Source organism: Homo sapiens, chromosome 12 (assembly GCF_000001405.40).
Source record: "Homo sapiens chromosome 12, GRCh38.p14 Primary Assembly".
In the NCBI taxonomy this organism is placed as follows: Eukaryota; Metazoa; Chordata; class Mammalia; order Primates; family Hominidae; genus Homo; species Homo sapiens.
Genome location: NC_000012.12, coordinates 105,683,698 through 105,827,876, shown reverse-complemented (window position 1 = coordinate 105,827,876; position 144,179 = coordinate 105,683,698). Strand labels below are relative to the sequence as shown.

The 144,179-nt window shown below is 40.6% G+C and overlaps 4 long non-coding RNA genes across 10 annotated transcripts, besides 7 other annotated features; 2 read left to right on the top strand and 2 right to left on the bottom strand.

The window, feature by feature from the left end:
- Positions 1-40,432: 40,432 nt before the first annotated feature.
- Positions 40,433-43,954, bottom strand: LOC105369960 (uncharacterized). Its single transcript, XR_945310.3, has 3 exons — positions 43,767-43,954; positions 42,255-42,668; positions 40,433-40,520 (listed from the first exon to the last, which is right to left on the bottom strand). It is a non-coding gene; the product is annotated as an uncharacterized LOC105369960 (long non-coding RNA).
- Positions 43,655-43,794: an enhancer, noted in NCBI's record as "active region_6944". NCBI's record gives its function as "activates an Ori minimal core promoter by ATAC-STARR-seq in GM12878 lymphoblastoid cells {active_cell/tissue: GM12878}" and the evidence as "EXISTENCE:reporter gene assay evidence [ECO:0000049][PMID:35858748]".
- Positions 43,835-43,884: an enhancer, noted in NCBI's record as "active region_6943". NCBI's record gives its function as "activates an Ori minimal core promoter by ATAC-STARR-seq in GM12878 lymphoblastoid cells {active_cell/tissue: GM12878}" and the evidence as "EXISTENCE:reporter gene assay evidence [ECO:0000049][PMID:35858748]".
- Positions 50,976-51,541: an enhancer, noted in NCBI's record as "NANOG-H3K27ac-H3K4me1 hESC enhancer chr12:106170114-106170679 (GRCh37/hg19 assembly coordinates)". NCBI's record gives its function as "activates a minimal SCP1, AML or CMV promoter by ChIP-STARR-seq in primed H9 embryonic stem cells {active_cell/tissue: H9 hESC(primed)}" and the evidence as "EXISTENCE:reporter gene assay evidence [ECO:0000049][PMID:30033119]".
- LOC107984435 (uncharacterized) lies at positions 60,979-89,043 on the top strand. 4 transcript variants are annotated; one of them, XR_001749305.2, is made up of 4 exons: positions 60,979-61,153; positions 72,582-72,693; positions 84,972-85,048; positions 86,020-86,100. It is a non-coding gene; the product is annotated as an uncharacterized LOC107984435 (long non-coding RNA). The 4 variants fall into 4 exon arrangements; XR_007063441.1 differs by lacking the exon at positions 60,979-61,153 and adding an exon at positions 88,518-89,043 and having other exon boundaries at positions 72,344-72,693; positions 86,020-86,124; XR_001749303.2 differs by lacking the exons at positions 60,979-61,153; positions 86,020-86,100 and adding an exon at positions 88,518-89,043 and having other exon boundaries at positions 72,344-72,693.
- Positions 82,787-83,330: an enhancer, noted in NCBI's record as "OCT4-NANOG hESC enhancer chr12:106138325-106138868 (GRCh37/hg19 assembly coordinates)". NCBI's record gives its function as "activates a minimal SCP1, AML or CMV promoter by ChIP-STARR-seq in naive H9 embryonic stem cells {active_cell/tissue: H9 hESC(naive)}" and the evidence as "EXISTENCE:reporter gene assay evidence [ECO:0000049][PMID:30033119]".
- Positions 83,814-123,674, bottom strand: CASC18 (cancer susceptibility 18). 4 transcript variants are annotated; one of them, NR_110109.1, is made up of 5 exons: positions 123,621-123,674; positions 112,658-112,715; positions 105,596-105,654; positions 90,480-90,621; positions 83,814-86,121 (listed from the first exon to the last, which is right to left on the bottom strand). It is a non-coding gene; the product is annotated as a cancer susceptibility 18 (long non-coding RNA). The 4 variants fall into 4 exon arrangements; NR_110108.1 differs by lacking the exons at positions 105,596-105,654; positions 112,658-112,715; NR_110110.1 differs by lacking the exons at positions 105,596-105,654; positions 112,658-112,715; positions 123,621-123,674 and adding an exon at positions 121,021-121,103.
- Positions 86,677-87,287: an enhancer, noted in NCBI's record as "OCT4-NANOG-H3K27ac hESC enhancer chr12:106134368-106134978 (GRCh37/hg19 assembly coordinates)". NCBI's record gives its function as "activates a minimal SCP1, AML or CMV promoter by ChIP-STARR-seq in naive H9 embryonic stem cells {active_cell/tissue: H9 hESC(naive)}" and the evidence as "EXISTENCE:reporter gene assay evidence [ECO:0000049][PMID:30033119]".
- Positions 87,288-87,899: an enhancer, noted in NCBI's record as "OCT4-NANOG-H3K27ac hESC enhancer chr12:106133756-106134367 (GRCh37/hg19 assembly coordinates)". NCBI's record gives its function as "activates a minimal SCP1, AML or CMV promoter by ChIP-STARR-seq in naive H9 embryonic stem cells {active_cell/tissue: H9 hESC(naive)}" and the evidence as "EXISTENCE:reporter gene assay evidence [ECO:0000049][PMID:30033119]".
- On the top strand, positions 119,850-122,761 carry LOC105369959 (uncharacterized). The gene is made up of 3 exons (XR_945309.3): positions 119,850-119,927; positions 121,041-121,112; positions 122,311-122,761. It is a non-coding gene; the product is annotated as an uncharacterized LOC105369959 (long non-coding RNA).
- Positions 129,073-130,272: an enhancer, noted in NCBI's record as "BRD4-independent group 4 enhancer chr12:106091383-106092582 (GRCh37/hg19 assembly coordinates)". NCBI's record gives its function as "activates an origin of replication core promoter dependent on BRD2, P300/CBP, MED14 and CDK7 cofactors, and independent of BRD4, by STARR-seq in HCT116 cells {active_cell/tissue: HCT116}" and the evidence as "EXISTENCE:reporter gene assay evidence [ECO:0000049][PMID:35650434]".

Here is a 144,179-nt window from a genome sequence, read left to right as displayed (position 1 = left end):
GGTTTGATACATAGGTATACATGTGCCATGTTGGTTTACTGCACCCATCAACTCATCATTTACATTAGGTATTTCTCCTAATGCTATCCCTCCCCCAGTCCCCCAGTCCCTGACAGGCCGTGGTGTGTGATGTTCCCCACCCTATGTCCAAGTGATCTCATTGTTCAATTCCCACCTATGAGTGAGAACATGCGGTGTTTGGTTTTCTGTCCTTGTGATAGTTTGCTGAGAATGATGGTTTCCAGCTTCATCCATGTCCCTGCAAAGGACACGAACTCAAGGATGAGCATTTCAAAGGCATTTAAATTAATTTCAGCTCTGCCATTAGGACTTTGGTGTGTCTTGTTCATTGAGAAATTCTTCCCCAACTTTCTTTCTCTTAAAGGTGCTATGGAAGGACATTTCTTGGCCAAAAGTTTGAGGTCGAATTAGATTCTTGTTTGTTTTATTATTATACTTTAAGTTTTAGGGTACATGTGTACAATGTGCAGGTTTGTTACATGTATATACATGTGCCATGTTGGTGTGCTGCACCCATTAACTCATCATTTAACGGTAGGTATATCTCCTAATGCTATCCCTCCCCCCTCCCCGCACCCCAAAACAGGCCCCGGTGTGTGATGTTCCCCTTCCTGTGTCCATGTGTTCTCATAGTTCAATTCTCACCTATGAGTGAGAACACGTGGTGTTTGGTTTTTTGTCCTTGCCATAGTTTGCTGAGAATGATGGTTTCCAGCTTCGTCCATGTCCCTACAAATGACATGAACTCATCATTTTTTATGGCTGCATAGTATTCCATGGTGTATATGTGCCACATTTTCTTAATCCAGTCTATCATTGTTGGACATTTGGGTTGGTTCCAAGTCTTTGCTATTGTGAATAGTGCCGCAATAAACATACGTGTACATGTGTCTTTATAGCAGCATGATTTATAGTCCTTTGGGTATATACCCAGTAATGGGATGGCTGGGTCAAATGGTATTTCTAGTTCTAGATCTCTGAGGAATCGCCACACTGACTTCAACAATGGTTGAGCTAGTTTACAGTCCCACCAACAGTGTAAAATTGTTCCTAGTTCTCCACATCCTCTCCAGAACCTGTTGTTTCCTGACTTTTTAATGATTGCCACTCTAACTGGTGTGAGATGGTATCTCATTGTGGTTTTGATTTGCATTTCTCTGATGGCCAGTGATGATGAGCATTTTTTCATGTGTCTTTTGGCTACATAAATGTCTTCTTTTGAGAAGTGTCTGTTCATATCCTTCGCCCAATTTTTGATGGGGTTGTTTGTTTTTTTCTTGTAAATCTGTTTGAATTCTTTGTAGATTCTGGATATTAGCCCTTTGTCAGATGAGCAGATTGCGAAAATTTTCTCCCATTCTGTAGGTTGCCTGTTCACTCTGATGGTAGTTTCTTTTGCTGTGCAGAAGCTCTTTAGTTTAATTAGATCCCATTTGTGTATTTTGGCTTTTGTTGCCATGGCTTTTGGTGTTTTAGACATGAAGTCCTTGCCCATGCCTATGTCCTGAATGGTATTGCCTAGGTATTCTTCTAGGGTTTTTATGGTTTTAGGTCTAAGATTTAAGTCTTTAATCCATCTTGAATTAATTTTGTATAAGGTGTAAGGAAGGCATCCAGTTTCAGCTTTCTACATATGGCTAGCCAGTTTTCCCAGCACCATTTATTAAATAGGGAATCCTTTCCCCATTTCTTGTTTTTGTCAGATTTTTCAAAGATCAGATAGTTGTAGATATGTGGCATTATTTTTGAGGGCTCTGTTCCGTTCCATTGGTCTACATCTCTGTTTTGGTACCAGTACCATGCTGTTTTGGTTACTGTAGTCTTGTAGTATAGTTTGAAGTGAGGTAACGTGATGCCTCCAGCTTTGTTCTTTTGGCTTAGGATTGACTTGGCAATGCGGGCTCCTTTTTGGTTCCATATGAACTTTAAAGTAGTTTTTTCCAATTCTTTGAAGAAAGTCATTGGTATCTTGATGGGGATGGCATTGAATCTATAAATTACCTTGGGCAGTATGGCCATTTTCATGATATTGATTCTTCCTACCCTTGAGCATGGAATGTTCTTCCATTTGTTTGTATCCTCTTTTATTTCATTGAGCAGTGGTTTAACTACAAACATTTATATATATATATATACATATATGTGTGTGTGTGTATTTACATAAATGTATATACACACACACACACACACACACCTGGTCTTGATGTAAAATGCCTGTCTTACTGGGGGTTGATAAAACAGTTTGAAAGATACTGGTTTGGAGGATATTTTGTTAGCTCTAATATTTCTTAAAATTAAATCATCATAAACTGTTTAATAAGGGGTTTATTCATTCCTTCAACAATAGTTGAGTAATTAACCACCATAGTCAAAGTATTGTGCTTTCAAAGTAGGGAATGCCACAGATGAATGAATAAGACACAGGGTTTCATTTGTCAGATAGAGAAGTAGAAAAACAAATACGCTGTGATGCAAAAGGCTGTAAAACAAGTGCTAACCAGAGGTTTACAAAAGTGCCACGAAAGCACAAAGGACAAAGGAGTGAGTGTTAACTCAGGATGTCAGGGAAATTTGAACAGAAGAGCTGGCATTTTAGTTAGACTTTTTAAAAAATGAATCACTAACGCGTGCTCAGCACTTCCTATGTTGTCAGAGTTTCTGCGGGAAGGAATATTACAGGGATCACCTCATCTTATCCTCACATGTTCTCATGGCTAGGAGCTAGTTTTACCTCCACTTTATAGAAGAACAAACTGAAGCATAAAAAGGTGAAGGAACTGCTCAGGGATAAACAGCTGTGAAGTGGTGGGCAGAGCTTGTGGTGCATGTCATAAGATAGTGCATGTCGCCAGCTTAGGGTTGTGTGCACCACAATATGGTTTAGGATGTTTGGCCCCTCCAAATTTCCTGTTGCAACGTGCTTCCCAGTGTTGGGAGGTGGTGCCTGGGTGTAGGTGATTTGATCATGGAAGCAAATCCCTCATGAATGGTCTAGTATCATTCCCCTGCTCACAATTTAGTTATTGCTCCATTAGTTCATGCAAGATCTGGTTGTTTAAAGGAGTCTGGGAACCTTCCCCTTCTCTCTCTTACTCCTTCTCTCTTGCTCCAGCTCTCCCCATATGACCTTCCTGCTCCCACTTCGACTTCTGCCATGATTGGAAATTTCCTGACTGAGGCCTCCCCAGAAGCCGAGCAGATGCTGGCACCACACGTTTTAAAAACCCTGCAGAACCCTAAGCCAATTAAGCCTCTTTTCTTTATACATTACCCAGCCTCAGCTATTCCTATAAGGCAATGCAAAAATGGACTAACACACACCACCTGTACCACCTCCCAGCCATTCCCTCCTGTTGGTTCTTCCCCACTCGATTTTCCTCCAGCTACAGAGCATAATTTAGGATTTCACTCCCTCAAAATATTGTCATTTTCATTGTCTTTGCTACCACTGCCCCTCTGCCTTCTCCCTTCTGAAAAGACTTCTACAAAACCTTCATAGCCCAGCTCAATTGCTACCTCCTTTTTGTGTCCGTTCTCCATACCCTCCACATTCTTCCAGCAGATTTCATTGTTCCCTTGATCATATTAAAACTAGTCTTTGAAAAGTCTCTCAGATCAAGCCCAGTCGTGTTTCTCTTCGTTTCTGCCTCCCAGCACAGTGCTGGCATACTGTGGTTGCTCAATAAAGGAGAAGGGAAGGCAGACAGAATGTAGGATTTCCATGAGCAAATAAGTAGAGTTTGGAATCCCAAGCTGAAACCAACATAAGTAAGAGCAAAGAAGTGAGAGAACAAAATGGTCTGGTGGTGAATGGGGTGTAAGGTACCCAGATGCGTGCAGGAGGGGAGGTATCTAATTATACCAGCCTGGAGCCAGATTGTGCGATTGTGCAGCTGGCAGGCTTTGCCAGGAAGTTGGCACTCCATTTTGTAGACAGTGGTGAACCACGGAGGGGTTTCAGAGATGAGGGACAATATTTTAATTGAGTGACACACTCTATTCTGTTTCCTTACCTTTGAAGGGGTTGAAGGGCAAGAAGAAATATGAAAACTATTATGTACTTATTATATTTCAGGTACTGTCCTAAGAGCTTTCACTAATGCTCATGATAAGCTAGTACATTAGATGTGATTCCCTTGTTATTCAATTGTGAAGCAGAAACTCAGACAGGTTAAGTAACTGATTCAAGATCACACCAAGAGAAATAGCAGATTTAGGATTTGAGCCCAAGTTTCTCTAGTTCCAAAGCTTGGGACCTCCCTCTTCTCTCTCTTTTGCTCTTGTGGTTTGGTTTTCCCACCACATCATCCTGTCTCCAAAACTCTTAATAGCCTCAAGCAATCCATCCACCTGGTGAACATGGTAAAACACCGTCTCTACTAAAAATACAAAAATTAACTGGGTGTGGTGGCGGGCGCCTGTAGTCCCAGCTACTCAGGAGGCTGAAGCATGACAATTGCTTGAAATCAGGAGGCGGAGGTTGTAGTGAGCTGAGATCATGGTGCACGATCAGAGCAAGACTGTCTCAAAAAACAAAACAAACAAACAAAAAACAAAAACAAAAACAAAAAAACAAAAAAACAAAAAAACCGACTACCAACAACTCTTATTAGCCTTCCCACTCTTAGTACCTTTCCTTCTTCTCTTACCCACTTCTTTTTGCCTTGTTCTTCCTGGGTCCCTGGACCTAAGTGGCAGCTTTTAAAAAGAGGGTGACCTGAGCCTTAGCAGTAGATGCCACAGTGACAGTTTTATTTCCCTCCTTCCACTGAAAATAGGGGTATGGAGCCTGGAACAGGCTAGCGGGAGACAGTGGCTATGTGTCTGGTCCCTGAAATGTCCCAGCCTTCTGCAGATGTCTCTGCCTTCTGGGTATCTTTCTGATGCTTCGAAGGAGGCCTTCCCTCCAGCTCATGAGTACACAAAACAGCGAGATTGCCAATTTTAACATGTGTGGGCATCTGCTGATTTGAAACCTCCTTTTGGATGTACTTTTTGTTACTTTCTTTCTAAAACAGTTTTCTTCCAAGTCTGTCAGGCCAACCAAAAACACAGAAGGAATTATAGACTGAAAAAAAAAAAAAAAGCCAGCCCTCCTTTTCTTGATAATGATATTATGATTCTGGTATTCCAATTCAATCTTTTCCAAAGTTTTTGAGCAATGTATGTTGTATGTGTGCTTGTGATTAAAATATGATGTACCTTAAAAGCCATTCCAGCCTCTTGTGATGTGGTCATAAAAATTATTTCAGCATTAAATACCTTATTCTCATCCTGTCAACTTTGAGACCACTGCTAGATGAATCACTGGAGAAATGAAATGCTTAGCGAAATGTTTTTCTTCCTGATTGCAGGGCTGAGGCTTATTCGATTAAAGGATAAAAGTAAATTGATCAAATATGTGGATGCTTGGAGTTTATTTTTATCGCTCCTGAGCAAATTTTGGAATGCAGCAATCTGATTAGATTTTTCTCCTTGTGGTTCCCTGTGAAAGAGGAAGAGCCGACGAGAAAGCGCTGAGGTCCCAGCCCTGGGGGATGAATGATTGGCCAGTTTCCATTTTTAGCTTTCCTGACTTCTATGGCCTAGAGAATTGAAGTCAACATCAGGAAAGCCCCCTTCTAATAGAGCAGGCTAGCAATTGTATGGCAAGCTGACTTAGAAGCATTCATGGAGTTAATACAAACACACCGAGCTTGACGGACTCAACCTGCAGAGACCATTTCTATTAACATTCTCCCTCCAACTTGGGGTCCTTGTGGCCTCTCCCTCTTCCTCACCCTGATCTCCTTCGTGGTCTCATTTTCCAGGCCATTGAGGTTTCAGGAAAATGACAAGAAACTGAGAGAAAGCCGGGGGACATGAGGGCAGAAAAGGGACCGTTGGTTTTAATTTCAGCTGTGTTCTTAATTCTATCCCCAGCCAGCTTCCAGGGCCTTCTGGGGCTGGGGGAGTGGCCAGCCACCTTCCTGCTCTGCAATCCCAAACATTCATTAAATTTTCCTGTTTTAACACATCACTAACAACAACAACAATAAATAGCAAAATTGATGATGAGTCTTCTAGGTGTCCCAAGTGCACTGAGGCCTGACATTCCTTATGTCATTTAATCCTCACAATGCCCCTGTGAGGAAGGGGCTATTATAGTTTCCAAAGGGGTTAACTGCGGCACAACAAATTTATGTAACTGGGAAACATTGTAGAGCTTGGATTTGAACCTATCCATTTTTAGTCTGGGCCCTCTGTATGTAATCATGGCATCAAAATGTACTATTTTGCTGTTAAGTTGGGAGGCTTGAGATTACTACATGGAAAGCCTGCCATACCCAGCTCCTAGAAGGAGATCACTAAGGATCATAATCAAGGTACAAGTGTAGGAGGGGGCCAAGGATTCAGCCTAGAGGAGTGGAGGAAGGGCTTGGTGTGGTCAACTTTTTAATCTGTGAAATTGGAAATTTCTTTCTACCTCCCTTCACCCCAAGTACCTGGCAGAGTCTCTGCCCACTGAAGGCATTTCTGAAACATTTGCTGACTTGTAATTGTGAATGGAACTAAGCAATAAAAGGATCAAGGACTAGCGATGTACTCCAGCAGCCAAGAGACTTGAAAGAACCAGGAAAATACTGCTAAATATTCTGAAAAATATTACTTAGTAAGTTGATAAAAGTAACTAGAAGAAATTCCATGTTGGTACTAATGACAAGATGCAGGGAGAAAGGACTTTTTTTGAGGGCTTTCTTTTGCAAACAGCTTACAAACAAAAGAAGGAATCAATGGACACATGATGTTTCCCCTCCACGGGGGAGAAATGCCAGGTTAATGACTGCAGAGGCCAAACCATTTACAAAAATAGCAATATTTCTTGCACAATCAAGCTCTGAAAATGCACCAGCAAGCATGAGGAGGTTGCGTTAACAGCCAGGGACACACTGGAAGCTACTTGTTTCATTAAGTGACCCAGTCCTCTCAAGGCCAACACAAGCAAAGAATTTTGTGGCCTACCTCTGAGTCAACATTGAGAGGAGGCCCCTAATGAATGAAAATGCATTGAGTTCTTCCATCGAAAGGATGTGGCAGGCCCAGAGCCAGATCGAATTATTAGACTGGATTTATTTCAGGCCCTAAGTTTAACCAGCTGGAGTTCTTTTGAAAGTACCATCCTATGAAAACTTTTGAATAGAGGAATTTGCCACTTAATGGGGTTTGATTAGAGACAGAACACAATGTCCTTGGCTTGTATCCTCCTTCTGTACAGTATGCCCTCCACCCAGCTCGGGCCATCTGCAGTGCATGTCAGCTTAAGGGCTGCAGGCAAGGTGCTCAAAGAGCAAGGGTCTCCACAGATTTGATCTCTCTTTGAGTTGATGCTGCTAATGAACTTGTAACTCTTAGCAGGCCACCAGAGAAGAAACTGCCAAGAGTGAGGACAAGAGGGAGAAAGAAATAAGAATGAGCTAGGCTGGAAAAGCCATGGAACCATACCTGGGGAATGGTTTAAAGTCCACACACACCTTCCTCTCTGTACACAGGATGTACACTTGCTAACACAGCTTTAGCCAAGAACTCAAGTCACATAAACACTGCCATCCTGGGCTTCACTTTAATAGAAACATTCTTCTTCTCTTTGTTTTCAGATAAACAAATAGAGATGGATGAAATCCAAAGTGGAAATTAGAATGATGAAAGACTGACATTACATATAGTAATTCTATTAAGCATTTATAATATATCTCCACACATATTATAAAAATCTGAAGGATTTCTATCAAAATATTAGCAATGGGTACCCCTAGATGGTGAAATTAGAAATGATTTTCAACACATCTTCTTTTTTTCTCATTTTTTATTAAAATGTTTTCATAAGTGAACATGAATTGCCTTTGTAATTGGAAAACATTTTTTAAATTTTAAAACATGAGAAGCCAATATATGAAACTGATTGAACTATTTATTACTCTAAAATGTGTAAAAAGCAAAGATGATTGATGCTAAGGGTAGAGGTTAAGGCAATGTATTCAATAACTGAGGGAAGGAAGTGAGAAATCTTCTGGGAATAACTCCTTTGAACTATTCAGTGTGCTGACCCAGCGTCTGACAATGTCACATGCTTATTGGCCTTTACCAGGCAACATTTTTTTCCTGATGTATATACTGAATTTGACATAGCCTCACACATAGATTGCCCGTGCAGGATCTTTTTTTTAAAGAAAAACAACCATTTGTATTCATTTTTTCTCCCAAGTGCTCAAAGCCATAATATCAACTGCAAGTAAATTGTACATGTTGAATGACTGAATGAAGAAACCAAGACAGTAAAAGACATAACCCTTGCCCTGAAGGAATTCACCACTTAGTTGGAGACGTAAAACCCAGTACATGAAACAACTGGATGACAAAATTAAGAAGGGAGTTATAGAAGGATAGTTGGAGAAGGGGGTTAACACTTATTAATGCCTACTGTGTGCAGATTTTGCTAAATGCTTCCTATAAGGTACCTCATTCAGTCCCTTAACCAACCTATGCAGTAGGTATCATTTTCTCCACTGACAACAGAAGGAATCAGGGTTCAGAGAGTTTATTTTCAAAGATGCCACAGCTGGCAGGGCACTGAGCCAGGAAAGAACTTAGGGCCTTCTGAACCCCAAGTCAGTGTTGGATCTGCTCTACCCCCACGCCCCTTCCATGCAGGTCTTGTGTAAGGGAAGAATTTACAGTGAGGGTGTGTACTATGCATCAAGCCTGGAAAGGAAAGAACATGACAAGTGGATTTGGCAAGAGATGTTCCTGTAGTGCTGGTGCAGCCTGGCTCTTTGAATTTATCCATCTTCCTTCCACACACACCCAATAATACATGAAGGTGGGTTCCAACACTCTTGGAGTTGTCTTGATCTAATCCCAAACTACTCACCCCAACTCATCCTATGTCTCATATCCCAGCCTGTTCCAAGCTTCTTAGCCTCGGGTCCTGCAGTTATACCATCCTCTGGTGGTCCAAGGTGTCCCCCTGTACCTGACACTCAACTCCATTTCTCCAGCTTCCCCCTTTGGCTGCCACCTGCACCACAATTCAGCCTCTCTGTCCTATTGTGCTTCCTCGAAGGGTTAAATGCAATAACTTATGTTAAGCACCATCATCATGGTGATATCTGGGAAGCTTTTTGAACATGTCAGTGATGGTTACAGGGACTGGAAGTGGTTAAAGATTTGAGTGCTACTGTCTTTTGGATTTGGATTCAAAGTTTTGCTCTGTTATTTGACTAGCTTCTGCTTTTTTTGGCCTAGGCTTTTGACCTTGGGCAAGTTACCAAACCTATCAAAACCTATCTGGAAAATAGGGATAATGATAACACTACTTCTAGAGTGTTATCTAGAGTTATTAAATGAGAAAATACATGTGGAGCACCTAGCACAATGCGAGTCATAAAGGATTCACCAAACATTATGAATATTATTAATGATACCAGTAATTGCATCATTGCCATGATTACAGAAACTCTGCCTGGAGAACTGCAGGTCTAGTGCCCTATAGCCCAGCAAAAACCCTCGTGAATAGCATTCCCACTGGGCTCACCTGGCAAGTCAAGCAGTAGCTAGACTTTAGAATTCAAGACTAAAAATATCAGGTAGATTCAGCACATTGGAACCCAGAGAAAGGAAGACACAACAGCGAAAGGGCACACGATGTATGCATGTGGCAGGGCAAGGTATAAAACAGAACGAAAGAATTTTCTGGAAGAGGCGTTATAGAAGGAAAACAATTTTTCATTTCATGTATTCATTCATTTATTTAATAAATATATACTGCCAGTTGAGAATCCAAATATAAATAAGACAACTCTCATGGCTTCCAATCTAATGGGGGAGATATTTTCCTAACAAGATCAATGAATACAATGTAAAATGAGTTATACTACTGCAGTTAAAGGATCAAGAAATGGGGTGTTTGATTTTTGTAGATGTGCTTTTTATCAGGGTTTTCAGATGAGAAGGAATTTATGATGAATAGGGAACTCTTTCAGGGCAGAAGAAACAGTATACCTGGAGTTAGAGTCAGGGAGCAGAACATGATGGGTAAGGAGGTAGAAAGGTAATCTGGCATCAGATATTGAAGGGCCTCTATTGACAGGCTAAGGCATAAGTTTAAAATGTTTGGATTTTTTAAATTTGGCAAACACATTCCTAAGAACATACCTGTACTGTGGCTTCTAGTGCTCTATCTCACATGGTCCTGTCTACATCATCAGAAGTTTCCAGTTAATTGCAGGATAAATTCTAAACTCTAAGGAGATTCCAAAAATGATATCTCCTGTTGACTGGATGCTCCTTGCCCCCAGGCAAAGTTTGTAGAACACGCAGTGTGCATCCATGGCTTCATCTTCATTCATGACTGATTGACTTAGAACATTCTCCTTTCCCCCTCTCCTTTCTGTCCTCAGTAAATATTCACAGATCATTAGATGGTGGCACTTGGGAGAGATGATAGATGGCTAGAGAACTCAGATATCTAACTCACCAGCTCTTTTCTAGTCTTTGCATGCTTTTGCAAATAACATTTACCTATTCTATTTAGCCAGTGTAGCTGCTGTCACTTTCCTGGTGAGATGGTAGCAGGTTTGGGGATGGCAGCCTTTAGAGACCCTTGCATTAAGCTCAAGTATAAGTGAGGACACTCAGACTGCGTTAAGGCTCATGACCCATCCCACCACATCCCTCTGGTCTGGGCCTCTCTGTGGTGAACACAGTCCACATCTTCAAACGAATTGCATGTGCTCAATTGCTGAACCATGTAGTCCTGGTTTTGTCTATGCCTGCATTCTTGTAAGATGTCCTCACTATCATACTTTGGGTCAGAGGGAAGTGGGCAGAAGATGATGAAGAGCCAAGAAAGAAAGAAAAAGAGTGCATCCCTGAATGTGGTCCAGATCCAAGAAGGCCAAGGTCAGTGATGCCTAGGCCACAGGGAATATTGGAGGGAGGTGCTGCAGTGTTGAGGTTGGTGTTCCCCCAGGTCCCCTTTCCCTTCCCTTCTGTGGGTGTGCATGAGGCTGCTAGCACACCTCAGCTATCTCCTTCTCTGGAGACTGGACCTTGATCAGATAGGGGATGCCTACCACTGAAGGACCGCCAGAATAATGCAAGCTGGGCCCAGAGTTGCAATGCTGGAGATCATGCTTCCAAGCTCCTGGGGGACCAGCCTGAAGCCAATCTTCAGTCAGGAGCCCATCTTCCCTTAGCTTCCTTCCCCTGCCTTGCCTTGCTTCCCTCATCCCTTCCTCACAAGAGCAGTTCCTCAATAAATGTTTTTCACAAGAATCCCCATCTTAGGCTCTGCTGAACGCTTGCCAGGACAAGGAGCAAACAGCTGAGGACCAAATCCAGGGGGCAGAGTGGGAGAATACATTTTAGGAAAGTAATTTAATTTCCAGGTACCATTGTGTGACATGATGCAAGCACTGTCTAGGGAGGGGTTTGCCAGCAAACCTTGACTTTTACTGACCATAGCATTAAGAGCCATGCTACCCAGGTCCACACTCAAAAGGTTAATATGAAGTATATGCTTAGAGGTTTCATGGCTTAAAGATAACATTTCTTGAGTATTTTTCTTAAGAAAATTTGGGCTTAAGAAAAAGATGAAAACAAACTACAAAGCAGTTCATAGTTGCAATCATGCAAAACTAAACAAACTTTTATAAGCATTTTGATGTTATTTATTTCAAGATTTTTACTGTACATAAGCTACTTTATGTAGATAATTTAGTGGGGTTTTTTTTACTTAATATTAAATGTAAAAACCAAATTGCCATATTTATTTCCTGAATGGGTTGCATATTTACCATTTTACCAATCGTGTTTATATTTATTGTACTCAACCACCTTTCCCCCTAAGCATGATTTAAATGTTGTTTTGTAATGTCAAAAGTAAAGTAATATTTTAATGTCACTTTAATTTGCATTCCTTGTTTGATGATAAGGCTGAACGTTTTCTCACATAATGTTTCTTGGTTGTACTTCTCTTTCAGTCAGTTTTGCATGGGTCCTTGGCTATCTAGCTTTAGGATCAGACATTCTTCTTATCAATGTATAGGAACTCTTCAGGCTCCAAAGACAGCAACACTTTGTCATATGTGTTACAAATATGCCTGCACTTTTCTTGCTCTTTGTTTTCTAGTATTTCCTTCAAACATGCAGACATATTACATTTTTGTTTGCTCAAATTTACTAATGTTTTACTTTTTGATTAATTGATATTATTTTTAAACATGGAAGTTATGAATCCATTTGTTTTTGAGGTAATATGAAAAACCAAAACATTCATGGATGTCAATTTTCTTGGGAAAAAGATGTTGGCTGATTTTTATTTTCTTCTCTTTTTCTTATTTATATTTTCTAAGTGTTCTATGAATAATTAATTTTCGGTAATAAGAACAAAGTATAAGTCATTTTAAAAAATTTCTTCTTTTAACATCAAGTTTATTCCAGAGAGAGATGAATCCTTTGACTCCTCCAGGTATCTGTCATTGGCAGTGTTTCAATGAGCAATTGCCATGTGACAAATAACCCCAAAACCCAATAGCTTAAAATGACAGTCACTTATTATTATGTGTCTGTGGGTTATCTGGTGATTGGCTGATCTTGGCAAGCTCTCAGATGTCTGCAGGTGACTAGTGGACTCAGCAGAGCGGGGTCTGTTTGGGGCTGCTGGACTGCAACAGCTGTGCTTTAGGTATCTCTCATACCCCTCCTAACCCACCAATTAGCCCAGACTGTCCTTTACCTGGCAATGGCAGAAGCCCAAAGAGGTCCAGCGTAAACATACAAGGCCTCTTGAGGCCTAGACACACCCTCACTTTTGCCTCAATGTTTCGGCCAAAGCAAGTTGCATGGGGTAGGGAAGTATGCCCTGCCTTTATAGGGAAAACCCCAAAGCCACACATGAAGGAAGTCTAAAGAATTAAGGTGAAGAATGGGAATCTATCAGTTTATCACAGGCACCAGTAGATTTTTCTCTGTTTACTTGTATTTAGAAAGAGATATGTATCTATGCCTGGCTTGACTTATCAATAAAAAATTATCTTTTTAATTACAAAGGTCTATTATAAATCGATATAGGACCTTGCCTGAATATTTCATAGAGGTAAACACCCACTTCCAGACCAGGCAATGAAAGAAAAAAATAATAAATTAACCTCTGGTTCAGACATCAGACTCTGAGTAACTCGGAGGAGGCCTGAGATGGATAGGCAGGTTGGGAGTGTCAAAATACCCACTTATAGATAAGCAGCCACTGGGGCACAGTGCAGAGACAAATGGGCCCCAGGGAAAGGCTTTCTTTTGTGCCTTCTGACTGTGCACAGCCGTCAAGAGCTGTGGGCTGTGATCATAGCAAGTAAGTTGGAACAGACAGGTGCAATGATAAAAGCAATTCCTATGGGAGGCTTATTTACACTGATGTCAGATGTCAGACTGGCAGGTGTGCCAGAACAAAAGAGAGCTATACAACAAGCTCCCGACTGAGCTGCTCAGCCTGGCCTTTTCACTAGCAGCCTAGTTTGGGCCAAATTTAACAAGACGTTGTCTCTTTCTTCCCCTGGAGAAGCTGCTGGGCTAGGAGACATTTAGTAAGAGTGGCTAGGCAGGGTGCGGTGGCTCACACCCGTAATCCCAGCACTTTGGGAGGCCAAGGTGGGTGGATCACCGGAGGTCTGGAGTTTGAGACCAGCCTGGCCAACATGGTGAAACTCCGTCTCTACTAAAAATACAAAAATTAGCCAGGCGTGGTCATGTACGCCTGCAATCCCAGCTACTTGGGAGGCTGAGGCAGGAGAATTGCTTGAACCCGGGAGGCAGAGGTTGCAGTGAGCCAAGATCGTGCCATTGCACTCCGGCCTGGGCAAAAAGAGCAAAACTCCATCTTGGAACAACAACAACAAAAAAATAGTGTCTAAAATGGCAATGTTAATATTCCTGTATATTTACCAACACATCACAGTTTACAAAAGCTTTCCATAGACTTCATTTCCTGTGAGTCTCACAATACCCATTTGAATATATGGTAATGATTGTTCTCTTTTATATTAAAGGAGATTGAAGCTCAGAAGTGTAATTGTTGAACTAGTATAGGCCAGTTGAAAAATAGTTTGGGTCACAATAGTTTAAGTTCTCAAGCCCCTCCCATGGAGAAAAAGAAGCAATGTATTTGTGCTACGAGAATTATAGTCAAGCAAATGTAATGTCCTCAGGGTGCTGCCAGCAAAAGACTTTGGTATGTGAAATGGGATGAGGCCAGAGAGCAGAAGGAGGTTCCCAAGGGAATCCGGGACCCTGACTCTTTACTCTTCTAGGGGAGCAACTGGGGCCCACACCCAGGGTCCAGAGTGAGCCGCACAGACTGACCAGCTTTGAGGCTTGATCGTTCTCTTCTCTTCAAAGCACTCGCTGGGATCTGGGGTCAGAGGTCTAATTGTATTTCTTGCAGATTCCTTCAGGCCACTAATGGGCTACTTGAAGAGCTAGCTTGCTAATAGCCTTCCTGCTTTTGGGAAGAGGAGCTTTTAAAGAAGAGGCATTTGTTAAATGGGCCACTCTGGAATTCTCCATTTATATGAAAAGGGTGTTTGATATTCAAGACGGTATTTGTCATTTGGGGGAAAGGTTAATTCAATTATTTTGTCTGGAGATGAAAAAGATGAAGAGCCAGCTTCGTAACAGGCTTCAGGTCTATGAGGGGCCGTCCTGGGGAAGATGGCGACCACCTGTCTGTCCTCTCAAAAATGGAAGAAGAATCAGGCTTTTGTTGAGGAAAGATCTAAGTGAGACAGATGGAATGACCTGTGTGCACTGGCTGCTCTTCTTGGCAGATTATCAGCAGATCCCCTGGATGTGACAGCATTAGGAAGGGGGCTTGTGGCAGATGATTCCCTAAACACTCTTCTTTGATTTTATGACTAGGATTTGTGATTTGAGATAAAGCTGGAAGAGTAAAAGCCAAAGAAAGATGACACCTAAATAGAGGCCCTGGCTACTGAGTGTAAGTGATGATTTCCCTGGACCTCAGTTTTCCAATCTATATAATTGGATTACTGTTACCCGTGTGGCTCTTCAATCATGGAGTTACAAAGATGGACCAAGATAATGTTGTAAAAGTGCACTTCAAACCACACAGCCCTGAGCAACTGAAAGAAACTATTTTTTCCTGGAATAAGTGTTGATTATTTTTCAAGTCTAGTGTGCACTAACATTTTTCTTCCTGCTTTGGATAAAGCTGCCAGATTGCTTTGGATCCAACCTTGGAATAACATGCCAATTACTTTCTTTGAGCTCTCAGACCTCTTCCTGCCTGCGCCTCCTTGAACAAGTCCTGCTTTGCTTTTGCTACCAATTATTCATAGAATGGTGCCATTTAGGCATGAAAGGAAGGGGGCCTCCAAAGAATATCTTCTAAGCCAGCACCCAATTCACATTGATTCTCCTTTTATGAGTGGTGATCCCACTTCTCTTTGAATGCCTCTGGTATTAGGAAAACTCACTATCTCATGTTAAAGCTTTTGCATTGTTTGAAATTTCAGATAGTTAACAATTCATTTTCCCTTATATGAAGCCCATATCTATTTCCCTGTAGCAGAGGTCAAAAACTGAGGCACATACAGAGAGAGGTAACATAAGTGAATGACCTGGGCCTGGTAAAGGCAAGGCGTCATGGAGGAGGGTAGTTAACTTCTAAAGAGATGCCTTTCCAAAGCAGGCATCTGCTATTCACACCAATAGATTATTGCCCTGCAGAAATATGGGCCCAGAGTTAACAGATCCAGCGCTTTCCTTGGACCTAGGGTAGTTTAACTTGTGTGGAGTACACAAAAGAATCACACTTGAAAGGAGGCTATTTGGGGTATTGTTAAATACTAAAATTAAAAACTGGATTTTAATGGTATTCTGAAAAGAGGAGTAAGGTGCAACCACCTCCCTCGATGGAGTGCCTCTTTCCAATCCCAAGTGCAGAACCTAGGGTGGCAGCCACAGTTGCTCTTCCAAAGGATGGGATTTCCAATCTGCTTAATTTTTAAGAGACAATGGAAATCTTTATTTTTATGTACAATTTTAAAGTTTTGATGTTAGCTTTATCTTAAACGTGTCTTAAGGACTGTACAGGCCAAACCAAACATTCTAAATATTTTCTGGGAGGTGAACGTGGCCCCCACACCAATGATTTTCAATCTCTGCTGTCATAGTGCTGCCAACCTCAGTCTTAGTTCTACTCTCAGAGGCAAATGGAAACGTTCCATGCCCTTCTCTATAAGAAGAACCTTCAGAGAGTTGAAGACATTTCTGCATCCTCTCTGGGTATTTTCATCAACAGGCTACAAATAGTTAGCAAATTTTTACTTCTCTCTTTGTCAGAACTTCCATCCAGGTCACTATCTGCTCGGCCCAAGACCCTTCAAACTAGACTATTAGAAGTAAAGGAGTCACTGCTTATGTCCATATTTGCAAGAGATAACTGTTACCTTTATGAAAAGGGACTGTTGCTAAAGATCAGATTCAGATTGTAAGATTAGTTCGTTTATTAGCCTTAAATCACTCATTCTGGATATTTTGGTAAGGAGAGCGCCTCTACGCACATATTGCTGATTTGCTTGTCATTTATAGCATTGTAGCAACATCAGGAGGGCAACTGATTTTAAAAAAAGAGAGAGAGAGAAAGAGAGAGAAAATTAGAGAATATTAGAACTGAAAGAGAACCTGGGTATCATCTAATTAGCCCAACGGTGACAAATCAATTTCACATGGAGAGCCTACTTAAATGGAGAGCCAAGGATTCCTGGGAGTGGTGTATTGAGAACGATTCTGAAGAATTCTGGAGAAAGAAGACCAGGAAAAAGCAAGAGGGAAATGGGAGCATGAGTGTCACCTATCTTGTTAGAAGAAATTCTAACCTGATTTGGTCATTTTATAAATAAAATGGTTGGAAACTGGAATAAAATCTGTGGCAGACAGTGTTGGCTGTCTGGTCCAAAAAGCCCTTCTCTTACCACCATCTTCCCTAGAAGATATTGTCTTCATCTAGAGAATCCGCAAGAGATGAATAGTCCCTTTACCAACACCTATTGCAGTTAGGGTTGACAACATGACGTAGCCCTGGTAAATGATCCAGGAAGGGAACTTGGCTAGGAGTTCCCACTCGAGTTAAAATGATAAAGTCTAGCCTTTTGACCCTTCCCCTGCTGGTGTGATGATGTAAACCCTGGAGCAGCAGTAGCCATCTTGTGATCATGAGGCAACAGCCACAAGATGAAAAGCAAAGAACTAAAGGTGGTCAAGTGAAAGCATAAGAAGTGTTTGAGACTTAAAAGTCTTCAGTAAATAACAATGCCAGCCACTATCCACCTTTAGGTATTCTATTGTGTGAGAAAATAATATCGTATTTGTTTCGGCCACTGTACTTAGACTAAATGCTGTAAAATAATATCGTATTTGTTTCGGCCACTGTACTTAGACTAAATGCTGTAAAATAATATCGTATTTGTTTTGGCCACTGTACTTAGACTAAATGCTGTAAAATAATATCATATTTGTTTTGGCCACTGTACTTAGACTAAATGCTGTAAAAAAAAAAAAGAAAAAAAAAGAAAAAAAACCCAAATTCCAGTCTTTTAACATAATAATTGTTGATTTCTTGCTCAAACAAAATCCAGTGAGGCTTTTCTGAGTTGAGTGTTCTCCTAGGAGGCTGTTCTCCAACTGGTTCCTCAGGGAGTCATGCTCCTTCCACCTTGGGATTGCTGTCATCTTCAATTTGTGGCCTCCAAGGTCACCCCTGAAGACGATAAGAGTGTGGGGAAAGCCCCCTTAATCTTCTTAGTTGGGAAGTGATAGTTCATTTCAGTTCATATTCCAGTGGCTTATAACTAGACATATAGCTCCCCGTTAATGCAGGAAGGCTGAGAAGTGAAATCCCTGCCTAGGAAGCCCTAAACAACTCCATACCATCGAAGGGGAGCCCAAATATCTAATGGTTAGCTAGCTCCCTCTGCCATAGTCACTTAGTAGTTTTTCCATTACTTGCAGCCAAAGGCATTCTCGATTTAAAAGCAGAACACAGCATTTATTGACTATGCTCAGACAACATTTCTGGTGCCCAAACTTCATTCAGAATACTGGACTTGAAATCAGGTGGCCTTTGTAGTAAGTGGAAGCCACTTTCCTTATTGTTTTGTTTTAAATTTTTGATTTTTGTGGGTATATAGTAGGTGTATATATTTATGGGGTCCATCAGATGTTTTGATTCAGGCATGCAATGTAAAATAATCACATCAAGGAGAATGGGTTATCCATCTCCTCAAGCATTTATCCTTTGTGTTTACAAGCAATCCAATTATCCAATTATATGCTTTTAGTTATTTTAAAATGTACAATTAAGCTATTATTGACTATAATCACCCTGTTGTGCTATCAAATAGTAGGTATTATCCATTCTTTCCTTACTGTTTTATTAGGGAGAGAAGAGGCATACAAGAACAAGCCATCTATAATTGCCAGCAATGCTTTCAGAAGCACGTGGCATCTAGGGTGAACTCAGTAACAATATGGGTGTTGAGTGAATTCAAGGGAAGGAAAATCTCAATAAGAATAAAAGAGTCAAAGAAGGTTTCTTGGACAGAGACTTAAAAAGAGAAGGACTATGCCTTGTGCTTTCCATGAGTCTCTGCTTTTTCAAAACACATGTACTTTTTCTGTACTTCAATTATTCATCCATAAATGCTATTATTCATTCCATAAACATTCATTGAGTATGGTAAAGGTGGCAGGGACTAGAGCAAGGGTTTTAGATAAATAATGGCTAAGATATAATCCCTTCCCCTCACAGTACTCAAAGTATAAGGAGAGAGAAATATATACTAGAAGCTTCTCTGCTTGCTAAAACCATAGGAGCATTGAAGAATGGAGGAAATTTGGCCTTGAGGGATGTATTGGAAGTTTTCAGTGATGAAAGGAAGAAAAGAAATTTTGGATAATGGAGATGGCATTAACAAAAGCACAGAGGTGTGCAGATTCACAGTAAACCCAGAGAATAGGGAGTAATCCACATTGCATGTATATGGCAGAAAGTCAGGAATGGTGGGAGCTCAGACTGGAAAGTCAGACATATTGGGACATATGATGAAAAACCTTGAATGCTATATTAATTAGGAATGCCGTCAACTGTAGGTTACAAAACACATGACGAAGGCATTTAGTTAGCTTGCACAAAAAATCTTGAGAAAGACAACCTTAGAGTTTATATAGCAGCTCAATGATGGTCATGAAGATTTTTCATGCCATTTTGCTTTATCATGCTCAGTATGTCAGTGATGTCTCCTAGGATGACCGACTGCCCTGGTTATCCTGAGACTGAAGGTTCCCTAGGATGTGGGCCATTTAGTGCTAAAAGTGGGGAAGTCCCAGGCAAACTGGGAAAAGTTAGCTACCCTAATGTCTCCCCTTAAAATCACAAGATGGCTGCTGTAGCCCCAAACATACAGAAAACTGGTCTTCTTTTCAAACACTTCTGTCTTATCAAGAAGAAAAAAGTCTTTCCCTGAAGTCCCAGTAGACTTTCTCTTATATCTCATTGACCAGAACTGTGTCACAGTCCCACCCTTAGTCCAAAGAGGAAAGAGATCATTACAGTTGGCTTAGAACAATCATAATTTATCCTCTTGGTTTGGTCGTATTGGATTCCACTGATACGGAAGAGGAGAAGCATCACTTGCATGTGGGCAGCTCACAGTGTGTGCCACAAAAGTCATGGTAAAGATTTTAGGCTTCATCCTGAAAGCAGTGGGCTTTCCTCAAATATTTTTAAGCAGAAGGTGATAGACTCCCCTGATATTTTAAACTTGAAAGCAATATGATAACTGAATTAGAAGGGACTTGGAAATAAGACTGAAAGAGGAGAGATTCATTAGTAGGTTACTGCAATAATCCAAATATGAGATGACAAGACTTGGACTAGGACTATGATTATAGAAGTGTAAATGAAGTGATGGATTTGAAAGAAGTGATAGGATGTTTATATCATGTGATCTGAATGAAAACTGTGCACCATGCACAGATCAAGCTGTGGTTGTTTCCATTTGTGAATGAGAAAATAAGTGCACAAACATTAGAGGTGGTATGTTCAAGTTTCCCTCAGCTGCCAAACATTACCTGCCTGACAAAGCTAACCTCCCATGCTAGTAGAGTGAGATTTCCCTTGTTCTTTTGCTCTTTGACACGTTCAACACCAGTTGGCTTACTCTCTGGAGGCCCCCGCATCTACCTGGCGCCAGGTGGGTGTCAGACTGGGCAGGAAGCCCTCATTCTTTGCAGTTAGCTTTGGGGAAGATGACTGTAGCAGGATGTGTTGATTAATCAAATTTACCTTTAGCAGGGATGAGCAATCACAAGGTTGCAATATCAGTTCAAAGACTTACCTCCCACTCCCAGGAATAGTCTTCAATTATTTTATGCATGGTTTGCAAGCGAAATCAGCTCATCTCCCAAAGACTTCTGATGTTAGAAAATTAACCTAATGGGAACTATAGTTTGGAGCAATGAATTCTCCCTTGTGAGTCATGAGAAGGACAATGAGGGAGGCATTTGGTGAGTGGTGACTTTGGTGACACTGTTGAGTGAGGAGTTGTGATAGGAACTAGCCTTTGTTATGCCTGTACTGAAGCATCTGATGACTGTCCATGGTAGATCTTATCTCATATGACAGTTAGACACTCATAAATGCGACTCTAAGGTTTTGTCTGTCTACCCCCATGAGAGTAGGGGTGATGCCTCATTTACTCACCACTCCCTTTCTGGAGGTTAGCATAGTACACAGCATATAGGATATGCTCAATAAATATTTATAGAATTGTTATTGATGAACTACTCTGTGCCTGTGCCTATATCATCTTTTTTAATCCTTCTAAAATTTTAACATAGGTTTTATGATCTCTATTTTAGAAATAATGAAACAGATTCAGAGCTGGATAGTGAGTTAAATGAGGTCATACATTTAGTGAGTGGCAGAGCTGGGACTCAGATCCCAGGCTCTCCCTGGATCCCATGCTCTTTGTTCTCTAAATGCTGTTGGGATTTTCATTTCAGGTAATGATATTTCTCAACACAAAGAATCTGAGTGTTGGTTTTTTTCTTTCTTTCGCTTTGTAGATGAGGGGTCTATAGGCCCAGAAAGGCCAAGCAACTTAGTCCAAGCTAAATTAGTGCTCAAGTTCAATCTAGCCCAGCATTTTTCAATTGGACTTTGAAGTTCCCTTAAGATAAGGCAGCCACTAATTCAGATAGAGCCAGGCTTCCTGCAGGTTGGATTGAACCTATCTCTACAGTGCGGCTGAATGTCTATATAGCAGAAAGTCATGAAAATTCTCAACCAATGCAAGTTTCAAAATCTACATGGTTGTTTTCTGGTTCTCAGCTGTACCTGGCACAGTTTGCCTTCTGACTGAAGGAAACACAAGCCTCAAGCTTTTGGAAAGCCACTGCAAGCTTGCTGTTGAAAACCCAGGTTTGGATGCAATCTAGGCTGTGGTAAAGTAGTTAAGCTAATAAAGCTCTAACGCTTCCTCCAGACTCCCTGCAAGCGCCTCACTGGCTCAGTGTGCACAAACCTGGAGGACAACGCTGTGTCCGTGGCCTGGACAGCCTCACACATGTGATTCTGGCTGGGCACTGTACCAAACCAGGGCCTGTTGCACTCATTCCCTCCATTCTCTCTTGCCACTCTTCTCTCCAACATGCTACCCAAGTCTCTTCATCAAAAATTTGGTTTATATTTCCCTGAACTTCAGTCTGGGAAGCATATTACCTGCACCAGGTTAAACCAGTTCAAACTAAAATCATTGAGAAATCTTCAGGTTCAGCTGGCATCTATTTGCTCATCCTCTTGTTCCTGGGCTGAGTCACTTTCACAGTGCCAGACTCTGTGCCAGGCATACTATGCCAGACAGCTGTGAGTGACACTTGAGTGGGGGAAGAGGTCATATCACAAGACCCAATGTGATCTTGGGTCATTTCTTTGCAATTCACTGGACTTTGTCCTCCTCTGGGGTCCAGCTAGGAAAAAGATGACTGCCTCAGTCCACACACAATAACCCCAGGGGACCAGAGAGCATCTCTTTCAGGAGCTCTTCCTTAGGAGCAAAACAGTTTCTTCCTCAGAAGCCCCAACAAAACATCCCCTGAGGTCTCATTGGCCTGACTTAGACACGTGCCTATTTCTGAGCCAATCCCAGGGATGGGGAGATGGCAAAGATGATTGACTCAGACTTGATTTCTTTTAAAAAAAGATATTTTGTTCCTTGCAACCTAAAAAGTCAGAACTTCCCAGTAAAAGCCATTTTATATTCAAGTTTCTGCTAGAGCACTGTTGTTTTATTAAATTGATTTTTTCCTCTATTTTTATCATCATTATCATCATCAGCATCATCATCATTAGGAAGGTGGATGTTTTAAGCAAATCAATCATGAAGGAGAGAATGGGCAAATCTTTAACAATTGAGAGGTAGATTTCTTGCTGCTTGTAAATTTCACAATTTCTAATTTCTATTCCAGCTTGGACTCATCCTGAAGGCAGTGGGATGTCATCAAATATTTCTATGCAGAAGGTGATAGGCTGTCATTTAGGTCGCAGTCGTTCACTGTGGGTCAAATCTGACAGAAGGTCAAAGCAATCAAGATACCCTCAGGGGACAGCAGTTTAAATCCACATAAAGCAGATTGTTTTGAATGGGCCTGTCTCCCTGGACTTGTAGTCTGATTCAGGCTTGCCAAGGGAGCCTGATGGTGCCATGCTTGTGGGTAGTAAGCTTCTCCCCAAATCGCCTCTGATTCTCCCCACAGGGCCTCACACTGTGGGATGGAGGTGATAGCCCAAGGTCATGGCTCTGTGCCAAAAAGAAAGGGGACACATTTCTTTTACACTTTTCAGGGGATCAGGGTTGGGGTTTTTGAGTAGCCCAGGAGAATTTGACAATTCTTGTCTCAGAAATAGATTGGCATCTGCATCAGTGGACTCAGTAAAGCAGATGGCCCTCCCAGTGTGGGCGGACATCGTCCAATCCATCCAGGGCCTGGATAGAACAAAAAGGCAGAGGAAGGAGGAATTCTCTCTTTCTCCTTGAGCTGGACATCCATCTTTCCCTGCCTTTGAACATCAGAACTCCAAATTCTCCAGCCTTTTTATCCCAGGGACTTACACCAGAGGCCCTGGGGTTCTATAGCTTGCAGAGGCCATATTTTGGGATTTCATGGCCTCCCTAATCTTGTAAGCCAATTTTCATAAAAAATCTCTTCTTGTATATTGAAACAGTCAAGCATCACTTAATGGCAGGGGTACATTCTGAGAAATGTGTAGTTAGGTGATTTCATCATTGCGCGAACATCAGAGCGTGTACCTGGATAGTATAGCCTACTACACACCTAAGCTATGTGATATATCCTGTTGCTTACAAACCTGTGCAGCATGTGACTGTACTGAATACTGTAGTCAACTGTAACACAGTGGTAAGCATTTGTGTATCTAAACATTAAAAAGTCACAGTAAAAATACAGTATAAAAGGTAACTGATATGCCTGTGTAGGACACTTACCATGAATGAAGCTTGCAGGACTGCAAGTTGCTCTGGGTGAGTCAGTGAGTGGTGAGCGAATGTGAAGCCCTAGGACATTACTGTAGATAACGGTAGGCTTTGTAAACACTGTACACTTAGGCTACATTAAATTTATAAAAAAATTATTTCTTCAATAAATGCAGTAATAAATTAACCTTCAATTACTATAACTTTTTAACTTTATGACTTAATTTTTTAATTTTATAATAACACTTAGCTTAAAACACAAACACATTGTACAACTGTACAAAAATATTTTCTTTCTTTGTGTCCCTATTCTATAAGCTTTTTACAATTTTTTACTTTTTAAATCTTTTTGTTAAAAAATAAGACATAAACACACACATTAGCTTATGCGTACACAAGGTCAGGATAATCAATTTCACTGTCTTTCACTCCAACACCTTGTCCCACTGGAAGGTCTTCAGGGGCAATAACATGCACGGAGCTGTCAACTCCTAAGATAATAATGCCGTCTTCCGGAATACCTTTCCTGAAGGACCTGACCACAACTGATTTCCAATTAACTTTAAAAAAAATAAGTACAAGGAATACACTCTAAAATAATAATTTTAGAGTGATACAGTAAATACACAAACTGGTAAAAATCGTCATTTTTCATTATTAAGTATTATGTACTGTGCACAATTGAATGTGCTAGACTTCAATACAACTGCAGTGCAGTGGGTTTGTTTACATGGGCATCACCACAGACACGTGAGTAATGCATTGCACTACAACATTACAAAGACTATGACCTTGAGAGACAGGACTAGCTGGATTTCCTAGGCCAACTAAGAATCCCTAAGCCTAGCTGGGAAGGTGACCACATCCACTTTTAAACACGGGGCTTGCAACTTAGCTTACACCCGACCAATCAGGTAGTAAAGAGAGCTCACTAAAAAAGCTAATTAGGCAAAAACAGGAGGTAAAGAAATAGCCAATCATCTATTGCCTGAGAGCACAGCGGGAGGGACAATGATCAGGATATAAACCTAGGCATTCAAGCCGGCAACGGCTACCCTCTTTGGGTCCCCTCCCTTTGTATGGGAGCTCTGTTTTCACTCTATTAAATCTTGCAACTGCACTATCTTCTGGTCTGTGTTTGTTATGGCTGGAGCTGAGCTTTCGCTCACCATCCACCACTGTTACTTGCCGCAGTAGCAGACCCACTGCAGACCCGCCGCTGACTTCCACCCCTCTAGATCCGACAGGATGTCCACTGTGCTTCTGATCCAACATGGCATCCATTGCCGCTCCCAATTGGGCTGAAGGCTTGCCACTGTTCCTGCATGGCTAAGTGCCCAGGTTCATCCTAATTGAGCTGAACACTAGTCACTGGGTTCCACGGTTCTGTTCCGTGACCCACAGCTTCTAATAGAGCTATAACACTCACCGCATGGCCCAAGATTCCATTCCTTGGAATTCATGAGGCCAAGAACCCCAGGTCAGAGAACATAAGGCTTGCCACCATCTTGGAAGGAGCCCTCTGCCATTTTGGAAGCCGCCGACACCATCTTGGGAGCTCTGGGAGCAAGGACCCCCGGTAACAACATCACTAGGTGATGGGAGTTTTTCAGGTCCATTATAATCTTATGGGACCACCATAGTATGTGTGGTCCATCATTGACTGAAAAACTGTTTTTCTGGAGAACGCTGACTAGTACATTGATAAATTGAATTTTAACCAAGCAATTATGTTTAAACGTTGACTTTTCTGGAGATGAATATGAGGTCCATGTTAGCTCCTGGACTGGCTACTTTAAAGCACTCCTCTCTGACCTGTCAAGTAGGAATTGGTCTCAGAGGCTGTGGTTCTGAGCAGTGTACCCCCATTTCCCGACTTAGTGACTTTGGGTAACTTACTGCTACTTTCTAGGCTTCAGTTTCCTTAGCTGTGAAATGAAAAAAGACTACTTCTCTCTTCAAGAATTTGATGACATAAAATATCTAAAACTCCTATGGCTCACCATTTTTTATCATCCAAGAGGCCCATGTTCTTCCTAAGTAAGTCTCAGTTTTCTCACTTGTGAAAGGGCCGATCTGCCATGTTTGCTGTAAACAATAATCCTGGAGGCACTCCTCAGCACGTGGTTACCAGGATGATACCCTGAGGGGACCAATCTGAGGTGCACCATGGTGAGTGGAGCTGAGCAGGCAGGGATGTGGAGCATTCTCCAGGATCCATCTTACCAAGAAGCCAGATGCTCTGCTTCTTCCAAAAGTCAATTTACACTGCAAAGATTCTCCGTTCAAAGCAAAGTCTTGAGGGCCATTGTTTTCTACGTGTATTCAACTGTTACTGAGGGGACTCTATGAATGGCTCCCATATGGTTCGTCTTCTAAGTCAGAGATTTCTTTGAACTCTAAAGTCAGCTGAGGTTTGTTAATCATGTTGCCTTTCCTTTTCTAAAGAAAAAACATAAAGGAACACAATTTTAAAAAATTCAAGTCAAAGTCTCCCTCCCCTCAAGACTTCCTGTCTATAACTGAAGCCATCTTCCTAAAATTAGCAAAGCATTCCTTTTGCCACAAAACAACAGTCCCCCCCCCCCCATTTTTTTTTCTTACAAAAAAGGCGGGGAGCAATTTCCTTTTTGGACAGGAATTTATGTAAGAGAATTGGACAGGGGAAAAAATTGAGCCTTTATCCAACTTCAGCAATAGCTTCCCCATGAGCCCAACCCCTGCCTGTTACTGGAATTATACCTCAATCACTTCAGGCAAGGGCTTTACAGAGGCAGAAACTTAGATCAGTTGAAACCAGATGCTTTAATTCAGTGATTCTCAAGCTTGAGTGTACATCAGAATCTTCTGGAAAGTTTCTTAAAAACACAGATTGCTGGGCCCCAGCCACAGCGTTTCTAATCAGTAGGTCTGGGCTGTGCCAGAGATTCTGCATTCTAATAAGTTCCCAGATGATGTTGATGCTGCAGGTCCAGGGACCACATTCGGGTACCAGAGCTCTAAGTTAACAGTTTTCAGTAAAGTTTTGAGAAAAGAAGCCATTCTGACCAGAATCACTGGGACAGGCAGTTGACTTCAGGTCTTGGAAGGCACAGCTGGTCTTGGGAAATCTGGGTGTTGGCATTTGACCTCAGTGTGGCTATCTTGACCCATATAGGGGATACTCAGGGCACTTCTCTGATTGGCCTTCCTGTGTCACTATTTTAATTATGCTCCATGGGATGCTCTGGTCTCTTCTTTCCTCCTAAGAGGCTGTATGAGAACTGAAGTGAGAAACAACAGTTTTTGGCATCAATCAGGTAGACTTGGGTATGAAAGTAGGCTCCTCTGCTTACTAGATGTGTGATCTTGAGCAAGTGAAATAACCTTTCTGAGTCTGTTCACTTGTTATTAAATATGAATAATAATGATACTACACTGTTATAATGGTTTACACACCTGGCTAAGGTCTCTATCCTCTCCCAAATCTATTTCCTGCTTGACAGGCCCCCTTCTTGGTAAATGACACCTCCACCCAGCTAGCAGTCCAATGACCCCTGGGAGCCATTTTTGTCACCTCTCTCTCACTTTCAATCAATCACCATGCCCTGTCCATCCTACATTTGAAGTGTTCGTTGGCCCTACACACATTTTCCCATTTCCATTGTTTCTCCTCTCCTCTCCTCTCCTCTCCCCCAGACCAAGCCATTAGCTCTGAACTCAACTGCAAAAAATAGCTTTTGGCTTATCTTACCAGTTTCCATTTCATGTAGGATAGAACATGAAATCTGTAATGGAAACTACAAAGGGCCTACAGAGTCTTCTGGCCCTGCCTATCACTGATGAGCACCTCTCACTTATTGCTTCTTTGATTCTCTGGGCTGCACTCAGAGGTGCTGGCCTTAGGATCCTTGACTGTGCCAAGTACTTTCCTGCCTCAGGACCTTCACACAGGCCTTTTGTTCTGCCTCCTATGCTTCCACTTCACAGTTTTTCCAGCCAAGCATTTGTATCTTCTGTTTCTCTGCCTGGATCCTTGCATTTCCAGATCTTTTACCGAATCCCTCCCTCACTTCACTGAAGCCTGCTCACATATCATTTTCCTAATGAGGCCTTCTCTGACCATCCTATCTAGACTATCACCCCTAACCCCATCACTCTCAGTCCCCTCACCCTGCCTGAATTCTTGTATAGTCATTATCATTAACTGACATAAGACTTCCATGTTTGCCTGTTGAGCATCTCCTGAAATAGAAGGTAAACGCCACAAGAGCCAAGATTTCATCTGCTTTGTTAATTGATATATCCACAGGAAGTCAAATGGTACCTGATGTATGGTTGATGCTCAACAAATATTTGTTCAATGAATGATGGAACAAATGGACCAGTATATGTATGTACATGACAACGATTGTTACTGACATCTCTGGTAAAAGGCACCTGGACAGGGTCCCTAACCTTGGAGTGTTTTCTCAGACACCAATTGCCAATGCAGTCCCCAAGGGAGAGATGCACTAAGCACACTTTAGACGCTTGGGAATTATTCCTAAACCTTTATCTGGGCTCTTCCGTATCATGTGAGCTATGAGGACTTCTTTTGCTTACACAGGACACATGCCCGTGTTTGCAGCAGGGCGTGCTATGGCTTTTTATATGTCTGGTTCCCACTTGGCCTTTTGTGGAAGGAATCAGCCCTTTCAGCGACAAGGGGAGTCCCCAGACCCCACTGACTGTGCCACCAATTTGAATATGACTTCGAAGACAAAGGAGTAATCCAAAGAGAAAAGTGTTCCACATAAGATTGAAAGCCATTTGGCTCTTCCTATTGGATTCATGGCCCAATTTCAAGTTATAGACCCATGTCAGAATATTTTACTTCAGGGAAATCTGGGAAAACACTAAACAACCATGTCATGTGCCTCATGACTTAGGCTATGGCTAACTCCACCCAAAGTTAGCCAGGATGTAGACTTGCCTGAGGCCCGGAAATGAGGTTTGCCAATCAGATTTTTTCTTTTGGGAATCTGAACTGGAAAACACAGAGAAAATGAGGTTGCCCGTAAAACTGAAACTGATGCAATAAATAGCATCCAGAAAGTAGACTAAAAAGCATAAGGAGTCATAACCAATCTGGATCTAAGAGGCATTTGATTGTGTAGAGTAGGTAAAGGGAAGAGAAAAGGAAGAGGGAGCTGGTTTGCCATGAGTGAAGTGAGACACACAAATCTAGATCTAGAAACTCCTGTTATGGGGGAACTACTTCCAGTATTCTGTTTGTCAGGAGAGACTCATAGATCTCCAAGTCTGCATGTATTGATAACACAAAGGTTTACTTTCATGGAGTGTCCTGACCACACTCCATAGTGCTGTCCTCCAACTGAGTCTTCAGGATCACATTACCACATCACCCAAAAAAGGGAGATTTAGATGGGTCCCTAGAAGCAGAGCCTGAGATCTGGAATCTTGTGATAGTGATTTATTGAGGGAGTTATTTTTGGAGAAGGGGAATGAGGCAGATGGGCTAGTATAGTAAAAGCAAATTAAGCAAAGATATGGATTCCTCTAGACTAGCTTCAGCCTGGTCCCAAGGGGAGCTTGTGAACATGAATTATACTACTGGGTTAGTCATTCATAGCTGTCTGTCCCTCAGGGTGGGGAGATCATGTAATTCCTCTGAGAGAGGTGGTTAAGGCAATTCTCTGGAGAAGAGGAGAGCTGTGAGTTATTAGCAGCCAATCCTTCCTGGGTGAGAATCATGAACACGGAAAAATTAATATTTCCACGTGGGTGTGGCTCATTTCACTTCCTCTCACATTCCATTGGCTAAAATAAGTCACATGGCCATGTCTGACCTCAAGAGGATGGAAAAGTACAGAAATACAAGCTACACCAAGTTCCTGGAAGGAAAAGAACCAGAAATAATATGAACAGCTAAAATCTCTACCACAAAAGCTGTCCTGAATCCTATTCTGATCTATGTAAATCCCAACCATACTGTGGTCCCTGTTTTTTTTTTTTTTGGATTCCCACATGATGTTTGATTCTGTTAACACTAATACCACAACTTTATTACTTGAGTGCCTTGTGATTAGAGGAACTGAAAAAATGTATAGAATATTCATCCTTTGGAAACTATCTAAAGATTCCATAACAAGACAAAATACATAATGGAATTTCCATAAATGTAATATGATGCATACATTTAAGAAAAGGTAAATTTTGAATCAGGCGCAGTGGCACACGCCTGCAATCCCAGCACTTTGGGAGGCTGAGGAGGGTGGATCACTTGAGGTCAGGAGTTTGAGACCAGCCTGGCCAACATGGTGAAACCCTGTCTGTACTAAAAAATACAAAATTAGCCAGGCATGGTGGCAGACACCTATAATCCCAGTTACTTGGGAGGCTGAAGCAGGACAATGGCTTGAATCCAGGAGGTGGAGGTTGCAGTGACCTAAGATCACACCACTGCACTCCAGCCTGGGCGACAGAGCGAGACTCTGTCTCAGGAAAAAAAAAAAAAAATCAAATTTTGAGGACTTTTCTTGAAATAGGAACATATATAGTTAAAAACATAAAAAGGATGCAGGACTGAGTGTACACATAACTATATATGTCTACCCCATATATGTGAAAATAAATGAGACTGGATGAAAATAACTGACAATGCTAACAACAGTTAAAGACAATTTTATATAATTTTAATACAATTTTGCCTCCATATTTTTACAATGAATTTGTTTACCATTATTCTAAGAAAAAAATAAATATAATAAAAGTGTTTTTCAAAATAGTTTTATTAATTTGAAGTTTACTTTTTGGAAAAACTGGCCAGATTTTTACTTAAGTAGAAATAGGAGAGAAAAGCTTTGTCTTGTATTTCTCAGGATAGGAAATTATGGGATGAGAAGGTTCATTCTAAGCAGGAAGTATGAGTTGTTGGTTCTAAAATTTGGTTACGACTTAGCTCGTATTGAAATTGAATAGGACAGAAACATCATCTTCTTTAGCAAAAAGCCATAAGTGCAGTGATAACAACTCTGACCTTCCCTCTTATTTCTGGCTGCCAGATAACCTATCAGAGACAACTGAGGTCCAAACATTGGCCTTAGCTAATAAGGTAAATTCAATTGTTAGTTCATTTTCTGTACCTTCAGTTATTTGTTTCCCCACCCCTACATCTCCACTGACCTTCTTTCCCTCTCCATTCCCCCCTTTGTTCATCTATCCCTTCTTCTCTTTCTTCGTGTTTCTTGTCCCCTTTTCTTTTCCTCCTGCAATGAACATTTGGTGACTACCTCCCATGAGCCAGAAAAAGAGCTAAGATCATCCTCCCATAACTCAGCCTCCCAACGCTCAGGGAATGATATTAACAGACTTGTTAAAATATCATATTTTATTTAATATTTTATGTCTTTATCCTCTGTTGACTTCCAGAGATGGTTCTAGTCCTGAATACATTAAATACACAAGGGGAAGATAAAAATCACTGTGTATCTGAATAACAATATATTTGCTGAATACATTTGCTTCATCTGTAGTTAGTCAATAAAATAAGCTGTTTTAAATTTCGTTAGTTTCATTGATGATCCCTGATGGCTTACCATCATTCATAGATAATAAAGAGACATAAAATTATTAGTAGCAGAAAGAAAGAAAAGGAAAGAAGAAAGAAAAGAAAAGGAAAAGAAAAGAAAGAGAGAAAGAAGGAAAAAGAAAAAAGGAAGGAAGGAAAGAGGAATTTAGAGTACATAAATGAAAGAGAGCCAAGACTGACATTGGAAAAGTATATAACAAAAAGCCTTTTCCTTTGCTATGATTGGCTACAAACTCGACTTCATGTTTTAGCGGCCAAAACAAAAAGGGAAATATACACAATTCACCAAGTATATTACATTACAAACTGGTAATAAGGGAAATATAGACAATTCACCAAGTATATGACATAAAAACTGACCAGTTTGTCAGAAGAACTATTTTTAATATTGAAATCAGACAGGACCTCAACTCTGTGTGTAATGAATGAGGTCCTCTACAGCAGCCTGACAGGGGACATGATGGCAAATGTCATCAGCCTGAAGCCTCCTTCAGTACAGGCTGACGCCAGCCCAGCAGAGCCTACTGCCATAAAAGCCAATCTGTGGAGCTCTCGTTGGGTGCAACCCAGGCCCCCAGCATCTTGCTAACCTGGTTTAATTAGTGATAGATTTCAGAACTGGAAGAACAAATAGTTTTTAAATAGATCTTCCAGGTGATTTATGCTGCCTTAAGGACTGAATTATATATTAATATTTTTTATTCAATAAAACGTATTGGGCACCAACTCTGTATCAGATATTGCGCTAACTGTTGTAGCAACTCAATCGCTTCTTGCTGTTTAAGAACCTGAGACTCAGTGCAGACTTTTCAACAAAAAAGAATGAGGTTATTTGAATCATTTATTCACGTATGCATCCAACTGTCCACTCATTCATTCACTCATTCATTATTATTTGAATTCATAATTCAAATTTATTGAATATTTGAATTAAATATTCAAATATTCAAATATTTGCAGACCCTGCAAATATTTATTAAGGGTCTGCTATATGCCAGGCACCATGCTAAGGGCTAGGGTTAGAAAGACGAATAAGACAAGGTTCTTGCCTTCAAAGAGTCACTGTCTAATGATGGAGAGAGATCATGTTCAGCTCCCTGCTGTACTGAAGCTGTGTACCAAGAACTATGGATACACAGAGGAGAGAAATAATTGACACGTAAGCTATTTTTTTTAGTTTTTTAATTCCCATAGAAGCAGCTGGCTTAGACTGATAACTTTCCTTAAGTAGGATTGGTGGTGAAGGGAGAAATAAAGTGTACAAGACTTTGGAAATGAACAAGGATGGAGTAGAATGCAGGAATTAACAGCAAGAGCCCTAGCAGTGGATGAGCTTGAGGACTCCTCTGCTACTCAGTAGGTATGGAACCTCAAGGCGATCATAATGCTGGTGCATTATGATCATCTGGTGTCTAATGCGGCACCTGGTCCAAAGCACTGACTCAATACCCTCTACGGTTGTTTGTATTATCATTCCGTCAAGTCCACCTTGCATGAGGATGTCTTATTTGAACACCAAATGGGATTTGGATACTAAATCCTTTTGCAGGGCCCATGAGGACAGAAATAGATTTGACTGTAGAAGGACCAGCATCCAGGGCCTGAAAGATCGATTGTGATGAGTGGGTCACCGGACCTTTTTTGAGTCCTCAGACAGACAGCACCTGTTATGGTGCCACGAGTTGAGTGCTCACTGCCCTGAGCGTTAGCACCTGTCCTGCTCAGAGCAGTGCTTTTGTGCAGCATGAGGGGCTAGGGGTCTCAGGCTTATTTTCAGCTGTAGCCTCATCAATTTACTTTGGTGCTTTCTTGCCAAAATATTGATCTGCTTGGGGGATGAAACAGCTCAGCATAACTTTTTTTTAAACTTCGAGCCAGATAAATTTGGAGAACACTTCTCTTCTTTACCAAGCTTTCTGAATTGTTTTAGAAAGTAGATCATCTGTCTATCTAATAGTAATAAGAATAACATACTCTATTATTATATATATATTATAATAATAAGAGTAATGTCTAACTTATTGGAAGCCTATCCTTTGTCAGGAACTATATATGCTTTACATATATTATTTCATTGAATCCTCACTGTATTCCTGTAAGGGAGGTGTTTTTAGATGAGTCGACCAGGGCTGCTAAATCAATTGCTCAAAGTCAAACAGCTGGAGTGGATCTGGGATTAAATTTAGGGAGTCTGAGCAGAGTCTGGCTGTAATAATTAGGCCTTTATGTATCTATGTTGTTGTCTATACATCTGTACTGGAATCTGTCTATATCAGTGTCTGCAAGTATATTACACATATCTCTATCTATCTCTATCTCTATCTACTTTGTATAATTAAATGAAATGTTTGTAAAGCTTGGTCTACTGCCCAATATATTGAGGGGTTGAATAAGTAGTAGCTATAGTCAGCAGTACCCTGTACAGGGCTATCTATATGTATATTCTCCAGTCATAGGTGCTATAGGTTGGTGGTTAAATAAACAAACCTGGGGTGCCTGAGCTGTCTGAGTTCGAATCCCAGTGCTGCCACTAATTATATGTGTGATCTTGGGTGAATTGTCCTTATCTGTAATATGGAAAGAATGATTACTATGTAGTTGTTGAAATGATTTAAAGGAACAATGTGCATACATGGTGTGTGCCAGCATTACCATCATAATCAGTGTGGATGGAAAGTGAAGCTTCTAAAAGCAGGTGATCCTTCAGTGACCAGTGCAACCCAGGGGTGAACTTGTTGATTTTGGTGGGTCTCGCACATGTTCTGGCTCTCAAGTTTGAGAAATGAAGTTATGTCAGGCATGTCAATCTGGCCTCTCTACCCCCAACATCCCATGGGAAAGAGATGTGTCCAGGCCAGCCACACAGGTCACTGGGTACAGATGCCCCCAGCCTTTGAAGCCCTGAGCTGATGGGAATTGAAAACGCTGGCATCCCACTGGGCAGCTGTTCTGCCAAAAGTTCACAATCCTGCACACTTGAGAACTTCCTGACCAGCCGACCCAGTGTCAAAGGGAGCTGAACCTCTCCTTGTCTCCAGCCCTGAAATGGAGTTGTGGGCAAATGCTTGCGTTCACAGGACAGCACAAGGCATCAATGGCCTGATTATGTCGAGACATTTGAAGACAAAGCAGAATGGAACTTCAAAAGACTTAGGAAGGCCTGGGATCCCCTTTCAGAAGTCAGCAAGTTCAATCACTGATAAAAATCCCTATATTGCGTTCACAGTTTGGCTTTGACATTTCAGCTCAGATGGCAAATGAAATCCTTTAATGTGTTTAAACTTTTGGTAAAACTCTATTACCCTCTAACTCTTGCTGAAAAAGACATTATCTTTTGCATGTTGCATGAAGAAGGCTTCCCTTTTAATGTCACTTCCACATTTCTATTACAGCATTCACAGAGCTTTCGTAAATATGTGAATATGTGCATTTCTACACATATTTTCCCCACTCAAATGAAAGAAAAGAGTGGAGAATTGGAAGCCTTAATACATATTTTTCATTATATGGAAGATTGCATGTTCCTTGGACTTAGGAAAGGAAATACTTTCTAGCTATTTAGCTTGCCAAGTCTAGAATAAAGGTGCATAGAATCTTCTGAAAGGATTTTTAAAGGAAGGAAAAGATTTTATGAAATGGGTTTTAATAAAGGCACTTAAGGAAATATAACTCAATCTAAAATATATTCTTACTTCCTGCGTATTTATTTTTTTAAGCAATTTTATGTTGTATTTCATTTTTACACGTGGATATGTGCAATTCACCATTTTGGGAATGGGATCAAGAGGTTTTGCTAAAGTCAAACAGGTTTTTAAAAACTTTTATTGTAAAACAAAACAGACATAAAAAGTCATACAAAACAAACAGATAGTGAATTATAAGACTAACACCCACTCAGATTAAGAAATAGATATTTGTGAGGTATCCCAGAACATGTCACCTCCCTCTCTCCAAAAATAACCACTATCCTGACTATTATAGTAATCACTTCCTTATATTTCTTTATATTTTTTTACTCAAGTGTACATCCTTAGCACTGTGTATTCTTATTCACTTTAAAAAAAATTTGTTGTTTTTAATTTCCTTTTAATCTACTGATTTTCCCTCCATCCCTTGCTCTTGCTTATAATTTATTTGTTGAAGATCCTTGGTGGTTTGACCTGTAGAATTTCCCACTATCTATATTTTGCTGATTGTGTATTCATGGTGCACATGAGTACACCATGAGCACCTGTTTCTCTGTCCTCTGTGTTACCTGAAGATCACAGCCTGTGGATCCAGAGACCAACAAAACATTGACTCAGTTATTGTTACAAGATCACAGGAAGTGGCATGTTCTTTCATTAGATGGCATATGACTGGCTGTCTCTCTTTTTGTTATATCACAGCCATTGAGGCTTAAAAATGGTGACATTCTAATTCTATGTCACATTTTACTTTTTAGCTGGAATAATGTATAAAGAGATCCTTCTCTCATCTATTGTTTTGCTACCCAGTTGTGTGTATATAAAAGTTGGGACAAATGCTTGATTCCTTCTCATTACTTACCTGTTTTCAAGATAATGGGTTGTTTCCCTATCACTCTCTAAAAGTGACCAATTAGATTTTTTTTAATGTGTCATTATGAACTCATGACTTTAAACATTTTGAGTTTAAATACAGTACATTCTTATCTTTAGTGAACTCAAAGTGTCCCATCTTTGGCCAGTGGAAAGCTCTTAAGGTTGGTAGCTGAGCTGTTTTGACTTGCCCTTAATAGTCTTTAGTAGCATCCTTTCTATTTGGTAGGATAAGATGTCCTAGGTTCACCTCCCCCAGCTACACACATGCAGACACACACATGCACACACACACACACACACACACACACACACACACATCACCAGTTGTCATTACGTTTCTTGCCACAGACTTGGAAACAGCAATTTCTCCAAAAAACCCTGGTTTCTTGCTGGAGGAAATAACATTTGAAGATCATAATTTGGGCACTACCGTTGCTTATTGTAACTTGATTAGTCATTGTTTCCAGGTGTTTTTAGTAAATAGAATTGATAAACATATTTATATGTATCAATCGTAAGTTCATACTAGTCTTTCCAATCGAAATTCAGAGCTGGAGGATTTTAATTATCCCTTCCATGTCATATATGTATCTGCTTTTTCCATGCCAAATACCGTGGTTCCCAAGGACACAGTGAAGGAGATAATTAAAATATCCCATTATTGCTCATTTGCTTTATCCCACACCACACATACAATAGTCAGAATAACAATACTCATACTGCTATTACCAATTATAATTACTAAAAGTAGCTTTTTTAAAAAGAAGTTGGAGTTTCACTTTTATTTAAGATAGATGGAGAAGGCCATAAAAGAATACATTCCCATCCTTAAAACAACAACAAAGTCATAGCACCTACAAAATCTTATTATTTTAGTCCAACAGAGAGTTCAGGTCTTAACATAACAAGGTAAACTGAATTCCAAAGACTGATTATTCCTTCTGAGAAGGAATGGGACATCCAAAATGTTTTACCTTAGACAGAATGTGGGAGGAGGAGGAGGCAGGCATAAAATAGGTAAGAACAACCAAAATTTTATCAACTTCTTAAATGTAAGTGTGGGCTAATGTGATGGTGTAGAACTGCTGGGAGTCCCAGAGACAGGGGAAGTCTGTGTGTACTCAGACTCTGTGTGTGTGTACTTAGACTGTGTGTACTCGAAATTCCTCTTAGAATATTCCTCTTAGAATTCTTTATCTAGTTATTATTAAACAGATCTTCTCCATGGGCCTCCGCTGACTACTCACGAGAAAGATGGGAGAAGGTAGGAGATCTGAGAACATGCTTCTCCACGGTGAAGGAGAGCAGGGTTTGTGAACATTCAAAGGCAGCACAGAATTGCTAGGAGCAGCCTATCCACTCTGGACCCTGCAGGAGTGCATGGTGATGATCAGTTGACACCATGGAACAAGCAGAAAACTCTCCCTTACCCAAGTTTCATTTCTGATACAAAGCAAAAGCCCTCTGCTGCTGGAAGAAGCAATTTTACTAGAATATTTCTCATTATTGTTCAGTCTCTGTTGTTACTCTCAGGTACACAATATTTTCTTTCAATATGTAGTTTTGTATGTTATTTAATTTTAGAAAAGTTTTCTAGAATTATAGTTTTTGGAATTTGTTCTGTTCCCTGGTTTTAGTTTTCTTGATAGGAGACTCCTGCTGTTCATATATTGGATCTTCTTTACCTGTCTTCAATGTTTGTCACGTTCCCTGGAGTACTTTTCAGCTCTTCATTTGGTTTTAATTTCTTAAAAGTTTCTCATTTTTCCCGCCTTCTCTGAAGGCATCATATGGTGTTTATTTGTTGTGTGTTTCTTATAGTTTAGTCCTCATTTCTAAAATATTTTATTTTATTCTGAATTACTTTTTGAGTTCTGAGTTTTTCCAATTCTGATTGATTTTATTCTTACATGTCTTGTATACTTTTCTTAATGTCTTTTACTCATTTTAAAATAATAGATTATAGTTTTGATCTCCTCTATGGCATGTCTTTCTGGCAAATTTTCATCGTCCATGGGGATGTTGCATACGTCTTAGTCCATTTTCTCTTAAAATAACTTTTTGTAGAATTGACCTCCATTGTTTTCTGTGGAAAATTAGCAGAATTGAGTTCTGCTAATTTTTAGAAGGTGGTTCTCTTCACATAATATTTCTAACTTTATAGAACTCACTCTTCTGTAATTTTCATGTGGTATTGAAAACATAAAGATACATGAAAGTTACGAAATTGTGTTTGATTTTTTCCTCTCCTCCACTTTTATCTAAAATTTCCCTTACCTCATCACTCTTGTCTTGATCTTGCTAAATTTGATTTCACTCCCAGCATTTTTTCCTCAATGTGAGACCCTGTCCTGAAAGGAAGAACTGGCTGCCAGTTTCAAGATGTCATAGGGGGTAGACCACCCCAGGATTTTCAGTCCTTTCTGTAGACCCCTTGTATTCACCCCTATTCCAGTGGGCCAAGCCCATGTTGGTGTCAGCTGCTGTTCCCAGACTACCCCTCTGTGCTTCTCAGAGAACATCCATGGGCTGTCTGGGGTTCTCCTGTTCTCAGGTCCTTGGTGGTCCTGTGGATTCCTTTGCTCCTTCAGCACATATAGTGAATCAATGCAGATCTTGTGGTTATTGGCATTTTCCTCTCACCCACTGTATTTTTGTGGTTTGAGAATATGCCTTATTGCTTAGTTTTTTTTGCAAATACAGCCCATGGGTTTTGTTTTTCGTTCCTAGTAGATCTGTGACAATTTCAGAAGATCTAAAAAGTATGCTTCCACTGCATGTGGGAAGTATGCAGTGGAAGCATACTTTTTAGATCTTCTGAAATTCCTTAAAATATTCCTCTTAGAATTCTTTATCTAGTTATTATTAAATAGCTGCTGGATAATTCCCCAAACAACTTTGTCTTTATTAAATATATTTGGTTGAATTCCAACTTCCTTCGTTTTTTTCCAATTAATCTGCCCTTCTGGGGGATTCACCTGTGCATTAAACATTCCCTGAGAATCTACCACTGTGCACCACGTGCTGGAGATTCAAAGGTGAGTGAGACTCAGTGAGGTTGTGTGTGGCTGGCTGTGAAATAATGACCTACATGAAAGAAGGACCAAAGGAGAGAAGTCCAGGTTATCATGGACTGGTGGGCCTGGCTTTTCTGGACAGGACAGAACTGGAATTTTCACTACTCCTCGACTTATTTATTTCCTGTGACTTTCTTGGAACATTGTCTGAAAGCCTAGGTACCTAGAAGAATGACACCCCCTGCCATCACTACCACTACCCTCCACCATTATCTTTGCTATACTAATATACATGGGTAGAGGGATAATCAGCATTAAAAAGAGTGCTTTCACATTCTTTCATCTTCACAATAACCCTATGAGGCAAGATTATTACAGGTGAGGGAGTAGAGGTTCAAAGAGAAGGCTATTGAACTCAGTATGTGACTGAGCCAGGATCTAAACTTTTGTGAGTCTATTCCAAAGTTCTCCTTCTTTCCTCCATAGCATGATGCCTTTGTTGTTTTTCAGAGTTAGTTTAGGGAGATTTGCAATAGGCTTCAGCCTTCAAAGGCTTTTATAAGACTCATGATGGAAGATATTAGAGATTGGCTAACCCAACACCCATGCCCACCCCTTTCTGTCTTGTCTTTCCCCACTACAGAGGCTGGAATAGATAAAACCTCAATTTTCTAGTCTCCCTTGCAGATAGGGGTGGCCCTGTTACACAGCTCTGGCCATGAGATGTTTAGTGTTTCTCTCCGTTCGGTGTTTCTGGGAAGAGTCTGGCTTTTCTGACAAAAAAAATGTGGCACGTGGCTGGTCCTGTCTCTTTACTCCTGGCTCTTCAGCTGGATTTGAACTTGATGTCTGGTTCCAGGGCAGCTTTCTACAACCATGAGGGAAAACCAAGAAAATCACAGAGATGCTGGCCCTCGACTAAGGTTTCTGTTTAAGAAAATATGAAAACAATAACAAAATACTCTTCTGTTGGTTTAATCCACTGTCAGTTAAATGTACTGATATTAACATCCAGAAGTGTTGCTAACTGATACACTCTCCTTTGATATAAATAAGAACATCATAGACTTTTATAACTTTCTTTATTCTAAGCAGTAGGAGGAGGTTAAGAGCATTATCTTAATTATAAAAAGTGATTCAGATACTACTGGGGATAGTGTTCCACTTTTGATAGACCCACTTATTTTTACTCTTGCAATGTTTAACTTCATATTCAGCCTCACTTGAGGCTGACTAGCGGCTACTGTATTTGAGCAGTCAACATTCATGCGTTTTCTATTTACTAAGGCATTAGCAGAAACATAGACTGAAATATATACCACCATATAATATATCCCAGATGTGTTATTATATTTTTTAAAGAGAAGGAAAGGATATTTGGAAGAATAAGTAACCAAAGAGCATTTTCTGTCAATCTCATTGGGGTTGGTGGTAACTCATCAGGGAGAAACAAACCAAACTTGGAATTAAAATACACTGGGATTAAGATCTGGTTCACTTTGTTTAAATTCCACAAGTAATCCTTGAGTCTTCCTAGAGCCAGATTACCTGTGTTAGCTCCTCTCAATAGCTCTATGGCTTTCTGGTTGTTATCCCAGTGTTAAAGAAAATTAAAGGAAGGTTAATGGGCTGCAGGAGCTCTAGGTCACAGAGAAGCCTGACTGGGATTCCATCCTGGCCCGTCTTACTCTACAGTCCACATGATTGCTGCTTTCCAATATTTCAAAGGAAATTACAATGTCTGTAAACAGAAAAAAAAAAAAAAAAAGCATTACTTTTAAAAAGCAAAGGCTATTCTGTGGAAGGGGACAACTTTTTCTAGATGGCTCCAGTGAGTGGGCTACTGACATTTTTTAATAGGTGGACATTACCAAAAGAAGCATTTTAATTCTGCTAGTATCATCCAGAAAAATCTCTGTTTCCTGCCAGTTGTGCTTTGGGCAATATGGTAGATGTGTCTCTAGATGAAATAAATAAAAAAAAGATTCTTACCTATTCTGGAAAGAAAAACAATAAACTCACTGAAGAATTGGAATCCCTACCTATAAAGTGATTGTACATCTATCTTTGTGGTAGTCTCTGGTTTGGGGTCATATTCTGAACAGTTGAGGTTGGCTGATAGCCTATTTCTACGTAATTGAGTGAGCAGAGAGAGAGGCAAGTTTACAGTCGGAGTTATTCCATCAACCCATTCCTCAAACTCTTCCACAGTAGATTGTATGGATTTATGAACCATAAGAACCTAAGGGGTGTCCATCACAGAAAGGTAAATTCAGGGCCTACTGTCATCCTCCACACACGCAGGCCAGAAGCAGATACATACCTGCCTTATTCCATGGACTATTTTCCCTTTTTGAGATTCCCATAGGGCTCTTTGGATTTAGGGAGTGAATGTTAACCCTCCTATAGATTCCTGAGCCCTGTGAAATGACTCGTTGAGTAAGGAGGTAAAATAATGAATCCTCTAGGATGGCTCTACATTTTAAGGCAGAGAGTAGCTGCTGGGAAGTTCTCCTTGTATGACTCTCTCAGTTGTAGTTACTGGCAAACTCTCCAGGTGCTAGCATGTGGATACTGCTTAAAATTTAATCTAACTTGATACTCTCTCCACAGTCTACAACTGGGATAGCTGGATTTCACAAAGAAGAAACCCCAGACAGCTAGAACTTTACTCATTCTACTATCCATGAAATATTAAAAACATATAGCTCTCAGGAGGCTTGGAGCCTGTGCTTACAAAAAGAAGTAGATGAAAGTAGGCTATAAATTACTTCACCTGGATGGGCTTGGGCCCAAGGCATCCTAAACTTTCAACAACATGCAGATGGAGGAGAATGGGGAAAAATCTACTCAATAAATCCAGCATGGGTGGGGTTACTAATTAAAAGCCAGCCAGAGAGGATACTCAGGCCTTGTAGATGACTATATAATGATTTTATCCCATTCTGGAAGCTGCCCAACAGAAGAGTGAGGAACAGTTGCAGGAAATTCTTGCCATTTACTCAGGAGTCATTGAGATAGAGCCAAAGACTCTCAACCTGAAATTATACAGAAAGACACGTCCCAGAAGTCAGGTCATCAAATGCAGAATCCAGTCCCCAGGGAATGGGGAAGTCGAGTATCACAGGAGGGCCCTGTTGAGGCTGGCTGGAGTTGCTGGACACTAAGCACAAAGGCTCAGAATTAGAGGGGATGTTTAGACAGAAGACCATCGTATGGCCTGGGTCCACTTAGGCACTGGGAGAGCTAAGATTTGAATATCAGAGCTTGCTTCCAGTAGAAAAGTCCTGGATCTACTTGGCAGCCAGGAGAGTCCAAGGGTCTTCATGGGAGCTGAAACAGTCCACAGTCATGCCCCCGAGTTCTGGGACTGGGAGCCTGATTCAACTCCAAACCCAACAAGGGGCAAGATGGAAGCTGTTGATGCAGCTGCTTATGGAAGGAATTGGTTTACCAACCACCCGCTCCCTCCTACCTCCTTGAGGATTTGTCTCCGTCAAGTAGAAATGGACCTCTGACACGTCCATCCATTTCATATCCTCTCTTCTGGTCAACTTGCCTCAAGCTGCCTTGGGTTCTGCTTCCTTCTTCCTTCTGCTCTGCTGATGCATCTTGCTGTTGACATCTCACCTCATCCTTCACCAAACTTGATGCTTGGAACCACCTCTACAGTTTTGACTTTCACTTCCCTGGTCAATACAGTTCAGATCCTGCCTGGCTGTACTTCTTTCATTTGCCCTAGGTAAGTCTGGTGATCTTGTACCTCAGCACAGACCCCTGGGGGAAGCAATCCTGCGGGGGGCACCCACACCCCAGTACAAGATCCAGGTAGAAATTGGGTGGGCTGAGTCCTGCAGGTGAGCATCATCAGTGGACCGGCAGCAAGCTACTGGAGGAGAGAGAGAGGATAGGTGACAAGGAAGGAGTCGGACTTCTGCTCCCTTTGGATCAAGGGCTCACAATATTTTCTGCAAATTACTGATGTGCTACTGTACAGAAGGTCCCTAAGGTTAGGGGATAAATCTTCACCAGGTGGTGTTTTGGGGTCTTAGACCATACATTTTGACACAAGAACAAAGTAAGGCCAAAGTTGGAACAAAGTGTCCTCAGATGACATGAGCTATCTCTCCCATGACACACACACACACACACACACACACACACACACACACACACCCCACTTGACATGCTTGTAGATTACAGCTGCGCATGGGACATGAACACTCATTGCTCCAAGGAAGATGAAAACACCTACTGGAGTTCTTTCCTGAGCTGCAAGTGTGTGACTGCTCGCAGAGCGGGGCAGAGGGAGTTGTGGTGTTTCCCAGTCACCGGTACACTCAACCCCAGGCCTGTCCATGCAGAAGGGAGCCATGGGGTATTCTCACACCAGGCAGCACTGACTTGGGAGCTGGCTCCTTGCTTCCTGGTGCCATTGGCAACTGTCCCACAAACCCTTCCCATCATCCACCAACATACCCAAAACATACTTCAGGGAAATGAAAAAAAACTGCTCCTGCTGATCTCTGTGGTCCCTCAGATCTCCTTAATCATTTCCGGAAATTCTGGGGCAGCCCCAAAGTAGAAGCAGTTCTAACTATGGAAATCACTTCTGCCTGCAGCATCTGTCTTCCAGCCTGGGAGTTGTACCGGGGGTTATTTTTATAGTCTTCAATTCTGCCTCAGGGACCAAGGCTTGAAACTAGCTTAAGAAATTTAGATGAAACAAATTTGCAAGTCTCAGCTGAAATCTTGGAGCAGGTGATCTAACATCTGGAGTACCTAACCGCTCTAAGTGCTTTCTCATCCTTTCAAAAACCATGTTGTCAGCCTAAAAGAGGAAGAGGAAACTGACAAAGTTTTGATGATGCTTACAAGTTGATTTCCTGCCTTCATTCTCAAATAGTTCCGCTGAACTCTTTGGCTGCTGGTTTTAGAAACTATGCTATAAATATAAACAGTAATAATGCTACTGCTTAATATTTACATCAGAGATCCTTCTCCACAGTGACTGCCAGGTGCTTTCCAAATTGTCTGATGTGTACAGTCTGTGCTTGGGTCAGCCCAGAAGTCCACTGTTCCACAGGTCTCTTCTAAATTTTTTTTCAGTGGCTTGAATTTCCACATCTAAAAGAGAAGCACCTGTTCTGCAAGTACTGACTGTCTCAGCTTCCCTCTCCCTTATGCCCCCTTTTAGCGCTCCGATCCCCCTCAGTCCCTCCTGCCAGCACCCATCCAAATTCAAAGTAGTGGATTTAGTAGTAGGTGCAGTATGAGTTGTGGGAGTCAGTGTTGGAAGGAGGATGCAATGGAAGGAATGTTTGTGTTCTCCCGAAATTCATATGTTTAAATCCAAACCCCCAATGTGATGGTATTAGGCTGAGCCTTTGCGAGTTGATTAGGTCATAAGGATCCTTCATGAATGGTATTCGTGCCCTTACAAAAGAGGCCCCAGAGAACTAATTGTCTTGCCTTCTTTCCACCATGTGAGGACACAGAAGTACCCTTTTGCAACCAAGAAGAGGGCTCTCACCAGAACTCAACCATGCTGGCACCTTGGTCTTGGACTTCCAGCCTCCACGACAGTGAGAAATAAATTTCTGGTTTTTTTAATAAGCCACTCAGTCTATGGTATTTTGCTATAGTAGCCAGAGCTGCTTAAAACAGAGGATGTTGTGATTTGCACAGTGAAGAAGGGGAAAGGTGCCTTTTCTTTCTCTACCTGAAGTCCTGATTAAATTTTTAAAACGTCTCTGTAAAGAGTAGAATGATGGTTACCAGAGGCCAGGAAGGGTAGTCGGGGTGGTGGTGGGGAAATGAGAGGGATGATTAATGGGTACAAAAATATAGTTAGATAAAATAAATAAGATTTTGCATCTGATAGTATAACAGGGTGACTACAGTCAACAATAATTTATCATACATTTTTAAAATAACTAAAAGAGAATAATTGGAATGAAATGATAAAGGTTTTCGGTGATGGATACCCATTTACACTGATGTGATTATCATGCATTGTATGCCTGTATTAAAATATCTCATGTGTCCCAAAAATATACATGCCTACTATGTGCCCATAAAAATAAAAATGAAAAAATAGTCTCTGCAATCATCAGGTCCCTGTTGTTTGCCTAAAAAATAAGGGATTTGGACTTATTTTTCTGAGGTTCCTAACAATTCTGATGATGATCATTCTATGAGCCTTCATAACTCACTTTTGGATCATCAAGGTGGAAACCTATTGCTTTTCCTTTGTCCCCAGGTGCTTTTTCCCACCTAACTTGCTATAAAATGAATGTTTCTCCCTGCCCCTCCCAAAAAAAATAGCATGTTTTTTCCTATCATGAAAAATGAAATGTCAACAACAAAAACATATATTTCTGCCATAATTCTACCCGATTTTAGACTGAAAATCTTTGGAGATATATATATATATATTTTTTGAAATAAAAAAACTACACAATCTTTAATGCTGCAATCAGTCTTTTACAAAAGTAGAAATTTCTCTCACTGTCATGAAAAATTACAAACAGAAAAATTAAAAAAATACAGTGAAGATAAATTCACAAATCTTATCAACATCTATTAACATTTTCCCAAATATACCATCTCTCTTTTCTCTACACATGTACAGACACAAATTTAAATATATATATATATATTTGAACTGTTTAAATAAGTTAGAGACAGCATGCTACTTCACTCCTAAAAACTTTAGAATACAGGTCCTAGAATAAGGACATTTACACATATAGCAACAATATCCCTCTAACTTCTAAAAAAATTGACAATAATTTCTTAATATCATCTATCATTCAAGTCATATTCAAATCCTCCCCATTTTCTCCAAATGTCATATTGCTATCTTTCAAAACCAGAAAGCAATAAAAATTTATGCATTGCTTTAAATTATGTATCTTTAATCTATTTTAATCATACGCCTTCTACTTGCTTTTTCTTTGTGATATTGGATTTTTTTTCTTTTTATTTATTTATTTATTTATTTTTTATTATTATACTTTAAGTTTTAGGGTACATGTGCACATTGTGCAGGTTAGTTACATACGTATACATGTGCCATGCTGGTGTGCTGTACCCACTAACTCGTCATCTAGCATTAGGTATATCTCCCAATGCTATCCCTCCCCCCTCCCCCCACCCCACAACAGTCCCCAGAGTGTGATGTTCCCCTTCCTGTGTCCATGTGATCTCATTGTTCAATTCCCACCTACGAGTGAGAATATGCGGTGTTTGGTTTTTTCTTCTTGCAATAGTTTACTGAGAATGATGGTTTCCAATTTCATCCATGTCTCTACAAAGGACATGAACGCATCATTTTTTATGGCTGCATAGTATTCCATGGTGTATATGTGCCACATTTTTTTAATCCAGTCTATCATTGTTGGACATTTGGGTTGGTTCCAAGTCTTTCCTATTGTGAATAATGCCGCAATAAACATACGTGTGCATGTGTCTTTATAGCAGCATGATTTATAGTCCTTTGGGTATATACCCAGTAATGGGATGGCTGGGCCAAATGGTATTTCTAGTTCTAGATCCCTGAGGAATCGCCACACTGACTTCCACAATGGTTGAACTAGTTTACAGTCCCACCAACAGTGTAAAAGTGTTCCTATTTCTCCACATCCTCTCCAGCACCTGTTGTTTCCTGACTTTTTAATGATTGCCACTCTAACTGGTGTGAGATGGTATCTCATTGTGGTTTTGATTTGCATTTCTCTGATGGCCAGTGATGGTGAGCATTTTTTCATGTGTTTTTTGGCTGCATAAATGTCTTCTTTTGAGAAGTGTCTGTTCATGTCCTTTGCCCACTTTTTGATGGGGTTGTTTGTTTTTTTCTTGTAAATTTGTTTGAGTTCATTGTAGATTCTGGATATTAGCCCTTTGTCAGATGAGTAGGTTGCGAAAATTTTCTCCCATTCTGTAGGTTGCCTGTTCACTCTGATGGTAGTTTCTTTTGCTGTGCAGAAGCTCTTTAGTTTAATTAGATCCCATTTGTCAATTTTGTCTTTTGTTGCCATTGCTTTTGGTGTTTTAGACATGAAGTCCTTGCCCATGCCTATGTCCTGAATGGTAATGCCTAGGTTTTTTTCTAGGGTTTTTATGGTTTTAGGTCTAACGTTTAAGTCTTTAATCCATCTTGAATTGATTTTTGTATAAGGTGTAAGGAAGGGATCCAGTTTCAGCTTTCTACATATGGCTAGCCAGTTTTCCCAGCACCATTTATTAAATAGGGAATCCTTTCCCCATTGCTTGTTTTTCTCAGGTTTGTCAAAGATCAGATAGTTGTAGATATGCGGCGTTATTTCTGAGGGCTCTGTTCTGTTCCATTGATCTATATCTCTGTTTTGGTACCAGTACCATGCTGTTTTGGTTACTGTAGCCTTGTAGTATAGTTTGAAGTCAGGTAGTGTGATGCCTCCAGCTTTGTTCTTTTGGCTTAGGATTGACTTGGCGATGCGAGCTCTTTTTTGGTTCCATATGAACTTTAAAGTAGTTTTTTCCAATTCTGTGAAGAAAGGCATTGGTAGCTTGATGGGGATGGCATTGAATCTGTAAATTACATTGGGCAGTATGGCCATTTTCATGATATTGATTCTTCCTACCCATGAGCATGGAATGTTCTTCCATTTGTTTGTATCCTCTTTTATTTCCTTGAGCAGTGGTTTGTAGTTCTCCTTGAAGAGGTCCTTCACATCCCTTGTAAGTTGGATTCCTAGGTATTTTATTCTCTTTGAAGCAATTGTGAATGGGAGTTCACTCATGATTTGGCTCTCTGTTTGTCTGTTGTTGGTGTATAGGAATGCTTGTGATTTTTGCACATTGATTTTGTATCCTGAGACTTTGCTGAAGTTGCTTATCAGCTTAAGGAGATTTTGGGCTGAGACAATGGGGTTTTCTAGATATACAATCATGTCGTCTGCAAACAGGGACAATTTGACTTCCTCTTTTCCTAATTGAATACCCTTTATTTCCTTCTCCTGCCTAATTGCCCTGGCCAGAACTTCCAACACTATGTTGAATAGGAGTGGTGAGAAAGGGCATCCCTGTCTTGTGGCAGTTTTCAAAGGGAATGCTTCCAGTTTTTGCCCATTCAGTATGATATTGGCTGTGGGTTTGTCATAGATAGCTCTTATTATTTTGAAATATGTCCCATCAATACCTAATTTATTGAGAGTTTTTAGCATGAAAGGTTGTTGAATTTTGTCAAAGGCCTTTTCTGCATCTATTGAGATAATCATGTGGTTTTTGTCTTTGGCTCTGTTTATATGCTGGATTACATTTATTGATTTGAGTATATTGAACCAGCCTTGCATCCCAGGGATGAAGCCCACTTGATCATGGTGGATAAGCTTTTTGATGTGCTGCTGGATTCGGTTTGCCAGTATTTTATTGAGGATTTTTGCATCAATGTTCATCAAGGATATTGGTCTAAAATTCTCTTTTTTGGTTGTGTCTCTGCCCGGCTTTGGTATCAGAATGATGCTGGCCTCATAAAATGAGTTAGGGAGGATTACCTCTTTTTCTATTGATTGGAATAGTTTCAGAAGGAATGGTACCAGTTCCTCCTTGTACCTGTGGTAGAATTCGGCTGTGAATCCATCTGGTCCTGGACTCTTTTTGGTTGGTAAACTATTGATTATTGCCACAATTTCAGATTCTGTTATTGGTCTATTCAGAGATTCAACTTCTTCCTGGTTTAGTCTTGGAAGAGTGTATGTGTCAAGGAATGTATCCATTTCTTCTAGATTTTCTAGTTTATTTGCGTAGAGGTGTTTGTAGTATTCTCTGATGGTAGTTTGTATTTCTGTGGGATCGGTGGTGATATCTCCTTTATCATTTTTTATTGCGTCTATTTGATTCTTCTGTCTTTTTTTCTTTATTAGTCTTGCTAGCGGTCTATCAATTTTGTTGAACCTTTCAAAAAACCAGCTCCTGGATTCATTAATTTTTTGAAGGGTTTTTTGTGTCTCTATTTCCTTCAGTTCTGCTCTGATTTTAGTTATTTCTTGCCTTCTGCTAGCTTTTGAATGTGTTTGCTCTTGCTTTTCTAGTTCTTTTAATTGTGATGTTAGGGTGTCAATTTTGGATCTTTCCTGCTTTCTCTTGTGGGCATTTAGTGCTATAAATTTCCCTCTACACACTGCTTTGAATGCATCCCAGAGATTCTGGTATGTTGTGTCTTTGTTCTCATTGGTTTCAAAGAACATCTTTATTTCTGCCTTCATTTCGTTATGTACCCAGTAGTCATTCAGGAGCAGGTTGTTCAGTTTCCATGTAGTTGAGCAGTTTCGAGTGAGATTCTTAATCCTGAGTTCTAGTTTGATTGCACTGTGGTCTGAGAGATAGTTTGTTATAATTTCTGTTCTTTTACATTTGCTGAGGAGAGCTTTACTTCCAAGTATGTGGTCAATTTTGGAATAGGTGTGGTGTGGTGCTGAAAAAAAATGTATATTCTGTTGATTTGGGGTGGAGAGTTCTGTAGATGTCTATTAGGTCCACTTGGTGCAGAGCTGAGTTCAATTCCTGGGTATCCTTCTTGACTTTCTGTCTCGTTGATCTGTCTAATGTTGACAGTGGGGTGTTAAAATCTCCCATTATTAATGTGTGGGAGTCTAAGTCTCTTTGTAGGTCACTCAGGACTTGCTTTATGAATCTGGGTGCTCCTGTATTGGGTGCATATATATTTAGGATAGTTAGCTCTTCTTGTTGAATTGATCCCTTTACCATTATGTAATGGCCTTCTTTGTCTCTTTTGACCTTTGTTGGTTTAAAGTCTGTTTTATCAGAGACTAGGATTGCAACCCCTGCCTTTTTTTGTTTTCCATTGGCTTGGTAGATCTTCCTCCATCCTTTTATTTTGAGCCTATGTGTGTCTCTGCACATGAGATGGGTTTCCTGAATACAGCACACTGATGGGTCTTGATTCTTTATCCAATTTGCCAGTCTGTGTCTTTTAATTGGAGCATTTAGTCCATTTACATTTAAAGTTAATAGTGTTATGTGTGAATTTGATCCTGTCATTATGATGTTAGCTGGTGATTTTGCTCGTTAGTTGATGCAGTTTCTTCCTAGTCTCGATGGTCTTTACATTTTGGCATGATTTTGCAGTGGCTGGTACCAGTTGTTCCTTTCCATGTTTAGCGCTTCCTTCAGGAGCTCTTTAGGGCAGGCCTGGTGGTGACAAAATCTCTCAGCATTTGCTTGTCTGTAAAGTATTTTATTTCTCCTTCACTTATGAAGCTTAGTTTGGCTGGATATGAAATTCTGGGTTGAAAATTCTTTTCTTTAAGAATGTTGAATATTGGCCCCCACTCTCTTCTGGCTTGTAGGGTTTCTGCCGAGAGATCCGCTGTTAGTCTGATGGGCTTCCCTTTGAGGGTAACCCGACCTTTCTCTCTGGCTGCCCTTAACATTTTTTCCTTCATTTCAACTTTGGTGAATCTGACAATTATGTGTCTTGGAGTTGCTCTTCTCGAGGAGTATCTTTGTGGCGTTCTCTGTATTTCCTGAATCTGAACGTTGGCCTGCCTTGCTAGATTGGGGAAGTTCTCCTGGATAATATCCTGCAGGGTGTTTTCCAACTTGGTTCCATTCTCCCCATCACTTTCAGGTACACCAGTCAGACGTAGATTTGGTCTTTTCACATAGTCCCATGTTTCTTGGAGGCTTTGCTCGTTTCTTTTTATTCTTTTTTCTCTAAACTTTCCTTCTCGCTTCATTTCATTCATTTCATCTTCCATCACTGATACCCTTTCTTCCAGTTGATCACATCGGCTCCTGAGGCTTCTGCATTCTTCACGTAGTTCTCGAGCCTTGGTTTTCAGCTCCATCAGCTCCTTTAAGCACTTCTCTGTATTGGTTATTCTAGTTATACATTCTGCTAAATTTTTTTCAAAGTTTTCAACTTCTTTGCCTTTGGTTTGAATGTCCTCCCATAGCTCAGAGTAATTTGATCGTCTGAAGCCTTCTTCTCTCAGCTCGTCAAAGTCATTCTCTGTCCAGCTTTGTTCCGTTGCTGGTGAGGAGCTGCGTTCCTTTGGAGGAGGAGAGGCGCTCTGATTTTTAGAGTTTCCAGTTTTTCTGTTCTGCTTTTTCCCCATCTTTGTGGTTTTATCTACTTTTGGTCTTTGATGATGGTGATGTACAGATGGGTTTTTGGTGTGGATGTCCGTTCTGTTTGTTAGTTTTCCTTCTAACAGACAGGACCCTCAGCTGCAGGTCTGTTGGAGTACCCTGCAGTGTGAGGTGTCAGTGTGCCCGTGTTGGAGGGTGCCTCCCAGTTAGGCTGCTCGGGGGTCAGGGGTCAGGGACCCGCTTGAGGAGGCAGTCTGCCCGTTCTCAGATCTCCAGCTGCGTACTGGGAGAACCACTGCTCTCTTCAAAGCTGTTAGACAGGGACATTTAAGTCTGCAGGGGTTACTGCTGTCTTTTTGTTTGTCTGTGCCCTGCCCCCAGAGGTGGAGCCTACAGAGGCAGGCAGGCCTCCTTGAGCTGTGGTGGGCTCCACCCAGTTCGAGGTTTCAGGCTGCTTTGTTTACCTAAGCAAGCCTGGGCAATGGCGGGCGCCCCTCCCCCAGCCTCGCTGCCGCCTTGCAGTTTGATCTCAGACTGCTGTGCTAGCAATCAGCGAGACTCCGTGGGGTAGGACCCTCTGAGCCAGGTGGGGGATATAATCTCGTGGTGCGCCGTTTTTTAAGCCCGTCGGAAAAGCGCAGTATTCGGGTGGGAGTGACCCGATTTTCCCGATTTTCCAGGTGCCGTCCGTCCGTCACCCCTTTCTTTGATTAGGAAAGGGAACTCCCTGACCCCTTGCGCTTCCCGAGTGAGGCAATGCCTCGCCCTGCTTCGGCTCACGCACCCACTGACCTGCGCCCACTGTCTGGCACTCCCTAGTGAGATGAACCCGGTACCTCAGATGGAAATGCAGAAATCACCCGTCTTCTGCGTCACTCAGGCTGGGAGCTGTAGACCAGAGCTGTTCCTATTCGGCCATCTTGGCTCCTCCCCCTGGAGATATTTTTGTTGTCACAATGATTGGGGAATTCTACTGGCATTAAGGCGGTGGGAGATCAGGGATGCCCCACACCCTGCAGGGTTCAGACAGTGCCTGGCATATTCACAGGTGCTTAACAAATATTTGTTTTTTTTAATTTTATTATTATTATACTTTAAGTTTTAGGGTACATGTGCACAACGTGCAGGTTTGTTACATATGTATACATGTGCCATGTTGGTGTGCTGCACCCATTAATTTGTTTACTGAATGAGCAGGAGCAGGGGCCATCATTCCTGAGGCCTCGCTCCTTAGGGGAGCAACTTGCTTATCTGAGCACCTTCAGGTGGGTCAAGCACACATACAAATAGGGCAATTTCCTCACATAAGAATCACAATCTTTGTACAATTACTCATTCTCCTTCTCTAAGCTGTCACTGTCTCAGGCAGAGACTATAGTTCATGTGGTGGTCATTAGAGCTGTTCACAAGTATTCCCAGATCTCCTCCTTCTGGACATAAAATAAGATGACACTTTCTTACCTTTTTGATGCTAGCTGTGATCATATAACTTGCTTGGCCAATGAAATACGATGGCAAGTGATGCGTGTCATTTCTAGGGGGAGGCTTCAGAGCCAGTGTGCAATTAACCATCTCCTGCTCCTGCCGCCACAGTGGTCATGGATCCTCATCATGAGGCTGCCTCTGAGGGACTGAGTGGCTGGGGAGAGCAGAGTCTCCCTGCCGAGCTGTGTTGGATGGGTAGAATCTAAGTTTCACCATGATAGACTGATAACAGAATGTGAGCAAGGAATCAGGTGCTGTCTTGTTAAGCCACTGAAATTTGGCAGTTGCTACCGCCATAACTTTTCTTCTGACTGCTATAGTCTAATCTGGAGTTTTCAAGGAATCCAGTAAAAAGTATCCCTACTTCTTCACCCAAAAACTGAACAAAATAAGAAATAAGACAAAAAGAAAGACAGATGGAGGCCAAACTCTTAGCTTTATTATTAAGTTAATCCAGACAACACTGGACTGAAGCAGTGATCCCCATGAAGAGTGTAGAGGCAGTGAGGGATGGAGTCAGGGGCAGACCTGCTCAGCCAAGTCTTACAGGTTTATCTGGGCATAGGCTCCAACTCCAGCTAGAGTAGGTATATTATTATTTTTCTAGGGTGGCCATCACTAATACCACAGACTGTGTGGCTTAAACAACAAAGGTTTCTCTTCTTACAGTTTTGGAGGCTAAAAGTCTAGCGTCAAGGTGCCACCACAAGTGGTTTCTTTGGAAGCCTCTCTGCTTGGCTTGTAGATGGTCATCTTCTTCTATTTGTATCTTTATGTGGTCTTCCCTTTGCATGTGTCTGTATCCTAATCTCCTCTTCTTATAAGGACACCAGTCGTATTAGATTAAAGCCTATTCTGATGATCTTATTTAACCTTAATTACTCCTTTAAAGGCCCTATCTCCAAATACAATCACATGTTAAGGTATGAGGGGTTAATAATGAGCTTAGAAATTTGCAAGGGAGGAGGAGACACAATTCAGCTCAGAATGGTAGACTTCTCTGCTGGCAAAGCAACTGCAAAGAACAAGATAGGCGGAGCTGAGATAAGTGTGCCCCATTACAGTCTTTGCAAGTGGACTATTCACATATCACTTATTCCAAATTGACCATTCACCTATCGCTCAACCTCTGGGAGTAAAGGGGTGAAGAGATGCCAACTTTTTCCCACCAGCGGAACTCCTTCCACATGGAGGAAACATCATGGGGAAACTTCCCTGTGGTGTAGGGAAGACATGTGTCCCTACCAACAGTCCACATCTGATTCACCCCTATGCCCTCACAGCCAAGTGCAGGACTTGATTCCTGGAAGGCTCTCAGGAAGACAAAAGAGTCTCGTAAGTGACACGTCTTACATTGTTTTGTCTGTGTTGGTTACAACACTATTGTACCATGTTACTCTTTAGTCCATTTGTCTCCTTTTCGCCTGCTCACCCCAACTGTAGCTCTGCTAGAAGAAAGAACTTCCTAGTATCCCCAACTACACCCTGCATTGTACCAGCAGCTGCCCAGTGGGGTGGTGGCACTTGGAGCTCCGGGTTTATTTTTGTTTACTGAGTTTCTCACACTGCAAATGGGCCTGAGAAATGGAATGTGGTCAAGTGGAGCCTAACTAAGCAGATGGGAGGAGAGTCCTTGAGGTGCAGGGATGACCACTATCTTCCCAGGTAAGACCCCACTGCAGTGGTAACAGCCTCTGGTCCCTGTGATCCTAAATGGGTAGCTGGGTTGGCCTGCCAAGTCCCCCTGCTTTTGGGAAGGAAAATGAACATGAGGGAGGCAAGCCAAACGTGCGTGGCTCTGCCCCAAGAAGCCAAAGTGGCCTTTTGAAAGATTAATGGGGCATTTGGCTCTCAGCTTCTTAACAAGGAGGAAGGGAAAAAGCTTTCTGAAAAACACCAACAGCTTCTGGCAGGGATTCCAGAGGAGGGATTGAAGGCTGCAGGATAGGCCTTGGTGCTTTTTTCCCAACCCTGTTTTTATTTTTTCCCACAGCCTCTCTCATCCTGCTTCTCTTGCTTCCTCTTCTTATTTCTTCTTTGGTGTTTTGGCCTCCCAGAATTATTTCTGCCTTTCCTTTCATTTGCACTGCCATTAAATCTTCTTTCTGTTCTCATTTGTCAGAGGTATGTGGGAAGGGCACTTTGCAAGATAGAAAGACACAAACTTCAGAATGCAGCCTGGGCTTGCAGCTCAACTCCGCAAATTTCTAAAATGTGTATTGAGGACATGGATTGTGTTTGTCCCCTTTTTAAGGGGACGGCCCCCATACACTTCTTGTAGAAATATTCCTCCCTGTTGTGGGTGATTCTGGTGGGGATATCAGTCATGTGGTGGCTGCACTTGCCTCGTCACAGCAGCAGGCATGTGATCAGAGTTCACGATTCTGATTCCACCTGTTGTGCTAATTGGCCCAAGGCAATCAAGCTGGGCCAATCAGGATCCCTCTGGGGATGCCATAAGCTGCAAGGTGGAAGGACCATGGCAGCCTGTGGCTTCTGGGGCCATCTTTCCTCCCAATGGAGGGAAGGCTTCCAGAAGGTGCAGCAACACAGAAAAAAGCCATATGAAAGACAGGGCACAGATGGGGCACCTGGGTCCAGGAAAAGAGCTGGATTAACCTCTGCACGCTGTAGTTTTCTATCATATGAGCCAATTTTCTTTTTCTTTTTTTTTTTTTTTTTTTTTTTTTTGGTTTTTGTTATTCTTGAATTTGTTTGGACTTGGCTTCTGTCACATGCAACCAATAGATCCCCAGTGATCACACTGTGATTCTTTAGGCAACTCATTTAACTTTTTGGAGCCTCAGTTTTCACCTAAAAATGGACTCCTCTAATGCCCATCTAAATGGGGTGTGCCCCAACAAAACATGCTTCCCTCTCCTGTAAGAACCAGCATGTCTTTGCCTTTTTGTTTTTATTTTTGGCAGAGTCCCACTCTGTCACCCAGGCTGGAGTGCAATGGCATGATCTCAGCTCACTGCAGTCTCTGCCTCCTGGGTTCAAATGATTCTGCTGCCTCAGCCACCCAAGTAGTAGGGATTACAGGTGTGCACCAGCATGCCCAGCTAATTTTTGTATTTTTAGTAGAGACAGGGTTTCACCATGTTAGCCAGGCTGCTCTTGAACTCCTGACCTCAGGTGATCCACCCGCCTCAGCCTCCCAAAGTGCTGGGATTACAGGCATGAGCCACCGTGCCTGACAGAACCAGCATGCCTTCTTGCACTCATTTCTGGACTAGACTTTTTCTCCACCAGACAGAGTTGAGGGACTGTCTTTTCAGCACCTGCCCTGGAACAAGGGAAGAGCTCAGCGATTGTTGGTTCACTTCTGTTTTCCCCCCTTTCTCACTTCTTTCAGAAATCTAGTTATAGCCTCTTGCTTATACCTCTTACTTCTTTCCTCCTATTTTCCTTCTTTTTTGGGCCAAGTTTGCAGTGTATTTCCCCTAATCCTCCCACAGGTACATTTTCTTACCTGGGTACTCAGTGTACCCAGTGTACGTGGAAAAATTATGGTCGTTAGTAATTGTTTGTCCAAGTGGTACTGTAAAGAAGTCCTGCTTCAGCTGTCTTTGCCATGGAAGGGCAATTAGCCCACTGTGCCTACAAGTGTCTAGTTGCTGTAAGTCTCACAAAGCTTTAATGCCCAGAAATCATTGCTGGTATAAGAATTTTGTCCACCATAGAGAATTTTAGCTTAGTGGTGAAGCGACCACTCATGAAATTAGTCACGTGCAGACTGTATTTCTACCCATCCTCCCCAAGCCTGGCTGACACAGACTTCTTTTTCTCTATATTTTTCTTTTTTAATTTTTTTTAATTCTTTTTTTTTTTTTAAATAGAGATGAAGTCTCTCTATGTTGCCCAGGCTGGTCTCGAACTCCTAGGCTCAAGTGATCTTCCTGCCTCAGCCTCCCAAAGTGTTGGGATTACAAGCATAAATTATCACGCCTGGATGCAGTCTTCCTTATAAGTGGCATTTTTATATTTCCCTTACATTGGAACATTCCCACACAAACTCAAGATGATCCCAAGGTGGGCATGTTGCCAAAGTCCTTTTCCTCCTTCTCCCCAAACTGCTTCTTTCTCCTGGCTTTCCAGTTTGGGTAAACGGCACCAACCTTCTCCCAGGCACCAGACTTCCAACATGGGTGGTCATGTTAAACATTTTTCACTTTGTCTGCAAGCCATGAATATTCCATCTGAAACCCATCTCCTCTTTTACTGTGATCATACCAATTCAGAACCACTTACCTTTCACCTGTGTTATTTCAGGAGCCTTTGTCTGCTCACGGAAGTGAGCTTACTTGCTCTTGGGAAGCTTTTGGTAGCAAGAGGCAGTTCTGATCCTTAAGTCCATGTTTCCCACCTGCTATGGACTCAGCTGTGTCCCTCTCCCCACCCCAAATTCATGATTCTTATGTTGAAGCCCTAACCCCAAATGTGATATTTGGAGATGGGACTTCTGGGAGGTAATTAAGCTTAGATGAGGTCACAAGGGTGGAATCCTTATGATGGGATTAGTGCCTTTGCAAGAAGAGGCACCAGAGAGCTTATTTTTTCTCTGTCTCCATGCACACACGAAGAAGGGGTCATGTGAGTACACAGCATGATGGCAGCCATCTACAAACCAAGAAGGGAGCCCTCACCAGAACCTTATCATGCTGGCTTCCAGATCATGGACTTTCAGTACCCTGATCACGGACTTCCAGCCTCCAGAACTATGAAAAAACAAGTGTTGTTTAAGTTGCCCAGTGTGTGGTATTTTGCTGCAGCAGCCTGAGCTAAGACACCACCCAAAATTTGCTACAATTAATACACAGATCCAGGAATGAGAGCAGTTATCATAGATGCTAACTATTTGGAAGAACTTCTTTGACCAAAGTCCTCAGCCTCTGAAAAGGACCACTTTCCTTATGAAAATTCATGCTGTCTATACGTTTTTGGGATAAGTCAGTTTCATTACTTATGTGATAATCACACCTCATGTCATCTTGTTTTCAAAAATAACTGTTTAAATTGCTATTTAAATGTGAGATGTATGGTCATGCAGGGGGGTTCTCAGTTTTTCCTTCACCGTTCTGGCTAAAAAAACAAATAAAACAAAACAAAATACAAGTAGCTGAAACATTTCCCTTTTAAAATTTTCCTGAAAACAACTATCTGGGTTAGTAAGATAGACAATCATCTGCTTATCATTTCAGTGCTCATCACCTTTTTTCCTAAATTCGTTTATATTAGCAAAGCCCAGTGATTAGCAAAGCCCCTGACTCTTGGATGTTCTTAAGGTTTTTCATCTTTTGGGTCATGCTTGCATGTCTTTCATGTAAAATCAGACTTGAGGCCTCAGCCTTTGAAAATAGCAGAGTCTGACAGGATTGTTGGAGGTTTCAGGAGAAACAAAAAGCAGCTTAAGGAGGGGTTTTGAAAGCTTTTATATATGTTAATTATAGTCACTGAGGGTCAAAAGACAGGGAAGAACCAAACCAGAAGGAGAAAAATATTGTAGGTATGAGTCTAGTAGTCAGGGTGATGTTAAGTTATGCTGCAGTAACACACTCCCAGACTGCAGTGACTTTCACATGAACATTTATTTTGGTCACATAAAGTTCTTTGCCAAGTCTCATGACTCTCCAGGGAAACTCCTTCCCAGGTGGTGGTTCAGGGAGCCAATATGCTTTTATCGTGTGATTCCAGTAGCTTAACACATGGCTCCTAAGGTCACTGAGTTTAGGAAAGATAGAGCCAGAGAATTATAAAGGAGCTTCTCAATACCTCAGCCTGAAAATGATACACTGTTACTTTTGTTTATAGTCCACTGGCCAGAAAAAGTCATATGGCTTTGCCTGACTTGCAAGGCAGTGATGAAGTGGGTGAGCTCATGCATATTCAATGAGCAGTCAGTGGCTTGGCCTCAAGGGCAAGGCTCAGGTCAATTAATTTACTTTTAATTCAATTACAAGGCAATCTCCTAAAACGTATGAAATTTTCATCTTTATATTTCTTATTTTCTACTCTAGAAACTGTAGCAGAAGAAGGAGAGGTAGAAAAGGGAGAATACTCATTTACTCTTTGATTTGGCTTTAATTTCCTTGGCAGACAAATTAATTTTACATTTTATAGAAGTTAATACTTTTTAAAAGAGCACCACAGAATAGTCTACATTCTAACCCTGATTATTTCAGTAGCTAATCTATGACCTCGGCTGTCTAACTTTGTGTCTCTGGTTTTTAGCGTGCACATCAGAACACTGGGCACGGTAATTCGCCTTCTTCACTAAGTTATTGCAAAATTCCAATTCAATGTCTGAAATGCTTACAAGTGCTCCGCTCATAGTAGATGCTAAAGAGTTTGTTGAATGACTACCTATGAGCAAATTAACTTAACTGCTTCCCTTTTATTCTAATAGAAACTGCTAATACCATGATGTAAAACATAAATGGTGCAAGGGGCATGGGGTCACTTTAGTCAACCAGAATGTCATGGTTGATAAATGTATTCTTGTGTGGACATGTTTTACAATGAAAACAATTCTTGCTTTACTCTACTGAGCTATTATAAAACTCAAATTAGATTACCTGTGAAAAGGCTAGGTAAGCTCTCAAGTGATATATTAGTATAAAATGCTGGTGTTAATAATAGTGTGACCAGGGCTGGCTTCACTGGTGTGTGAAATGTGTAGTCACATAGGGCCCTGCACTTAGGAGGGTTCCAACCTTGGTTGAATGATATACTATCATCATCTTGAAATCTTAGTATTTTTTTTTAAACAAGGGGCCCCCCAGTTTCATTTTGCACGAATTATATAGCTGGTCCTGGTTGTGACTCAAAATGTTGTTTCTTTCTACAAAAGGAGAGCCTTAGATGCTTTTACTGGTCCCTTTCAGTCCTAAAATTATATGATTCTAAACAATATTCCAAATGTTGTACCATTTTTATTTATTCATTTAAAAAATCCTTCTACCATTCTTCTATTTCTAATCAACATTTTTTAAAGTGTCTGTTATTTCTCACAAGCTCTCAATCTTTCACTTTCCACTTCTGCGAAGCTCTGGGAAAAGATTTTATTTTCCCCACTAGATTCAGTCTACTTAGCTAAAATCCTTAGAGACAATGTCAACTATGTGTTTTTATGAGGCCTCTTTCAAAGTATGCTGTGCTGCTGCATGCTTAATGGTCTGGATTCTAGGCTGAAGACTTGCATTGGTACTGAGTAATGCATTTTACTTTTTTACAAAAAACATATTTTTTAAACATCTACATTGCAAAGGGAACTTTGGAGTCATAGTCCTCTTCTTCTGAATCAGAGAAGCTATAACGGAGCAGAAAATGTAGACTTGGCATTAGTAAGTTTCTGTTCAAGTTCTTGTTCTATCATTTACTGGATGTGTGAACCTAACAGAGTTGCTTCAATCTCTCTGGGCCTTAGTTTTCTCATCTGTAAAGTGGGGTGGCAGGGGGAGGGGTAGGTACTATCTGCTTCATAGGGCTCTGGGGAAAAAAATGAGAATGTCCTTAAAAATCTCTTTTAAAGGGACTAACATTCTAGAGGGTTTATTTTTCATGTTAAATAATTTCATTCCATGAATGAATGAATCAGCCATAAAAACCTAAAGATCTAAAATGAACCCTATACCTCCAGCATTATTTCTCATGATGGTTAGCTCAGCAGATTCCACTGGGTTAGGTAAAAAATGGATTAACTTGTTGATGAATATTCATTTAATGAATACCTTCTGAGCACCCACTGTGATCTGGGTACTTTGCTAAACACCAAGAATTCTGATGTTATTATTATTAAATTAAATTAAATTAAATTTTAAGTTCCAGGTTACATGTGCAGGACGTGCAGTTTTGTTACATAGGTAAATGTGTGCCATGGTGTTTTGCTGCACCTATCAACCCATCATCTAGATATTAAGCCTAGCATGCATTAGCTATTTATCCTGATGCACTCCCTCCCCGAGCCCCTCTGGCCAGGCCACAGTGTGTGTTGTTCCCCTCCCTGTGTCCATGCGTTCTCATATGACATTCTTCACAGAATTAGAAAAAAACTACTTTAAAATTCATATGGAACCAAAAAAGAGCCCATATAGCCAAGACGATCCTATGCAAAAAAAAAAAAAAAAAAAAAAAAAAAAAAAAAAAAGCTGGAGGCATCACGCTACTTGACTTCAAACTATACTACAAGGCTACGGTAACCAAAACGGCTGGTACTGGTACAGAAATAGACACATAGACCAATGGAACAGAATAGAGATCTCAGAAATAAGACCGCACATCTACAACCATCTGATCTTTGACAAACCTGATAAAAATGAACAGTGGGGAAAGGATTCTCTATTTAATAAACGGTGCTGGGAAAACTGGCTAGCCAAATGCAGAAAATTGAAACTGGACCCCTTCCTTACACCTTATACAAAATTAACTCAAGATGGATTAAAGGCTTAAATGTAAAACCCAGAACTATTGGTGGGAATTCTGATATTATTAATTCACAGTCTAATATGTTCTAAAAAACCAAAACCACATAGCACTATACATTCCATCATAAATATTTTATCAGCAAATATTTATGGGCATCCACTATATGCCAGGTTTGTAATATGAAGATTTTTAAAGGAGAGATAGAAGTTGCTATGGGGATCGTAATAAAGAGTCTAACCAAATCTCTCTCTTTTTAATAAATATGGCAAGGAGTGGAGGCAAGTTATTGGAAAAAGCTGGAAGAAGAAGCCCTCAGGGAATTAACAGTAAAATGCCAGGATGGGCCATTTCAGTTGAGAAAAGGTAAGCCTTGGGCCAAGATGGAATAGGCAGGGGAGAGAAGTAGAAAATTAAATGCTCTGCATAATAGCCTAAGAGTTATAAATGTCTCCAAGGAACATCAAAAGCAAGTAAGTAAAATAACCTAGAATAGAAGGAACTAAGGGAGATTAATGGAAGGAAGGGGTGGGGAAAGAGAGAGAGAGAGAGAGAGAGAGAGACAGTGAAGATTTAGGAAGCCTGGGTCCTGAGAAGGGGTGGCCAGGGAGAAGCTTCCTGTGGGAGGAATGGCACTACTCCCAGCTGTGTCAGTTGTGCACTGCACAACTCCAGGGAGAAATATTGGCAATATCGGCCTCCTGATTCACATAACTATTAGAACAATTTCTCAGCAAATTGTTAAACAAAATTACAGGAGGCCATTTTTGGATTGAACTCGTGCACTAGGCCACAGCAGACCAGACCAAACCAAAATGGAGTCACTCATGCTAAATGTGATATAATCAAACTGAAACTTTAAGGAAGTAGATAGGTTCCGAAACAGACCATGTTTTGTTTAACTGCAGCACAAGGAGGTCCCCTCTACTCTAACCTTTACAAAAAATTGCCTGATGTCCTTGTTCCCAACTTACAAAACCCATTGTTCTGCTATTTCCCAGTGGAACGGGAGAACAAATGAGTACATTTATGATGGTGACAGAACAAATCAACACATAAAGTTGGGGTAATTGTTAAATTAAGTTTAGCCTAAAGCTGACTCCTTATATAGTCTACATTCAGTGTAAATGTTTCTCCATACATAGTGAACTGTAACCTGATTGGAGGTATAAACAGACTGTAACATATTCTTGCGCCAATCACCAAGTTTTGGTCAATCAAAGACAGCCAGCTGTTTAAACTGTGTTCAAATAAGCCAAACACTGGGCTATAACAAATCCGGCTATTTCTGTACCTTACTTCCTTTTTCTGTCCATAAATCTTTCATTTTGTGAGTATGTTGTAGCCTCTGAACCTATTCCGGTTTGGGGGCTGCCTGATACACGAATCATTCTTTGCTCAACTAAACTGTGTTAAATTTAATTTGTCTAAGGTTTTTCTTTTAACAAGATGATAATAAAGACCTTGAAGGATGCACTCTTTTTAAGTTCACAGAAAGTTGTCTTTTGGACTAGCAGAGCTATGTGGTCAGGGGAATTTTGAGAATAGCTGTTCACCTTTATATTGCTTCTGGCAATTGCTCTTGGGCATCACCCCAAAATCTCCACTTAAATTACACTATACATAATTTTCTTTTATGGTTAGGATTTTGGAAAACTCAGGGAAAAGTTCAGGTTGGTGGACATAGGGTGGTAGAGAGGAGAAGCTCTACAAGGAGACGTCAGGAAATGGAGAATTCAGTAGAAACCTGGACTCCCCAGGAAACTCTTAAGTACCTGGGGAATCCCTGCAGATGTGAGGGGTTGGGAAGACACAGAACAGTTTCCACTTCTGTGAAATGAGAGTTCAAGCAGTCTCTATTTAAATATCACAGAACAGGGTAACTCCAGTAGGCTGGAGAACTTGGGGTCTCCAAAAGAAACCAACATCGGTATTGTAGGTACTAGCAATATCAGATGTGTCTTTCAAATAAAACCTCCTCCTGCCCCACAGATACTCAAGCTATTCTGTTAGTCTCTCATCCTTAAAGGCACACACAAAAGGGAGCAATTGCTTTTTAAACTCTGCCTGCTAGACAGGGTCTGATGAATACATTTCCAGACAATGTTGCCAAGAAGCTTGGAACCGTCTTTCTCCTACCCAAGCTCCTGACGAGTCGAAAAACCCTGTGATCTCCGTGGACCTCAGGTAAAAACACCTGTCTTGCCTCTCCAATCAGCTGTGATCAAAACAATAACAAGAGCTTCCTTGGATGCAAACCTCCTTGGAAAATGTAAAAGGGCCATAGAAACAGAGGAAATTAATTATGCAAAGGGACATTTTCTTGTCTATGGACTACGCAGAACCACATTCAGAACCGCAAGGGACCTTGGGATAGGCCATCCTTCTCTGCAGAGGGAAGATGCAGGACTGGTCTAAGTGGCTGCAGCTGCTCGGAAGTGGCCCTCACTGGGGCCCAGGAGGTGTCCTAACAGTCCACAGCGAAAGTTCTCATTTTACTTGAAAGTACGGCTTTCTCCACCCCTCACCACCCCCAGAATTTGTAATCTAGATTTTAAACCACATGTAGTCATGCCAAACATTTTTTTCTGAGATTGTCAAACGTTTGTAGTTAATTATCAGTTGGAATCGGTGTAACAAAATCTGCATTTCTATGCTGGATTTTATTAAAATGCCTCTGATATCAGCCGGGGGCTGTGGTTAGTGTGCTGCTAGTACATGCAATGAGGTTTTTCCTTCTCCTCTGAGGAAAACCCCAACAGGCTTTATAAATCAGTACTATCAACTGGAATGGCCCAGACTTACCGTAAGAAAGCGCTATCACTTCCACTTTTAAGAAACAATGTACTAATTCCTGGCTTCTTAATTAGGAAGGCTTTTTGGGACTTTGAAGAAAAAAATGTAATACCTAATAAATATACTAAGGAACAAGCACGATTAATGACAGTTCAGAAGGATTCTCCAAGCTGGTTTCTTACAGCTCAGGAATCTACATTTACTTCTCAGGAAAATCCAGCTTCCATGAGGGCTATAATGAATGCACAGAGAAACTCAAAAAATACAAAAGAAATTCTCACTCTGGGATTTGACTCAAGGCTTAAGCCTTCCTTGAATAGATGGGGTAGGCTAAAAAGCCACTCGTGACACTCATTGACTTCTTATTCATTGCATTGGAAACTATTATGAGGGCATAGTGAGGGTGGGAGTGGGAGCCCAGAGATCACCTTCCTCCTGCAGAGAGGGAAGGAAAACAGCTTGGGTCCTGGCATCTTCTTAGGACTTCTGAACCTAATCAACATATTAACTCTGGAAGATGTAATCAGACCAGAATGTATCCCCCAGTCACTCTTTTTTTTTTTTTTTTTTTTTTTTTTTTTTTGAGACAGGGTCTCGCTCTGTTGCCCAGGCTGGAGTGCAGTGGTGCAATCTCAGCTCACTGCAAGCTCCACCTCCTGGGTTCACGCCATTCTCCTGCCTCAGCCTCCCGAGTAGCTGGGACTACAGGTGCCCGCCACCACGCCTGGCTAATTTTTTGCATTTTTAGTAGAGACGGGGTTTCACCGTGTTAGCTAGGATGGTCTCGATCACCTGACCTCGTGATCCACCCGCCTCAGCCTCCCAAAGTGCTGGGATTACAGGCGTGAGCCACCGCGCCCGGCCCCCAGTCACTCTTATCTCTCCTTCCATCTGTGGCCACAGAGAAATAAGTCTCTCTTTGTATGAAACACCCCCATTCATTAACTCTTGGGAAGCTATCCCCTCCTCAGCTTTTCCAATACATCACTCTACCTCATTGTACAGTATCTTAATCACTCCAGCTTCTTGCCTCCATAGACCTGCTCATGCCTTCTCCATCCAAAGATGGATTTCTACTCATTTCCTTCCATCACCTGAATTTCCAAATCATGCTGCCTTCACCTCCTTATGTAACATATACTGTCACCCATGGCAATCTCACTCACTGCTTGCCCATGAGACTTCTGAGAATCACCATGTACCTTCCATTGCCCACATCCTAAAAATCTCTTTTCAGTAATTACTGGGATTTACCGTTTTACTGCAATTATTTTCACACTGATGTTTTTGACATTCCTTCTTCCCACCAGTTGTATGATAATGGTTTTTCCTTCTCCTGCTACTTCCAGTTGCTCTTTTTCCACTTACACTGTCAGTTCTTTCTCTTTAAAGGTCCTTTAAATGTAGGGTGGTCAGAGGATTTCATCCATGCTTTTCCATGATATGAGTTTCTTCATCTGTAAAAGGAAGATGATGATGTTGCTGGTAGAAATATGAAATGGTGCAGTCACTTTGGAAAACAGTGTGACCATTCCTAAAAAAAGTTAAAACATAGAGTTACCATTTGACCCAGCATTTCTACTTCCAGGTATATACCCAAGATAATTTTTTAAAATACATGTTAACACAAAAACTTGTATACAGTTATTCATAGCAACATGATTTATAACAGCCAAAGAGTGGAAACAAATGTCCGTCAACAGATGATGGATAAACAAAGTGTGATGTATACACACAATGGAATATTAGTCATACAAAGAAATGAAGTGCTGAAACATACTACAGCATGAATAAACCTTGAAAACACGCTACAGCACATGAATGAAGCCAGTCACAAAAGACTACATTCTGTATGATTCTGTTTATATGAAATGTCTAGAGTTGGAAAATGTATAGTGATAGAAAGTGGATTACTAGTAGTCTAGTGACAGGGGAAATGATGAGGGATTAGGGATAATAGCTCTCTTAGTCCAATTATGCTGCTATAAGAAAATACCACAGACTGGGTAATTTATAAAGAACAAAAATTTACTTCTTACGGTTCTGAAGCCACCAATTTTGGTGTCTGGCGAGGGCTGTTCTCTGCTTCCAAGATGGCACCTTGCTGCTGTGTCCTCATATAGCAGCAGGTGGAAGGCAAGAGGGGCAAACTCTCTCTGAAGCCTCTTTTATACAGGTAGTAATCCATTCATAAGGGTGGAGTCCTCATGACTTAATCACTTCCCAAAAGGCCCTCCTCTTATTACCACCTTAATGAGTATTAAGTTTCAACATACTCATAACTTTTTAAGAGACGCCACATTCAAAGCAAAGCAATAGCTAAAGGTTACAGAGGGGCTTTTTTTTGCAGTGATTAAAAATTTTCTAAAATAGTGTTGATAATTGCACAACTCTGTCAATGTGCAAAAAAACCACTGAATCGTACACTTTAAATGGATGAATTGTTTGGTATGTAAATTATATCTCAATAAAGCTGTTACAAAAACAAACAAGCAAAAAATGTTAAGAAAACAAAACACAAAGAGGAAGAGGATGATACAACTACCTCATCAAAGGTTTGGGGCAGATTGATAAAATGAGGCATGAGCATCCCACAGCACAGTAACTAGCTCATAAGGAGGGCTCAAAAACTGCTAGATATTGATATTGTTTTTCCACTTTCTTTAGTTACATCTTATGTTCACAGTTCCTTTCATTGCAAGAAACAGAAAACTCCATAAACAGAGAGCAGAGTGTGATTCAAAGAACTCACAAAATTCAGGGGCTGGAAGCAAAGTTTCATGCATTCTTTTACATGTATCTCATGCTAATTCATAATAAAAATACTTTCAAAGAGTCATTAATGGGTCTAGTTGAGCTTGGTTCTTATTAAATATTTATAGAGCTGGCAACCAGCTTATCCATACAGGGAATTAGACAATAGAAGCTGCTCCTTTTGTATCTGGGTGTTTATATTGTTTTGTTTGGCAGAGTACCAGGAAAGTTAGGTTTGAAATAGAATCTTTGGAGGAGAGGTGGTTAGGATTCCCAACGCTCCTTTTTGTCCCTTTTTTAGTAAGTTTTGAGTAACCTTCCTGTACTTGGTGCATACTGTCCCTAGGAGGATAGTGATGATATCTCATGATTTGAGTAGTAAACTTCCTTTAGGAATACTTAACTGTGGAGTCATTGAGATCATTGTTCCCTTAAATGTGCATTTAAATACCAAATGCTAATCTTTTATTGAAACTAGAAAAACATAAAAGTTTACATAGTGAAGGTGTAGGCCCTACACCTAAGGGATACATTTTTCATGTATAAAATTACTATGATGTGTCTCTTCCTTTTCATAACTTTTATCAGTTATTTATCACTGCTTTATTTGTCTATAGGACTTAGTTGTTTTGTAAAATGTGATGACATAAGCTCTGGGTAGAGATCGTATTTGTCTTGTTCACTGTTTAATACCCAGCCAGAACTTAAATCATAGACGGTACTTTTAAAATATTTGTGAATGAACAAATGAATAGTGTATATACATAAAATATATTAATAGTATGTATAAAATATATGATACTACAGAGACCTACACACATATGCGTCCACACATGTGCATCTACAGTCTGGGGCTCAAGTTCAGCTTGGGTGAAATCTGTGATGGTGAATTTTATGTGTCAACTTAACTGAAATGTGGGGTACCCAGATATTTGGCTAAATACTATTTCTGGGCATGTATGTGAGGGAGGATATTAGCACTTGAACTGGTAAACTCTAAAGCAGATTACCCTCCCCAAAGTGGGTGGCATCATCCAAGTCATGAGGGCCTGAATAGAACAAAAGGTGGGGAAGGGAAAATAGGTTCCTTTTTCCTGATTGACTGATCTGGGACATTGTTCTTTTCCTGCCCTTGGACTGAGATGTACACCATTGAGTCCCCTGGTTCTTAGGGCTTTGGACTTGGACTTAACTATACCACCATCTTTTCTGGGTCTCCAGCTTACAGATGGCAGACTATGGGTCTTCTTCCTCCTCCATAATCATGTGAGCTAATTTCTCATACTAAACCTATCTGTCTCTCTATCTATCTACCCATCAGTATGTATATATTTACCAACATCTATCTATCTATCTATCCATCATTATCTATATATTTACCAATATCTATCTATCTATCTATCTATCTATCTATCTATCTATCTATCTATCTATCTATCCCATCCATCCACCCATCCTATTGGCTCTGTTTCTCTGGAGAACCTTGACTAGTATGAAACCCTTATAGCTGCTCCATGTAGTTGTGCCCAGACTTGGACTGTGATTCTTGAGCCTGCTCTTTCTATAATGTTCTTTTTTTTTTTTTTTTTTTCAAAACACTCGAATCCATGTTGAAATACCAGAAAATGAGGATGCCGATAAGGGAAATGGGACTATGGTCATGTAGGAACCACCACCTGAACAGCTCGGCCCCCTATCACTTTCTTTTCTCCTGTGAGAATTCACCCCCTTCACTAATTGGACCCATACCTCTCCCCAGCGATCGTACGATGTGCTTGTAATCTCAATATAGAGATGCATTAACTAATAAAAGGCTTCCACCATAACATCTCCAATGAATAAATGAGTTTCAGATTTTTTTTGGCAATTGTAATGATTCTTTTGTAAAGGAGGTTTCATTCTTTTCCATGGGCAGTGGCATTTTATCAATACAGTTAAACCTTTAATATGCCTTTAATATGGCTTTTAAGAGAGACATACAATGGTTTTAGCCAAGGATGATTTTGATGACTGTGAGCGTCAAAGTTGTTGGTGGTCCTCAGCTGGATGCTCACCTGGGACTATCATCCAGGGGCTTTGGCTTTTCTTCACATGGCTTCTTGGACTTACACGGAACATGGCATCTGGGTTCCAAGAAAGAGCACTCCAAGTGGACAAACCCAGTATACAAGCACTGGTCCAGCGTCTGCTGTCTTCATCCTTGCCAATATTCCAGTGGCCAAAGCTAACATGGCCAAGACCAGAGGCAACGTTGGGAAGGCTGGCACAAGAGTTGGAACGCTAGGAGTCATGGTTTATTGAGGATCACCAAAGTAACAGTCTTCATGATGAGAGAAACTGTAAATATTGGGCAAGTTTTTAGAAGACCAATTTTTCCTCTTGTCAGTTTTTCTTTGGTAGCTCCTCTATAACACTTACAAGCCTTAGAAGGTAAATGTACTCACCAAACATCAGACTAAATGCCTAATCCTTTGCTAGGTGCTAGAAGTTTTTCATAGGATAAAACTACATGTGGCTTCAAGGAGATTATGGTCATGTTAGGGAGATGGGCACGTGAATATACAATTACAAAACAGTGTGATGATAAAACAAAAGTGTATGCCTTTCAAGGTAAAATGAGAGCCCAGGGGAAGGAGTACCTAAATCTGCTTGAGGGAGGAGAAGGAGGCATTTTCCAACTGAATAAGAGTGGGGAAAGAATAGTCTAGCAGGGTGAAATAGGATATACCTTCCTTGTAGTCCTTGTATTGCTCTAGTGTATAAAGGATGTATGTGTGTGTATGTGAGACTGAGAAGAGGTGCTTACAAGATACAGTTGGACAGATATGTATAGACTAGATCAGGAAGGATCTGGTATTCCATGCTAAAATGTTTCAGGCCCCCGCTCCCACTTATCGAGGATGGGAATCCATAGGAGACTTTGTCAGAGGAGCAGGGATTGGATGTGTGCATTACACAGATTGGTCAACTCTGTATCCTGTCTTGGTGTTGGTTTGCTTCCCACCGTTCTTGTAGCGTGACATGGTGCTTCCACTCATTTCCCCAAAAGAACAATCTCCTCAACAATACATTAGTGAAAAATGAAGATTTTTCTCTACATTTGTACAATGTAGAGATTTCTACGTCACTACAGAAACTGGAAGTTTCATGTGTCAGATTGGGGAGGAAGTCAGATTTCAGGGTGTACAGAATGACACTCCTCAAATCCCCGTTCCTCATTCCCTCCTTTGGCTCCTAGCTGAGTCCCCATCTTTCTCTGCGTCCTCTCCCTTCCAAGCCTGTAATTTCCTCTGACTCTAGGTCTTTATTCAGGAATCATGCTTCCTTGCTCCCCATCCCTCTATCTCTTCCTCTTTCTCATGCAGAACAATTGAGCGCTATTCTAGCACTTCCATTCCCATCACTTTACTCAGCAAAGAAAGACCTGCCAAAGAAAGATCTTCCTACACTTTAAGAGGCATCAGCGTTTATTAATTATATAAATAAAATATTAGTATGTATTTCTGATGTATCTGTAAAATGTCACTTTGTATGCAAGATGAAGAATGCATTGGGTTGAGGACAGCAGTGAGGCTAACCACAGAGAAGACTAATAAGGAAAAGATTACATTAGCATAGAAAAAAAATCTGTGGAGAGCCTGAGATAGGAGCTAAGATGGTGATGGAAAGGGTAGATATGATAGTAATTAGGAGGCAGAATTAAGTGGACTTTGCCATGAATCCAGGCCATAACGGTGATTAAGAAATACAAGTGTTGCTCCTTCAAGAAGAATAAAATTAGTTAAGAATTGGGACCATTTGTTGAGCCAGTCCTAGGAAGATAAATAACAGAATGATAGAGAATTAAGCAATATGTTGCTATGGTGCTCCTAGGATTCAACTCCCCCATCAACCATATTGGAAGCATCAGGTCCATCAATAAATAATGAAACTGATGTTTTAAAACACCAGATCTCACACATCCAAATAGGTGTTGGCCCCTAAGTCATCATGGCAACTGTCACTTATTCCAACAATACTGCCTGTGTTGAAATCTTTCCTGAACTCTTTGGCATCTGCATTTGCAGCCGGGATATGAGACACCCAATAGTCTGGTCTCATTACTCGATGGTGACTTATGTTTCCACTGGATAGCTTTAGCCACCATGAACATCCAAATTGCTTTCCAGACACCAAGACCAAGCCTCCAACTTAGGAAAATAAATTGACACCTGAGGATGGAAGATTCTCAGCTGAAGCTCATGGTTGGAAAAATGGCCACAGCGGCAGGCAACAGGCTTGTAAGGAAGAGAAGCTGGGCAGGCAAAGTCATTCCGCCCTGCTCTTCATTTCCAGCTTTCTGAGCCCCACACATCATCAGAATGTAATCTGGGCAACCTCACCGGCTATGACACTTCATTCCTAGGATAGGAGAGGCAAAACTGGCTCAAAGAGAAGAGGAAAGGACACAGGAGCCTGGAAATAAGCTTTCCTCAAAAAGTGCTACTGTTGGATTACGACAGAATGAAGCTGAAAACACATTTTTCCCTTGGTAGCCTCATGGTTCAGCTGCAGGATGTGCTTGAACTAGGGAAGGATGGGCATTTTGGAGCAGTCCAGTTTCAGTGGGCAGTCCAGGTAGTTTCAGTATGGGCTGAATAGACATTCCCAGTTGTTAAAAAAGGAAAATAAATGAAAGTATCAGAAAATGGGAGCTTTGTGTGTATTTAACAAAATGCATTAAATACATGCAAAATGATTAGTACAATGTCAGACAAATAAAATTTTCTCACTTGGTAGTAAATAAATCTTCAGGAAAAATTTAAGCTGGGTGTGGTGTTATATGCCTGTAGGCCCAGCTACATGGGATGCTGAGGTAAAAGGACCACTTGAGCCTGGGAATTGAGGCCAGCCTGGACAACATAGCAAGACTCCATTTCAAAACAAATATTAAAGGCCAGGTGCGGTGGCTCACGCCTGTAATCCAGCACTTTGGGAGGCCAAGGTGGGCGGATCACAAGGTTAGGAGATCGAGACTACCTTGGCTAACACGGTGAAACCCTGTCTCTACTAAAAATACAAAAAAAAAAAATTAGCCGGAGTGGTGGTGGTGGGCGCCTGTAATCCCAGCTGCTCAGGAGGCTGAGGCAGGAGAATGGCGTGAACCTGGGAGGCGGAGCTTGCAGTCAGCCGAGATCGTGCCACTGCACTCCAGCCTGGGTGATAGAGCGAGACTCTGTCTCAAAAACAAACAAACAAAAAAATTAAAAAAAGAAAGTCATGGGGATTTGTCTGTGCTTTTTGTTTTTTTCTTAATGGAAATACAGATAGTACAATAACTACCATATTCTGGCCACAGACCCTACAGCTTCCACATAGACTGCTAATTTCAGATAATTACCTTTTGTTTATTCCACATTTATATATATATAATATATATAATATTATATTATAGTACTTTGCATGTCCCAAGAGACTGTTGTAACCATCATACATTGTATCATTTAATCCTGATAATGGTCTTATGAGAGCTAGATACTCTTGTTATTATCACCATTTTACAGATGAGAAAACTGAGGCCTAGAGGGGTTGAATAACTTGCCTAAGGTCACTCAGCTAATCAATAGTAGAGACTGTGCTCTTAAGCATCACAATTTTCTGTCTTTTGAAAATCAATTTTGGCAGCCTTTTCATTCTTGTTCACATCCTGCTCACATCTTTTTGCTCACATCTTGCTCACATCCTTGCCCACATCTTTTTTCACCCAGGGTTTTCAATTTTTTGTATTTATACAGTGGACCAAGGAATAAGTTGGGCCTCTGGGTTCCCTAGATGGAACAGTTAAAACAAAACCAAAAAAAACCCTTAGTTTATTAGCGCTACAGACACCTTGGTGATGAATAGCCCAGGTGCTGCAAAACATTTTTTTTCTTTGAAGAGATCTCATTTTTAGAACAGTTTTAGATTTACAGAAAAATTGTAAAGATAGTACAGAGAGTACCCATATACCCCACACCAATTCTCCCTATTTTTAACATCTTACATTATTATGGTGCATTTGTTACAATTAATCAATCACGGTTCATAAACTATTATTAACTTAGTTTATTCAGATTGTTATTCAGATTGCCTTAGTTTTTACCTAATGTATTTTTTCTGTTCCAGAATTCCATCTAGGATGTCACATTAATTTAATAGTCACATCTCCTTAGGTTCCTCTTGATAGAGATTCTTAGACTTTTCTTGTTTTTGGTGACTTTGACAGTTTTGAAGAGTACCGGGCAGATATTGTGGAGGACATCCCTTAGTATGGTTATAGATGATGTTTTCCTCAGATTAGACTGGAGCGATCTGTTCTTGGGATGAAGACCACAGAGGTAAAGTATCATTTTCATCACATCATATCAAGGGTACCTACTATTGATACGGACAGGAAGCAGGGAAATACCGGATAGGAGAGAACGGTTCCTCAGCAAAGGCCCCACCCACGAGCCTCAGCCTGCCGTCCTAAATGAGAACTTCACACCCATATTCTCCTGCCCAAATGTTGCTTTTTCCAAAACCACCCTGGCCCACCACGCCCCCATCCTGTACCCATAAAAAACCTAAACTCCACTGGCAGAGGAGCAGAGCAGCACAGTAGAGGAGAGAAAATAAGTGCCTGAACATTGAAGAGACAGCTAAATGGTCAGAAAGGAGTTCGGCCAGGGATGGCCTAACTCCAGGGGAAGATTGACTTCCCACTCCATCCCTTTTCCAGTGCCCCATTCAGCTGAGAGCCACCTCCATCACTCAAAAAAACCTCCACATTCACCATCCTTCAAGTCTTTGTGACCTGATTCTTCCTGGACACCGGACAAGGAACTGGTACCAAAAGGGCAGAGTGTAAAAGGCTGTCACCCCGACTCTCCACTGAGCTGGTTAATACTTAGCTATCTGTGGACAGCAACTGCTAAAAGAGCATTAATTGTAACACACCCCTAGGTGCTACCATGGGGCCAGAGGCCAAAAGTTACTTGCCCCGGCCCCGGCACCCACCACCTACTTGCTCCCGCTCCTGCAAGGAGTTTGAGCACAGTGGCCGAGTAAGAAAGCCCCACCCCTGTCACAAGTCCCACGAAGGGGTCCAGGGAACTCTCTGTCTCAACATCACTGTTGACGTTGGCCTTGATCATGTGGCTGATAGTTCCAAAATCTGTGTTATGGCTGAGTCTGGTTTTGCTGCTCAGATTGACTCTTCAGACTGTTTCCCCTTGACTTTTAGAATGCCTTGCAATTTTTTGTAGAAAGCTGAATATGTTGTATCTGGTAATAGGAACAAAGGTAAATAGGCCTCTAATGTGAGGATGTATGTTAACCTGGCTACATGTTGGACTGCGTTTAATGTTTGCTGTATCTGTGGGTGCCACAGGCTTCAAATTCGTCTCTCTTGTCCTTGTTTTGGGTTTTCTATTGTCTTTGGGCTTCCTAAGAACTCTCCAGATTTCAGGGTGGTGGTTTCCTCTGTAATCTCAGATCTCTGATGGGTCTAAGAAAAATAATTGCTTTTCAGTTTTTTCATCTTTTTTCTCATTGTGAGGATGGGAGTGACAACTTCTAAGCTCTTTACATGTTGAAGCTGAAACCAGAATCTTCCTAAACACTTTTAAGATCAAAAATATTTTCTCAAATAAAATCTCTTGTATCTGAGGTGACTCTCATCATTGTCCAACTCAATCCAGGTGCTACTGCTGGAGAATTTCTCATCTATATCTCCTGGTCCCATTGGGTATCAAGAGCACCACCTTCTCACCCATGCTGTTTCAGGGGATTTACAAGTGTCCTGAGTCATTAAAAAGCAGTGTGTCCAATTGGGTAGTGAGGATCAGAGCTGCAAAATTTTAAGAGCATGAGCAGGAATCTTTTCAGCTGGAAAATCCAACAAAATTGGTAAGATAGGTGGTGGCAAAAGCTCATCAGACAGAGCAGCTATGTGGTTCCTCCCAGGTGATGGTGGTATGTGTTGCTAATGCAATTGAAACAGATGAGTTGCAGGCTATAGCTTGGCTCCCACAAAGCTCCCTGGTGCCTGCCAGCCTCTGGATTCTGAGCTCCGGTTCCCTCTGTGTGCTTTTCTGTGTACCCTATCTTACCAGCAAGGTTTCCTCTTATTTAACACCCCAAAGGCATCAGATATGGTTTGGCTGTGTCCCCCCACAAATCTTATCTTGATTGTAGCTCCTATAATCCCCACGTGTCATGGGAGGGACCCAGGTGGAGGTCATTGAATCTTGGGGGCGGCTTTTTCCCATGCTGTTCTTGTGATAGCGAATAAGTCTCACGAGATCTGATGGTTTTATAAAGGGCCGTTCCCCCTACACACGCTCTCTGGCCTGCCGCTACGTAAGATGTGCCTTTGCTCCTCCTTTGCCTTCTGCCATGATTGTGAGGCCTTCTTAGTCATGCGGAATTGTAAGTCCATTAAACCTTTTTCTTTATAAATTACCTAGTCTTATGTATGTCTTTATTAGCAGTGTGAGAGCAGACTAATACAGCATCCTTCAAGATCCCACCCTGACCTCTTCCTTCAGCCTACCCTAGCCCAGCTGCCTCTCATCTAGTCTCCTAAGGATGGTGGACCAGGTGGTCTGAAGGTCTGGAGGACTGAAACTTCCTCTCTCCTCTACAACTCACATTGAGGTAGAAAAGTCTCCATTCTTCTCTTGGTGTCCAGATTATTGAGGATCTATTTTCTTTTGATAAAACTTGGCCAGGCATGGTGTCTCACACCTGTAATCCTAGCACTTTGGGAGGCTGAGGCAGGCAGATTGCCTGAGCTCAGGAGTTCGAGACCAGCCTGGGCAACACGGTGAAACCCCGTCTCTACTAAAATACACACACACACACACACACACACAAAATAGCCAGGTGTGGTGCCGTGCACCTGTAGTCCCAGCTACTCAGGAGGCTGAGGCAGGAGAATCGCTCTAACCCAGGAAGCGGAGGTTGCAGTGAGCCAAGATTTTGCCACTGGCTGGAGGGGACCAAGGAAGGGGTCAGAGCTCTGCACACTTAGCCTTCTTCACAACTTTCCAGTTCACTGAAATCACACTTAAAAGGCAATCAATGGCCCTCATGATACCAAATCCAGTGGTCACTTCTCAGTCCTCCTCCGTCTTGCCCTGTTAGCAGCATTGGCTACGGCTCATCACATCCTCTTCTTTGAAGGCTTGTCCCCTTAGTTTAGGATGCCCCTTTCTCAATCTTCTTTCTATCTTGCAGGTTGTTCCTCCTCAGCCTCTTTTACTGGGTTCTCCCTTCTTCCCTGTCATTAAATGCTGTTGTGATCCATAGCCCAGTCTGCTATGCATACTTATTCCCTACTTAAGCTCAGTCAGTGTCACCACTTAAACACCATCCCTAATGCTGATGAGCCACTAATTTCTTTCTCCAGTTCAGACAGCTTCTCAGCATGCTAGACTTATAAAGCAAATGTCTACTAGCTACACATGTCTACTATTACATCACATGTCTACTAGCTATTGAACTTAAAGTGTTCAAAACCAAACTCCTTACCGCCCCCCAAACCTGCTCCTCCTCCCAGAATTTCGCATCTCTGTAAATGGCAATTAATTTTTCTAGCTTTGCAGGCCATAAGCCTTGCCTCCCTTTTCTCTCCACATTCCATTTATCAGCAAATCCTGCCAGTGTGACTCCACATTTGAGCATTTCTCTTCCACAGTTCTTATGCTGGTCAGGTCACCACCCTCTCTGATCTGGATTTTGCAAAAGTTTTCTAACTGATCTCCCTAATTCCCTCTTGATAATCTACACTCGATTGCTACATTTTTAAATGTTAAGTTGGGTCTTGTCATTCCTTTCCTTCGAACCCTCTGGTGAGTTCCAATAGTCCTACAGGGTTTCCAAGCTCTCTATGACCATGTGCCTCATCAAGTCTCTAACAGTATTCCCTGCCATGCTGTAAGTGACTCCACTTCCCTCACTGGTCCCTTTCTTGTTACTTTTTTTTTTTTTCTGAGACAGAGTTTTGCTCTTGTTGCCCAGGCTGGAGTGCAATGGCACAATCTTGGCTCACTGCAACCTCTGCCTCCGGCGTTCAAGCGATTCTCCTGCCTCAGCCTTCATGAGTAGCTGGGATTACAGGCATGCACCACCATGCCCGGCTAATTTTGTATTTTTAGTTGAGACAGGGTTTCTCCATGTTGGTCAGGCTGGTCTTGAACTCCTGACTTCAGGTGATCCACCTGCCTCGGCCTCCCAAAGCGCTGGGATTACAGGCATGAGCCACCACGCCTGGCCCCTTTCTTGTTACTTACATATGCCATGCTCACACCCATGATGGCCTTCGCATAGGCTGTTCCTTCTACCTGGAGAATTCCACCCTACCCACCTGCATGACTCTGCCCCTCACCGCCTTCAGGCCTGGCTTTGTCACACCACCATAAGTCCTTCCCTGGCCAGCTAGTTAGCATAGCACCCTGTCTCCCTGTGTCCTTATCCAGTTTGTTATTCTTCTCAGCACTGACAATTACCTGAAATAGATTATGTGTTACTGTTGGTCTCCTTTATCTATCTATCTATCTATCTATCTATCTATCTATCTATCTATCATTCTGTCTATTTTTGAGACAGAATCTTACTATGTTACCCAGGCTGGAGGGCAGTGGCATGATCACGACTCACTGCAGCCTTGACCTCCTGGACTCAGGTGATCCTTCCATCTGAGCCTTCCAAGTAGCTGGGACCATGGGCATGCACCACTATACCTGGCTAATTTTTCTATTTTTGTACCAGCCAGACCAGGCTGGTCTCAGATTCCTGGCCTTAAGTGATCCATCTGCCTCAGCCTCCCCAAGTGCTGGGATTCCAGGTGTGAGCCACCACCCTGGCTGGTCTCCCTGATTAGAAAGTAAGTAAGCTTAGCAAAAGCAGGTGCTTTTTCTGTTTTTATTCACTGCTCAATCCCTGTTGCTAAGAACAATCCTTGGCACATATTGGGGGCTTAATGAATAATGAATGAATAAACCCTGTAAAGAGGCCCATAAAACACTCCCAGGAAATTCAAACCCCTAAATCCCATTCTTCCATTTTACAGATGAAAACCTGAGGCCCCAAAAGAGAAGTGACTTGGTCAAAGTCACCCAGCAGTTAATGGCAGAGCAAGGCCAGATTCTGAGCCACTCATTTCCCAATCCTGTCCTCTCTCCCTGTGTGTCCCAATGATAGCAGAGGGAATAGATGTCAGCTTCTGCCTATCAGGTGACATTGCAGAGGTTATGGTTCAAAAGGTTATCCCAATAAACTGAAGGCAGAAAGGTCACCAGGTGGCTGAGGCCATGACACTCCCAGAGGAGACGTGATGAGGACCCATCACCTGGTGACTCGGGAAGTCAAAAGGAAGGTCAAAGTCTGGATGACTTTGTGAAAGAAGCTTGTTGGATAATTGAATGTGGTGATAAAAGGCACAGAAAGAAAAAAAATCAAAGTGATAATAAGGAAGGAGGGCCCATTTTTATTTATCTTTGTATCTTCCATGCTAGTACTTAACAGGGGGTACATTTACCCCCAAATGTCTATTGCCAGACCTGGTAATGAGGACCAGAAGGGTCACAATTCATGGTTTTCTAATGAGTCAGGCTTTCTAAGTGCCATGGATAAGAACACAAACTTAGGGTAAGTTACACCTAGGTCAAACCTCATTTCTTTTACCCTCTTTTTGCACAAGTGATCTTGGGCAAAAAAATTATCCTTTCTAAATCTCAATTTTCCCATCTCTAAACCTGGATAATATATGCAAAAGAGAAAGACAGAAGGAGAGAGAGAAAGAGAGAGAGAGCGAGTCAGAGAGAGAAAGAGAGAAAGGGAGAGAGACTAACTACAATCATGTGTATGATGTGCTTACTTAGCGCAAGGCTCAGCACATGTGAGGCCCTCAATAAATGCTCACTTTTCTTTACTACCTCAATGGCTTCTGTCTTCTCTTGAAATCCATGCCCTCTCATTTCTAGTTCTGCAATGTTGAGATCCTGGCTCCTCCCTGCTCCTTCTCAAAGGGGATCTATTGAGAAGAGGAGGGCTGCTATGATTAAATCTCCTTCCCACCTCTGAATTTGAGATGAATTTGGTGCTTTCCATCTGCTCAGCTGGCAGACTTTTCACGAGGGCCTGGGCATCATAATAAATGCATGAATCACATCACCTCTGCTGTATAGTCATGAGAGTAACGTGGGAGCCAGATGTGAATGACCCCAGGGTGGACCTGCTATTAGTGTTTCCAAGTGGTGACGACTTGCTCCCATTCCCATACATATCTCCAACTCTGTGTTGATATCTCACCTTTGATAGTGGCTTTGATTCCGGAGAACTGTTTGAGCCTCATCTCTGGACTCAGAGCAGATGGGAGGGCCTTGGTGTTTCATTTTGAGAACAAGAGAAAAGCTGCATTTCTATCCTGTGCTTGCTCACAGGAGCAGCCCACATTTCACCCTTCGCAGAATCCTGTGTTGTTCCCATCTGAGGCCTGCCAGCTTCGGAGGTTAAGTCTCTGAGACGAAAGGAAAGCGGGGGCTGGAAGAATTTTGGAGGGAGTCCAGGACTGCCTGGCCAAGCCAACCCAAATAACTCAAGCAAGCAAAAATCTGCTTGGGCCTGAACTGGCTGTCTAGACAGTTGTGATTATATGCAGGTAGCTATATGACCTTGCACTTCATTTGGCCCGTGTTGAACTTGTTTAGAGGCACATGCCAGTGAGTGTCTTGGTTTGGGTTCTCCCAGAAACAGACCCATAATGAAGGATTTCAGTGCAGTTAATTTACTTAGGAGGTGATCCTAGAGTATACTAGTGGAGGAATGGGAGCCCAAGATAGAGAAGGGAAAGAAGGTAATAAGGAGTGTGTTGTTCAGCTAGTTACCACTATGGGAAACTGGAACTGAATCTTGCAGGGTGACTAGCAAGGTCATTGTAGAAATGCCTCAGAATCACACCCCAGCAAGAAGGCAAGGAAGTTGGGGTGCTCATCCATCAGCTTTCTTCTGTCATGGTGTCTAAGGGCACATTCAGCCTGCCGGGTGTGCAGACCAAGTTTGCATCCTCTTAGGCAGGGAGTCACAGGTGTGTCCAGTACAGAGCCTTCAGCCTATGGAGAAGAAAGTCTAGGGTACCTGAGTCAGGCATTGCCAATATCTGCAGCCAGTGAGTCAAAACACAAAGCCCGCTAAATCTAAAGTGTCGAACATTTGGACCCAATCCTAGATTGTTGAATGATAGTCATCCACATGTAGAGGATAGGAACCTTGTCACATAATTTTTCCCTCTACCAGGAGTTCCTTCTAAATAATAATGACATCTACCGAGTGCTTACTGTGCACCAGGCACTTAAATTATCTCATTTCATTCTTATAACAATACCAAGAGGTGAGAACTATTAATATTATCACTCACGCTGCATGGATGAAGTTACTGAAGCTCAAAGAGTTCAGGAACTTGCCCAAGGTCACATAATCAATAAGGAATAAAGCCAAGATTTGGATTGAAGCCATCTGAGTCCAGAGCTTGACTCCTCCTTGTCTGTGCCCTCCTGCTCATGTCCTCATGCAGCCTGTGCCAGGGCTCCCTCAGGCCTGGGTGATCCTCATATTGAGAAGTAGTTTTCTTAGCTGCATCTTGCATGGAAAATGGCATTTGCAGAGGTGCTGCTCAGTACTTTCCCACACCTCCTCTTCTGCAATGCTCAGAGCTGCCCTGTGAGTTTGGGGTGAGGATCCCCATGTCACAAGTGAAGAACCTGACTGAGGTTCAGAGAAATGAAGTGACTTGCCCATGCCCCAGCACTGGGGATGCAATGGAGTGAAGTAGGCTGGAGGGTCAGCCACCTGTCACAATTCAGATCAAGAGTTCCCTCTTCCTGACCCTCCTCCCCTTCCTCCCAGGGCAGAAGGAGCCATTCTCTTGTTTCTGACCCACACATATGGTCTCCCAAAGCACTTAGGATATTTTATTGCACACTATTGGTTTATAAATACTTGCTCTTCCACTGGGAATCCTCTGATAACCTTTGAAACTCCAACTCAAAAAAAAATATTGAACAAATCTATGAAAACGCTAAATGAATAAATGAATGAGTGCGACCTATGTTCAAATCTCAGCACTGCCACTTTTCTGTTGAGGGCTTTGGACTCAGAGAAGCCTGGATTTGCCTGCTCTAGACTGTGCCTTGGCACTCAGGCAACCTGGAGCCCCAGGATGGTTCTTGCCTACCAGGAGATCCCAGGAACTGATCCCAGGGCTCACGTCAGTCAGCTCTTGCTCCTTCCCCCACCACCTTTAAAGCTTACTTTGCCTTTTGACTCATTCCTTCAAAGTCTAGCACAGTGATGAAAGCTTCTTGATAAATCTACTCCTCTTAAAGCTTTAATGGCCACTAAGAGCTTAATGTACTACCTTTGCGTAGAAGTTTCTATTTTAACAAGAGAACTAGTAAACACCCAATGCCTTAGCTCATCAGAATAATGAATATAATAACTAATAATTTCTTAGTTGCTGCTATATGCCAAACACTCTTTTAAGAGTTTTATAAGTTTAAGCCTCATACAAATTCTATGAAGTAAGTTGTTAGAATAAATTCTCAAACTTCCATCAAACATCTTCCCACCAGCCTGTCACTGGTGTCTGAAATCTCATCATCTGCTGTATCCTCAATCAGTGAATCCCTGGCACACAGTAGGTGTTTGGGTTCCCCAGGAGTAGACTCTGAGTGAGGATGCAAGTAGAAAGAGTGGACTCGGGAGGTGTAGAAAACACTGGGAGGGGATGGGGAGCTACACAGGGAAGGAAAGCAGATGGTAAAGGATGTGCCATCAGAGCAGCTAATGTCATGGGCCACAGAAGCTCAGTCCCATGGGGACACTGGGATATGGTAGAGAAATGCACCTCAGCATTAGGAGTAAGGGAGCTGAGGTATTTATAAGGAAACTCTTGCCAATCATTGGTGGGGGACTGCTCCAGGTGGCACCAATTCCTCACCTCTTCATCTAGAAGTGGGTGTGGCAGAATGGCTTTGGAGAATCCCTCAAACAAAGAGATACAGATACTGGCAGAAGAAGTTGGCTGGAGTCCACACAAGTGGCAAGGCCCAAAGGAGATGGACAATAACCAACAGCATCTGCCACAGTGTTTTACTAAGTTTTTGTTGAACAAATGAATGAGATGGTAGTGGTGACAGGAGGCTAGGATACCCTGAGTTTCACTGGTTTGGTATGACTCTGAATCTTTCTTATCATCTTAGTGGCTTTCCATTATTTAGGACAACACTACTATAGAACCTCCAGATTCTCTGATCTTGTTGGCGGCAAGGGGAAAATGCTTCACAAGAGTCCCAGAAACACAGACAGACTTCTGGTTTCCAATTGTTCAACCCCCATGATTACATTTTCACCAGTCCTCTGAAGAGTTTATCACAAAATGCCAAGGCCTCTGAAGTAGCTATCAGGAAAGCAAAAAAGACCTAAGAGGACAGATGCCATCAATTTTTCGTGCTTCCTTCCTAGCGAACTCAACCACGACACTAACCTCGGTAACACAAGTCCAGTAGAAACTATGTGCAGTGCATGTTTGGATTAAATTCTCTGTTGATTTTTCTTGATTTATAAGTTAAAACTCAGCCAATGCAAATCTTTCTCCCTACTCTACCAATTTCTGTCTTGAACTAAGTGTTCAATATTTTGTCAACCTATAATTTTTGTTATTTTTAACTTCATAAAATTATTATTATTATTTTTAAAAGAAGCCCTGTGCAAGATTGGAGGATAGTTTTCCTGGTTTTGTTTCCAGAATTATTTCACATTTCTGAATTAATATAGCACCAGGTCCCAAGAATCACATGATCTCATTGCTCTTCCATGTAGGTTTCTCATGTTAGTTTTTTCATGACACATCACACCAGAAAATAGAGCTTTAGATCCACAAACAACAATGGTGATGGTGCTAGGGCCAAGGACAAGGAACGACTGTGATATAATCCCCTCTGGAAGAACTCACCTTCCTTGAAAAGGAATGTTCTCCTCCTCCACCTCCCTCTTCTTACACGTTCTTTGTTTCCAAATGGAACTTGTGTGTGAAAGACTTAATATGCCTTGAATTCCAAGGTCATGTTTCAGAGGAAATTGGAAAGTTGCTCCAAAGGAGAGCCCAAGAAGACATCTGTAGCTTTGAGAAAACAGGAGCAGGTTTTGTGTGCTTTTCACAGGGGGTTGTCCACAGGGACAAACAACAGCTGTTTTAACTGTAAACTAACACTGCCACCTGACTACTTTGAGGTCTGCATGCTAGGAGATTGATAAGCGAAGAAAGGGGTTACTGTAGCACCTCGGGGGCAGTTGACCCTCTCAAGGGGAAACTGAGTTACTACCACATACTGAGGGTAGAGTATATGTATGTGGTTTTATATATATAATTATATATAATATATAAATGTATAATGATATATAAATATATAATGAATAATTATTATATATTATATAATAAAGTAAATATATAATATATAATTATTATATATTTCCTGCCCAGGAAATGGTGATCCTTCCAAGGTGGGTGAACAGCACACTCAAGTTAAGAGAAAATCCTTTTGTTAGGAAGGGAGGGCAAAAAGAGGGCGAGAAGGGGGAAAGAAGGAAGCCTTAGCACATGAATGGATGTGATGGACTTTCAAGTACCCAGAGGTTTCAGCTCACAGGAGACAAATATCAGTAGTGAGCCTGGAGTACTGAAAGATCTAAGAAAAGAAGGCCGGAAGTTCAGCCGTCAGCCTCCAAGCTGTTCCCTTGCCAATCCCCTTCTTTTTTCTCCCTTTCTCTATCACCTCTTCTCTTTCCTCTTCCAAAATAAAAATAGGAAGCATGAAGGTTTTCAGGCTGTTTTTTCCTGGAGTGGCTAAGACTGTTTTTTATTGGCTTGGCAGGATGTTTTGAGATTGTGTGGAGAGGACTCCTCTGTGTGTGTGCCCATGTGTGCATATGTGTGCCTGCCTGTGTGTGTGCGTGTTTTTCTGAGTACTAGGCTTTGGAATTCAAAGTAGCACATACATGCTTCCTTTTTGGTATTGTATATATATTTATATGTTATATATTATATTATATATATTATGTATTATATACATTTTTATTATATATTATATATTATATTATATATTTTATTATATAATATATAATTATTATATATTTGTAATTATATTTAATATATAATTATTAATTATATATTCATATATCATATATAATTTTTCTTTCTTTGCCCCCTCTCCTATTAATTTACTATGTAATACAAAATGTAATAAAAGTGGTAAGCCTTATATGTTGGTATTTAAGTTACAGGATATTAAAGGGGAGTGTAATTCAGCTAGTAGTGCAGGTAAACATAATCCAGCAATGCATAAAATGACACAGTGTCTACTATCTCGGAGAGCGCTAATCTGTTTTCATTTGTATGAAAGACAGTTGCATCATGTCAGGCAGGTGAAAGCATGATTTTGCTTTATTTGGACAATAAATGTAGGAAAAAAGAGATATACCTAGTTGATAAGGGTTGCATTCTTCTGAATCATCCCGTTATCAACTTGACCAAGCTAAAATCTTTCTCACAATCCACTTCTCTTTCTCTTCCTAATCTGCATGGTTCCAGGTTAGAGTTGGCCAAAAGAGGAGCTTGTTCAGGATTTTGAAGACAGAAGTAAAGCAGTGGCCATTACTCTCAGCAGGTCGTTTACTCTGCATCCAGCCCATACTCTTGAATGCTGACCTACTGACCAAGCAAATTCTCATCCATGGCCCCAGAGATTCAATAGCTACACAGAGGCATCCCATAGCCCCCTAGAGGAGCTCCTCCTTTGCTTTCCATTCAATCCCAGAGCTGTGGGATTCTCCTGCATTTCTTTTTTACTTCTCTAGTAAAATGTAATCAGCCTTTTCTGTAGCATATTCCATCAATCACTGTCAAAGAACATGAACTTCACATCAAAGACATAAAAAGTGCCCTCCTTTTTTTAGCAAAAAAGGAACAGGTTTCCAGGCATTCCACTATTGTATTGATCAGTTACTGCAACTTTTCGGGATGTAAATGTCATAATAGTGACATTAGGAATACATTTTGCTGTTCCGGCTTTTAACATAAGGAAAATAGAAATAGAAATTCCATGTTTAGCCAGAAATCATCTTGAGCATCCAGCATATAAACTTACTGATTATACTTAAACCAGCCTTGTAATTAATGCCGCACTTGCAAATGGACATAGACATCAAGGGCCGTCCTCTGATAAAGCATTTCATCGCAGCTGGTGTCCAGCAGTCCTTGTTTTTAACATGCTGACTGCTGTGCTCGATATAAAATGGGAAGGCTATTATTGATTACTAATAATCAACTGCTTATTAGTAATTTTTCTGACATAGAGGCCTACATCATATTTCACTGATTGCTCTAAATTCCTGGTGTTCCACACTCTGCTGTGTTCCACTCTGAACCACCATGGTTCACAGGACAGGCTCTCATCCTCCAAGGGGGCTTCTGATGCAAGTGGGTTGAAAGATGGACAGAAGCAGGCATATTCCAGGCACTTAAAAGTATGTTTATGATTTCACCTGTTCATCCTTTTGGGTTATTTGATTGCAGGCAACAGAAACAATCTTTGTCCAACCAGCAAAAGAGGGATTTGGAGAAAGAAAATGAAGCAGCTTATGGAACAGAAGGTAAAGCTGGAGAAGTAGGATTGGAGCATCTGGGGAGCAGACACTCATGGGTGTGGGCGGAGGGGAGCCTCTTCAGAGAACCACTGTCTGCTTGCTGGAATTTCAGCCATCTTCAGTCCCGTCAGGCACTCTGCTCAAGATTTCCATCCAGGGATAAGGGATGGGCCCTGTTTGAGTTTCAGGCTGCCCTTGGCCAGAGGCAAGGCGGACTTGGCTGCTAGACTATACACACTGGGGGAGGGATGGCTTCTCAAAGAGAAATCAAGATGTCCATAACAGAGGTCACTGTGTCGTGAAAAGATGAGCCTTATGGTGTCTTCCCAGTGACATTTTCTGTACGAGTCATGTGACTGTGTCCAGGACACGAGACAGGGTGGCCCAAGGACAAGCCCCTGGTCTCGGTATTATGTTTCCAGCTCCTCATTTCCTACTGAGTAGCCTAGGTTTCTGGGAATTATCCAGACCCAGATGGTATTTGTATTTCCAAGAGACCCAGCATTTCAAAGTCTGACATATGCCACACTCAGATAGTTATGAAAGCAAAGCCAAGCGACAATTGGGACCAGTTTTTTTCCAGACGTCTCTTTTTATCTAGATCTCAGTTACAGGGAGTCTGAAAAGTCCCATTATCTCAGCAGAGAAATCACGGCAGGCAAGTTTGCTACGGCTGTTTCATTTCTGTGTTGTCCAACAACTGCTCAAATCTCAATCCCTTCTCTCCAGTCAAATGCATCTTTTGGCCCAAATCCGGGGCTCCACATACATAGCTCCTAATATCTGGAACAGCCTCCACAGCCAAGTGAATGAGTCAGTCTTCTGAGTTGATTCAAATCCCCAGAGACTTAGTTCCAGAAGCTTCCAACAATGCCCTTAGGATGTATGACTAGGTCTGAACATTCAGTAAAGTGTGAGCTTGTGGCAGTCTCTGTATATAGACTCAGTTATCTGCATTCATCTGTCTCTTTTCCTAGGTCAGGAGAGTCCCAAGAAGAAGGATCATATCTGGTTTCCTCTTCTGCCTCTCCCCATGGTGTCTAGGAGAGTGCACACTCAGTCAGCATTGATAACTAACTCTGGTAAATAAAGAAAAGGCAAACATTAGGAGACAGAAAACCAGATACTAATCTCACTTTTACAAATGAGGGCAAGCCATCCAACCTCGGTGAGCCTCAGTCCTCTCATCTTTGTAATGGTGACCGTAAGAATTCATTCCACTTTCATGCCACACAGTGGTTACAATGCTTAAATGAGGAAGGTGACGTGAAAGTGGCTTATCATCTCAGCTATAGACATGCCACATTGCTATTAGGTCACCAAGGCACGCTAGAGACAATCAGAATAAAACCTGGGCAAGCTCAGTCAACCCTGGCAACCCTGGCATTCTGATACTCCTAGAACAGTGTCTTATGTTTATTCTTTTGGGGTAACATTTAAGCTTTGAGGCCACAGAGCAGAAGCCTTGCCATTTTATATTGAGCGCAGCAGTCAGCATATTAAAAACAAGGACTGCTGAACACCAGCTGCGATGAAATGCTTTATCAGAGGATGTTAAGAAGTCAGGCTCTTCCTTTCTCAGCAGTATTTTCTCTAATTTCTCTTTTCCCATCTGTCCCTACCACGAAGACACTTGTTCACACTCAGACTGCTTCCTGCCTGGACCCCTGCCACCTTCTCCTGCCTGACTTTCTATCTCTTGCCTCCTCATCCTGTCTCAGTGCCAGACAGCTCACGATGCCACTTTGCAATGCAACTTGGAACAGCTTCTGGGTTTCTGCACCAGCTGCCTTTTCTGTGTTGGGGGATAGAGATCTTAAAAATTGCCTTCTATATCGCTGCTTTGTTTCCTTCCATCCTTTCTTCCGCCTGTTTTGGATTTTGTTTTCTTTTTTCTTAAAATTGCCTGCTAAAAGCAAAAGCCAGAAGTGACTCCTTTACCTCCCGTTTTTTTTTTTCCTTTTTGTTGTGTTTAACATAAATCAATGTTCTCTGAAAACTAAAAGTCCCATATAACCAAAACTCCAGCACAGCAAAAGCATTTTGAAGTTTTGGCAGAAAGTCCTAGGAGAGTAAAACCAAAAGGAGCTCCTACATTGCAAACCTTTGCTGGGGTCCCCCAGCATTCAACAATGTACCCCCAGTGCTGAGTGTTTTGATCTTTAGGTCAAAAACTATGCAGGAGTTTTGCCCCCAGCTTTTCTCCTCCTAAACCTGAACCAAAATTCCTTTCTTTCTGACCATCTGGTCTCCTCATTTAACTTGGCCAAGCACAGCTTGACAATTCTCCCCTACTGCGATGGCACAAAGGGAAGCAAAAGAGACCTGAAATCAGCCTGATACAGTCTCAGACTTCAATTCCATGCTACTTAAGGTGAAATAAACCATCAAAGTGACATATTAGGAAACTATGAGCAGCAAAGCCATGTTCATTCAAAACTGAAGGCAGGGAAGAAACGGATTTAAAATAAACAGTTCTGGCCCTTTGGGAAGAAATGACTGGAAATTCTATCCCACTGAGCCTTACTTCAAAACAATAATGGCCAATCGCATTTGCATTATTCTTCACAGTTAACAGAGGACGTTTACAAATGGGAGGACATCAAAAGACAGCTAATAATAATTTATATTTGACTCCTCCTGTTCTCAAGGCTCTTTGAAATTGGAAACTTCCATTCATCCTCTCCCAAATTTTGGAAGTTGGAGAAAGCAAGAATTTATTCAATCATTTATTCATCTATTCAACTCTTGTCTATTGGATGTCTACGGTGTGCCTGCCACTGTTCTAGGCCCTGTGATATAAAGCAGTGAAAAAAACAGATGAGGTTGTAGCTCTCACTGAGCTTCTATTCTAGTAGGAAAATAGACAATAAGCAAATTGAACAAATATAGACTATGTCAGATGGGATAAGGTGGGGATAAAAGTAGAAAACAAAAATAAAGCCAGGTAAAGGGTACAGAGAGTCATAGGGGAGTGGATACTGTTTTCTGTAGGGTGGTCCCGATGAAGTGGTGTTTGAGCAGAGACTTAAGGAACAAAGGGTCCAGATGAGAGGAAGGGCCCAGCCAGAAAGGAAGCAATGACTCTTGAGAACAAGGCATGGAAGGCCTTGTTGGACACTGCAAAGACGTTGGCTTTCAGCCTGAGCGAGTGGGAAGGCTTTACCCAGTTTTCAGCAGAGTAACATGATCTGACTTACATTTTGAAAGGGTTCCTCTTGCAGACACTGTGCACTATCCCTAGTAACCATTCCTTCCTTCCTTCATGATAGAAAACCCACAATTTTAGCTGGATGCATGGCATCACAGAATAAAGACTATATTTCCCAGCCTTCCCTGCAGGCAGGTATAGCCGTAACACTAAGTCTGGCCAATGGACCAGTGGAAGTGTGATGGGGTAATTCAAAAGTCATGCTTAAAAGATAGGTGGTTTTGACCTTTTCCTTCTTTACTTTGTTCTTCATCCTCTGCCTAGAATGCAGATGTGACGGTTGATAGACCAGCTGCTATATTGGACTATGAAGACAAGGGTCACCCCTCTGGATCGGACAGTGTGGAGTTAGAAGAAGCTCAGCTCCCTGAGGATTTTGTGGAGTACATCCATACCAGCCCATACAGGCTGACTGCAGACATTAATTTTATGTCATGCCCCTGGAAGCTGAGCCCAGTTCAAATGGCTGCTATCTTTCTATCTACTGTGTAGAGAATACTGGAGGGACAAGAGTGAAAATAGGGATAATCTCTATTTCATACATAGGAACCCTGAAGCCTGAAGAAGTTAAATGAAGTACATTAGGATTGTGGGTAAAAGTACTGGCTTTAAAGTTAGTAAACTTGTCTGTATTTAAATCCTGCCTCCAATACTTCCTAACCTTGTAACCTTGAGCAATTCCTTAGCCTGGGTAAGCCTGATTTCCTCATCTGTAGAATGGGATGATAACAGTGCCTATCTTAGACTATGATTGTGTGTATTAAATAAAATAAACCATGAAAAGACCTAACACAGCCTGATAGAATTGGCATTCCTCGCCTGCCAGTTCCCTGTCCCTCCTTCGCCGGACCCTTTCCCACCTCTTGCATCTGTCCAGGAAATGGTGATCCTTCCAAGGTGGGTGAACAGCGCAATCAGTTAAGAGAAATGCCTTTTGTTACGAAGAGAGGGCAAAAAGAGGGAGAGAAGGGAGAAAGAAGGAAGCCTTAGCACACGAATGGATATGATGGACTTTCAAGTACCCAGAGGTTTCAGCTCACAAGAGACAAATGTCAGTAGTGAGCCTGGAGTACTGAGAGATCTAAGAAAAGAAGGCCGGAAGTTCAGCCGTCAGCCTCCAAGCTGTTCCCTTGCCAATCCCCTTCTTTTTTCTCCCTTTCTCTATCACCTCTTCTCTTTCCTCTTCCAAAATAAAAGTAGGAAGCGTGAAAAGCTTGGTAAATCATCTGGTTTTCAGGCTGTTTTTCCTTGGAGTGGCTAAGACTGCTTTTTATTGGCTTGGCAGGATGTTTTGAGATTGTGTGGCGAGGACTCCTCTGTGTGTGTGCCCGTGTGTGTGTGCGCGCGCGTGTGAGTGTTTATCTGAGTACTGGGCTTTGGAATGCAAAGTAGCACATACGTGTTTCCTTTTTGGTAGCAGATTCTCTTCCTAATTATGTTTTGCTCAGGCTAATATTAAAACGAATTGGTTTCCTCTGACAACAATAAGTGTAATAATAACAGGAAATTGCCCAGAATCACACAATAACAAAAATAGAGCCAGAGAGGAAGCAACAAGACTCTTGAGAACATTTTGCTGATCTACTTTTCCATTCCATTTTGTCCATGTATTCCATCTCTTCATTGATTCAGAAAACTATGCTTATTACTGGTGAGATTAATGGGAAGCCTGAAAAAAATTCAACTTACTCTCTTTAATCAGAAATTTGTGAACCACTAAATATCAAAAATTAGAAAAAAAAGATGCATGTCAGCTTCTGTATAAAGATTGACCTGTATTCTACCCAATACCACTCTTTTGTAAGAAGGGTTAAGTCAAAATAACACTTCCATTAATTATCTTACATATCAAAGGTTCTGATAAATTCTGCAGTAAAACAACCTGGCTCAATGTGTCAAACCTAGCAAGGCCCAAATTTATTTGACCATGCAACTATCTTTTCCTTTTTTATTGACTACTTGTGAACTTTGAAATTAGGATTACAGAATACAAACCTTTCAACGTTTTCATTCTCAGGGAAATGCTCTACTTGTGTTCCGAATGCTGTCTCTGGGCATTTATTCTTAATATCATGCACATTAATTCTGCTATTTGGTTGCTTAAGCCTCTGTAAGGAGACTATTCTCTTAACAATAGCATATTCTATTCACCAACATAATTGATTCAAGCAGAAGTTTGGAAGATAAAATGCCTTTGCAAGCTGATTACCATCATCTTGACCTTACCTGATACATTCAGGAGGAGGAAAAGGGGTATCTCCATTCCAAAGCACTTTCTTCTTTGCCCTCCCTGCATGGGAAGTCTTTGGGGTCATTTCTACCAGTGGATGGAACCTCAGGCCAGTTTGCTTCCCACCACACACAGACCCTGTTTGTTAAGGAGAGAGATAAGCACCAGTAACAACCTCTGTACTTACTTAAATCTATGCGATGAAGGGTCCATAGTAATCCACCAGGGATTCACAGGGTGAATGGGTGGGTGAAGAATCTGGCTACAATAGCTATTTATAATTGATGCCAATAAAGCCCTTGAGTCTAGCCTGTGCGTGTATTAAATGAGATGACAGAAGACAAGGCCGTGGTCAGAGTTCAGGGAACCTGGTCTAAGTACACTCCAGGGGTCCAGGTTTGACCCGCAGACTTGGTACACACAGCAATCAACAATCAACCAGTTTGTCTGACTGATTAATGACAACTGCCAAAAGGGGTCACACACAAAGTACCAAAGCCCAGCTAAGCCCAAAAGGGGTCAGCTTGCTGGCCACAAAGCCTTTTTATTAAGTGAGACATCTGTTCAGATCTCTGTTGCCAATTAGGTCGTTATTAGATTCTGCTAACACATATTGATAGCTGATAGCGGGAGATGCCATTGAGAGGACACATTAGCACCTTCACCGCTAACTGTAAATCAGCCTGCTCTGTCTGCCTGAGAGCATCTGAATAAGCACCTCCCTCTGGCTTTCCCAGCTGGGGGTTCTCCCCTGTTCCTGGAATGAGGCACAGCCAGAGTGGCTGTCTAAACACCCAGCAACCAATCAGAGCATCCAGGGCAAAGGTATTGAGCTCCACAGAAACTTTTGTATAAAAACGTTCATTATTTTTATCTTTCTAAAGTAATACACACGTGGCAGAAAATTTAGAATATTGTAGGCAATCAAAAGAAAGGAAATCAAGATGACCTATAGTGTCATAATCTTGCTATCTCTCCTTAGAATTTTTTTTCTCTACACTTATTGTATTTCCACAGGGCTGAAATCATGCTGTTCCTGGCATACAAGCCTTTGTTTTACTCCATTCCAACCACACTGGCCCCCTTGAGATTCTCCCAACACGCCAGGCATATTTCCACCTCATGACCTTTGCATCTGCGGTTTTCCCCTCATGGAATGTTCTTCCCCCGGACCCTCCAATGACCAGCATTCACACCTGCGTCAGGTCACTGTTCAAATGTCGTTCCCTCCAAGAAACCTTCCTGACCAAATGAGCAAAAACAATTGTTTCTCTTTGCCATTCTTCGATTTCTTGTTCTGCTTTATTTTCCTTCAATGCACTACATGAGCTGATAGCATGTTTTATAGTCATTTGTTTGTTATCAGTATTTCCTACTGCAGTTTAAGCTCCACACAGGCAGATACTTTGCTTTGTTCACCATCAAATCCCTACAACCTAAAACATCGCCTGCCTGACCATAGCCAGTGTTCAATAAATATTTATTAAATAAGTGAATACATTTTGTTTTGTGGCTTGATTTTTTTCCCTTTAACAATATTGTACAGAGCCTTCAGGATCACTAAATATTCTTTAGTAAACTTTAAAAAAGACTACATCACATCCCATCCCATACTATGGCTGTATTATAATGAGTCTAATCAATTTCCAATGGTTGAACAGTTAGGTTAAATAGTCCCCCATCTTTTTTTTTTTTTTTTTTTTTTTTTTAAGAGAGAGAGGAACTTGCTCTGTTGCCCAGGATGGAGTGCGGCAGTGTGATCACCATTCACCGCATCCTCGAACTCCAGGCTCAAGTCATCCTCCCACCTCAGCCTCCAGAGTTGCTGGGACTACATTGGATGTCAACATGCTTACCCCACCCCCCACCCCCCCACCCCCCCACCCCCACCATCTTTTTTTCTCCCATTTTGAAACATATGTAGTACCTTGAAAGTATTTATGTGATTTGTCTGTACAGGGCAAACCTTGACCTTGAAGACTTGGTTGAAAGTTTAACTGGAGGAACAGTCATTGGTAAACCCTTGACCCAGAAAAAATTTGAATTCCTTTGATAGAGAAGGTAGTGAGGAGTGCACATCCCCAGCTGGCAGGATTGGCCACATTATTTTCAGTGGTCAGTGATGTGATAGTCACCTCACATGTGATTTCATGCAAGTACTCAAGCCTTGTGTAAAAGCAGAAAGCATACAGAGATATGTAGGTGTCGTGGGCTAAATTGTGCCCTCCCATTAACGTGTTGAAGCCCTAACCCCCGGTACCTCAGAGTGTGACTGCATTTGGAGATATGGTCTTTAAAGAGGTGATTAAATTATAAGGAGGGTGTGAGAGTGGCCTTGATCTAATCTGACTGATGTCTTTAAAGAAGATGACATTTGGACACAGAGAGAGATACCAGGGATGTACAGGCACAGAGGAAAGACCATGTGAAGACACAGGCAGAAGACAGCCATCTCTAAGTCAAGGAAAGGGGCTTCAGAAGAAGCCATCCCCATCAACACCTTGATCTTGTACTCCCAGATTCCAGAACTACGAGAAAATAAATTTCTGTTGTTTAAGCCACCTGGTCTGTGGTATTTTATTATAACAGTCAGAGTAAACTAGTACAGTAGGTAAGTGCAATGATGTTAAGATGTCTCTGAGCTGAGCGCCGTGGCTCACGTCTATAATCCCAGCACTTTGGGAGGCTGAGGTGGGCGGATCACCTGAGGTCAGGAGTTCAAGACTAGCCTGGCCAACGTGGCAGAACCCCGTCTCTACTAAAATACAAAAATTAGTCAGGCATGGTGGCGGGCGCCTGTAATCCCAGCTACTCAGGAGGCTGAGGCAAGAGAATTGCTTGAACCAGGAGGTGGAGGTTGCAGTGAGCCGAGATTGCTCCATTGTGCTCCAGCCTGGGCGACAAGAGCGAAACTCCGTCTCAAAAAAAAAAAAAAAAAAAAAAAAAAAAAAAAAAAAAAGATGTCTCTGAAAGGGGATTTGGGACTTGGTAAGTATATATTTTATTTCATCTCGAAGGTCACAATTTTCTATACAAACATTTCTAAAATTAAAATGAAAGTTGTTAGGTGCATATAAATCAATAGTTGAACATTTACTTAACATGTAACTTTTCTGGAGCTCTTGGTGGTAAAAAAATTAAACAACAAAAGTGAATTATCTGATCTCAAGAAATCAATGTAGATTTCAAATTACTGGTAATTTCTGTGCCTCTCGAGGGGATATTTTATTTCCACTCTAATTTGTCCACCTTTTTAACTGTTAATTAATTAATTTGACTAATATGTAGTAAGCACTTACTATGCAACCGTTCCTGTGGATACAGCAGTGTGCAAGATAGATGCTTCCCAACCATCATGGAATTTAAACTTATTGTGAGAGTTAAAATGACAGGCAATTGCAATAGGGCACCTCTAACTGGCAGAGGGAAGCTTCATTTCCTAAGTCAGGGGTTGGCAAGCTTTCTGTAAAGGGCCAGAAAAGAAATACTTAACAGCTTTGTGGACCATGCAGTCTCTATCTCAACTACTCAACTCTGCTGTTGTAGAGTGAAAGCAGCCATAGACAGTAGGTAAACAATGAGCATAGCTGTGTTCCAATAAAACTCTATTTACAAAAACAGGATGTAGGCCAGATTTGACTCAGGGGCATAGTTTGCTGACACCTGTCCTAAACTCTAAACTGGAGGATTGTATCACCGTTTTTTTTTTTTTTTTCCCCCTCAGGCCAATAGAAGACATCTCTGCATAAATAGCCTGTCAAGTGAGATGTGTCCAATAAAGCATGGATAGATTATTGGGCTCTGTAGCTTATGCAAGGGAACAGATGATTCTTGCAAGATCTGTCTGAGACCCCTAACTACACAAAACATGAAATTGCATATCCAGCTGGTTCTACCAGAAATATGAGGTGTGGTCACCTGAGCTTATGACACCAGTCCCTCCCTTCTCTAACTTTTTGGAACATTGAACACCACCCTTTCATATAATTCAAGGCAGCAATGCTGGTGGGTGATTGTGCCTAAAGTTTGGGGCTGGGCTGGGAGCCTCTGAGCATTGCTGTCCTCCATTAGGGCTTATTCGTGCTTCCTATCCAAGTTTCCAGTGCCTTTGCTCTCAAAACAGTACTTCTCACAAACCATGATTTGTGGCCTCAACTGCGTGTACCACACCCTGAAGTAAAACTTCCAGACCACATTAAAACATGGGTGTGCACAATTTCCAAAAATTTCTATGTAGAGTTGATCCACCTGGATATAGAAGTGGTATAAAGTCTTCAGTCCTGCAATTACAGGCTCTCTGAAGCCCTCACTTTCCAGTATAAAAAAGCACAACTAAGGTCCCAAATCATTGGGAACTGCATCATAATTATGACTGAACTTTCGAACATCATTCCACACGAAACAGTCGCTCAACAACAAGCAGGGACAAGGTGTGAGGCACGGAGGACAAACAACTTTTCATCACTGAGGAGCTCATTCATGCATTCAACAAACATTCATTCTCTGCTTGCTATGAGCCAGGCACTGTTCTAGGTGCTGGGTAAGACAAAAATCACTGCCCCGTGGAGATTACAGTCTGCACCCAGAAAAGCTTCCTGGTAGAAGAGACAATTGAACTGGGAAGGGTTTTATATTGCACAACTCCAGTGGGGTGCCTTTCACATCACAGACTATTTGAATAGCATTCTCTGGTCTACAGGCATACCACTCTGAATGCAGCCAATCTCGTCTGAATAGCATTCCCTGGAATTGTGAGATGTACAACCCATGTGGTCTTATGCAGTCACCATGACTGGAGTCTTGAAGAAGGATGAGGATTTTAGTAGGTCCAGAAATGAAGGAAGTCAGTCCAAGGAGAGGGAAATAACATGTGCCAAGGTATTAATAATCATTTATTTAGTGCCTACTATTACATGGCTCTGGGCCCCAGGGCTACTAAGAGGTAAACTCTTTTGACTTGCATTATAACACCACATCACTCCTTCAGTGATAGAATTTTAAAAATTGTTATTAGGCACCCACTGTGTTCTGGGCCCTCTTATAAAACACAGGGATGCAGCAGTGAAGAAATCAGAAGTGGTCCCTAACCTCATAGAATTCACAATCCAATGGGAAAGACATTTTCGCTAATCACAAGAATAATGAGCAATTCAAAAGTAAAGGCTGGGACTTAGGAAACTTGTAACTGGGTAGTTAAGACACTTCTGTGTTGGATGAGGGTGGAAAGAAGGGAATAAAACTTGACAGAGGGGAATAGATTTGGATTATCTAAGAAATCAAAAGTTCACAGCAGCAGCAAACCAGGACCACCCTTGAGGAAAGTGGGCAGCTCAACTAGCAGAGATTTAACACACCATCTTCTTGCTAATCCTGGATATTAGGTCTCCCCGAGAATGAAGGAAAGGGAAGGTTGACCTCAGTGTGCAGTCTGTGGACACATGACCTTGTTTCTTTAAATGACAGTGTAGGCATCAGTATAAACTTGCTGAATTCTAGGGGAACAGATTTAGGAAGAGCAGTGGTCCATGACTCCACACCCAAATATTTCTGAGAGTTTGGCTTTTCTTCCCTTGGAAATGTTGAAGCAGAGGAATCCCAGAAACAATCTCTATAAGGAGGGGAAACTTGGGAACTCGAGAGAGAATAGGATGTGCTAATGTGGAAATTATGGACTGGGGCTAATTTTTGAGGTCAGACTTCTCTGAAGATGTCTGACATATGATCCAGAAGCCAGCAGGATGCACCACGTTTTATTTATCTGGGCAAATTAACCTCAAAGTACAGCAGCCCTAAGGAGATTTGGAAAAGATGTTCTATAGTAAACACAGACACAGCAATGGCAGGTTGGGTTAAGAAGGAAAAGTCTCAATACTTTAGAAGAGTAGTTCTCAAGCTATGGTGTGCATTAGAATTGAACTGCATTTTTTACAAATTCCCAGATGATGCTCATACTGTGGAACCACCTGTTTATAACCACCATTTCTGCGTATATTTTGAGGCCTTCCAGAATCTGGCCCCAAATCTCCTGTTCACACTTCTTTGCCACATTTATGTTTCTCATCATGCACCTGACCATCCCAGAAAACTGAGATTCTTTTCATATGTCCAGAACATGCCATAAATGAGGTCTTCTTTATGTATTTGTTTATTCTGTTTTCTCCATTCTTAACTCCTCACTCTGCCTCATGAAACCCTTAAAGACCAGCTCAAATACTGCCTTCTCCAGCCAGCTTTGTCTAAACAACTCAGAATTACATTTTTAAGTTCAACCAGTGTTCAGTGCACTAATGTTTTGTGCAGATTATTATCTCCCTAAAGATAGGCACCTTGTTATTTAGGCATTTATTCAGCAAATACATATGAGGTACCATTGGGTTCATGTGCCTGGGACCAGCTGGGAGCTGAAGTTATAAAGGAGAAAGATACAATCTCTAGACTTCCCAGGAGCATATTTCATGGGAGAAAGAGAAGGAAACTGGTCACTGCAACATAGGGTGATGAGAACTAAAAGCTGGTTACAGGAGCACTTGGGAAAGTCACCCAACAGTACTGACTAATTCAGGAAAGACTTTCCAGAAGAAATGATTGCTTTCTGACATGTTGAGGATAAGTGGGATTTACTGATGAAAGTGTAGGAAGAACAAAGTAGGGTAAGAGAAAGGGTGACCCAGGCCAGAGATGAGAGGCAAGGTATGACTGAAGAGTCAAATCTGAGAGAGGAAGGATGAGAGATGAAGCTGGAGGGCAAAGCTAGGATGGGTTGATGTGATCCCTAGATCCATATGTGTCAGCCTTGGTCCAAGCAGGAGACGAAAACCACATGGTATGTTAAACAGGGAAAATTAGAGGCAATAAATCGACACCTGACATATCATGTCAGAAAATTTAGACTTCATCTATAAGGATTTTCAACAGGGGAGTGACAAGAACAATTACAAGTAGTATTAAATAGATGCTCAATAAATCTGACCTGAACTGTCACTTTCTCTTCTCAATGCATGCCTAAGACGGAAAAATAGCTCTTTCCACAAATAATTTTCTATGGAGTCCACCACACACTAACACCACCACCACCATCCAGTCCTGAGCTTTAGAGCATATCTTCTACCTAAAGCCATATACCAGATTCAGGATTTTCCAAGAGCAACTGAGAGTTCCTCAAGCCAAGCCTCAAGAAAATTCATCCAAAATTCCCAATTGCAATGAAACCCCAAATCTAAAAAAGGCAATTTGTGCAGTGCCCATTGTGGTTTTATTATGGAAGCTTTTGCACAGTTGTGGTTAGGGTCCTCCCAGTGCTTATGAAGTGATGAGTCACAGCAAATGAATAAAAGTGTGCATTATTCCATGAGGCTGACCATATAACATATTTAATATGTGATATTTCAGATCCTTCATAGTAAACATATACTAAATTGAGATATATGTGTATGTGTTTGTATATAGAAGCTTTGTGGACTAGTGAATAACCCTCTTTGTGTGTGTTTTAAAGGCTTAACAGAGAGCCAAAATTAACTCTATCTGCTCCTTTATAATACTTGTTTTGCTATAATAAGAATCAAGTGGTAAGAAAATGGGATCAGAGACTTCAGCAGATACTTCAGTTCTCTTATCTGGCTGAGAAAAAAAGTAGAGGGTTGATAGTAGAGGGAAAAAATCATGAAATGCTTATCATTAGACCAATTAAAATTTCTTGTAAAGCCTTGGATTGTTTCTTCTGACAAAACTCCCTTTTACACTTTTGATTCCACCCTCCTAGTGTTCTTCTCATACTCCTTATCCTGCACTTACTTCCTAAATGAGGCATATCCTAAGGTTCCAGCGCCAGTCTTATCATTCAATACCCTCCCTTCTGTGTGCTGAAAAATATGCCTAAGGCTTCCACTATCAACTATGAATTCCTCACTTTTGAACTCCAGTCCCACCTTTCAACTGCCTATTTATGGTACACTGAATTATTCCTCCCAATTCTTTAAACCTCTCAGTTAAAGGATAATACAACCATATCCTGTGCCAGTAATTCAGCAAGATCTCTCACTAGAGTGGGTGAAGTTCATTTCCCCACCACTTTGATGTTGAGCTTTGCCATGTGACTTGTTTTGGCCAATGGAATGTTAATGGTCATGAAACAAGGAAAAGTTTTAAATGTCCTTGCATGATGTGGCTTGGCCTCATGTGCTTCTGCCATCAGCAAGGGAAGAATATATCGTATGAGCTGCTGGTCCCAGATTGAGACACCGGGAGCAGACTCCAACCTCACCTGCAGCCTGGAGCCAACCAGCCAAATTCAACCACGACCAGACAATGTCAGCTAAACTTCAGCTGATCCATAAACTATACATGAGAGAAATAAATGTTTGTTGTTATATGCCATGATATTTTGGTATTATTTATACTGCTGCATTATTAAAGTAGCAATAGCTGACTAGCACTTATTGAATTCCTCAATCTGGAACTAATGTAAGTATTTCAAATTCAACACTGAATTCATCTCCTTTCCTCCAATCCTAATGCTTCTTTGCTTTTCTCTACATTTCATTCCTCTCATACTCTGTTTCTTCCTTCATTCACTAATGTATACAATGGTTATTAAGCTGTAGATCATGGTGAAGGAGAATAAAAGAAAATAAATTTACTATTGAGACCAGTCTCTAATCCCACAAACAAGAAATCAAAGAAACAGCCAAATTTTCATTTTAACTCTTCTTCACTTCTTATATGCAGGCCTTCATATGCTTATCAATTGTACTTCTAACAAAGGAAAAAAATCTATTATTTCTTTTTCTAGGGATGCCAGATTCCAGCAATGGGAGAAGCTTTTGTTTTCATCCTCAGTGTAATGGCTTTTACATTCTGAAAGCAGTATTAAGGATTCAGTAGAGATATGCAGTCTTGGAGACAGATGCCAGAAAAGAGTAGCTAAATTATATTGCCTAAAAATAAGGGAGAGATGAAAGGGCCCTAGGGTAGATCTGGCATTAACAGAATATGAGCTTTGGGAAAAGGAGGGCAGTTGAAGAGTGGAGAGGAGAAGCAGCAACTACTTGGAAGGTGAGAAGAATCAGGAAATACATGTTGCACAGAGAACTTTCTAATAAAATGTTGAGTGCTTGCTACACACTGTAAACTCCCACCTCTATTATTTCTACAAAATCTTCAGAAAACCCTGTATTTCTTATTAAGCAGTGTGAAGTGGGTTTTCTTTTCAGAGAATAAAAATAAGAAGCTGCCTTTAAAATTCATATGGTGCAAAATGGGTAAGTTGTCCTGTGTGCCAAAGCAAAGTACATCCGAAAAAAGAGTTACATGCTTCCTATGTAGATCCCAATATTGAGCCTTTCTTTTGACACTCATTTTTGGTAATGCAATCATTTTAAGTTTCCTGAAGTTCCTTAACATGGCATGCCTTTCAGGCCACTTTGTCTTTGTAATTTCTGCCTAGAATGACTTTCCTCCCGTTCTTTGTTTTATCTGTCTAATGTATATCCTGAAATTATATTAATTCCCTAAGCCTCAGTTCAAAAGACAAGCTTCCAAAAATGTTGACATCCCCTGCCAAGGTAATGGGAATTCAGAACCAATGCAGACAAATAATTTTTGTTATATTATTTCTAAAATGATAAATCTGAACTTCTAATTCCAACTGAGATGGTGCTAGGATATTTGCAAGAAGGAAGAGGAGGAAGATGAAGGAAACTGAGTCATAATTTGTAACATATACAAATATTTCATATGAGAAAATTTTTGTGACTTGGATTAGGCAAAGATGTCCTAGATATGATACCAGTAGCTTAATCCATAAAAGAAGAATTAATAAATTGAACTTTTAAGTAGAACTTCTTTTTAAGAAAAACACTGTAAAGAGAACAAAAAGACAAGGCACAGGCTGAAAAAAGTATTTGGTAACCACATATCTGGTAACAAACTTAGCTCAAGAATACAGAAAACATTCTTAAAACTCAATAAGAAAAGAACCCACTAAGGATAGAAAAAAGATTTGAATTGATATTTTATAAAAGAAGAGATACAGATGGTAAATAAGCATATGAAAAGATGATTAAAATTATTAAGAGGGAAATTCAAATTAAAACTACAGTGAGATACCATTATGCCCCAATTAGAATTGCTAATATTAGAAAGATTGATCATGCGAGAATATGAAAGAACTCTCATACACTGTAAGTGAGAGTGTAAAATCGTACAACCACTTTGGAAAACAATCTACAGCAGTTTGATTTACAATTGCCCCAAACTGGAAGTAACTCAAATGTCCATCAGTAACTGGGTATATACATTGTAATACAGTAGTCCCTCAGTATCTATGAGGGATTGGTTGCAGGACCTCCCTCGGATACCAAAATCTGCGGATGCTCAGGTCCCTTACATGAAATGGTCTAGTATTTGCACATAACCTACAGGCATCCTCTCGTATACTTTAAGTCCTGTCTACTTACAATACTTAATATAATATAAATGCTACATAAATAGTTGTTTTACGGTATTTTTAATTTGCATTATTTTTCATTGCTGTATTGTTATTTTCTATTGTTCTTTTTTTCCTGAATATTTTTTATCGCAGTTGGTTGAATCCAAGGATGCAGAAGCTGCCAATACCGAGGGGGCTGACTGTATATACATATAAAGGGACACTCCTTAACAATAAAAAAGGACACATACAATACAAAATAGTTACACTGGAGAAAATCCAAACCAAAAAAGAGTACATGCTATGATTTTATTTACATAAAAATCTAGAAAATGCAAAGTAATCTATAATGACAGAAAGAAAATCAGTAGCTTGCTAGAGATGAGAAACCAAGTGGGGCTGGAGAAAGAACTTGTACATGAACGATTACACATGAGCAAATTTTTTGGGTTGATAGATATGTTCATTATCTTGATTGTAGCAATGGCTTCACAGGTATATTTCTATGCCCAAACTTATCAAATTATATACTTTAAATATTTGCAGTTTATTATATGTCAATTATGCCTCAATAACTGTTCAAAAGACACACCGTAGTTTTGGGTTTTTTTTTTTTTGTTTTTTTGTTTTTTTTTTTTTTTGAGACGGAGTCTCACTCTGTCGCCAAGGCTGGAGTGTAGTGGCGCAATCTCGGCTCACTGCCAGCTCCACCTCCCGAGTTCACGCCATTCTCCCGTCTCAGCCTCCCAAGTAGCTGGGACTACAGGTGCCCGCCACCATGCCCGGCTAATTTTGTTTCTGTATTTTTAGCAGAGACGGGGTTTCACCGTGTTAGCCAGGATGGTCTTGATCTCCTGACCTTGTGATCCTCCCGCCTCAGCCTCCCAAAGTGCTGGGATTACAGGCGTGAGCCACTGCGCCCGGCCGACATATCGTAGTTTTTAAATGATGAGCTGTTAACATAAAATTTCAGGCTTGATAACAGGGTTTTGTCATATTAATGAGGGATTCATTTGCAATTGTTCTCCATTTGAGATAACTCCCACATTCAGCTGGTCTCTTTTTGATTACATTATTTCATTTACAACATTAGATTGTTCTAAATACATTTTTTAATCTACTGGTGTGGAGAGTTACCCATGCTATAATTTGGAGCGATTAAAAAGCAAGTTGCAGAGTAAAATGCATGGTATAATATCTTCTTTTGTTAAGAAAAAAATGAGCAAAGCAAGAACATATGTACCTGTATTTATACATGTTTAACATGTTTGAGCATAGAGGAAAGTGGTTGGGGATGGCAACAGGCACATAATAGTTTGGATATCTAGTTGTTAAACAAATCTTATCCAAAAGCTAGAAACTATACTTTTCAACTTGGGAGATGATGGTCAGTGAATTCCTAATAGATCCATTTGTTGCCTTCTGTTCCCAAAAGTATTTCTTCATGGCATGTTGGAGCATTTGGATGTGGTTTTAAAACACGGCCAATAATATAGCATCAGTGATTATTTTCAACAAGCAAAGAAAATTAGCAAGCATTGGAAATGAATCAAATTCCCAGTAATGGAAGTGTTTGTTCCACTTTGGTTTTCTTAAGTAATCCTAATATCTTATCTAATTCTTGACATTTATAGTCATAGCATTTTGAAACTGGAGTATGTATATTGAGACAGTCTGCTTGAGCAAACCACTTAAAATGAATTTTTTAGAAGGTATTATAATGTCATAGAAAAATGTGGGTTTTTTTCCCTCATCCTTCATTTGAAAAAAAAAAATTGTAAGAACACATTCTCCCTCAAAAGCTAGCATACTCTAGTGCCAGAAAGCAAAATGTTATTTATTACTCACTGCTTAGTTAATAACAAAGAGCTAGAAAAGACATATACTCATTAGATGGAATTGTTGGGACTTGTGATTTTCACCAATTCTTTCAACCCTGAATCAAGAGCAGGAGGCAGAGTCGGGGCCACCTTGTTGTATAACTTTGAGTGGTCATACAGACGTTGTATTTCCCTGGAGCACAAAGCCAATAGTGTTCCTTGGAGTTGTGTCTGCCAGTTCTCTTTGGATTAAGCAGTGTGTGACCTGGCATTCAGTGCAGCTCTTTTATTTGTGTAGATATGCTTCACTACTGAGTCTAGCCACCTCTTGCAGCCAGCGCATGAATCACAGAATAACTGTTAACTGCATGGAAATGCCCTCTCCTGTGACAGGGGCTTTAAGTAATTAAATGAAACAAGATGTTCTCTTGCACTTTCCCCTCATACGTGTCCTGCATAAAGGCTAGGAGCTGGTTCACACTCTGCATATCAATAGATTCATCTAACAATGAAGCCATAGCAACTTCTTTCCCTTGTGCACTACCAGTAATAAGTCCAAAAGTGTCACTGAATAAAGGAGTCTTGTCAAAGGCTCCGATTTCTCTCAGGGCATAGTATTTTTCATTAACTTGAGGGCATAGTATTTTTTATTATAATCATCTTAACCAGAGTATGGCTAAATATGAATTTGGATGATACTTCAAGAACTTTTGTCTCTTCACTGACTTAACTAATTCGCCAATTTTGTATCGAAAAGCATTATTCTGACCTTGTTTTAGAGATATTCAAGTGCTAAACAATCATATCATCAAGATTTGTTTAAAAATTAAGTGAAAATGCTGTTGGTTTATGTTTCTATTCTAAAAATTTCAAAACACATAATAGCCTAGGTGTTGACAAGTAATATAACTGACCTTCAGATGTTCATTCATTCATTCATTCATTTCTCAAGTCAGGATTACTTGGGTGTAATTTGCTTACAGTAAAATGTACCCTCAGGAATTCGTTCTGATTATTCTTATGCATACATTTGTGGAGGGGGGGAACTGTCAGAAACTTGTCACATTAGCACGCATACTCACTTGTTCCAAGACATACATATTCACATTTACATTCAAATTCTATTTCCTGTTCATGTATAGGACATTATTTTGAGCTATAGTAACTATGTACCTATTGTCATCATTAACATTATGTTCAACCAATCACTTTTGAGACACTTGTCTATTTATGAGAATTGTAAAGACACACAATAATGATGGGAAATGAGAACTCAGCAAATTCTCATTTCAGCAAATACGCAAATGAGGTAAAAACACACTAGTCAAGTTAAGTGGATATTAGCAAGACAACCTGTAAAAATATAATGGAATCTGTGACAACAATTATTTTACGTTTCGAATTTGCAAATAAATATGAATAAGCTTAAGTCATCAATTTTTCCTTGGAAACTATCAAGCCATTTCTGACTGCCAACAAGGCAGCATTCCAAGAAACACAGCTCTTAAGTGTCTCTCATGATGTTGAATGAATGAAGGAACTGAACTGAATGATTTGGAGAAACAAATTGCCAGATTAATTTATGCCATAGTTCAGAATAAACACAATCTCTCTCTCCTAAAGGCCAAGAATGTCCTATCCAGACAGAGGAGATCATTCTAAATTGACAGAAGAGCCACATGTACCAGTAGAGAGCTACCAGCAGGCTCACAAATATGGGACATGAGAAACTCCTTAATCTGAGATTACCACTTAGGCAAGTTTTAAGAAATTTTTTCTTTTACTGTAATAAAGAGCAAAATGAATGGCAGGAATTTACACAACCTCTTAAGTGACTGATCACAGTCCCTATGAGTTCTCCACGTCAGGCCACAAAAGCTCTTTGGGCTTTTTGAGCAACGATGCAGGGTCCTTTTAAATGTATGGATATCCATGCAAGGATTATCAGGTTTCCTCTTTGTCTCTGGATTTCTTTTTCTTTTAATCTGATTACAATTTGCAAAGCATTGACTTAATACTTTTTTATAGCAACACTTGCTGCCTAGGATTATTTTGGAAAGACAATGGCAAATATAGATATTTATACCTTATTTCACAATCTAGTGCATTCTATCTGACTTGAGATTTCAATATCCCCACTCTGCAAGATTCAACATCAAGACAAGTGAGATTACTTTTTGTTTCATGGCCAAAAGCCAGTTTCCTCCCATTGCCCCTGAAGCAGCTTCCTAAGTCTCAGCCTTAACTTTAGAAGATGCATGTTGGCATCTGCCGTAATGATTTTAACTACAAATCGTGCAAGCTAGATTCACCATGGCTGAAACAAATCGGGGTTTGTTTACCTGACGTAATAAGACATCAGCATGTAAAGTGTGACTGGGGTTGGTGCAGCCAGCACACTATGCTGGGGCTGACTGTCCTGTGATTCTCTCAGTCTCATTGTTACAAAAGGGCTTCTGCACCCCCTGACAGACAAATATCACATTCAAGAATGAATGAAGCAGATGGGAAATGGGGGAATGCTAGCTACCTTGTCCCTTTTTTTGAGAAATCAAGAGCTTTTCCAAGTCTTCAGTCACGGGCTCTCTCTGCTGACTTCCACTTCTAACTCTTTGCCCCAAACTGTGTCACATGGCCAGCTGTTGTGCAGAGGATGCTGGGAAATAAAGTGTGTAGCTTTCTAGTTTCATAGGTTAGGAAAGTCAGGGAGAAGGGACCTGGGATAGACGCTTAAAGAGCCAAACCGCAATGTCTACCATCAATATGCTATTCTAAGAAAACGAAAGGGAACGGAAAAGGAAAGGGAAAAAGGGGGAAATAGGCTACAGATGGGATAAAGTTTAGTTCAAAATCTGCTACTTCCTACCTATGTGATCCTGGAACTTTGAAAAAGTTATTTATGTGTCCATGCCTCAGTCTTCTCATCTGTGAAATTGGGATAATATAAATTACTACCCTACAGAGAACTGTGAATATAAAATGTGATTCATGCAAAGAGCTAAGCCCAACAGCCGGCATATAATAATCACTCAAGGCTACTACCACACCCCACACCCTATGACTCTCACTATTACTAATAATAACTCTACTGCTACCGATAATCACCATTATTATTACTATGTGTGAAAATATTTCCACTTACATAAAGCATTCTATAAACAATAACATTTATAAAATTTTATACATTCCCTTCCTTCTGTCTCTTCCCTTCTGGCCATCTGGCAACAGGATATTATTATAGCAAACACTTAAAGAATTATCTATAGCCTTGGGATTTCATTCATTCATGAAATCAATAGTATTTATTGAACACCTGCTATGCTACAGGCACTCTGCTGAATACTGATGATAAGGTGGTGAATAAAAATAGACAAAGTTTCTGTCCACATGACATGTACAATCTGGCTAGACAGATGTTATACAAATAGTCACAAACATGAAAGTGTAATTCAAAACTTGGTCAATTATAAAAACTGGGGTTTGCCTCTTTTAAGAGCATTAATGCTTTTTAAAAGTCCAGAAGTTGAGTGATTTTCAGACATCTGTAAAAGTCATTCTGAAACTCTGAAACAACTTGAAACTCTTTGCCTGCTTTTGCATTAAGGCCATTTTGAAAATTAATTCCTGTACCTTGTTAGGAATGTATTTCTTTGTATGAGAACTATAGTTCCTGCAACTGAAAATTAATGTAAGATGTTGGCTGCCCTGGAATGGAACAATCGACCGTATGAAATCATTTTGTGGTTTGATACTTCATTACTAGCCAGTGAAGTCTCCACTCCCTCCCCATCCCCCAACCTCATGCCACTGGAAATCGCAATTAGTTGAAGTAGAAAAGATTATAGCCAGGTGCACTGTTTGAAGTGGGATTTTTTTTCTCTTTCACTTGTGGTGGGAGTGAGAGTGTTGAGGGCGAGGGTGAGGGGGGTGTCAAGGGGGAGAAACTCCTTTTGTTAAGTATTTGCAGTCTATGAGCATCCTGGTAATTCAACAGGCGTCTGTGGAATCTTAGGGCATTGGGACTCTTTGTGTTTAACCATCAAGCTCTAACCTCAAGGGTGTTTGCTGTGAGTAGAAACAGGAGATGTGAGGCTATTCACTGATGTGCAAAATGACATGATCCTCTTAAGAGCTAGAGTGAGTTTCACTAGATGAAAGGGAACGACATGGCTAAGCTAAATATCTTATAAAGGAATCCAGGAGATATTTATTAGAAATTGAATTATCTCTTCACAAATGCATAAGATGTGGCAGTTGAAGTCCAGATAAAGTAAGTTTGCATCATGGCCCTTTCACAACCCCAACAAACAGGTAAAAAATTACCTGTAATCTTATCCTTTTTGATTATTTTAGAGCTCTTTAAAATTCTTGGTATAAATATTTTATATAAGTTTTGATAATTAGAATTGAATTAAAAGAAATATATTGAGAGAGTGAAATTAGAGAGGTTCTCCTGAGTTCTAAAATTCTTCCAGTGTATTACTGACTACAGTGGTCTCCAAAAGTCCCCAGACAGGACAGAGTGACTTCAGGTATTGGACCCTGCGTACACAATGAAAAGTGGTCAACATCCTTAGACTGGCCCAGTCTTCTCACTCATTAAATAACAGAAACATCAGTCGTTCTGTCTTGCTCTCAGAGCATCATGAAGATGAAGCAGGACAAAGGAAGTGTCAGTGTCTCTCTAAAACAAACCCCAACTATACAGATGCTCGGAGAGTAATAGAACATGCCCTTTGGTTGAGCCACATGTTATTGGCCTCATTCTTTGGGCCAAAAACTTTAAAAACAAAGTCCTTCTGGTTTCCTGTCCAACCATAAATTCTGATGACATGAAAACACGTGAAAGAAGATAAAAAGAAGAGTGATCTAAAGAAATGTATAGGAAAGTATAAAGTCAACAATTCCATATAGGTGGAGATGCTTAAATCACTCAAAACGGAGGCCCATTCTCATATAATAACAGGATCTAGAGTCAAGCAGTCATGGTTCAAACTCAACTCTGCTATCTCAATTTCCTCAACTGAAAAGTGGGGACAATAACCCCTAACTCACAGGGGTACGGTAAAGGTTAACTGAAATATTCTCTGTAAAACACCTAAGCTCATTAGGAATAAGTGTAGCTGCCTGGTATAGAAAATCCAAAATAACAACAGCTTAACTGCACAAGGCTTCATTTCCACATGCAAAGACACCTGCAGGCTGGGAGTAGTGACTCATGCCTGTAATCCTTGTGCTTTGGGAGGCCAAGGCAGGAGGATTGCTTGAGGCCAGGAGTTCAAGACCAGCCTGGGCAACATGGTGAGATCCCATCTCTAAAAAAAAATTTTTTTTAATTAGCCCAGTGTGGTGGCATGCACCTGTAGTCCCAGCTACTTGGGAGGTTGAAGTGGGAGGATCTCTTGAGCCCAGGAGTTTGAGGTTACAGTGAGCTATGATTGCACCACTGTACTCCAGCCTGAGTGAAAAAGCAACATACTGTCTCAAAAAAAAATTTTTTTTTAATGTTTGGAGATAGCAGATTGCTGCTAAGATGTTGGTTCCATGACTTCACAGGGATTCAGAATTTGTTCTTTTGGCTCTGGCATCTTAGAGACAGACTGCTCCTTCTAGGTAATCTTATGATCCAAAATGGCTCAGTGTAAGTACCAGTGTGACTGACCAAATGCTTATGTCCCCCCACAAATTCATATGTTACAACATATGAATGTTGAACCATTAACCCCAAGGTGATGGTATTAGGAAGGGGTGCCTTTGAGAGGTGATTAGGTCATGAGGATGGTGGCCTCATGAATAGGATTAGTGCCCTTATAAGAGTTCCCAAGAGCTCCCTTGCCCCTTCCATGTGAGGACACATGGAGAAGTCACTGTCTATGAACCAGGAAATAGGACCCCACCAGACACCAAATCTGCCAGCATCTTGATCTTGGGCTTCCCAGCCTCCAGACTGTGAGAAACAAATTTATTATTTATAAACCACTGAGTTTATAGCATCTTGTTATAGCAGCCCAAATGGACTAAGACAATTGAGAATGGGGAAAAGAGCTTTCCTAGAATGTCTGTCTGCCTTTTAGGAAGCCCTCTGGAAGTCCTTCTCAACATCTTTGTTCCAGCTCCCTGGCTGGAACTTGGTCACAAGGCCATAGCCAATTCAAAAAAGCATGTAGACATGTGCATCATTACTGTCAACGAAATGGGGGTTCTGTTAGTAAGGAATAACTGGTGGTTTCTGCCATAGGAGCTGGTGCAAAGCCAGTTGCCTAAGATTAGTCGCTGCTGCTATTGTGGTTAGAGATATGCCAATTAAAAATGTATCTTTAAAATGGACTCCTATTATTCTATATGACCAATAAAATAATTCAGACACCCAGATGTCAGAGTATGTATGTACCTCCAAACGAGTACTCCCTGGCTAAAGTTGTTACCAAGAGAGTTTAGATTAACTGTTTTGAGGTTGCTTTTTTTTAAAAAAAAGGAAAAACATTGTTTTAATCCTTAGAGCTAGCCATTATTCAGTTATTAAGCATATATATTGATTTAGCACTTAGGCCCTATGCTAAGTGCTAAAGGCTATGAAGAGATCAATTCCAATTCTCTAAGAGATCACAGATAAGTAGTGAGAGCAGCCAATAGAATATTGCAATATGGTGGGGACAGAGGTAAACATTGGAGGCCCAGGAGTGCACAGGACAAACAATACGGCCTTGGAGGTCTGAGGATGAATTCTAGGGACACAGAGCTCAACTGATTCTGAAAGACAAGTTGTGAAAATAAAGGTGGGAGGGAGGAAGAGCCCTGAAGTCAGAAGAAGCCCAAAGGCCCAGATACCAGAAAGAACCCCCATGACTTAGAGGAAACTTTGATACCGTGGTTCCATACAGCTTTAAGAACCTGCAGCACAGCGTCCTACATAACCTCAGTAAAGAAAATTTTCATCCTTTGTACACTGACATGACTTTTTGAAACAGTCAAGTTGTGTGAACAAAGTGGACAATGGAGATGAGTGTTTCTATTTTTTTTTTTTTTTTTTGAGCCCTCACTCTGTTGCCCAGGCTGGAGTACAGTGGCGTGATCTCGGCTCACTGCAACCTCTGCCTCCTGGGTTCAAAAGATTCTCCTGCCTCAGCCTCCCAAGTAGCTGGAATTATAGGCGCATGCCACCATACCTGGCTATATTTTGTATTTTTGTAATTTTTAGTAGTAATTTTGTATTTTTGTAATTTTAGGGTTTTGTCATGTTGGCCAGGCTAGTCTCAAACTCCTGGCCTCAAGTGACTCACCTGCCTCAGCCTTCCAAAGTGTTGGGATTACAGGCATGAGCCACAGCACCTGGCCAGGGTGTTTCTATTTTAAAGTAAAAATTAGGTTGGTGGCCAAAGTAGTGGGAATTCTTTCTAATGCAATGCCCAGCTGACTTTAAAAATAACCTCCTTCAAAAAGGGTAGAAAATTTGCAGAAATGATGGGCAGCATCATTACATTCAGACTATAAACTTCCAAGGCAACCTCTTGAGACAGACAACACGTTAGAGTGTTAAAGTGCCACCCTATATAATGGCTACACTTATTTATGGTATACAGAGTCAACAGAATGATCACTACAATTCAAACTCTTGGTATACATTTAAATTCTGGACCCGATATAAAAAAATGTCCAATACAAAAAGGAATACCTTGCCTCTGCTCTCTCTTTTAAAAACTCTTTATATTTCTTTGAAGATTTTTTAAAAACTATTCATTAATTTACATTGACTGGCCCTTTAAGAAAATCTGGGATTTGCTGAGATTCTTGAACCTCCCAGACTTCAGAACGTTCAGGAAAGGGAGACTATTTTAATCTTCTCCTTCTCTTCTCACATCTAATAAGCCACTGTTTTTTAATTAACTCCCTTGCCCCATAAATATTTCAAATGTAGCCTCTCTTCTTTATCCCCACGGCCATTGTCTCAGTCCAAGCCTTCATAATCCCCTACCTAACTCAGCATTTAATTTCCCAGCTGCTTTCACTGCTTCTCCTCTCCTCCTTTCTCTAATCCATTCCAAACACTGCCACCAGAGTGATCTCTCCAAAAGGAAAATGGAATGATTCTCCTCCCTTACTTAAAACTCCCCAAAGGTTCCCTGAACATCTGAAACCCTTCCATTTGAAGAGAACTTCAAAATGACGTCCCGCCTGCCTGCTCAGCCTCCTGCTCCTGTTCCCAATCTGCATTCATGGTTCCACTAACAGGAGTTCCTTGGTGCCTCTCTGGCGCCCAAGGCCAGCATCTAACCTATTAGCAAATCCTTTCCCATGGCCTTGGGAGTACACCCTCTCTGTATCCACTTCTCACCACCTCCACTGCTAATTCTCTCACCTAACACCATTATCTCTAGCATTTGTGAAGACCGTGGGAGCCTCTTCACAGGTCTTTCTGCTGCTTCTTTTGGCCCCTGCAGTCCAGGCTTCCCACTGCTATAAATAACATCGTGACATTTTCCTGATTTCTTTTTCTACTTGGAATGTGAAGTCTTTACCTGGGCTTACAGGGCCCCACAAACTCTCTTCTGTGGTTCTCTCTCCAGCCTTCTCTGTCTCACTTCTCTACAGCTGGATTAGTATCTGGATCATCTTTTCACAACCTTTGCATGTGCTGTTCCTTCTGCCAGTAATGATCTTCCCACCTCGCACACTAGAATATAAGTGTCAGGGCACTGTTTTAGGCTCATCTCTGTATCCCTAGTACGTAGGACAATGTCTGATAAAAGGTAGGCACTCAATAAACATTGAGGTGCTAATGAATGAGTCTATGTTTTGCCGTTTTTTGTTTGATACCTTTGTCCTAGGCAATACAGGAAGAGTAAAACATGGTGAGTTTGAATCCACGTCTGTGTTTAATGGGGTTATCTTGGGCAGGTAATCTCTGATCCTCTGTTTCGATATTTGTAAAAATGAAGCAGCCAATTTATGAAACACTCAGAATTTTTATGAGATTAAATAAAATGTTAGTTTTTTCCTCTAGGAAACCTGAGATGATGCAAAGACAGTCAAGAGATCCTTGTGGCAACATCCTGAAGTGTCCTGAACACAGAAATGTGACTTCTTCTTTGGGGCCAGATGGAAACTTCTGACTGTTAGAGCTACCTAGCTGGTTTCAAAACTATGATTGGGATTTCTTACTCTTTAAGAATTGCATTCTTGTCTAGTAATGTAAAAATTCATTTTAAGTGAATTTTTTCTTCAGTTCACCCTACCTTGAAACAAAAATAGATTATAAACAACAGATTGGTTTTTAAACACTACCTATTGTTAACATTCTTCCTCATGTCTTTATCTTACCTTTGCCTCATGCCTATTGCCCTGAAGAAGAAGGAAGGCAGTGTTCATAGACTTCGTGCCCCTGTCAAATATATTTTCTTTATTTACTGCCTTCTGATTCACAAACACTCAGAAGTTTCTGCAAGGGGTAGGACCATGGCTAGGGTGTCATCTGTCCTGGCTTACACCTGTTGTCCCAGTGCAATTATTAATAATGCCCCTTTCACTCTCAAACATGTCCTGGTTTGGGCAATAACTTTTGTTGTCACCCTAATTATAGTTCATGTATAAAAACACATTTTGACTAGAATAAACTTCTGGGGTCTGTTGCATTCCTTTTCTTTTCTTTTCTTTCTTTATTTTTTCTATTGCTGTCTTACTTAGATCTAGCCATAGTCTTGACATACCTTAAAAAACTGCTACTCTCCAGTTATAAGCATATTGCAAACTGAACTTGAGGGTCATTTTATTCCTACAATATGTGATGTGTCCATCCTGCTTTCCTCCAAATACTTTCCTCAATTTAGAGGACTTTTCTGATTACCTTTTCATGTACCTCTAGTAGCATCAGATAGAAATAAGCCTTATTCAGACAAATGGATGTGTTTGCAGAGGGAAGGGGTTTACTTACCCGATTTTTCCCACTCTGGGTTACAGAGGCTTGACTCTACTTGTCCAGTATGGTTCACCTGGCTCATGACATGACAATTCACAGAGAGATTCTTTAATTCTGGACTTTGAAGAACTGATAAAACAAGGTAGCATATCTGGAGGCATAACATTGTGTCTCAATTTTTAGTTTTGGTATCTTTATCACAATAAAAATACATAAGGTCAGCTTGAGAATGATAGATACCCAGAATGTCCAAGCTCAAAGAAGCATTGGATTCAGTGAGTCCCACCTCACCAGCTTTAAGATGGAGGGAAAAAATGGCTAATTCAACATAAACAAGTATGATTTAATGACAGGGAGGGGGTCAGAATAGTCACAGAGTTGGGAGGGCAAAGGGTGTTCTACTTGAGTACAACGCTATTCCATTGGTGTTGGCTTCTTAGAGTGGTGTGTTAAAAGGGGCATGAGGCTGAGTCTACTCTCAGAAAGAGGGATATGATTGATTAGTGATGTCAGCCCTGGGCACAGGGATGGAAAGTAGCTGCAACAAGGTCCATGCATGAGTGAACTCTTTTCTAGCGTAAGAGGTTCAGCAGAGAAACTAACAGCACATTAATTGGTGTTAGATCAACAGGTCCAACTCTTCGTTTTATTGATGGCATAGCAGTGGCCTCCAAAGGGAAAGTAGCTTTCCTTAAGTTCTCCAGCTCAATCGGTTAGTAGCCTAGCCATTATCGGCCAAGGATCTGGCTCATTGAATATTGTTACCTCAAAAGGCTAAAGAAAGGTACAGAGAGAAAGAGTGGTGAAGACATACTTCCAATATTTTCCAATGTTGCTTCAAGTTATCCCTACATATAAGAAAGCAAAGCAAAATGAAGCAACGCAACAAACAAACAAATGAATGAGGCTGATTTTTAATGGGCCATATAGATATTTCTAAGTTCAAAAGTCATGGGCCACAGATAGTTCCCTTTTCCTTAACAAGGAAAGTTTAATTTAAAAACAGCTTGATGCTAGCTTTGTCATTGAATCCAATCAAGTTTTCCCCTGGGGATTAACATCAGGACATACAGGGCAGGCAGTGTCTAGGGCATATGTCCTCTGTTTGGAATTTTCCGGGAGGGGCTGGAATGAACTGTAGCAGCTGTGAGTAGCTTTCAGAGAACTCTCTGCACTTTTGCTGAGGGTTTCAATTGTGTGGTCTGAGTGACTGAATTTATGTTTAAAAACAGCTTGGTGCTAGCCTTGTCATTGAACATAATTAGCCTTATTCATGAATTTATTTTTGCTATGTCCCCTGCTTCCTGAAAATGAACCAGCTTGGGTCATGTGCAAATGATGGGGGAAGGGTACAGGAATGAACACCTTCATTGTCACTCCTGCCTATCTGCAAGTCTGATGTTTTCCAAAACCAACTCTGAAAAACATGAGCTAGCTTGAGAAGAAAAGAACTGCTGTGACAAAGCACCATGGACATCGCCTGATTCACAGTAAAGAGGCCCAGCCCACTGATAAAAGAAAAACTTCAGCTGAACTAAATTTAAAGGAGTTTAATTGAGCAATGAACGATTCGCAAATTGGGCAGAATCACAGCAGATTCACAGAGTCTCTAAGGGTGCCCTATGGTCAGAATAAATCTATAGACAAAAAGGGTAAAGTGACGTACAGGAATAGGAAGTGAGGTACAGAAACAGTGAGCTTGGTTATAGGTTGGCGTTTGCCTTATTTAAACACAGTTTGAAAACTCAGCAGTCTATGAGTGGTTGAAGTATGGCCTCTGGGATTGGCCAACACTCAGCTATTGTTAAAGGTGCATACTACTAAGTTAGCTTTTCAGTTTTGTCTGACTATTAAGCTAGGTTATATTTCATCACAAGGATTCAAATATAGAACTATGGAGTCCTTCTCAGGCCATATTTAGTTTGCTTTAACACCACTGAGGGTTCATTTGAGGGCCACACTTAGTTGGAATAAAGACTCATCTTCCACCTGGTTCAGACAACACTGCAATATTTTGCCTGGGTCAGAAATTCACAGGGGCTTTATCTCTGGACCTCAAGGTGCTACTTATATCTGAAACTGACCTTACTAGTCCCTGCTTCCCCGAATATCCCCAACCCCATGGCACTTCCTCCAAAGGAATTATTCTTTTTTTTTTTTTGAGGTGAGGTCTCATTCTGTCATCCAGGTTGGAGTGCAGTGGCACAATCACAGCTCACTACAGCCTCAACCTCCCAGGCTCAAGCAATCCTCCTGCCTCAGCCTCCTGAGCAGCTGGGACTATGGGTTCTCATGCCACCATGCCTAGCTAATTTTTTAAAATTGTTTTTTGTAGAGACAGGGTCTCACTATGTTGCCCAAGCTGGTCTCAAACTCCTGGGCTCAAGTGATCCTTTAGCCTTGGATTACAGGTGTGAGCCACTGTGCCCAGCCAAGAATTATTCTTAAATTGTGGAGTTTCAAAATCACTGAGATTTGATTAGCCTCTTCCAACCACACAAATGTTTATCCTGCTGCCATATAGGCAGATTGTTCTTAGTTTTAAAGACTAGAAGAAACTGTCCTCCCTCCCATCATTAGGCCACAATATGAAGTGCTTTCTAAAATTGGGCTGCATTGGGGTCTGTAGACTCAAAAATATATATGGGCCAGTAGATTAAGAAAAATGTGCAAATGGGAAGAGTATCAAAGCCATGGAGATTAGCGGGGCCTGAAGAACTGGATGATAACTGCTCCTCTAAAGGTGTTTAAATTTGTTTTTTAAGACACTGATTATCAAGAAAAATACTCCAGTTTGCAATTCCTGAACTTCAAGATCCAGTAATGAAGCACTTCCTAAGAGGCAGGCTTTCCCCTAAAGGGATCACAAATCATCACAAAAAACAGACAAACAAAACACCTGAAATAGCTATCATTACTAGTCTGACTTACAGAAAATGAAACTGAGGCACAAAAATAAAGTTAATCACGTAGTCAATAAGTACCCGAGCCAAGATTTGCACTCAAAGCTCTCTGGCTCTAGAGACCATGCATTTAATCAAGAGCGAAGACAAAAGCTGGTGTCCTCACATCCTCCCAAGAGATTTAGAACCTAGATGCTGCAGCTATTACATGGATGAAGAAATCAGTGAGTGGTTTAAAATAAGAGGGAACCCAGGGGAGATAGCTACCCACCCCCCAACCCCAGCCATGCCAAACCCCAGAACACTGAGTGGCCTCTGTAGATGAAGATGGTAAAATTGAATGTAACGATCGTTTGTAGGTGTTTTCTGTGCCCTATTACAGTAATATTAAATCTTAATAGAGTTCTACTCACTTGGCTAGCCAGCATCCACCTGTTGTTAGTTAATGCCAAGTTAAAGCTCCACTTGAATGCTGGAGGTGCCTTTTCAATTATTCAGACAGCATGTGACTCTCCTTCAATGAAACTATTGTCTGAATGGTCCATTGCTATGGTGATGATGTACCTGGCTCCAGGCAGGTGACAGATACTGCTTATTGTCTTTTTAAAGACACACAAGTGTGATGTATTCTTATAAGTTGCCACCAATGTCAGAGAACAAAAGTCACAGGTAGTCATAGGAAGCCCCTTGCCTTTAGCCTTGTGATTGTCCAACCTCCTCCTGAAAATTTCTAACTAGATGTTTCCTAGGCACCTAAAACTCAGCAAGCTCAAAACTGAGCTGTTCATCTCTTCCTTCATTCCCAAATCTGTTCTCCTGGAGAATTTTTTTATGATGGTTAGCAATTCCACCATCTTACTAGTCTACTTAACTTGAATGACCTTATACTTCTTCCTCTCTCTCAAGGCTCACATCAAGCTGGTCACCCAGTCTTGCTGATTCTTCCTCTGAAACATCTCTCAAAGTTACCTTTCCTCCTACTTTGCTATGACTGCCTTTGCACAAGCCCCCATTTTTTCTCATCTGAAATAGTGAAGTTGCTTTATTTTTCTCTCTAGCTCCCCATCATTCCTCACTCCAGTCTGAGTGACCTAACACATAAGCATCCTTGAATTTATTTTATTTGTACTTCTATTGGCTCTGTTTCTTTTAGTCCAATACTCTTAGCAAGTTCTTTTACCTCAATCTGCCACCCATTCCTTATCCATGCCCCATCACCCCAACCCAACACCTTCCAGAACTTTATCCTATGGCCCACCTTCAGCCATTTGCATATGCTTTCCATCCGTTTGGGTGTTTCTCCATTTTGAATGCTCATATTTATCTTTCAAGACACATCTCAAATATTACATTCTCCACGACATCTCCACAGATTCCTTTGGGTATATTTCATTGCTCTCTTCTTTGTATTCCAAGATATATGGTCATCCTTATATTACTACATTCCTGAAATTAACAGCTTTAAAGTCTGTTTTCTGCACTAGATGATGAGATTCTAAATATAAAGGGCAATATCTAATAATATATTCACATCCCCAGAGAATGTCACATTTAGTGTTGTTGAATAAATCTATCCAACTTTCATCATTAACAACTATTTATCAAGTGCCTGTCATTTCACAAGGATTGAACTAAATACTTGAGACAGATCATATCTGGTGAGCAAAACCAGATACGATCCCTGTCCTCAGGAAGCTCCTAGTCAATTGCAGAAACAGATATCAATCAAGCAAAAACAAAGATACCTGTAAACTCAAAACTGTGCTAAACTGCTTTAAATGTTCTGAAGGAAGATCCATGGTATTATGGGACGAGGTTATGACCTAGCCAGGGAAATCAGAGAAGGATTTGAGCTGATTTATGCCCTATGAATAGCAGCTACTTCAATGAAGAGATGAGGGAAGACCAAACACAAGCATCAGTGTGTGCAAAGTCTCTGTGGTAGAAGGGAGTCGAGAAAGTATGAGAAACTGAAAGAAGGCCATGGTGGCTGGAGCAGAGAAAACAAAATGAGCTTGTTGGAAGATGAAGTTGGAGAAGTAGGCAGGGTTCACACCAGGCAGGGCCTTGTAGTTCATGTTGAGAAGTGTCATCTATCTTAAAAGAGGAATGGGAAACCATGCAGCATTTAAGCCAGGAAGAGATAAGATCATTTTGCATTTTGAGATCACTCTGGCTACTAGGTGGAGAAAAACTGGAATGTGTAAATAACAAGCGAAAAATTAGGACGAAAGCCTGAGTAAGACAGGCAGGTAACTTGGACTAGCAAGAGAAGTGGTGGTGGAGATGAAGAAAGGTGGATGGATTTGTGAGGTTTTCAAGAAAGTAATAGGATTTGGGGTGGGTTCAATATATATGAAAAGATAAATAAGATTCTAAGGTAGGAGATGTTTGAGCTGCTTATTGAGCAGTACATACTACAGATTTTCAACAACATACTTGACTTAGAAACCATTTACATCTTCTACTGCAGATCTCAGGAATGTGGGAAGAAGAGGGGATTAGGACTCTAGCTTTAACCGGTATCTCTAAGGTGGGTGATAGGGAGAGCAAAGGCAATAAAGATTTGGTGGGTCAGAGTGAGGACTGGTTCAGATGAGCTGCTAGATGTACAAGTGCCATGGAAGATCAGAAGGGGAGGTGAGAATGGTCAGGGCAGGCTTCCCAGTGAGACCTCAGCTGTGCCTCAGATGATGGGTAGGTTTCAGACAGTTACAGAGACGGGGAAAGTGTCTCCGGCAGGAGACCATGGGGCCTGCGTGATGACAGGGGAAGGATGAGCTATTGGGTACCTCTTCTAATTCTCCTTCATTTCCTTTAAACTGGGAAACAAAATAAGCAAGCTTGTTACAGATTCTGCTCAAACGAGAAGTGTCTATGTCTGAGAGCATGAATTAGTGCAAAGATGCACCATTGGCCTTTTTAGAGGTCAGAGAGTGTTTGTGTTTTGTCCTTCAGAGTTTAAGGCTGAGTGATCAAGATCTGAGATTGCAGCTACTTTAAATCACAGCTGCACCCTTGGCTCAGTGAGATTCATGAACAGATTTTGAGAGTCTACTGTGTCACAGGCAGTGCACTAAGTTCTGAGACTAGAAGGATGAATAAGATGTGGCCTCCAACCAGCATGTATTGCAATCTATACAATGCCATTGAATAAAGTTAAACTATAATAGTAATAGTACATGTAAGCCTTTGAGTATATAAAATAGTTAAAACAAAAATAGAAAAATTCTATCTGGACAAAATTGAGTATGTATTAGACAAATGTTTCTTAAATTACAATCTCCCCGGACTAGAGGCACATCATTCATCATGAAATGCCTGTTAAAATACAGATTTTTGCACCCAATATAGCTTACAGAATCAACACTCTGAGAGATGAGGCCTGACAATCAACATTTTAAACAAGTTCCCCCAGAGATTCTAATGCCCACTAAAAGTGCCACCCTATTAAACCAGAAGTGAATCTAGATATTACAAAATTAAAACCCCATTTTCTATTCTGCTGCCCTTTTTTAAAAAATTAATAAATATTAAATGTGACGAGGACAAAATTCCTTGTATATCCAGCTTCAAGATTAGGATCCAGGCTGAATGTGGTGGCTGGCACCTGTAATCCCAGCATTTTGGGAGGCCGAGGCGGGCAGATCACCTGAGGTCAGGAGTTTGAGACCAGCCGGGCCAATACGGTGAAACCCCCTCTCTGCTAAAAATACAAAAATTAGCCAGCATGGTGGTGCATGCCTGTAGTCCCAGCGAATTGGGAGGCTGAGGTAGGAGAATCACTCGAACCTAGGTGGTGGAGGTTGCAGTGAGCCAAGATCACGTCACTGCACTCCTACCTGGGCAACAGAGTGAGATTCCATCTCCAAAAAAAAAAAAAAAAAAGACTAGGATCCTAAATAGTCAATAGACAAGGAGTTTCAAGGTTAAAATTCTTTCCACTCTCTTTCACCCATACATAAATAGTCTGTGTTCTTATTTGCCAATGCTAAACAGAGGCCTTCCTATGTGATTATTTATGTTGTCAAGTATATCACATAAAATATAAGACATAAATTACTCTATGTGTGGCTTCTTATCAGCTTTGAGTATACACATTTTCAGCCTCAATGTGAAATCAGAGTTTGCTTCTAAATGGTATCTGGACATACAGAATTTGTAAAGAAATCTATCCTCTTTGTTTAAGAGAAGATATCAATGTAATTTTGCCTCGTGCAGATTCCGTCCTTATTTTTTTTTTTTACTTTAACTACTTTAAAAACCTTTTTTTTTTCCCAGTACAAAAGGTGAATCCATTTCACGAGGAGGAGCTCAGTCAAATTTTATATGAGGGGAGACCAAGTTTGATCTTGCCGAGAGATCCTCGTTCTGTAAACCCCGTAAGTAGGAGTGTGAAGGGAGAAAGCCAGAAACGGGTTTTAATATGGATGTGCAAAAAAGTTCAAGGAAAGACGAAGAGGAAAAGAAAGCAAGCCTTCCATGTTTATCTGCTCCATCTATTTCCTGCCTGTAATTTATGCCATAGGTTAATTCCCGGGAAGTAGGAAAAAGACTCACCTTGTACTACAGTTAAATCTTGTGGAGAATAAGTAAAATTCCAAACATATCCCAAAGTAATGTAAGAGCAGAGGCCTCTTATTTTGCAGAGGAAAGAGGCCTCCTAAAAATGCTGCACACAGATGTTTAAGCATCAGAGAGACATGGACTAGTAGATCCTTGGAGCGAAAAGGTGCAGAGAGAGAAATCGCCCAGTCCAGAGGAAGAACATGAACCCCGGAGTGGAGAGGAGTCCCTCCCAAATTTACAGGGCAAGTCAGCGGCAGAGCTGGTCTAGAAACTGCACCCCTGACTTCTAGCCCCTGCCTGATTCTGTGCGCCCATGTAAGCTCTAAAGGACGCCATTCACTATGTGGTCCCAGTCAAATCTTCTATGTGCTATGTACGATGGTTGACCCAAAAAGAATTGTCTCATCATTGCCCTTCCCCTCCCCTCTGCAAAACAAAACAAAACAAAAAAAAACCTTGTGGCTTTGTCCTTACTAGGCAACAATTTCATCACACTTTGTCATTTAGTAAGTATAAAACAGCCAGCCAACTTCTAAGGACAGAAATACACATCCCCGGTCTAATTCTTGCCTCTAGCCTTTCAAAGCTCAAGGCCTGGCTTTGGGGCAAGAGGGTCCACGTGTATATGTGTGTGTGCACGTGTGTGCATGTGTGTGGGTGTGTGTGGCAGGGGATAGAAAGCCCATCACATGTACCTGGAACACAGCTTTGATCCACATCTTTCTCAGCCCAGTAAAAAACTTGTAGCCACTAAAGCATCTGAGCACTGAAGCATCTTAACCACTAAAGCATGTGGGGCATTGTCATCTGACCCCACTGCCATAGGCCCCTTTTTACAGATGGCTGAATACTTTCTCAATGAGGCCATTGCACTTGCCCTGAGGGGGAGGACCTCTCATCACTCACCTGCTGCCATTCTTTTCCAGGGCCCAGAACAATCCCAGGGGCCTTAACTACAGACTCTAATTGGGCGCATCAGCATCACGAGTAGGACTCAAGTAAGAAAGGGGCATATTTATGTTTCTTATCGTGCGTCTACAGGGAGGGGCTGAAAAGGACTCAAAAGCCTATGAAAACTTGTATTGCAGATGGGGAGGAGGGATGAGGGTAGAAACAAAAAATAATATACAGCACTTTATCCAACCATTTTATAACAAGTTGAAATCAGGCTCCTTCCAGATTGAAATGGATCCTCCAGTCCCATAATTAAATTGGGAAAATGAAGCCATTTCATGCCTTTGGCTCCCTTTGATCATTGTTATTTCTGTGACTAATGTGTAACTGGAGCTGCTTTTTCTGGGGCATGAGCCTCGCCTGGGCAGCTGCTAGGAGAGTGTGGCCTGGTCTCCTGTTGTCAGCGCAAGCTGACGGCAAGGCCAGGGCTCAGCAAGGTCAGGTTAGTCTCAGCCAAAGTGGACTGGAAGAGATGCACCTGCGCTGACAAGCAGCTATCTGTTCCCATTTGCCTCTGACTGCATTTCTCCAGGGCCTCCCTTGTCCTGGAGAACTCTTGGGTGGGAACTGGTGTTTTTTCCCTTGAAAGGAAGAGATAGAGGACATTTCAAGAGATAGGAGCAGAACATTGCCTCTCAAATTGTAAAGAAGGTGACTTCTGAAGCTCATCATTTTAATTTTCCCTCCCCTTTGTCCCTCATCAACTTCTATTCCTGCATCCTCCCTAACCCCTCCATGCGTGCATCACACACACACATACACACACACATACACTCACACTCACACGCTGGGCACAGCAGGCATGCAAGCACAGTTGGGAATTCTGTGAGTCCTTCTAGACTAAGGAAACTCAAACTAAAAAGTAAAATCTATTAATAACAACTCCCTCCTCCCCATTTACTACGGAATTTGCTCTTGCGGATTCTCTAGAGCGCCCTCATGTGACGCCCTGTTGTAATAGCATTCAAGACTTTGGAAGGATATAAGGATCTGTTGAAACACTGTATCACCACAATTCAAAGTATCACTTTTCCGGATGAATAACGCCTAGTATTTGATAGCACAAAACGAGGACTGTAGTCAATAATAATTTAATTGTACATTTTTTTAAATGCCCAAATTATTTAAATTTCAGAAAGAGATGGGCCCTTCAGGGAGAGGAAGGCTCGGCTGTCTTAATCTCTGGGAGCCCTGTAGAAGAATGAGAAGACAAACAGCTGACTTTTTTCTAATTTTTAACAGCTACTTGTGGACCAAGGTGACACTTAGGAATCCCAAGAAGCTCCAGCCATAAAGGGAGTCGGTATCCTTCCTCCAATTGTAAACCCCAGCACTCCCACTGAACACACTGGCCATGCCAAAAGTTCACACATCGGCCACGCAAAGAGCTCAAAGAGATCCATTCAGTACCTGGGAAGGCACGATCACTACGGGGAGAATCAGAAACCACGCGATCGCCAGGTGGCCTTCAAAGAAGCCTCCTCCCAGAAGGTCCAGAATCCCATCCAGAGACATTTCTGTCACTCTTCTCAAGCCACCTCATCATCTCTCTCTGCAGTTGAACTGCTGATGTTTCTGAGATTGTGGGTTTGTTCAAAATGAAGCTTGGCAGAATCATAATTTATAGGCTAATATTTTGTAAGTAGAGACAATTCATGACTTAGAATCTTATGAATAAATTGCTCCTGTTTTATTGCTCTGTGTGTGTGTGTGTGTGGGTGTGGGTGTGGGTGTGGGTGTGTGTGCATATAACTTTTCTTTTTCCACGTTTACCTCTTGAGTGGGCCCATTAAACTGAGAAGTACTGCGTGAGGTCTTGAGATAGCACAAGCCTTCGCCACCCCTGTAAAGGTGTGACGTGTGTCTAGGCAAAACCCTGGCAGGTCTCCAGGCGGTCCTTCTGAGTTAGGGCTCTGAACACTCTCTCTTAAAGCCCTGAGCTATGAACACAGCTTTGAACGGGACAGAGAAAGACCAAGTCAGAGGGGGAGCAGCTGTGTCTTTCTCCTCTCTGCTTCATTATAGACAAAATTGACCTCTGGGCCAAGTCTCATTAACTAATTGAAGAGTTCATAGTCACACAGTGTTTCTCAAAACGAGATTCAGAGAACACGAGCATCAGAAACACCTGAAGTGTTTGTTGGAATTGCAGCTACCTGGGCCCCATTTGGTGCCTGTTGAATCAGAATCTGTGGTATAAGAACCTAAGATCTGCATTTCCAATACACTTATAAGTTGAGTGTCAAGCACAGTAAAGTTTGGGCAGCCCGTCCCTTAATCTTTTCACATCCCGTCAGATTACAGATTTATATTTTAACAAAAGCCTTTATTTCCATAAGCCAACAGGGGAACTTCAGATACTGCTGTGGGGCAGCAGGGGAGATGTTGTTAAGCAAAGGGAGAAGGGCTTCCAGCGCCTCTTGATTTTTTCTGCAGAGGTAGCTGCACATGCAGCTGGTCAGAGTTTACCTTCTATGTCCTACCCCTGTGAATGCACCCCAGAGCTGGAGCACGCATTGAGGTCAGGGGGGCGCCTACCTGGAAGGACCTACCTGGAAACTGGATATCCAGTGAGGAGAGGAGAAGGGGCTGTCAGAAAATCAGCTCACCTCTAGACGGCGGCAACTCAGATAAGAGGAGCTTGTACTTCCGGTCTCTCCTCCCTCATCCCTTTCTGGTTGGGAAATTTTGTTCAAGCTACCGCTGTATGCTTCTGTTTTCTCTGAAGAAAATGGAGACTAATATTTATGCCTGCCTCAATAAATACATTTTTATTATAATTAATTTTGAAAGGTCCTGAGATTGGTAGGAAGATCACGTCCTCAGAGGCAGGTGTTGTGAACAGTGGATATGAAGTTGCATGGAAAATCTTCCACATGCTCAGTCCATCCCCAAGGGAAAAGGAATGTCTGGTGGGAAGTGAAGAGCTCTGAGCCCCTGCCTTCTCTGCTGCAGCACCCACCATCTTCCTCTTCTATTCCAGCCATGCGAGGCTTTTTTCTATTCCTTGAACCCAACAAACATTGCTCGTCTTCAGCCAGGATTGGGAAGCACTGCTCAATCCACTGCTGTATATAAATCTAGCTCACGGGTTGGGACTTTTCAGGCAGGGAAAGGCTCATTAGGAAACTGAGGCTGATTTTGGATGTTTCCAGGTCAGGAAGGTTGTATGTGTAGGTTTTCTTCTGCATTGGGCACAGAACATTGGATGGTCATTCTCATTCCCATCTTTGGCAAGGGCTGGGATGAAGTATGTGCTGGTGGTTCCTGAGCTGCCTAGCAGAGACGTGGGCTTGGGGAGGAGGACATTTTCTTTCCAGCAGGTGCTCGAGAGGACTCAAAGAGGTGATGAATGGAGCAAACAGAGCCTGGACTCCATCCAGGTAGACAGGGCTTATACCCAAATCTGTCACTTACTAGTTGTATGATCTTGGTTAAGCCTTAGTTTCCTCCTCTATAAAATGACTCTAAATAGTAACACCTACCTCAGAGTTGTTATGAAGATTAACAGACATAAGGTGTGTAAACCAATTACACTGTGTCTAGTACACATGACTGCCCTGTTCATACTAACTATGGTGATTTGATGTTTGGGAGCCACGCTTTTTAGTCTTTAAGGTCTGTGTAATCTCGCTGTCTTGTTTTATTTTATATTTCCCCATTTATTCTCTATTCTCGCTCCTGTTTCCTCCCATTTCCCTCTCCTGTCTTCCTTCCTGGGATTTCTTATATGTCCTTAGATTATCTCCAAAAAACACAGAACTTGGTTTTGTGTGTATATTAAAGTTTAATATCCTTAAGTAGTAACGTGCTATAAATCGTTTACCACCTTTTGCACTCAACACTAAGATTTTTAGAGGTATCCATATTATGGTTTGCCAGTGGTTCTCAACTTCACTATGAAACAGAATCACTTGGGAGCTTTTGAAAAATTTCAATACCTGGACCTCCATTCCAGTTATTCTGATTTAATTTGTCTAGGGTGCGGGCCAAGCCTCAGGTCATTCTAAAGTGCAGCCAGGATTGAGAAGCACTGCTCAATCCACTGCTGTATATAAATCTAGCTCACAGGTTGGGACTTCTCAGGCAGGGAAAAGCCCGGGGTTCACCTTTTTCTGCCTCACCAAGTCTCTGCAGTAAAATCAGGTGATGACGACCCTAAGGACAGCGTTAAAAGGAAAAAGAAGAGAGGAGAAGGCAACTTGCAGCCTAAGGCATATGTAAGAAAGAGCAGAAATCAGAACTCCTACTCTGCCCTATTTGTCAGAGTCATGTTATTGATTCATCTGTTCGTCCATTTAATCACCCAGGATTTACTGAGCTCCTCAGACATTCTGCTAGGTGCAGGGAATACAGCAGTGAACAGGGTAGACAGTCTCAACACTCAGTGGCTTTCATACCTGTTAAAATAAAGCTTCTCAGGCCTCATGTCGAGAGCTTCTGACCCAGTAGGTACAGGGCTTGGCTCAGGAGTCTACATCTTGAAAAAGTGCAGCAGGTGATACCAATGCCTATGATCCTGGGAATCTTTTGTAGAAAATTGGTCTAGCCAATTTATGAGTCAGGTTGTTTTTAAGCATGCTTGATAAATTTAGCCCATTTCTCCCTTTTAGAATTTTTTTTGAAACAGCAGAACCCCTATTTACTATGTGTCTTCAGCAGCAACTACAGCCTTAGAACTCTCTTCCTCTGACTAGACATTCCTATACATGATACCACCAACAATTAATTCATTGTTGCTGGTGCACCCACATTATACAGTTGCTATAGAGTCATGGTCACATTTAAGCCCTACCAAAACTCTGCGAGGTAGGTCTCATCCTTCATATGAGAAAACTGAGGCTCATGTTGGTTAAGTGATTTTCCCAAGATTATACCTCCAGGAATTAACCACATGTCCCTCTGCTTCAAGACCTGGGCTTCTCGCCACCATATTGCATGAGGCTCCCTAGAAGGCCAGGACAGTCTTCACTCATCCTGTTATCTCTTGGAATACCCAACTACACTAACAGATGGCTATTCCAATCACAATCACTGAACCAGTTATTAGCTGGATGCTACATTCTTTCCATACACAAAGTATACAGAGGAATCCCTCTCATCTGGAGTTAACTGGCACTAGTAGCTGGTTGGCTCATTGGAAAAACGTAGCTCAATCTGGGAATCATTAAAAGGTGATGTATGTATACAGTAAGTATTTTATTTTAACCTGAAATATATAAATGTATATTCATGAGCCAGACCTCTAATGTGGAGCCAAAGGGTTTTTTAATTTTTTTCCACTTTAAGTTCTCTGATTGGAGTTTCAGTACTCTTTCTAACATAACCTATACCGATAATATATATTCTAGAACTTCTAATGTTTATTTTCTTAAAGTAGAGTAAAACATATTTGTACCTTCTAAATAAGCTAAGTACAAAATCCTATTAAAATACATAATTCAGGAATATATTAAAATTTTAAATATACAGATAAGTTGATAAAATGGCAAAATAAACACCAAATACCCACTGCCTAAATTAAACAACTGTTAACATTTTGTCGTATTTACCTTATTTCTCATGCTATTTTTAGAGCTGCATCTACATCCATTCATCTATCATCCATCTATACATTGTTTTTTTGCTAAATATTTGAAAATAAGTTGCAGATATCATGACACTTCACCCATAAATATGTCAGCAGGTACCTCCTGAGTATAAGAACACGCCTCTATATCATTTTCACACCCTGAAAAATAATGGTAACTTTAAAATAACATCTGATATTGAGCATTCAAATTTCCCCAACCGTCACAAGACTGTCTTTTAGAGGTGATTTTTTTCTCAATCAAGATTCAGTCTTGGTTCATGCATTGCATTTGATGTTATATTTTTTTGGCCCGCCATTTTTTTTTTTGACAGTGACTTTTGGAAGAGTTCAGACCATTTTGTAATATTCTGGATTGAACTGTTTTCTCATGGTACATGTTTCTCTTTACCCTGTGATATAGTTTGGATATCTGTCCCTTCAAAATCTCATGTCAACATTTGATCCCCAACACTGGAGGTGGAACCTAGTAAGAGGTGTTTGTGTCATGGAGGTGGATCCCTTATGTATAACTTGGTGCTGTCATTGCAGTAATGAGTGAGTTCTCACTATATTAGTTCTCATGAGATCTGATTGTTAAAAAGAGTCTGTCACCTCTTCCCTCTTCTAATCTTGGCAGAAGGTGCAGAGGGAGCTTGTCACATGGCTCCCTCTCTTGTTATGTGACATGCCTGCTCCCTCTGCACCTTCTGCCATGACTAGAAGATTCCTGAAGCCCTCACCAGAATCAGTTGCTGGCACCATGCTTCTTATATAGCCTGCAGAACTGTGAGCCAAATAAACCTCTTTTCTTTATAAACTACCCAGCCTCGGGTATTCCTTTATAGCAACACAATGGTCTAAGACACCCTGAATTCACTGTAAACTGGATTAAGGTTATAAGCTTCAGTAGATTCAGCTTGAATATTTAGGACAGAATTCTTCACTGGGAATGCTGTGTACTTCATATGGCATTACATCTTCTGCAGGTATTTCTGGCAAATAAATATAAGCATTTATCTTAAGTACGTACTTGGAAATGAAATTTCTGAGTCATAGCATATACAAATGTAGTTTTTTCAAGTGGTCATATCAGTTTTCACCCTTCAAATTCATCCTACAAACAGAGTTCCAGTGGCTCCACATCTTCACCAACATTTGAAATTGTCAGTCTAATAAGTTTGTAATGGTATTGGATTATGATTTCAATTTGTCTTTCCCTGATGACCTCGAGCTTATTGTGTGCTTATGGTTTAATTAGATGTAAAGTGCTTAATTATTTTGCTCAGTTTTAAACTGGCATGTCTATCTTTTTAAATAAGTGATTTGTAAGATTAAACATGAGTCTGATTGTTGGTTATATATACTTAAAACATCTCCAACTAGGTGGTTTGCATTTTCACACGCCAAATAGTGCCCTTTAATGAACATAATTCCTAATTTTAATATACCCAAATTTATGAATGAATTCCATTTTGTTTAGTGGTTTCATATCCTGTTTCAGAAATCTTTGCCCACCCCAGTTATCATGAAGATATGTTATCTTATAAAAACTATTTTTTTCTTACACATTGAGATTCAAAATCCATCTAGAATTAGTTTTTTTGAATATGATGTAGACAGGAGTCAATATTATTTTTTCCATGTGACCAAAACATTTTATTAAGGAGAGTACCCACTTTCCAGGGCTTTACTATATTCCCTTTGTCATAAATCATGTGTTCATATATGTGTGAGTCTCTATCTGTATTTTATTTTGCTCCATTGGTTTGTCTATTTTTATGTCAAGAATGTCATGCTGTTTTAATTACTGTAGCTATAAAACTCTTAACATCCAGCAGTATATGAGGTCTAAACTTGTTCTTCCTCCTCAAGATTGCCTTGGTTGTTGGGGGAGGAGTTTGCATTTCCGTATAAATTTTCTAAAGCAACTTGATAATTTCCAATAAAAGCTACTGGATTTTTATTAAGATTGCATTGAAACTAGCTCATTTTGAGGAGAAGCCATAGTTTCTCTCTGTATTTATTTAGGTCTTGTTTAATTTCTCTTTATAATGTTTTGTAGTTTTGCTTAATTCACTATTGATTTTAATATGTCAGATTACTTGAAATTTTCTAGGTACACAATCATTACATATATGAATAACAATAATTGCTTCTTTTTGTATTTTTATGCATTTTATTCCTTTTTCTTGCCTTTATAGCACATGCTGGGCCCTCCAATACAATGCTGAATAGTGAATAGATCAGTAGTATTTCTTCTTCAACCCCAATCTTGGGAAGAAACTGTTCAATATTTTACCATTGAATATAGAGTTTTCAGTAGATTTCTTTTATAGGTATTTATCAAATTAAGGAAGTTCCCTCTATTTTAGTTTGCTATGAATCTTCTTAAGTTCTGAACTGGTATTAAATGTTATCAAATATTTTTCTACATCTGTCAGTACGATTATGTGATTTCCCTTCTCTTTTCTATTAACGTACTGAACTTTATTAGTAATTTTCTAATGCCAAATCAACCGTGTTTTTTGAGAGAGAAAAAGCAACCTGGTCTTGTTGTATACTTTTTTCTATATCATTTATTTATATACTTGGTTTAAAATACTATCATGGAACTTTAGATTAAGATGGCAGATAGGAGGCAGGACTAGCTTGCAGCTCCCGCTTGGAGAGGCAGAGCAGTGTGTGGAGATCACATCACGAACTTTTGCGCCAAGAACTACTGCAGGAACATACCAAGAATGCTGAGAGAATCCACAGACCTTTTGAAGGAACTGGATCACCACAGCAGGCTCCCTGAGACACCAAAAAACTGTGAGTCGGCTTGCTTTCTCAACAGGGAGGCTCATGATCTGGGGCAAGTTCTCAGCCCTGGTCACCAGCTGTCTGGAAGTAAACTTGGTGAATTGGTGGGGTGGGGGTGGCGGGAACACAGGGAGAGTGAGACTGGCTTTTAGGACTCTGGGCTGCATGTCCCTGGGGACCTGTATGACTCAGCAGAGGGAGCCATAATCCCCCTGGGAATACAATACCATTAGACTGGGAACCACACCCCCACCCCCCACAGCAGCACAGCAAGCCCTACCCAAGGAGAGATTGAGCCCAGACATGCCTATCTCCACCCTGACCTCGTGGTCTTTCTCTACCCACCCTGGTAGCCCAAGACAAAGGTCATAATCTCTTGATGACTCTATGGCCCTGCCCACCACCTGAGAAACCTGAATACCTAACTAGGTGTCCCTAGGGCAAGTTTGCATTCTCCCTATAGGATCACAGCTGATGTTCTCTTGAAAGCACCACCTCCTGGGTGGAGGCCAACCAACACAAAACCAGTGCGTTAAACAAAAACACAGCCAATGACCCTCACAGAGTCCACTTTACTCCCCTGCTACCTCCACTGGAGCAGATGCTGGTATCCGTGGCTGAAGACCTGAAGATGGATCACATCACAGGACTCTTTGCCGACACTCCCCAGTACCAGCCCGGAGTCTGGTAGCTCCGCTGGGTGGCTAGACCCACACGTGGAAAGCAATCACTACAGTTTGGATGTCAGGAAGCCCCATTCCTAGGGGAAAGCAGAGAACACCACATCAAGGGATTACCCTGTGGGATAAAAGAATTTGAACAGCAGCCCTTGAATTCCAGATCTTCTCTCTAACATAGTCTACCCAGATGAGAAGGAACCAGAAAAATAATTCTGGCAATATGACAAAATGAAGTTCTTGAACACCCTCAAAAGATTATACCATCTCACCAGCAATGTATCCAAGCCATGCAAATACATGGAAATTAAATAACCTGCTCCTGAATAATTATTGGGTCAAAAATGAAATCAAGATGGAAATTTAAAAATTCTTGGAACTGAATGACAATAGTGACACAACCTATCAAAACCTCTGGAATACAGCAAAAGCGATGTGAAGAGGAAAAGTTCGTAGCCCTAAACACCTACATCAAAAAGCCTGAAAGAGCACAAACAGGCAATGTAAGGTCACACCTCAAGGAACTAAAGAAACAAAAACCAACCAAACCCAAACCCAGCAGAAGAAAGGAAATAACCAAGATCAGAGTAGAACTAAATGAAATTGAAACAAAAAAAAAAAAAAAAAAGATAAATGAAACAAAAAGTAGCTCTTTGAAAAGGTAAAAATTGATATGTCATTAGCAAGATTAACCAAGAAGAGAGAAAATCCAAATAAGCTCAATAATAAATGAAATGGGAGATATTACAACTCACACCACAGAAATACAAAAGATCATTCAAGGCTACTATGAACACCTTTATGCACATAAACCAGAAAACCTAGATGAGGTGGATAAATTTCTGGAAACATACAACCCTCTAGCATAAATCAGGAAGAATTAGATATCCTGAACAGACAAAAACAAGCAGTGAGAGTGAAATGGTAATGTAAAAATTACCAACAAAAAAATGTCCAGGTCCAGACAGACTCACAGCAGATTTCTACCAGACATTTAAAGAGGAATTGGTACCAATCCTATTGACACTATTTCACAAGATAGAGAAAGAGGGAACCCTCCCTAAATCATTCTATGAGGCCAGTATCACCCAAATACCAAAACCAGTAAAGGACATAACCAACAAAGAAAACTACAGACCAATATCCCTGAGGAAAATAGATGCTAAAATCATTTAACAAAATACTAGTTAACTGAATCCAACAACATATCAAAAAGATAATCCACCATGATCAAGTGGGTTTTATACCAAAGATGCAGGGATGGTTTAACATATGCAAATCAATAAATGTGATATAACACATAAACAGAATTAAAAACAAAAATCACATGATCATCTCAATAGATGCAGAAAAAGCATTTGACAAAATCCAGCATCCATTTATGATTAAAACTCTCAGCAAAATCACCATACAAGGGACATATCTCAATGTAATAAAAGCCATCTATGGCAAACCCACAGCCAACATAATACTGAATGAGGAAAAGTTGAAACCCTTCCCTCTGAGAGCTGGAACAAGACAGGGATGCACACTCTCACCACTCCTCTTCAACATAGTACTTGAAGTCCTAGCCAGAGCAATCAGACAAGACAAAGAAATAAAAGAGATCCAAATTGGTAAAGAGGAAGTCAAACTGTCACTGTTTGCTGATGATATAATTGTTTACCTAGAAAACCCTAAAGCTCCTCCAGAAAGCTCCTAGAACTGATGAAAGAGTTCAGCATAGTTTCTGGGTACAAAATTAATGTACACAAATCAGTAGCTCTTCTATACACCACCAGTGACCAAGCTGAGAATCATATGAAGAACACAACCCCTTTTACAATAGCTGCAAAAATAAAAAAATATATACTTAGGAATATACCTAAACAAGGAGGTGAAAGATCTCTACAAGAAAAACTACAAAACACTGCTGAGAGAAATCATAGATGACACAAACTAATGAAAAAACATCCCATGCTCATGGATGGGTAGAATCAATATTGTGAAAATGACCATACTGCCAAAAGCAATCCACAAATTCAATGCTATTCCCATGAAAATTCCACCATTGTTCTTCACACAATTAGAAAAACAATTCTAAAATTCATATGGAACCAACAAAGAGCCCACCTAGCCAAAGCAAGACTAAACAAAAAGAACAAATCTGGAGGCATTACATTACCTGATTTTAAACTATGCTATAAGGCCATAGTCACCAAAATAGCATGGTACTGGTAAAAAAAAAAAAAAAAAAAAAAAAAAAGGCACATAGACCAATGGAACAGAATACAGAACCCAGAAATAAACCCAAATACAGCCAACTGATCTTCGACAAAGCAAACAAAAACATAAAGCGGGGAAAGGACACCCTATTCAACAAATGGTGCTAGGATAATTGGCTAGCCACATGTAGGAGAATGAAATTGGATCCTCATCTCTCACCTTCTAAAAAAAATCAGCTAAAGATGGATTAAGGAATTAAATCTAAGACATGAAAGTATTAAAATTCTAGAAGATAACATTGGAAAAACACTTCTAGACTTTGGCTTAGGCAAGGATTTCATGACCAAGAGCCCAAAAGCGAATGCAATATAAGCAAAGATAAATAGCTGGGACTTAATTAAACTAAAGAGCTTTTGCACAGCAAAAGGAACAGTCAGCAGAGTAAATAGACAACCCACAGAGTCTGAGAAATTCTCCACAATCTATACATCTGACAAAGGACTAATATCCAGATCCACAGTGAACTCAAACAAATCAGCAAGAGAAAAACAATCTCATCAAAAAGTGGGCTAAGGCCATGAATAGATGATTCTCAAAAGAAAATATACAAATGACCAACAAACATATGAAAAAATGCTCAACATCACTAATGATAAGGGAAATACAAATCAAAACCACAATGTGATACCACCTTAGTCCTGCAAGAATGGACATAATCAAAAAATCAAAAAGTATTAGATGTTGGCATGGATGCGGTGAACAGGGAACACTTCTACACTGCTGGTGGGAATGTAAACTAGTACAGCCAATATGATAACAGTGTGGAGATTCCTTAAAGAACTAAAAGTAGAACTACCATTTGATCCAGCAATCCCACTACTGGGTATCTACCCTGAGGAAAAGAAGTCATTATATGAAAAAGATACTTGCACATGTATGTTTATAACAGCACAATTCACAATTGCAAAAACGTGGAACCAACCCAAATGCTCATCAACCAACGAGTGGATAAAGAAACTGTGATATATATACATATATATGTGTGTATATATATATATATATGTGTATATATATATAAATATATATGTATATATATAAATATATATGTATATATATAAATATATATATGTATATATATATAAATATATATATGTATATATATATATAATGGAATACTAATCAGCTGTAAAAAGGAATGAATTAATGGCATTTGCAACCACCTGGATGAGATCAGAGACTATTATTCTAAGTGAAGTAACTCAGGAATGGAAAACCAAATATCGTATGTTCCCACTCATAAGTGATAGCTAAGCTATGAGGATGCAAAGACATGACAATGACACAATGGACTTTGGGGACCCAGGGGGAAGGGTGAGAAGTGGGTGAGGGATAAAAGACTCCAAATAGGATGGAGTGTATACTGCTCAGGTGATGGGTGCACCAAAATCTCACAAGTCACCACTAAAGAACTTACTCATGTAACCAAACACCACCCCTTCCCCAATAACCTATGGAAATAAATATTTTTAAGGAAATATCTTCACTGGACTATTGCATGAATGAGTAAAATTCTCTTTTTTAAGGCATTGAGATTTGGAGGTTTGTTTGTTACAATACCTAGCATTATTTTAACTAGAACATATATGTAAATGATGTGGACTGGGTGAATTTCTACAGTAGTGCTGTCATAGTGTTTGTTGGTAGCATAGATAAAAATTTCTTGGATTTAAAAACATTAGTTATTATGTATTTCATTATAAGATTGCCACAAGCACAAGAAATTGTTTTTCTGGTAAGGATCCTATCAAAGGTAAAAACATTTAACAATGCAATTTAAGAAATTCTTACTTGTTACTTTTAATAAAGAGATAATTGTGTTTGTAAATTAAGTTTGACATTGTGTATGGCTGCAATTTTTAAAGATCACCTTAATATTCTTCATGGCTCTATGATAGAGAACACTAAATATTTTGAATGGAAGTAAAATATTAAGTTGATTCTCAAGCTTTGGAATGACTATAAATCATGTGAGAACTTTACAAAAATGCAAATTTGAGATTGATTTCCTCAGAAATTTGACTTATAATTTGGGGGAGGATCCCAGAAATATGCATTTATATATAATCCCACAGGTTCTTTTCATTCAGTGTTTTACAGATTAGGTTTTGAAAAGTCCTGACATAAGAGTTTGTGAGTTCCACATAAATGCAAAAATCCTGAACAAAAGACTAGCTAACTAGATCCAATAGCACATCAAAAAGATAATACAACACAATCAAATGGGTTTTATTCCAGGGATGCAAGGTTGGTTCAACATATGCAAATCAATACATGCAATGCACCACATAAACAGAATTAAAACAAAAACCATATAATCTTATGAATAGGTACAGAAAAAATATTTGATAAAATCTAGCATCACTTAATGATAAAAGGCCTTACCAAACTAGGTGTAGTAGGAACATACCTAAAAATAATAAAAACCACAGATGAGAAATTCACGGCCAACATCATACTCAACAGGGAAAAGTTGAAAGCATTCCCCATAAGAACTGGAACAAGATAAGGATGCTCACTATTACCACTTCTACTCAACAGAGTATGAGAAGTCCTAGCTAGAGCAGTCAGTCAAGAGAAAGAAATAAAAGGCATCCAAATTGAAAAAGAGGAAGTCAAATTATCTGCATTCACAGTTGGTATGATCTTATATCTAGAAAACCCTAATCCAAAAGACTTCTAGATTTGATAAATGACTTCAGAAAAGTTTCAGAATACTAAATCAATGTACAAAAATTAGTAGCATTTCTATACACCACAACAATCAAGCTGAAAATCAAGTTAAGAACTCAATCCCATTTACAATAGCTACAAAAAAATAAAATACCTAGGAATACACTTAACCAAGGAGGTGAATGATCTCTTCAAGGAGAACTACAAAACACTGATGAAATAATACATAGATGACACAAATGGAAAAACATCCCATGCTCATGGATCGGAAGAATCAATATTGTTAACATGACTATATGTCCCAAAGCAATCTACAGATTCAACAGTTCCCATTAAGTTATCGATGTCATTCTTTACAGAGTTAGGAAAAAAAACTATCCTAAAATTCATATGGAACTGAAAAAGAGCCCAAATAGCCAAAGCAATCCCAAGCAAAAGGAATAAAGCTGGAGCTATCACATTACTTCACTTCAAACTATACTATAAAGCTATGGTAATCAAAACAGCATGGTACTAGCATAAAAATAGACACATAGATCAATGGAACAGAATAGAGAACCCAGAAATAAAGCCACATATCTACAACCAACCAATCTTTGAAAAAGTTGACAAAAATATAAAATCGGAAAAAACACCTTATTCAATAAATGGTGCTGGGAAAATTGAAGAACCATATGCTAAAGAATGAAACTGGGCCCCTATCTGTCACCATATGCCAAAAATAAGTCAAGATAGATTAAAGAATTAAACATAAGGCCTGAAACTATAAAAACCCTAGAAGAAAACCCAGGAAAAATTCTTCTGGACACTGAAGAATGTCCAGAATTTATTACTAAGAATTTATTACTAAGTCCTCAAAAGGAATGCAAGACGATCAAAATGAGACAAATGGGACTTAATTAAACTAAAAAGCTTTTGCAAAGCAAAAGAAATAATCAACAGAGTAAACAGACAACCTACAGAATGTGAGAAAATATGTGCAGTTTTGCAAGGGATAATATCCAGAATCCACGAGGAACTCAAACAACTCAACAAGAAAAACAACAACAACAACAAATAACCCCATTAAAAAGTGGGCGAAGAACATGAACAGAGACTTTTCAAAAGAAGACATACAAGTGGCCAGCAAACAAATGAAAAATGCTCAACATCACTAATCATCAAAGAAATGCAAATCAAAATTACAATGAGAAACCATCTCACACCAGTCAGGATGGCTATTAGTAAAAAGTCCAAAAGCAACAGATGTTGGCAAGGGGAAAAAGGAAGCTTATGCATTGGTGGTGGAAGTGTAAATTAGTACAACATCTATAAAAAACAATATGGAAATTTGTCTAAGAACTAAAAATAGAACTACTCTTCAATCCATCAATCCTGCTACTGGGTATCTACCCAAAGGAAAAGAAATCGTTTTATCAGAAAAGACACCTGCACTCATACATTTATGACAGCACTAGTCACAATGGCAAAATCCTGGAATCAACCTAAGTGTTTATCAATGGATGATTGGATAAAAAACTGTGAGACATACATATATGTGTGTGTGTGTATGATATATATATATATAATATATCTTATATCATACACACACACACACACACACACACACACACACACACACACACCATGGAATACTACTCAGCCATAAAAATGAATGAAATTGGCTGGGTGGTGGCTCATGCCTGTAATCCCAGCACTTTGGGAGGCTGAGACGGGTGGATCATGAGGTCAAGAGATTGAGACCATCCTGGCCAACATGGTGAAACCCCATCTCTACTGAAAGTACAAAAATTAGCTGGGCATGGTGGCGGGCGCCTGTAGTCCCAGCTACTCAGGAGGCTGAGGCAGGAGAATCACTTGAACCCGGGAGGCAGAGGTTGCAGTGAGCCGAGATTACACCACTGCACTCCAGCCTGGTGACAGAGAGAGACTCCATCTCAAAAAATAAATAAATAAATAAATGAAATCATGTCTTTCGCAGCAACATGGATGAAACTGGAGGCCATTATCCTTAGTGACATGACTCAGAAACAGAAAGTCAAAAATTGCATGCTCTCATTTACAAATGCAAGCTAAATAATGAGTAAACACAGACATACAGAGTGAAACAATACACACTGAAGACTGCAAAAGATGGGAAAGTGGAAGGGGGATGAGGAATGAAATACTACCTATTGGGTACAGTGTACACTATTTGGGTTACACTAAAAGCCCAGACTTCACCACTAGACAATATATCCATGTAACACAACTGCACTTGTATCCCAGAATCCATAAAAGTATTTTTTTTTTTTAGCAAAAAGAGTTTGTGAGTTCTGGCAGGTAAAGCTCCCATGAGAATAAGAATTTTCATCAGGATATGAATCTTGCCAGGGCTGTTAAGATGCTAATAATGTTCATTTCTATCACAGGCAATTGATTTGAAACCCATACTTTTTACTGGAGTGTGCATTTGTATTGTTTAGATTGGGTTTAATTATAAGAAAGAGAAAACCCAACCTAGTAGTTTGAACATGCAGGGTTTATTTCCTCATGCAAACATTCCAGATCAACCATACAAGTCTAGTGTTATAATTTCATGAACCTATCAGGAACCTAGGCTTTTTCCACTCACTCTGAGATTCTTACAGTATGGCTCTCATCTTCCTTATTCTAGATGACTGCTGTAGCACCGGTGGTTTTGTCCAAATTCCATTCAAAATGAAAAAAGAAAAAGGAAGGAGAAGGTAATATTCTTTCATTTTGAGGAATACTTGTGAGATGTTGCACACATCTCTTCTGCTTAAGTCCCATTGGTCATGCTTAGTTAGAAGAGAGATTGGAAGCTTTAATGTTACTCTGGGTAAACTGACTCAAATATAAGACGTATGTTATTTAGAGACACAGAAAGAATAGATATTGGGTGACAATGAGCAGTGTCTACACAATTTTCTTGTTGGAATAGAGATTCCTCTCGGATTCTACAATAACAACCATATCTGACCTTACTCTAGTGTTTTAACATTTATATTTCATTATGTTATTAGATCCCTACAATAACTCTGGGAAGTATAGGAGGTATTGTGATATCCATAGGGGAATGAGCAAATTCAGTCTCAACATGTTCAAGTAGCAAGTAAGTGATAAATTCAGGGTTCAACTGGAGTCTTCTGGCACTTGCTTTATTATCCAACAGCTCCTTGTAGGCAGTAGGTATCAAAAGCACGTCCCAGATATGCAAAAAGGAGACTAAGACTCAGAGTCCTGGCATGATCTGGGCACAGAAGAAGTCCTCAGTAATAGTTAGATCCAAGGCCACTTTGTCGTTGGATGAGACAAAGAAGGAAAGGCATTTCCAGCACAAGAAGACAGGTTTTTGAGGAGTCAGTGTATATTGACTCTGAGAAACCATGCTAGAAGCTCTCTCTAGTGTTCTTCCTTAAAGAAAGTGGGGGATTAGGCACATGAACAACCATATCAATAGAGGACTTCCACTTCCACTGCAGGCTGTAATAGGTGTCAACATCCCCAGTGGACTGGTGTTACAGAAGGCCAGGTAGGGAGCCAGGACTTTCCTTTCTATCAGCCAGTAACAAATTCTCTTTCCTCCTGTTGTGTCAATGGAGGCCACGTAGGGAGGCTGGTCCTTTACTCTCATCAGGAGGTAAAAAAGATCCCATCCCGTCCTCATGGGATTGATATCAGAGGAGACCTAGTGGAGAGTCATGGCTTTAATCACTGCTCAGGAGTAATGAGCCACCTTCACTCTCCAGATAGTGTCAGTAGTGACAATGTGAGAAGCAGTAAGGAAGCCCCCTTCCCCTCTCAGATGCGTGGTATCAGCAGAGGCCCAGTGGAATCCTCACTCAGTAAGGACAAGGAGCCTCTCTCCCTCTGGGTGTCAACATAGACTAAGTAGAGAACCCAAACATTCACTCAGATCTGGCAGTAATAAAGCATCATCTCTCTATGCTTGCACAATAGTTAAAATTCAAGAGTTAAATAAGATCTACAGTCTTATAACATAATACCCAAAATGTCCAGGTTTTAATAAAAGTCACTCATTACACCAAGAATTAGGAAGATCTTAACTTGAATGAGAAAATACAATCACAGATGCCAATATGAGATGACACAGAAGCTAAAACTATCTGACAAGAATTTTAAAACAGCCATTATAAAATAAATGCTTCAAGGGGCAATTATCAGCAAATTTTTAAAATACAAAATCTCAGCAAAGAAATAGAAAGTCCCAGAAAGAAAATGAAAGATATAAGGAAAAACTAAAAAACTAAAAAAAAAGAAAAAAAGAAAAAAATTTAGAACTAAAAATGTGATAACTAAAATTATTAATAAAAACTCAATGGATGAGCCAAACAAGAGAATGGAGAGAACAAAAGAAAGAATCAGTGAGAACTTGAAAACAGAACAATCAAAATTACCCAACATGGATGACAGAGATAGCAATAGACTGAAAAAAATTAACAAAGCTTAGAAATATGTGGGAATGTGACAAGAGATTTAAAATTCATGTCATTTGAGTTCTATAAGGAGAGGAAAAAGAGGGTCAGGCTGAAATAGCATTTGAGAAACAATGGCTGAAAAATTTTTCCAAACTTGGCAAAATATACATATATCTACAGATTCAAGAAGCTTAGAAAACTTTAAATTGGGAAAACCCAAAGAAATCCACACAAAGATATGTTATAGTCAAGCCTCTGAAAAACAAGAGAGTAAGAAAAAAATCTTATAAGCAGACAGAGAGAAACAATGCATTACCTATAAAGAAAAAAATATATAATGACAGTATATTTCCAGGTCATAAAGAAATGGCACAATATTTTTTAAGTGCTAAAAAAAAAAAAAACTCGTGAACTCAACATTCTATACACTAAGAAAATATCCTTCAGGAACCAAGACATTCTCAAATGAAGAAAAAGTAAGAGAATGTATTGTCAACAGAACTACACCAAAAGAATGGCGAAGCGAAGCTCTTTAAACAGAAAGAGAATTACAGAAGAAGGAATCTAAGAATATCAGTAAGAAATAAAGAACACAGAAAGGGGAAAAATGTGGGTAAATATTATATATTTTCTCTTGAGTTTTCTAAATTGTGCCTGTCAGTTGAAGCAAAAATTATGTCTGAAGTGGTTTTCATGTGAAGGAAATATTTAAGACAAGTATATTATAAATAATGGGAGGGCTAAGGGACATAAAGGGAGATAAAATTTCTCCACTTTCCTCAAACTGATAAAATGTTAGCACAAGTAAATTGTGATTATATATATAACATATGATATAATATGTTTTATATGTGATCATATGTTACATATGACACATGATCACATATGGTATTATATATACATAATCACATATATATGTTATATATATATTACATATATGTAATATAGTACCTACAGTAGCCACTAAAAATATGTACAAATATACATACTCAAAAATGTTATAAATATGTTAAAGTAACCCACAGGGCAATGAAAACATAGTGACAGAAAACAAAGAGAACAAAGAAAACAACAAAAAATAAAACGGCAGACTTAAGCTTTAACATAATAATTACATTAAGGGTAAATAGTCTAAATATACAAATTTTTAAAAACAGAGGCTTGCAAAATGGATTAACAAAACATGACCCAATTATATGCTGCCTAATAAAAAACTTACTTCAAATATAGTGACATAGGTAGGCTGAACATAAAAGGAGAGGGAAGGTTATGCTATAAAAATATTAATAAAAAAAACAGGAATGGCTAAGATACTATCAGATAAAGTAGACTTTGGAGCAAAGGAAATTACCAGGGACATAGAGTGACATTGCATAATGTTAAAAACATTAAGCCACCAAGCAGACATAGCTATCCTAAACCCATATACAGCCAACTAGTTTTTAACAAAGATGCAGTTCAATAAAGGAAGGATAGTCTCTTTAACAAATGGTGCTGGAGCAATTGGATATCCACGGACAAAAAAACGATGTAACCTGAAACCTAACACCTTATAAAAATTAATTCAAAATGGATCATAGATTTAAAACATAAAATTATAAAACTTTTAAAAGAAAACATAGGAGAAAATGTTTAGGGCTTGGGGCTTTGTGAAGAGCTCTTAGCTACAACACGAAGAGCATGATCCATAAAATAAAAAATTGATAATTTGGACTTCATCAAAATTAATAACTGTTGCTCTGTGAAAGATCCTGTGGAGGATGCTGAATAACTCAGCCAAGGCTCACAAGCATGGATCATGATGCTCAGGGCACCAACCAGGAATGCATGCTGTAGCAAACCAGAAAACAATTCAGGTAAAGGATGATGAATGCTGAAGAGGACCCAGATCAAGCCAAGATTAAATGTCTTTTTAGCTACTACCATAACCAGAAATTCATTGATTCCTTATTACATATTCGTATTAAGAAATAAAACTAGGAAATGGATTTCTGTCATTATACCATCAAGCATCATTTTCATTTCAAGGAGCCAAAGTAAGTTTAAGGTTTCAAGGTAGAAAAGAAGAAAGGAGGCAAGAAATTCCACTTGGCTTCTGAAGCAGAAGCAGACATGCACGATCATTCCTGCCCCTTAAGCGTTCGCCTGGAATGCAGGGTCCTGGGAGGAACTGAATGCACAGATGATGTCTTAAATGAATCATTTAAATGAAAACCCTTCAGAAGTTGACTTTGTTAAAACCAGTTCAGAAGGTTGTGGAGAGAAAGCCTATAATTAGCTTTTCTATAGTAACTGACTCTATTTTCTGTAAATATCAGTTGCCATATTTATACATTTGTAATTAAGTTACATTTTAATCCTAAACTTACTCCCTGTTACATTTTAATCCTAAATGTACTCCCTGTACAGGAACCATTTAACTAGACCACTTCACACAAAACAAGTGTCCAACAGAAAGTATAAATGGATTTGAAGGAGGGGTAGTAGTGGGGAGGAGAGGAGAGTATAGAAAGTATAAAGCAGGGAATAGAAGATTGTGGCAGGGACTATTATAACTCCAGTTAAACCCTTCTTTCCAACCAAAATATCAATTATTTAGCACCTATTATGTGGCAGTCACTAAAGATGTAAAGATGATATTATATGTTATTTCTTATCAAAAGAAAGTGAGATCTTTTCCATCAACTATTACCTATTTTTTGAAAAGAAAAATGTTAGAGCTTTATGGTCAAGAATAATAATCAGTTACCTAACACTTGCTCTATGCCTGACAAAGTTTCAGCCCTTTCATTTGATCATCCAGTAGTGCATGCAATGTAAAAATTATTCTCCCCATTTTACAGACAAGGAAATGGCAAATCAGGAAGGAAAAGTAGCCTGCCCAGACTTTGAAACCTAGGACTGTCTGAATGCAAAGCTCATACGAAGAGATCTTGTCTTGAACTTTTCTGTATACCCCATAACCTGTAGCATATAGAACCATAAAGACCTCCGTATTAGTCAGGGTTCCCTAGAGGGACAGAACTAATAGGATATATATGGCAGTTTATTAAGTATTAACTTACACAATCACAAGGTCCTACAACAGGCTGTCTGTAAGCCTGAGGAGCAAGGAGAGCTAGTCTGAGTCTCAAAACTGAAGAACTTGGAGTCCAATGTTTAAGGGCAGGAAGCATCCAGCACAGAGAAAGAGGTAGTATGGGAGGTTAGGCCAGTCTCACCTTTTCACATTTTTCTGCCTGCTTTATATTTCCTGGCAGCTGATTAGATGGGGCCCACCTGATTAAGGATAGGTCTGCCTTTCCCAGCCCACTGACTCAAATGTTAATCTCTTTTGGCAACACCCTCACAGACACATCCAGGATCAATACTTTGTATCCTTCAATCCAGTCAAATTGACACTCAGTATTAACCATCACAAGTCCATCCCTTGTCAACTGAAACCCATGCACATCTCCTGAGATCATGTATAGTCTTCAAATAAAGAAAATAATAAGGTCATAATTATGCCTAACATAATACAGCTATCCTTCCTACAGCCGGAAACACACCAATCCCCAACACAAATACTATCACATAAAGTTAACAATACTTAAATGCTGTTGTGAAGTCAATAAATCTTATGTCCCATGATAAAGGAGAAAGGAAATAAAACAAAGATATTTTCTTAGTACAAGTGTATACATCCATAAACATGTTTTTAACAAAAGAAGGAGAAAATACTCATGACAATTACAGTCCTCGTTTCTGCAGCTGATCACGTGGTCATAACTGGTATTGATGACTACCTTCTTCTACTACCCATTCTGTATTCCCTTTGCCTTCAGTAATTACCTCAGCAGGTTGTGGCTTCTTTCCTGGTGGAGTGACCCAAACCTTCATTCCTGAAGAGTCTGGGCCATTTGTAGTCCTGCCTGGATTGGGCTATTGTAGTTTCCCACTAATGGATCTCCTGTATTCCATGCATACTCTTCCTTACCTCCACTGTGGAACAGTAGACTGATTTCATCTTGATAGTCCAGGTCAGTCACCACAGCCAACACTGTAACTCCCTTCTTAGCCTGTTGACTTAAAGGTAGGATGAACCCAAAGTGTCTAGGTGGCAATCATAACTTCCAGTTTAACACAATCATTGTTGTATCTCCATATTGCTGCTTTCCTCCCTCTGGAACTAAGACCTCTAGGCCAGCAGAACATAATGTCGCAGGAAGAGCAAGCAAAAATTTTGCTAGTGGATCACTAGGGGTGATGATGAGTGTTGCCACTTCCACTTCCACCCCCTGATTCTTGGACCCGTGAATCTTGAATATGGGAGAAACAGTACCATATATTGGATGCTGATTCAGCACATACATGCCCTTCTGGAGAACTTTGCCTCAGCCCTGCGAAGTATTGTCACCTAGTTGGCATTGTAATCACAATATCAAAAGGCCATTCCAGCATTCTATCAATCCAGCTGCTTCAGGATGATGGGGAACATGGTAAGACCAGTGAATTCCATGAGCATGAGCCCACTGCTGCACTTCTTCAGCCGTAAAGTGAGTGCCTTGGTCAGAAGCAATGCTACGTGGAATACCATGATGGTGGACAAGGCATTCCATGAGTCCATGGACGGTAGTCTTGGCAGAAGCATTGCATGCAGGATAGGCAAACCCATATCCAAAGTGAATGTCTATTCCAGTG